At 39.0% G+C, this 144,179-nt stretch overlaps 1 protein-coding gene across 1 annotated transcript; it reads right to left on the bottom strand.

Annotated features, from left to right (window-relative positions):
- Positions 1 to 57,384: 57,384 nt before the first annotated feature.
- On the bottom strand, positions 57,385 to 105,043 carry PRKX (protein kinase cAMP-dependent X-linked catalytic subunit). The gene is made up of 9 exons (XM_053457381.1): positions 104,456 to 105,043; positions 71,756 to 71,924; positions 69,835 to 70,098; positions 64,215 to 64,334; positions 62,042 to 62,137; positions 60,807 to 60,864; positions 59,935 to 60,012; positions 58,852 to 58,982; positions 57,385 to 57,797 (listed from the first exon to the last, which is right to left on the bottom strand). The coding sequence occupies exons 1-8, from the start codon at positions 104,649 to 104,651 to the stop codon at positions 58,857 to 58,859; spliced, it is 1,107 nt and encodes a 368-aa protein (XP_053313356.1). The 5' UTR covers positions 104,652 to 105,043; the 3' UTR covers positions 57,385 to 57,797; positions 58,852 to 58,856.
- Positions 105,044 to 144,179: the final 39,136 nt, after the last annotated feature.

Below are 144,179 nucleotides of genomic sequence, written 5' to 3' on the forward strand. Positions count from 1 at the left end.
TAACAACCCCCTTACATTGCGGGCCGCTAAATGAAAGATGAAAGAAAACAACTACAATTGTTATGAAATGGTTGGTGTAGAATGGAACTGTCTGTCAATAAACCTTATTTCCTTACTTCTATGAGTGTCAATTGAGACAATCTCGTTAGAGAGAATGGCTGTTACAGTGTAATTGGTGATTCCAGATCCAAGTAACTGTTTTATTTTACATAAGTTTATTTTACAGACTGGATTTTATTATTTTATAGATATGTATACACAGCAGCATCACATACAATAAATAATCATGTTGTTTTTTATATTATTATTTATTGTTATTTATTAATAGCGCCATCATATTTCGTAGCGCTGTATAAGAGGTAGACAGGACAAAACAATTAGCATATAACATGACAATTTAACTTGAACAACAGGCAAGGATGGCTCAAACAAGCTTACAATCTACAGGGAGTTGGGTTGTATTACACAAGAGGTAAAAGTGCCACTGTTAAGGATACACCAGCCACAATAGTACTGCAGGAGAGGTACTAGGAAAGGTGAACAAAGGAATATGAGAAGAGCGTTAACGTGTAAGGTTGTAGACATCCTTAAAGAAGTGGGTCTTGAGGAATTTTTTGAAGGACTGAAGGCAGGTAGAAGGATTGATAGATCGGGGAAGGGCATTCCAGAGGATAGAGGCAGCCCTTCAGAAATCTTTGCATGAGAGCTGAAAATCAGAGGAGAGGACAGAAGGAGATTGTGACAGAATGACCTGTCATCAATGTAACGGGTTCACCAAGAGAGCTGTAGTAACTCCCAGAGATCACCCACATGTATCCTCCTGTTGTCCCCGGAATCACTTCCAGCACCAGCCAGCATGCGCACCTTGGAACCCTGCTATGTGTACCCAATAAGTAGACACACAACTACCTTGAATTGAGTACAGCAGGAATGAACAGTTTATTGTAGTAAAACCTAGACTCATATAGCCACAGAACTTCATTAACATAAATTAACAGATACATGTATTCAACCCAACCTTTAATCCCCAATCAGCAATCCTATTGATGGGATTAATTAAACAATGGAGTTCCCGCCTGTTTGGCAGCCAGGCTGGAGCCATCTCTGACTACCTTGGGCTCCTGTATGACAGCTCATTCTGTCACAGAGATCATTGGGTAAGAGGAAAGACAGTGTGGGAGTGTATTTAAAGATGACTGAGGAGGGGAACTGCTTTGAAAGTAAGGATTTTGAAATGAATCCTTAAGCGCACAGGGAGAGAGCTGTTAGTTAAGTGAAGATAAGTCTGGCAGCAGCGTTCATGGTGAACTGTGGAGGGGCGAAACAGGTAGCTAAGACAGGGTAAGAGTAGTCAAGTCAAGAGATAATGAGGGCATGGACAAAAGCCTTGGTGGCATCTTGTGTTAGGAAGGGAGGTATGTGGAAAATATTTTTATGAAGGAGACAGTTTTTGAGACAGACTTAATGTGACACCAAGGCAGCGAGTGTGAGGGGCGTGCTTAACATTACGGGTAACTTATGAGGGAATGTTAGCATTGGAGAGAGGGAAGATGAGAAGTTTGCTTTTTGAAAGGTTGAGTTTTAGGAAATGTGCAGACATCCATGTAGAGACAGAAGGTAAGGCAGTTACTTACATGATCTAAGACAGTGGGAGAGAGATCGGGAGAGGATAGGTAGATCTGGGTGTCATTAGCATACAGGTGGCATCTAAAGCCAAAGGATTAGAATAGTTTGCCAAGTGAGGTAATGTAAAGGGAGAACAGAAGGAGTCCTAGAACTGAGCCTTGGGGTACCCGAACTGAGAGGGGGAGCGGAAGTGTTACTGGAGACAGAGTCACTGAAGGTACAATTGGAAAGGTAGGATGTACACCAGGAGAGAACAGTGTCACAGAGATCAAGATTCTCAGTAGAATGTCTAGAGCAGAAGCCCAATTGAGGAGGGTAAGTTGGAGTAAAGAAACTTGTTTGGGTATAAACAATTCTTTCAAGAAGCTTGGACTTTCTATTTAAGCACTTATGAAATCAGTAGTACTTTCCCTTTAAAATAATGCTAGTTCTTCAGCATAGTGCTCTGCACTTCAACAGTATTAACATGTTACAAAATGTTGCAACATCAGCAATTCCTGATTATGTGTATCAGACAACCAAAAAACCTTTTCACAGTTGTCAGTGATATATTTTGTGTCTTCAAGTATCTACTAAATTCAGAATCCGTCATAAAGCTCTCCTCAGCATTTCCCCTAGAGATATTTAGCCTACTTCTGACCTCTAAATCTCTTGAATTGATGAATTGTATTCATGCATTTACCTGCGATTCTATGCAATTTACTTTTTTAACTAATGTAAAATAAGAAAGTAAAACACATTTTCTTGTATTTGTAAATGTACAAAAGATATGAATAATTTAGAACTAAAATACATACTGATTGACCCTATCCTAAATTTTTTTCAGAAGTAACTTGGGCAATGTTACAAAAGAACCTGTCAAATCAAATGATTTGTTTCCTTTGTGAACAATGACTTGGCTATTTTTTGTGATTTGCATTTACTTAAATTGTCCCACAAAAAATAATATTATGGTAGGGAAATGGGTCTTGATAACCATGTTGGACAGCCCAGTGGTAGCCTACTAAGGTACTGCAACCGGAGAATGAAGGCCAGGCTAGAACTCCACAAAGAAGGAAATACAGGCAATATCATTATGGAAGATCCAAATATTTTTCTGGATCTATTTAACCCAATACCATGTAGTTTCAGTCCAGACCGCCCAATAATACATTATATGATTAAAAGTATGTGGACATACCTCCTAATTAACAAGTTTAGGTGTTTTAGCCACACCTATTGCTAATAGGTGTATAATATGAAGCACTAAGGCATTCCATCTCCATAGACAAATATTGTCAGTAGAATTGTTCATACTGAAGAGCTCAGTAACTCAGTGGATGTCACTTTTGCTACAAGACAGTTTGTGAAATTTCTACCCTGGTAGATCTGCCCCTAGCCACTGGTCTCTAGGAATAACAACAGCCCTGATGCACTAGACCACCCACACACAACATAGTCTAAAAAATCACCTGTCCTCTGGAATCAACATTAGCACAAGCACTGTGCATTGGGAGCTTCATGAAATGGGCTTCCATGGCCGAGCAGCTGTATCCGACCTGAAGATTACTATGCACAGTGCCAAACGTATATCGCTACTAGACTCTGGAGCAGTGATGAATCATGCTTCGCTATCAGGAAGTCTGATGAACAGATCTGGGTTCGGCGGATGTCAAGAGAACGCTATCTACTGAAATATATAGTACCTAGTAAAGTTTGTAAAGTTTGGTGGTCTGGGGTTATTTTTCAGGGGTTGGGCTAGGCCCTTTAGTTTCAGTGAAGTTAATGCTAGAGCATACATTTCAGACAGTTCTGTGCTTCACACTTTGTGACACTGTTTTGGACGAGGTCCTTTCCTGTTCCAGCACGACTGTGCCCCTGTGCACAAAATAAGATCTATAAAGACATGTTTTTACAGGTTTGGTGTGGAGGAACTCAAATGACCTGCACAGAACCCTGACCACTGAACACCTTTGGGATGAATGATGGTACTGATTGCAAGCCGGGCCTCTCCTTTAACATCAGTGCCTGATCTCACAAACGGTCTTTTGGCTGAATAGTCAAAAATTATCCACAATCTTGTGGAAAGCTTTCTCATTTTAGTGGAAATGTTTATAGCCACAAAGGGGAAGCCAACACCATATTAATGTACATGGTTTTGGAATGGGGTGTCCAATAAATTTATATAGATGTGATGGTGAGGTGTCCATATACTCTTGGTCATATCATGTAACTCAGTTCACAGATATACTGTGTCAAATATCTTTGCCATTTCTAACCAAGTTCGATAAATCTAACTGTAAATAATCTGCCAAAAGGTGTAGCCAGTTGTATTTTTCATGTAGAATTCACAATCGGTATAATTATGTAGGAATATTTAAGTGTTATATTTAAGATGAAACTGTTGAGTATACAGCTGTCTTCAGCAGAAGGCCCATGTAAAACTAAAACCATTTGACTTGATATCATTTGTTCTAGAGGGAGGTTATGAAGCACATTGATGCATTGTACACATATATAGAATGATTGGACCAAACATTAATTGTTCACACAAAGGAAAATGTCATTGTAGACAAGTGTAGACAAATGTAAGTGAAATGAGAAATTATAAAGTATTTTTATTCTGTAGAAAGTAGGTGATGCGAAGATGTTCATACCATGGATAAAACTAAGCATTGTGAAAACAGATAACTATTGCTTTATAGCTTTCTTGACTATGAACTTCTAGAAGAGCAGTGAAGAAAGTTGATGTGTGTTTTTTTTAATGAGGATGAGTACATAACTTCTGCACAGGAAATAGGTTTGTAAAATGGTATAAACAGGCCCTTGGAATAGAATATCATGAGAAAGTACATTCTTGTTGGCAGCACAGACCCAATGATGAGGGGAGAGGGAGGCATCTTTTTCTTTGTCCTGCTTTCGGTCACTAATACCGTATTGGCCCTTATATAGGCCACACTCCCCCCCCACTTTAAGTCTTTAAAGTGGGGGTGCAACCTATATTCGGGTCCAGCGACATGCAGTTCCGGGCGCCGGGCAGGCAGCAGGGTTAGGATGCAGATCCCCGCAGCGGTGCAGGGGACCTGCATCCTACTCTCTGATAGCGCTGAGACAGCCTCCCCCGCCTCCCCCGCCAACACTTCCCACGGGGGGAGTGCCGTCACGGAAGATTGCCTAAGCGCATCGTGCGGACATTCACCGGCTGCGGCGATGAGCGCGTAAACAACCTCCTCTGCCGGCACGTCTGCACAATGTGCTTTAACAATCTCCCTTGCCGGGAATTCCCATGAGGGGAGTCCCGGCAAGGGAGATTGTTAAAGCACATCGTGCAGATGTGCCGACAGCGGAGGTTGTTTACGCGCTCATCGCCGCAGCCGGTGAATGTCCGCACGATGCGTTTTACCTCTGCCTCCAAGACTTACCAGAGCAGACTCCCGGGTGTCTTGCGGGGCTGACGGGGGACATCTACGCAATACGCGCATACAACTTCCGGTGCCGTCACTCCCCTTACGAAAAAATGACTGCAGTTTTTCTGAAGTAATACTGCAGTTTTTTGGACATGAAAAAACTGCAATACTGCACTTTTACTGCAGTATTACTGCACATTTACTGCAGTTTTACTGCATTTGTACTTCACTGTACTGCAGTTGTACTGCAGTTATTTTTGTACGGAAGTACAAATGCAATAAAGCTGCAGTTCATTGAAGTAAAACTGAAGGTTTGCAATATAAAAAAAAAGTGCAGTAAATGTGCAGTAATACCGCAGTAAAACTGCAGTACAGTGAAGTACAAATGCAGTAAAACTGCAGTAAATGTGCAGTAATACTGCAGTAAAAGTGTAGTATTGCAGTTTTTTCATGTCCAAAAAACTGCAGTATTACTTCATAAAAACTGCAGTAATTTTTTGTAAGGGTCAGTCGGCCCCGCAAGACAAAAGGGAGTCTGCTCTGGTAAGTCGGGGGGGGGGGGCAAGTGGCAGCATATCTTGGGGGGGAGGACAGAGTGGCAGCATATCTCGGGGGAGGGACAGTGGCAGCATATCTCGGGGGGGAGGCAGTGGCAGCATATCTCGGGGGGGACAGAGTGGAGGCAGAGTCAATTGAAAATTTCTAACTCTGCATTATATGTTTATAAAAAATCATAAGGTCTGTATGACTACTGTACCGTGTATATGACTGCACTTATTGTTCCTCCCTTTTATCACACTGTAAGCAGCTAAAACAGCTAAAAATAAATATGCATGCATTAATCATGAAAGCTTTGTCTCTAGGTGTCTCTAAGAAGTGCAGCTTAGAAACCCGATGTCAGATACCATTAAAAAATGCAAAACACATTGTTGACTTCATATGTCCACTTATCTCAGGTAGAGTCAAAAGTACATTCCAATCCTGATGCTATGCACAAAGTATGCGTGAGGTGTTAACCTTTATAGTCCTCTGAGGTTCCGCCATTCTTGGATGCAGTTTTGAGGTAAAGAAGTGCATTTGGATGATCATTTTGGCGAGACACACAATGGTGTAGGCAGTTGTAGTGATCTAACATCCTGCTTGGAACACGTACAAAATTTGACTTGTAATGTAAAATCCATTAATATTGAAATAGTTTTTCTGACATTACAGATGGCTTTAGTATTCTTCCTTAAGTAGCGTCTACTTTTTATGATTGATAATCCAAGTTATACTACAGCACGTCTCTACATTGATGAGTTAGCTTCCCATGCGTATCCTTTGCTCTTGCAGAGTTATGAAAAAATGCAACACCGGCCCAGTCGTTTTTGGTGTCTCTCATGATATAATTTTGGTTGGAAGCTTTCCAACTGTACTGGCCCACTGGTAATCCTTAGAACATTTAAAGCTCATACTTTTTTTTTTTACTGTTCTAGGAATTTCTAGAAGACAAATTAGTTATTTATATTAAATCTAAATATTAAGTAGATTAAGCAGTTGGTTATGCCCCTATTGGTCTATGGAGTCCCTTCAGAAGGAAATTGGTCTAGATGCAAATTCTTGTTCTTGGGTAGAACATTGGCTTAGAGGTAGAGAACAGAGAGTTGTTATAAATGGTACATTTTCAAGCTGGTCAAAAGTAGTAAGTGATGTCCCTCAGGGTTCTGGGACCAATTTTATTCAACATCTTTATAAATGACCTGGCAGTAGGCGTTGAATGTCATGTTTCTGTGTTTGCAGATGACACTAAACTAGGTAAAGTTATACAGGGCGAGCAGGATATTACTTTGCTGCAGAGGGATCTAGATAGACTGGGAGACTGGGCACACAAATGGCAGATGAAATTCAATGTAGATAAATGTAAAGTTAGCTTGTAGCGAATGCACAAGCAACCTACACCCTAAACGGTAGTGAATTAGGGGTAATGACAAATGAGAAGGATTCGGGAATTGTTATAGGCAACAATGTGCAGTGTCAGTCTGCGGTCGCTAAGGCCAGTAAGGTATTGTCGTGTATAAAAAGGGGCATCAAGTCGCGGAATAAAGATATAATTTTGCCTCTGTATAAATCAATGGTAAGGCCGCACCTTGAATATGCTGTGCAATTTTGGGCACCTATTCTAAAGAAGGATATCATTGCACTAGAAAGGGTACAGAGGCGGGCTACAAAATTAATAAAAGGAATGGAGCACTATAGTTATGAAGAAAGGTTAACTAATTTAAATCTGTTAAGTTTAAAAAAACGTCGCCTCAGAGGGGATATGATAACGTTATATAAATATATTCGAGGCCAATACAAACCATTGTGTGGAAATCTGTTCATAAACAGGACTATGCATAGGACACGTGGTCATGCGTTTAGACTGGAAGAAAGGAGATTTCGTCTAAGGCAAAGGAAAGGGTTCTTTACAGTAAGGACAATAAGGATGTGGAATTCTCTGCCTGCAGAGGTAGTTTTATTGGAGTCTGTACAGACGTTTAAACAGCAACTGGATGGATACTTGGAAAAACAAAATATTCTGGGATATAATCTTTAATTATGGGGAAACAGCTTATTGATCCAAGGAGAAATCTGACTGCCATTTTGGGGTCAAGAAGGAATTTTTTTCCCTGGTTAGAGCAAAATTGGAAAGAGCCTTCTTTTGGATCAACAGCAACAAATTAACAGATATAGGAAAGGCTGAACTTGATGGACGCATGTCTTTTTTCAGCCTATATAACTATGTAACTATGTAACTATATATAACTATGTAACTATGTATATGTCTGTATTTTTGAGAGGCACAAATTTCTCAAAAAGTCACTATAATCTATGGTATTTTTTAGAAAAAAAACAGACTAGTAACTATTTTTTTTAGTTTGTTCATCCTTTGTGTTAGAGAAGTGCTCCATTAATTATTTTGTTTGGGACACCCCAGCCTCTCAACTAAGATAGAATTATGCATTGATACCGTCAGTGGGGAGCTACAATTGGCTACAAGGACCCCTGGAACAAAGGATATCCAGGAGAAATGGTTAGTAAGAATTTTCGGTACCAAACTTTCTGCTGAGGACCCTGAGTGTGTATCAGATGCTAAAGGGGACGCTGAATTTTTGAAAACAATTATACCAGCAGCCTTGGAATTGCATGTACCTCTGAGCATGAACGTCAGCCCTGTACTCCCCTGTTTCTTGTCTGTCTCATAGTTTTCTATATAAGATCCATTATATACCTAAGAATTGTTATAAGAGTATAAAAGGAAATTATGCAGGATATACATATTTAAAAGTGTATTCATTACATTTTTTGTAATTTGATTTTTTTTACAAAATATTTTTAGAATTTGACATATATTTCAGTCTATTTGAAATGATTTGACAAGATTATGATAAAACAATAATAATTCGTCCCAACCCATAGGAAATACACTTTATTTTGTTAAAGCAGACATCCAAGCTTAAGTTTGCGGTTAATGTATTTCAGTAAAGCAACCAGACATCAGTTTCTTGGATCATTAAATTTTATTAATAGGGTAGAATAATGCTCCAAATGTAAAAATGTGTAAATGATTAAAAAGGCATAGTGTTTAATTTGTCTCTAAAGGCAATCTGAGATCTCATTATTTAACAGCATGACATAAAGCACAATTTTATTACTTTAATAGCAAAAATCCTTTTCCATAGGTTTTTTTTTTATCCTTGAATGCTATAATATATTTTGGTTGAATATGCCATAGGTAAGGTACATAATGCCTAAAAAAAACTTTAATATGATACTAAATACTAAAATTAATTTTAAGTTATAAAGCAGAACATTTCTGGAGACATGTTTTACCCAATATTTGATCCTGATCATGTGTGCGCCATGATGTTCACATCAAAACGCATGGCGCTTATTTTTCTTTTTACTTTTTTAAGTGAGATCTTGACCACATTACTCACAATGCAATAATCTCTTATGATCTGTATATATTACTGCAAGCTGATACATTCACAGACACCGTAAGTAATTATTACAAATCTAAAGTTTTACGGTGTGATAATTAGAAAAACATGTAGCGTACATTTCAACATTTACATTTTTGTTATCCAAAGTGGTTGGCTACCCTTCAAATTGATGAATGTTCTGGCCCCCTCTGAGAATTCTGCAGTCTATACTTTAAACTTGAAATAATTAGCCGAGATCATATTCACTGGTACAGTCTAAGATAAGAGGAAGCCCATCCCTTTAGAGGGATACTAACTGTTAAAATGTAGATTTTTTTCCCTACAATTACATATTGTCTTATTTCTGCTAAATTCTAAAAAGGTATGTTGATATATTTTTGGAATACATTTACTTACTTTGAGAGTTTTATTTCATCAGATGTCTCAGTACGTTAATAACTGCTAAGCAGACCACATTTTTGGAACAAAATCAGGGGACATTTTTGAGAGGTAAATGGGGATCTACAAACAGATGTTATGAGCATACTTCGAACATGCACATATGTTACTAAAATATGTCATACATATAAAATTCTTTATATTTTCAATATTAAAAGAAGATCTTTAATAAAATACATTGGCCATAGCATTTTTTATTGGCACAGACTATCGCCAATGGTATTCTATGTTAAGTTTAATGAATTCCTTCGAGAAGCAGCTGATTCATAACTTCCAGCTGAAGCAGTGGCTAAAAGTCATCTCGCACCTCTGGACTTGCATGCACTAGCCAACTTATACCATGGAGATTATTACAGGGACATCTGCAGTGTTTGAATGACTTCAGCGTTTCTTTCATTTTACTAAATAAGAGAAGTCCTTGTGTCATGAAATTCGCCGCAATGTTCAATTTCCCTTTGAGCTCCATAGAAACTTTTTTGTAGGTTAAGCTATTAAGAAATGAATTTTAAGGGCCTTTATTGAATGATAGTTCTTCGTTTATGAAGAAATATTATATTACCATTACAAAAATCTTCCTTTTGTGTACAATCCAGTGCAAAAGCACCATTGTTGGATTTTAGATATGGCTTAGATATTATATTATATATGTATGTATATATATTATATGTACGTATATGTATGGATGTGTACTTGTGTGTGTGTGTGTGAGTATGGATGTGTAATTGTATAGGTGGAGTGAGATGGAGTGTGTGTTAGTGAGTATGAATATGTGTGTGTAATTTGTATAAGTGTGTTTACATATGTTGTATTTTGGAAGGGGTGCAAGGGACAAATTAGGCACAGACCATTTGTGTGTGTGTGTGTTGGGGGGGATTCTTCGCACCAGGGCCCCATAGTTTCTAGTTACGCCCCTCATTTCAGATAACATTATGATGTATGTATATAATTTGGATTTCAAGTTAAATTTTGGCATTTACTTTATTTTAATAAAGGTAGGGCATGAGCTGAGAACACAGGTTTCATAGCTGAACAGTTAGTTTAAATATGAAATTGTCTTAGAGTTACAGAAATAGTTTGCTTCATTTGAAACTGCTCACTAAAAACTGTAGAAAATGACACGAATCAATGTTTTTTTCTTGGAGAATCAAGAAAAGTTGTATACAAGCATTACATTTTAGCAGAGGACCCCCCACCTACAAAGAAAATGAGGTTGTTAAGGCAGGGGTGAAGCTTCAAGTTTATTCAAGAAATTCTAAACTCTTGGAGTAATCATGGCTTAATCAGTACTTAATGGACAGCACTAAAGTGATACATTACACAGAGGATGGGGGATATGTATTTAGAAGATGTTTGCTGTGCATATGGGTTGCAAACATACATACATACATGCATGTGGGGGGTATACAGCATACGGTTTTATATGTGGTTAGTATAGAAAGACAGTAACCGTCATTAAAATTCTGTTGAAACTCACTGTGGGTACAATTATGAGCCTAGAAACTTCCCATGTCCTTTAACCTCCAAATTAAGTTTGCATTCTATAATCAAATGTAATTTTTATTTTGTGGGGTCTGGTGTTTTTTTTTTACGACAGGTTTTGCACTTGGATATTTGCCCATTGTAACCTCTTTGTGCCTGGCTAAGACATTAATAAAATGTGACAGAATATTTGTTCTTATGAATCATATGAGGATAACACACTCCTTAAGGGAACTATACGTTGATTACAGTCAAATAAAAAACATATGCTGTACTGAAAATGAGGTAATGAACCCAACTTTGAATGTACTTACACAGAGAAAGCATATGGTTAAGAATGGTGTTTATCTTAAGCTTCAAGAAAAAAGTTTTAGACAATTTCCTTGTACAGGGAAACCAATTCCATGAAGTTTAAAATCTGACAGTTAAATGGTGGGCTTGTTTAACGAGTTAAAAAATATACTTTTTTTTTTTTACTTTTGAACATATTTGTACACTACTGGTGTTGTTTAAGTGTTAAGCTTTAAGACGTATTTTTAAATGATTTAGGTCAATACCAAAATCAGTAATATTTGTAAGAAAAACAAAAATTGTATTAAAGATTATTGCATGCGAACTAGACAAATGGGCCAAAAGTGATTTTGACAAAGAAACTACTCGTTTTAGGACGACAAATTTAGTTTCCTGCGGTTTCGGTTTTGGATGAAAATCAGAGGGCATTTTAAACTGGGAAACTTGTTATCACTCACCCTCATTCAATATCTCATGCTTTCTCACAGTCTCATTCACTCCCTCTCATCAAATGTCTCCCTACCTTCTCCGCCAACCACTTCTGTGGCAAACTGGGCAAATAGTGGACCAATTACCTTTATTGCTCGTTAGGCATATATGGCCCTTTGCTGTGTGGCCACCGGCTGGATTCACGAAAAAGCCTGATGCAAGTGTCAACGTAGCATGTGGCCACTTCTGTCCAGTCAGTGTACATCAATTATTGACTGCTGCCCTTAAAATCCTAGGCAGAATTAAAATTCGCAGTCCAGCTCTGATTAAAATGCATCTGTTGGTTACTTGTTTATTAGAAAATTATAGCAATGTAAACTGGTGTTGCCTCAAGCTTATTGTCTACCTAAGCTTGAAATGTGTGTGAGCAAGCAAGAGGAGTTCCATGAATTTGCTTTGAAGGACATTTCGTATGTTGTAGGTTTTAACAGTTAATTTGTGTCAGAATTATTCAATAAATGCCATGTTATGAGGTATAAAAAGGGTTATTTTACAGTGATCAGAGCTAATAACTATAAACATATGAACAAAGCCCACACCTTAGTGCTAAGAGTCAAACACGTGATCCTGGAGGCACTGGGAGTGTCAGTGTCTTCAAAGTGCATCTCCTGAAGTTCTAGGATCACCAGTGCCATGGACATAAACCGACTTTTAGGCTGGTAGATTTGTGTGAGGAGACTATGCCAGGATACTCAATCTTTTGATTGAACTCCATTCATTTTTGTTATGTTTTCTTCCCAAATATGAAGGCAACCATTGAAGATAAATAAGTAGTTTTGGTGGCGATCAGAACAGGTCTTTAGACTGCATTCTCCTTTAAATTTGGGGGATTATTGCCACTATTGGGCAGAAGATGAAGTAGTCTGAGCCCCTACCTAGAGTGATGGGTCTTTGAACTGCTAGCTGGGTTTCTGGCTACAGAATTCAAGGAGGAATAATGGTGCAAGAAATACTGTGCCTCTTCACATTAGTGCATGAGTGATACAGTCAATGGCTTTCATTGCTGATATTATTTTTAATTAAAATATGTAGAATTAAGCTATTATTTCACTCCTACGGAAGTCTGGAACTGTGCTACCAAATTTCCAAAGGCCAACAAATACCATTCATCTGTGGATGAGACTAAACCGAGACAGTTTCCAGCAAGGTCCAAGTTAAACTAATAACATCTGCATTGTTTTAATTTTCCAGATTCTTACCAGGATTAAACCAAATATGATCATTTTTGCTATGTCAGTTTGCAAGAAGAAGTTTATTTAACTTTCTTTTAATATGTCTACTTTCACTTGAATGGAATTTTGCTCATCTATGTACCATTGTAGTATGTTATAAACAACACTCTATTTAATTCCAATTGTCATTGTTGTGAACTGTAGGGAATCTGTGTTCTGCATTTAACAAACGTTTCTCATAAAAATATACCCACAAACCTCCTAGATGTATTAATTACATATTTTAATAACACACAGTTAGTTATGACTTTCAATAATTGTCACCCTTTGAGCCACAAAAAATACTGAAATATTTACCATTTTCAGCTACAAATGAAAACTTTATTATCACGCATAATCACAAGAGTACAACCTAACTATACAAATGTACACAAGTAAGAAGAATTAGGAAAAGTAGGAGATGAAAATATAGTGTAAATGTTTGGTTAAAAATGTTATATTACCTTTTATTTAGATCAAGAATAACCAGAGAGGGTGTGTAGACCCTGGAGCTGCAAGTGGAAGAGAGAAGGGCCAGAAACTAGATGGGTTTAGTAGGACCTGGCAATGAGCCCCCTGGAACAATCCAACAATTTCCCAGATGCTTGCTAAAAAAAAAATGGGAGTTGTAGTTCAACACCAGCTACATACAGCTGATGTCATATATATAGCAGACACTGTTTATTTTTTGAAAATTAAATTTGAGCTCAAATTCTAAATGCTTGTCTTGTGATATAATGTGAATAAAACCAATTATAAATATAGCCAAACTTAAAGAGTTATTAAAACTGAGCATTTCTAAATAGCACATTCATTAGGGAACTACATCCACCGACTACCAACTACTTACGGGTATTTAATACTTCAAAGTCGAAGCTGATTTTCCTTGAGTTAAGGACATTTGAAGAAAATGTCTACAGGCTACTGAGATTTATCTGAATACAGAGTGCAAAGGAAATAACCGAGAAGTAATGTACTGATATAAATCTGCTGTACGCACTGCTTTAACATTTGTTGGCTTAAAATATAGATGACTTCAAAATGGTAAAGTCCATGGGGATTCTACCAGAAGCAAACGTCTGTCTCAGCATCATTTTTTCCAGACATGGTATTCAACAAAGTGATTTCTTCTGGCTGGAAAAAAAAAAAAAAACCTTAAAGGCATGTGTGCAAAAGATGAAAGCTCTCAAGTTTGTCAATTGCCTGAGCTGACTCCATACTTTACTTTACTATATAATTCCACCCACAGCATTTTCATAGAATGAAGTTGGGTAGTTGAGTGCAAAAACTATACACAGGTGTTCATTTCTCTACTAATGTGTGACAATCCAAAAGAATATGTAATGTCTAGCAAATTAATTGGAAATAAGGGGATGGGAATTTTCATTTAACAATGGTCTTTTGTTTAACTTTGCTCAAATATATTCTGGAAATTTAGTTTGAATATAATTTTTTTAATAATATTTAAATATATATATATATATATATATTTCTAAATAAAAAGGGAACATGTCATGCTGTGGTAAATAGGATAAAAACGCAAAGGGTCAATTCACTAAACCGTGTTTGCGTGTGATTTAGCTAAAAATGCAAGTTTGCTGGAGCAAACTTAAATGAGTTGGACAAAAACGCAACTCGCAAAAAATAATTTGCATCTTTAAAACAAATTGACACAAGTTTAAAAAAAGCAAGTAACTAGTAGATTTATTAAGCTGCAAGTGGCTTGGAGTTGTAAGTTGGAGCTAAGATGTGTGTGACTTACAAATCTTTACCCTTACAACATAAAGTAATAAAGAAATAAAAAATATGTTGTTTTTTTTAAAAAAGTGGCCCCTCACTGATAGAGCTGGTTAAAACATACAAAAACGGAATGGCACAGGCCCCAAGCTGTGTTTCATCCTCTCATAACTGTATTCCTGGTGGAATGACCCCACCCCATGTGGTGAAAGGGTTAAAATGTTTGAAAAAAACATTTGCACAGATCCCATCCTGTGCCTCTTTTTTTTTTTTCTCTTCACCCCTGTGGGATGAAGGGGGTATAGATTACATTAACAATTAATAATTAAAATAACAAATCTCTACTAGCCCCACTTCTTTAAGTCTTCCAGGTGGTTGGGTGAGGTCCTTCCAAAAAACCCTTTACCTAATGGGTAAAATGAGTAGAACAAAACAGACTAATACATTCTCATTGTATCGTGGCCCCAGTATCACCAAGAAAGCAGAGAACTATTGACACCAAGGTGGAGTGCTTCGCCTTGGAACCAGCATTTCCCTGCAGTTGTGCCCCAAGGTTCTAGCGGTTGTGGGAGCTACCAGATCCACACAGAACAAGAGCTACCAGATCCACAAAGTCTGATGTTAGAATAGTCAAAAAACAAGTCAGAGGCCAGAACCCAGAAGAGGTGCGGTGTAACAGGAACAGAGCCAGAGTCAGGAAGCCAAAAAACAGGAGCATAGGAGAACAAGCAGGGTCAAAACAGGACAAGCATAGACCAGTAAGTACAAGTCACTGTGTAAGACCATCCAAGGGCAATGATAGCTGAGAGTTCTGGGGTTTAGGCTGTGTCACAGGTGAGAAGGCTTGACAATCAGACATGGAAGGGTCAGGACAGCATAGGCTGTTTCACAAGTGACCTTGTTAGACAATCAAAGCTGGAAAAGCCAGAAAGGAGAGGCTGTTCACATGTGAGAACATTTGGAAATCAGAGCCTGGTGCTGCCCAGTAGTGGGAGGGCCTGGACAGACTATGACATTACTTTACATCCGCGCGTCTTTTTCTTCTTTTTTTCTATGGCCCTTTCCTTGGGCTAAAGATGAGGAAATGAGGACATGGTATGGCAACACTGGATAGGCCCTGAAAGGGTAAGAAAGACCCTTCACCTCCCCTGCTGGCATCCAAAGAATGCTGGGGATGAAATTTACCCCCCATACCTAGGACTAGCTTTTTATATTTTGTAAAGTAATCTATACCATCTTCAATCAACAGGGCAGGAATGGAGATGAGGAGAGGGAGGTGATAGAGTTTGTATCTCTCCAAAGGTTTTTAATTATTTTAAGCAAGAATTGGGGGCAGGGGGGTTCTGGGAGCGGAATAGGGTGAGGAGGAGGAGGTACGGGGGCCATGCTTCCCACAGGTTATATTTCTAAATTTCAATCCCTTTGCACAAAGTATTCCCTTTCACGTGTGTATGTTTTTAACTTCAATTTCACTTCTTTCTTTTTTATTATTGTTTAAATGTATGGCGACGGCTGATGTTTTATTATCAGTTTGCCAATTTCAGGTGAGCATGTGCCCTCTACTGATTCTCACAAAGCACTCACTTGTACTCGCAACTTGAATTTTAGAGATAAGAAAAGTAGGGCATGCACCCCAGTCCAAGACCACCTATTTTTCACCATTCAATGCCTATGTTGGAAAGGGTCTAGCCGACTTATTCATACACTGAAAAAAAACATGTTATTTTCTTATTGCATAGTTACATAGTCAGATAAGCTGAAAAAAAGACATGCGTCCATCAAGTTCAGCCTTTCCCATATATGTTTATTTCTTGCTGTTGATCCAAAAGATTAGAGGTATTTTCTTGAGGCATTTACAAACAACACAATCCATGCAAATTTTACACGCAAATTCAACAGGAAAAAACACATGGGGAAAATCTATTAGAGTTGGAAAAGTAATGTAAAATGAACAAGACATTTAAAAAATTTATAGCTAAGGTTTTAAATAACCAAGCAACATAATAGTGCCAAAGAAATGAAAACACATGTTTGATGTGTAACTAAAAGGATAGGAATGATCTACCATTTACTTTTAGACAGTGGGTATCTTCATATCTCTGCCACAGCCTTTAGTATAACTATAATTATTAAAATATAATTATTTCATTATTTACTGTTAATTATAATACTACTCCACTTTTTACCACTCCGAGCCCCCTTTAATTACTATTTCATTTGTCTAGATAAATATCCACCTAAAAGTTTTTTGTTGTTGTTCTTTCTCTCGCACAAACCAGAAAACATTGACAAATTGAATTGGGAAATGAATTCTGAAACATTTAGCTTGGATTGTTTATACTAATGCTAATTGATAATATTTCTATTAATTAGAAAAACTCTTGAAATCACGGATGTATAGCAGCCCTTGAGCTGTCCAATAATCCCGCTATAAATCTATGCTTAACAGTTATGTAATGTTCCTTTTAACATCTGGCCTTCTGTCGCTATTCTAATGATTTTTGCAGGTTCGTTTAATACAATGTTTCTCTGTCTAGCTTGTTATCACTCCTTAGATTTTTGAATAGACACCATCATCCATGATTTGAATTAACTTAAATTAACAAATAATAATAATAATAATAATAATATACAGAATTTCAGTAGAAAAAATAATCTATGTCATTGCCACTAAAGAGAAGACATCTTTTATTATGGCATTATTCATATTTTTCGTATCCTCCCGATTCAAAGCAGCAATTTTGAGCATGGGTTGCTTGCCTTCTGATGTTGCTGGAATAAATGCCTTTCCATACCCTTGTCATGCTTGCTTTAATGTGGGCATACCTGAGACCAATTAAGTAATCTGTGGTCTTTATATACCTTGGTTTCTCCCAGCTGATACTACTACTTGATACTGTCGTGATTTAACTAATGCCTGGTTGCAGTGTAGTGAGTATTGTCTGTTTCTCTTTGGTGCCTAGTCTTGGCCAAGATTTTGGATATTGACCAAGCTCGGACCCTGACTCTGATTCAGTCCGCTGTTTACTGTCTCACTCCACTACTCATAATAAAGGGCAAGCAAATTCTTCATAGTGCATAATTCAACGGAGACAAATGAGAAGACTTTTACTGATTAAACTGAATAATTTACAGAGCCAGCCAAGATGTTCCTGCAGCAGATCCTTTGTGACGTATAATGAAGTGAAGTAGCTGGAACACAGTTCTCCTGCAAACTTTTCTTTTCAGCTCTGCTGAATCCTAAATTTAGAACCCATTTAGTAATGTGGGATATTTGTGAGCAGAAGCCCTTGTAAATATAATCATTTTCCAGTATGTCTTGGCTTCTGCAAGTTTTTAATTTAACTTTCAATTGTCTGAAGAAACTCAACTATGCTTAACAATTGCTTTAAGAGTCTTGGCTCTCACTTAATTAGGAAGAACGCCGCTTATAGGTTTTAATACCTAACTGAGCATTCAATACATTTGTCACAACTGCTGTTGCGTCTTACATTTGGGTATCCGGAGGAATATTCGTGCCCTACCCCACCTTAACAGGCCTCCCCAATGGAACAAGTATGCGTGCCTATTCCTATAGGAAATAGATAACACGGCTCGCAAAACATCTTCCGTTTAGCACAAATGTATGACCCTATAAAAGTGCACCAAACTAACTTATCATTGCTTGGTTATACCAGCCCCCCAGTGGTAGGTCCTTGTCGCTCACTATTCCCCTTTGCCCATCTCAAGCTCATTGTTCATTTTGTCTCTGTCTGCCTAGGGTTTTTGACCTCTGGGCTATCTCCTGACCACATTATCTGCCACCAGCCTAGACCCATGCATGCTAAGCAAATCTCTTGCCACCTATCCTTGATCTCTCGACCACCTGACCATTCTTTTGCCTTTTGCCCTGGTACCTTGATCATATTTCCTGCCTTTCGTGGTTTTGCTGCTGCTTAGGTGGTCTTACCATCCATTAGTTTACCCAGGTTAAAAGTGTGCGCAAGAAGAGCCTAAGCGATTGTGCTGACAACATTACTGTAACCACCCCAAACCAACTGATGTGACATGTACCAAGGGCTAAATTTACATACCAAGTACTTATAGCAAAATGTATATTGGGCAATTTTGTCTTTTCCACACTAAAATCTTGTATATCTAGGCCTTGGACACTATGCAGTCACCTTAAGTGCCTAATGTTTAACTTGACTCTTGTCTTCATTTTGAGGTGAACTTTCACATGGCGAGTGACCATTTTCTTGTGCTGTTATACTATCCCAGGGGTAGGCAACCTTCGGCTCTCCTGATGTTGTGGACTACATCTCCCATAATGCTCTTACAGTCATAATGCTGCCAAAGCATCAAGGGGAATGTAGTTCACAACATCTGGAGAGCCGAAGGTTGCCTACCCCTGTACTATCCTAACCAAATTGAAACATCTGCCACTAAAGAGTATGTGCATGACAATCCAAACAGCTTCTCGCAAAAAAAGTTAATTGAAGTCATGTAAGCAATCTGACATCACTGCTATAAATGCTTAATATTAAATATTTTATGAACTGTTTGCTTTTCAACCTTGCAAATGCTTAAACGGTGCCACGCTTTAGTATTACAACCAAGTGAAGTACTATGAAAACAAGTCAATTTCAAACAGGCCGTGAAATTCTTTACACATGCGAGACTAGGAAATTATTGACATGCTCAATGTTGAAAAGGTGCACATTAAACACAGGGGACAGGTATTATTGGATGTAGTACACTGTTAAATGTACTCATTAGCTGCCAGACATTGCCTCACTACAGAGAGACTCACAATATTTTCCATTCTTGAACGTTCTCCTTGTAATCCGTTTGAGCCGATCCCTATGGAATTTGATAGTCAGAAGTCGTATCATCTTCCTGTATAGACAGTTTGAGATATAATGGGTAGTGTAGGTTCGAACATTCAGTCTGGTATGGTAAAATAAAACCGGAAAAGATAGAGTATGTCTCTTGTATATCGCAAGGACTTCCTGTATTTATCTAGTAAGCTTCTGTCTAAAATTCACACTTGGTGCTGAAAAGTTACGTGCGTCTTACATGTTTACTCGCAAGTCCTTAAATGTTCTGTTAATGAAGGTTGGGGAAGGTTAGTAATGGATGCTGTGGATTGGGGGATTGGGATTATTTATTTTGTTTTTGTTTCTTATTTCAATAAGAAATATGAAATATGTGGGTGTCAATACTATTGTAAAGGTTTGGCCTAAAAATTACATTATGACTGTTTTATTTATAAATTCTGTAGCTTCATTTAAACTAAAGATAGTGAAAATGGATAATAACATTAAAATTGACAATATACAAAACATACAATAACATTAATAAATGGTAGGACTGATATAGATAGATAGATAGATAGATAGATAGATAGATAGATAGATAGATAGATAGATAGATAGATAGATAGATAGAAAGAGAATACTTTTATTTGCTCCCCAAACAACGTTTACCACTTGATCTACCGGTAATGTCTCTTGTATGTTTTACAGGAAAGCTGTTTCAACTTCAAGATAAAAAATTCCCATAAAGGCTTGTAGGCTGAGTAATACTTATCCATCTATGTAGTTCCTTAGGGAAATATATTTCCTGGCATGCTATGGCAAGTGGTTCTCTCATCATCGACCAGGTATTTTATAAGAAAGAAAAAAAAGGAGGGGGCTGTCAGAAATACTGCTTCTATGTTTTTATATTCATTTCAATATGGAGATTAAATGGATCTGGTTTGCTACACAAATCTATGGTCTTGACAGATTTACTGTACATGGCAGAGGATTATAATCTAAATCTAGGCTACCTCATTTATTAGTTACACCAATTAGATTCCACACCCGCTAAAACACTTTAGGATTTTACACAAAGAATACCAATTATTTTGTCAATATAAACATACGTGGTCAATAAAAGAAGACACATGGTTTCATTCTAATATATAATCAAGGTTGGCATGAATCTAAAAGTATCTATCTACATGAATCTCACTGTATTATTGGTCAAAATAAAATGTTATGTTATTTTGGGCTATGCACATTTAGTTCCATTGAAACGTTATCAAACCCATAAAGTGGATCTGTAGCAAGTGGCAAGTGTTCTTTATATACATCCTAGTAGAAGAAAGACACATTGTAGCTGTTTTTTGGGAGGGAAATCTTGTCAAACTATTACTTTGGAAAATGAGGATGTAAAGCTCACTGTTTATTCTCATATAGGTGTACACTGTCCTTCTAGTTGTACTCATTTTTAGAAGATTCAATTTCTTAATTATGTTTGTTTTAAGATAATGGTTTTTCCTTCAACATTCTCTATGATGTCATCAAAGCACAAGAAAAAAACCCACAGAAATGCCTTGTCAACCTTAATATATTTTCTTTGCTTAATGTTGTGCTTTTCTATGAAATATCACAGAAATAAGTCTGGAAATTGATGAAGCATATATCAGACAATGTGTTATAAGTGCTAACCTAGTGTAAAATCGTGCACTGGACCCTACAAAATGCAATATTATACACATTAGCTTATATACACAGCATACAGGATGAAGAAAATAAAAAGTTGTTGTTTCTTGATTGATTTTATCAAATGCCTTACCATGGGTCATCCAGGGACCCAGGCGGCACTTAGTGTGGGTCTGTAGGGCCAAACTTAGCACCAGGTGACCAAGGCAGTTGCCTGGGGCCCTGAATAAGTCAGGCACGGCTGCGTCAGTTGAGGGCAGGGCCGGACTGGCCCACCGGGATACCGGGAAATTTCCCGGTGGGCCGGCAGGTCCGTGGGCTGGGACCAGGGGCGGGCTGGGACCAGGGGCGGGCTGGGCAGGGGGGCAATTGCCCCCCAGGCTGCCCGAAATCTAATCTGAGCGGCCGCTGGGTGCTGATGCTGATGTATTACAGTATCGCCGGCCGGCCGGCCGCATCGGCACCCAGCAGCCGTGTGCGATGGCCGCCTAGTGATGGGAGCAGCGTGAGGGGTGAAAGCTCCGCCCCCTCGCACTGACCTTTCACCCCTCACGCTGCTCCCATCACTATGCGGCCGTCAGATTGCTGGGAATGTAATCTAAACGGCCGGTGCGTGCTGATGCCGCCGGCCGGCTCTGCTTTAATACTTTTTTTTTTACTTTATATGGCGAGCCGATCCTTCTTACCATATAAATTAAAAAAAAAGTGTTAAAGTAGCTCCGGCCGGGGGCATCAGCACGCACCGGCCGTTTAGATTACATTCCCAGCAGTCTGATGGCTGCATAGCGATGGGAGCAGCGTGAAGGGGTGGAAGCTCCGCCCCCTCGCAATCAGACTGCTGCAGCACCGGATGTCAGGTCAGTGACATCCTGTCAGGAGAGAGAAGAGAACAGTGTGCGGCTACCAGAGGACGGAAGTCAAGAGAAGTAGAAGGTGAGTAAAGTAATGTATTTTTTTGTACAAAATGTATAATATTTTTTGAATGTGTTAAAAACAAAAAAAATCAGCATGTGTGTATGTAAGTGTGTCCCCCTATATGCCACTCTGCCTCCAGAAATGCCTTATACCCCCCTATATGCCACTCTGTCCCGTGACATGCCTTTTAACCAACTATATGCCAGAGTGGCATATATGGGTATAAGGCATTTCTGGATGCAGAGTGACATATAGGGGATTAAGAGGCATATGATGGGACAGAGTGGCATATAGGGGAACATAAGGCTTTTTTGGAGGCAGAGTGCCCCATGATATGCCTTTTAACCCCCTTTATGCCACTCTGCCTCCAGAAATGCCTTATACCCATATATGCCACTCTGTCCCATGATATGTGGCATATAGGGGTATAAGGCATTTCTGGATGCAGAGTGACATATAGGAGGTCAAAAGGCATATCTGGAGGTATAGTGGCAAAAAGGGGGTTAAAGGCATATCACGGGGCAGAGGGGCATATAGGAGGGTTGAGGCATATCAGGGAGGCAGAGTGGCATATGGGGGTTAAAAGGCATATCATGGGACAGAGTGGCATATAGGGGGGCATAAGGCTTTTCTGGAGGCAGAGTGCCCCATGATATGCCTTTTAACCCCCTTTATGCCACTCTGCCTCCAGAAATGCCTTATACCCCCCTATATGCCACTCTGTCCCATGATATGCCTTTTAACCCCCGATATGGCAGAGTGGCATATAGGAGGTTAGAAGGCATATCATGAGACAGAGTGGCATATAGGGGTATAAGGCATTTCTGGATGCAGAGTGACATAGAGGAGGTCAAAAGGCATATCTGGAGGTATAGTGGCAAAAGGGGGGTTAAAAGGCATATCACGGGGCAGAGGGCATATAGGAGGATTGAGGCATATCAGGGAGGCAGAGTGGCATATAGGGGATTAAAAGGCATATCATGGGGCAGAGTAGCATATAGGAGGGTATAAAGCATATCGGGGAGGCAGAGTGGCATATAGGAGGGCATAAGGCTTTTCTGGAGGCAGAGTGCCCCATGATATGCCTTTTAACCCCCTTTATGCCACTCTGCCTCCAGGAATGCCTTATACCCCCTATATGCCGCTCTGTCCCATGATATGCCTTTTGACCCCTATATGGCAGAGTGGCATACAGGGGGTTAAAAGGCATATCATGGGACAGAGTGACATATAGGGGGCATAAGGCAGAGGGAGGGCAGAGTGGCAAGCCTGGGGGCAGATGTGCATAACTCGGGGGTAGGTTGGCAAATAAAAGGGAAAAAAAAAAAACATGTCTCAATCATAGCTTATATTAAATATGAAAAAAATAGTCTACATGAATTAATAAAGAAACAAAAGTTTCTTACCAGAATATCGTGAAGAATAATGTGATCAGTGTTTTGTTCCACTGAACTTTTTCATCTAAAATGTTCGCAGTAGTAAATGTTTTGATCCCATTATGTGTAATGTATTTCATTTATTAGGGCCTTTTAACACTTTTGCTTTCTGGCATTTTAATACAAAAAATGTGATAAAAAGAATGGCAAATAGTGTGACTCGGGTGTGTATAAGGGGTGTGTGTGGGTATAAGAGCTTCACCGTGAGATAAACTATATGGGGCTGGTCTCCAAATTTTCCAGGGCTGCTTTTAAGTCCCAGTCCGGCCCTGGTTGAGGGCCCCATGCTCACACCAGTCCTGCTCTCAGATACCTGGTAACTGAGGTACCCAAGAGGGTCATGTTACCTGATCCTGCACAAGAAGCATGACAGCTCCCACAGAGATTGTGAGCTGCACTGAAGATAAAGGCTATGTAGGCGATATGGGGAAGCAGGAGGGGAGGAGGGAAAGCTCTGAAAGTGGGAGAAGCAGGAGAGCTGTGATGGAGAGATAGAGACGATGAGCTATGAGAGGGAGAGATGGAGAGCTGTAAGAGGGGCATTTTTTTATTTTTTGTGGGGGGGGGGCAGCATTTCATTCTTGGTCCCAGGCAGCAAAATGTCTTGGGCCAGCCCTTGGACCATGGCAAGAACCATTTAATGGTTTAGCCTCCGATAATAAAGTTTTTCAAATTAATTTCCATAACTTTCATAAAAATTCAATTCAAAATAACTTTCATAAAAAATTCTGATTGACCCATACCTTTCTGACCTGTCTTCTATAAATTCCAATATGCAAAAAGCTAATCTTTTTTTACATTTTTCAAAAAAACTAACATTCCTATAGATAAGAAAATGTGTTTTAGGATGGATGATCTTTTAAGTTTCACATCTAGGTAGCTGAATATTTGACTGAGCTCATAGACTGAGAAGCCTCATATAAAATCCAAGTGATCCAACCACCAATTAATTTTTATGATTTCAGGAGAATGAAAGACATTTTATATGTTTTTGTTCCAAATGCTGAAGGAAAAACTCATGTTATATGATTTTCTCTTACTTTTGCTGGCACCTAATTTGTCAGGATAACCAGGACCAGGATTTATGGTAAGTGCTTTACAAACTGTTTACAGAAAATTAGGAGAAAACATAAGTAGTCTACATCATTGTAGCCTATAAGACCAATAAGTCAGTGTATTTAAGAAAATAAACTAAAACTACAGATTCTAATTAACACATATGAGAACAATACTGAGAATAGAAAAGTAGACAATAAAGTTAAAAAACACTATAGGAAATATTATATGTAACTGGTTGAATATATTAATATGTCAATCATGGATCAAAGGCAAGTATGATTGTTAGATGAATCTATTTAGTACAAATACTTTTAGTTAAAAAGAAAAAAACATTACCAGGAACCACTTGCAACTTTCTGAAGGAAGATGGGCAGTGAAACCCATAATTTTATGGGGATTTAATAAAACTTTATTTTCCTTTGGGCAGAGACATGATTCAAATTGTATTTTATATCTTGATATCCAGTGGGACCTTCAGACACGGCTCAAGAAAACAATCTAAGTATTTTATATTGGGTTTGTAAATCCCCTCATTAGAGCAATAATACACATGAAATAAGGCATATTTGCCAGCCAAACAGTGGTCATGTCATGTTAACTCAGACAAATACAAGTTGGCTAGAAAGTAGCACCTTGTCTGTAGACTTTACTCAACTCAAGACAACTAAACTGAGGGACTTCTCAATGGGGCTTCTATCAGGGGCGGGCTGGGCCGGGGGGGCAATTGCCCCCCAGGCCGCCCGAAATCTAATCTAAACGGCCGCTGGGTGCTGGTGCCGCCGGCCGGCGCTACTATAATACTTTTTTTTAAAATTTAATATGGCAAGCCGGATCGGCTATTAAATGAAAAAAAAATAGTATTAAAGCAGCACCGGCCGGCGGCATCAGCACCCAGCGGCCGTATGCGATGGCCGCCAAGTGATGGGAGCAGCGTGAGGGGTGAAAGCTCCGCCCCCTCGCACTCACCTTTCACCCCTCACGCTGCTCCCATCACTATGCGGCCATCAGACTGCTGGAAATCGAATCTATACGGCCGCTGGGTGCTGATGCTGCGGGCCGGCGCTACTTTAATACTTTATAAATAAATAAAAAAAGGATTAAAGTAGCTCCGGCCGGTGGCATCAGCACCCAGCGGCCGTTTAGATAAGTTTTCCAGCAGTCTGATGGCCGCATAGTGATGGAAGCAGCGTGAGGGGTGAAAGGTGAGTGCGAGGGGGCGGAGCCACTTCACTTGACTTGCCCCCCAGGCCTTAGGCTGCCAGCCCTCCCCTGGCTTCTATTGCAAGCATTTGTCAGAAATATGACTTGAATCAAGTTGATAGTCAGGCTAAATATTTTCCAACTCAACCAAATCAAATTTTCTCCTCAAAAAAACTTCACTTGACCAACAACTCTGATGTTAACCTGACTGACAGGTTTACACAAGGGACTTGAGAAGCACTCAACTGGTCATCAACTCATCTTTTTTTTGAATGGACAAGTCATTGTTTAGGCCGGCTTTGTCATAGGCTGTTGATTTGCTGTTTTGCGATGTTAGGTATTTTACCTCTGTAATTCGACTGACAGTTTAAACCTTACCAGGTCAATATGGTACAGTACATGTACATAACTTTAAATAGGCATAATGAATTACAACACAGAAAACATTCCATTCCTGAGATAAAAGTTATCAAATGCCATACATTTTCACCAAATAACCCAAGGGGAGCTGGTTATTTTGTGAGTAACATATTGTACAAAGAATTGCAATAAAGCTATTTGTTTAGCTGTATGTTTAGCTGTAACCAAAATCATTTTTTTTTTCATTTTTTGCTTAAGGAAAACAAAAGATCAACATGCTATTAAATGTACTTCATTAAACAAACTTCTCTTTATATTATGTTTATACAAAAACTGAAACTAAAAAATTGTTTGAAGATGAATAAAATACAGTCCATAACATATTTTATTTTTATTCTGTTAAATATAATTACAGTGTTCTATTTCCATTTTGATTGTAGTGATTTACACGCTCAATTATTTGCCATTAATTATTATCTGTACATTGTATTCAATTTTTAAAATGATTACTTATCTTCATATTTCCTATGCAACTCAGAATGTACTCTATTTTTATAAAGTCTATAGGCTTAACTTAAGGTCAAATGATGTCTGTTTTTCCATGTTTTTATGATGAACAATACTGATTTACTGCTTAGCAATGACCACAAGGTCAAGGTCATGCCTGCTCACCACTTGAATATGTTCATAGATACATTTCACGTGGACAACCATTGGCCTATGTCCATAAATTACTTGTTTCTTCTGGGAAGTCTTTTAACTTTTTTTATTGACTTTACCATTAGTATTTCATTCACAGAGATGACTGCACTAGAAAAGTCCTACATGCCATGGAGAAGATCTACAGGTTTGTCATTCCCTGGGTACCCTTAATTATAACTTTGTAAGCCATCGGGAAAATATGTTCTAGATCGTTTTTCTAAGGCAAATTATGGATTCGCCCTTTCCCCACACAATTACTCTGAACAATGATTGCAAGTATGCAAACACACATGACTTCTCCATGGTGGCTTTAAACTGTGGCAGCCCAGGGCAAATGATCTTCTTGTCAGCCTGCCCTTGCTATTTGGGAGAGAAGATATTTCTACCCTGGTGTCTTCAATGTAAGTGTATTTCATAAGAGTTCAAACTGTAAGAGATATAGTAAAAAAAAAAAAAAAAAAAACTATTCCTGAATGCATACTCTTTGCTAGATGTTGCTTCAATAATTACATCCTCAATGGTAACAGATTATATTCTTCATAAAATGTAGCACCTGAGAACAGGAGTACAGATTTTCTGTTGTTTTTTTCACATACCTTGTCTGTGGTCAGGTGTTATTTTTATTGAATCATATGGAAAAACCATAAATGTTTTCCATATTACATTTACTTGTCATATGTCTATATGTGATGACTGATGAATTGCAATGAAAACTAAATCCAGTACTATAATGAATCAAATATATACAAACTTGTTTATGGTTTCAACGAATACATCATGTTATACGGTGGCTTAAAAGAAATTTTTTAAGTAAAGGTATGAGGAGTCAGTTATTCAAGAAACATAAACAGTAGTGAAGAAATTTCGAGTAAGAAAAAATAAATAAAACTGTGTCCATCCTGGTGTTTTTCTAAGTCGTCCATTCGTGAAAATATAGCTGTACAAATTTGCCAGTACCTTTCATTTTAACTTGAATTTAACCCATAAACAATGATACAGCTACAATTATATATATATATATATTTCGCACACTATAATTTGGTAAAAGTTAGTACTTTGCCCCTGAGTTTAGACATTGAGCAACACTTACAGTATGGGAGTCTGCCTTAACAGTAGGCTTCAGAATTGTACTTGATTGGAACCACCATTCCTTCTACGTAACCTGTTTGGTTGTGAATAATAGTTATTTTTTATCCACAAGAAGGTCTACATAGACCTCCTGTGTGAGATACATGATATGATTTTGTCATTTTAACAGAAACAAGAAACTGACCATCACCAGTTTTCTAGCCCACTTAATCCCTGCCTTTGAATTTAATAAAAAAAAACTATAAGTTAGGACTCGTGAATTGACGTGTTTATTCCACCACGTGGCAACATTTCAGTCTAACTACAGGATCTTTTTTAAGCTGAGTGTTGCATTGTTTTATTTTATCTGGTTGTTTTGGATCGTGTGGAGTGCTGCCTAACACAAGGATTGTACCATTGAATTCAAGCTTACTTGAAAGAAGGAGCAAGAAGAGGTCATGGTCTAAAAGTAGACGGTCAGATGCTTAGATGTAACGTAAGGAAGTTCAACTTTACTTTAGACCATAAACTTGAACGTAAGACATTCAACTTCACTTAGAGGATAGTAGATAAATGGAACAATGTCCTAGCAGAAGTCGTGGGGGCTAATATAGTAAGGGAATTTAAACAGGCATGGGACATACAGCTTTCCTCACTATAGGACCTGACCAAAGACTGATAGGGGTTTATACCCCTTACTTTGGGAAAATGGGCAGGGTTGATGGCCCAAATAGTTCTTATCTGCTTATCTACACCAGCAGAATGGCTAAGACTGATGGTGAACCAGTTGCCGCAAACATACACCAAAAGCCGGTTATTGTGCCATGAAGAATAGCCATATCCACCATTTTTTATAAAGGTATCTCAGCAATTCTCTTCTTATGTCACATGATCAAACATTACAGCTGATTGATAACGAACCACTAGCCACAACAATGCTCAGTGGCAAGCATGCTCACACACAAACACAACACATAAACACTCATGCTAACTCAAATTCCATCTCATACCACTTATACATACATGGTCACACACATCTATACTATCACACAAACACTTACACACTCATGCTCGTACATACAAACCCTTTCGTATAAAGATTCATGTTAACACACACGTTAACATACACTTTTATATAGAAAACACTAAACAACGTTCACAGTAAGCCTGTGACAATAAGAATAATTACTTCACTGTTCATCATGACTGTGAAGCAGAATTCTGTAAAGCAGGTCTTATAGATAATACTTTTAGTAGAACACAGATATTCTCTACCTATCTATTTTATGCCCGTGGTTTCAGAAAAGGTCTGGATTTCTCTGTAAAGGAAATAGATAACAGTAACTTTGGAAGGAACAACATCCTAATCATGTGATGGTCTTCCTCAGATGATAGAAATATAATTGAGGAGGAAAGCCCTAATTTAAGAACGGTACAATTTGAAACACTTAAAGTGTGGAAAAATACGTTCATGGAGATATTGATGCAGGCTAGAATGTTTGCCTATTTTATTCCCTCCTTTAGATGATGGTGGGTTAACAGTAGAACCTTTGTGAATAAAATTCCAGAGCACCAATTATAAAGTTTTGTTGCTCCTGTTTTACTGTACATGTAACATATCACCTTAACCATGACAAGCACATGTGTAACTTGTTTCATCACTTAACCAAAAAAAAAAAAGTTAAAGTATTAGTCATTCCTGCAAATGGTTTAAACAAGTTACTGAAAATAAATCACTTCCTTATGTTAAGCAGGTCTCCCTGCAGCAATTCACACCAAATTAGGTATATATGAGTTGACACACCATATTACAAGGAACTAGCATGGGCCTGTTTAGTAAGTCAGAAACCTCTTCCAGAACTAATAAAAACAACGATGTTTAAGCTGTAACCATAGAGAAAGGGGCAACTTTACTTAGATCAGTGGCATGTGTTGTTTAGATGACCCACATAACTGTTCACAACAGCGACCCAAGTACTGAGTTTCAGTAGGTTCTCATAGAGATAGTGTTTGATGTGTTGCAGTAGTAGGACATCTTGGTGTCTTCTCTTCACATTTACTTCTTCTCAAAATTCATCGGACCTTCGTTTGGTGGTAGATCAAAGAATAATTGAAGAATCTAAGCCAGTACAAACAACGAATGACAGACCAAAACGGGGTAGCTTGGAAAATTTTCTTTTTTAGCAAATCAGCCATAGTTGGCTTTAACTCGTTGTAGATTGTAGGCTCACAGGAGCATGGTCCTCTTCTTCTTCTGAACCATTATGTCTTAACGTGCATTAATCTTATTTTCAAAATTTACATTGCCAGTGATAAAGTTATTTTTCACATCCCCCAATTTAAATTCAGCTATGGAATCAGGTGTTCTTTAAAGTAATATGATTATTCTATGGACTCAATGCACTAGGATCTCTCCAATAAGCAAAATAACTATACTATACTGGACCATCGCATTGGTTACCATGACAAGGACTCTTTTGAAACTCTGTATAAGAGTGATTGTAATACATCATACACCCAAAGGCCTTTGCATCTAACTAATAATATTTCTACCACAGGATAAAGTAACATGACTTAAAAGTTTTCTCTCTGTGATTGTATTTCATCACTATGGAAAGAGTGTCATAAAAAAATCTATATGCTACATGATGTAACTGAACTATCAAATATCAGAGCTCTGTTTAGATTGCACGAGTTCCCTCTATTTATGATAATCCAAATCATTTCCCCAAATGCCTTCTGTATATCAGTTTACCAGCAGCTTACAAATGTAATGATTACTATTCCTTGCTGGCATGTGGGCCCTATTTTGTTCACATAGCTATAATTAGATAATCTGCTTGAAACTTGATGTTATGTAAAACATTAAAAATGAAAGCAATCTGAAAAAGTGAAGAACAATTCATTGTGTTTGAACGTAAGAAATGCATCTACTGTTTCCTTATAACCTCTACAATTAAGGTGCCTATGGGTGACTGACTGTGACACAGACAGGATTCAGCCCCCTGGAAAATTCTTAATTGCCCTGGGCCCTTGAAAGCAAACATAGCCATCTGTACCTTTCTCGTGGCACAAAGCTTATGTTCTCTCTTTTCTGACACATAAAACATGCAGAATAGCGGGTAGCTTTAGAACAACGTCAATTATTATAGACAGACAGAGTTGTTGGGGAAAATGCATTATTCTTTACTAAATCCAATCTATGTTGCTTCATAGGTTTTTCATGTGGAGAAAAATGTCTATCTGTGATACTTTTAAGTGGGCCAACGTTTTAATAGAATAAAAATAGTTTTATGAAGGTATAAATTCAAAATGAATAAAAATAGTTTTATGAAGGTATAAAATTCATTTACTTTAAATTTTGGAAAAGGATACACAGTAGTAATTTTCCTCACAGGCTTTGCTCCATGGGCATTAATGACTTCCACAAGCTTTTTAATAGACACTAGTCTCCTTGTAGAAACACTGACTATCAACTCCAGAAAAATGTTCTAACATAGCTGTTCATAATACAATTTTGCTGGTTGTGATTATTGTATTGTCTATCTTAAAAGCATGCTGTCATTTAGTGACATCATAACCTGGTACCCTCTACATGTGAACCAATATAGGAAGATGCGTGACAATCAATATTTTTTATTTACATTTGACTAGGACAGTATGAAAGGAAATATTATATTATAATATAATATTATATTATATTATTCCATTTTAGAAACTGTTATCAAACAACAATATATTTTGATTATCCCTGATAAAAATGAGATCTTTCTCTCTTTATTTATCAGCATGTACATCTTTATCGATCTATGCAATCTCTATAATAAGATAGACTTGGGTAACTAACTGAGCAACTAAAGCAGTAGGACATCATGTTGTTTTCAAACAGAAGAGCTCAGCTATGACTTTAATGGTTATTTAAAACTAAATTAATGGCAAAATGCTCACTTAAAACAAGTAATACAGTCTATACCCCATATTTTATTTACAAATATATTTTTTATATATAAGAATTATCATCCTGTTCACTGTGGCTGAGGCACTGTAGGGGTTTTCTTATCTAGTAAACACACAACATGTACTGTTAAAGTAACAAAATGCATTATACATTATGTGAAAAATTAATATGCAGCCAATTTATTTTGCTATGTCTTATCTCACAGCATTGCACTTGATGCTACTTAAAGTAATCCTTTTCTAACCTGCAATGTAGAACCGTCACGTACGGGAAGCAATCAAACCAATATTGCTGGCTGTAAACCAGGAAGGAATTGTAAAAATAGTATAACAAATGGCTACATAATAGAAACATCAATACAAAGTGTTTGTGCCAACAATGCAGAAGGAACAGCTGCAAGTGGCTACACATCCAGTGCTGCTAAGCAAAGGGCCTCTTAGAGTAATTTAATTCACCGGCCTAAAAATTAAGTATTTCCAGATTCACAGCTATATAAAGCAGGAAGCAGGAGCTAACAAAAATGTAAGTTGTGACTCGCATGTTACTATTATATCAGTGTTGTGTGTTTCTGTTCCACATAATTATATTCAGACTTGGTCCTTTACAATAACTTGATAATGCTGTGTATATTTTCAATTTAACCTAACATATACGATCTATAAAAAATGCCATTAAACTATTTTTTTCTACTTTTGGGAAAATGATTAAGCAAACCTTACTTATATTAAAAATACAGTTTACAGAATCACTCCCTTATGAGTTTGAATAACAAAAAAATTCTTTAGAGACCTGCTGAAAGTCTCTTCCCATCATCTTGTCTTCTCTGCACAGAACCTGTCTGTGCCCATAAAGCAGTATTGGATCCCGTATTGGACAGATTGTCTGTCTCACTCCTCACCATTTGGCAGCTTTGCAGAATATTTTAGCATTTTCTATAGAAATGAATCATTATGAATGTATTTTTATTATATATTATGTATAGGCGAGCAACAGATTACGAGGAAGTCTTTCTTTCATCATTTCCTGATTTCTGAATGTATTTCCGGATCTCTCTATTTCTTTTCTAAATGAAATATTATCAGACTAGTTGGTCCCCGTATAGTTATTTGGCAGAACTTGGCATGTCACAAAACAAATATTATAGATATAGGCCTTGAGGCATTTCACAAAAAAATATTATAGATATAGGCCTTGAGTCACTGATATATCCCGGCCTAAGGCGGCAGGTCCAATGGGGTGATGATCAAGTCCCCCAGTGTCCCACCACAATATTGGTGGGTTTTTAGTCCCTCTTGAGAACTCTGGCTCCACTTGCAGGTTGAATACAGGTACGCTACTTGTATTTATTGCCCAATAACGTGCATAAAAACATTGGGTATTTCCAAACTCAGGACAAATAGTAGAATCTATTTAGCAGGTTTATTCATTAGCATTTTTGGATGAGTAAAATATTTTTCAGGTAAAAGTCAGAAAAGGCGTTTTTTTTTTCATCATTTTTATTTTTTTAGATAATATGATCAAAAAATGGTATCTAATGAAAACCCTTCTTGTCCTGAAAAAAACAATATATAACTTGTGTGGGTACACTAAACAAGTGAGGAGACAATTACATCTAAACACAAGCACTGCAAAAGTGTTAAAACAGCCTCGGTCCCAAAGGGTACAAAAAGTAAAAAAAACAGCCTGGTCCTTAAGGGGTTAAAAGCCTGCAGAACCTTTTATTGTACTGAAGATGCCTGCCGACCATGGAGGGAGAGGTGACTGGGAGCACTGTCCTGGGTCGGACCTAAGACAACACCAATAGTAAATACAACACTGCATGGCGGGTCAACTCTCATGTTTCTTCATTGTTTCCTTCCTCCTACTCCTATCACAAAACAGGAGAATGGAAATTAACAATAATGTTAAAACAGACAATATACAAAATTGACGGATATTAAGATATACTTTTATACAAAAGAAGGAGGGTTGTGCTCTTGCAAGTGCATCATCTATTAACATTACCAATGATATCACCACTGTCATCATTACTTGTAAAATAAAATAAATTATAGATTGGAGAAGAAAAATATTAATTTCATAGCTAGAGGTATGAATTTGACAGGAAAAGCAAGTGTAAATTATATTGATGGGGTGAATTTAGTGACAGATAGGCAGCCATGACATTGATTACTTGCAGTGAATTAAGCGATTAGTTTAAGTATAAGGATGAAGAGGTGGAGCTCATGTGTTTTGTCGGGCCTAGGGCAGAATGTATCCTAAATACATCTGTATCTTGCCTAGGGACATATTTAAAGAAGAACTTCTGAACAGACGGAAAGTGAAATAAGGTCCGCTGATTTCTTTTCAAATTGCTAAAGCTAAACACGGAGTAATATTTTCCATGATAATTTCATGTGAGCTTGGAAATTGAAGTTGAGACATAAGTGTCTCAGAAATTGGCTACATCACCCCCATGAATGATTAATGCAGGAGGTATGTATCATAGTCTGAATAAAACTACATATTTATTATATTTTGCGAGGCAAAATTGCATGTCGTTAGAGGGAATTCTTCTTCTCCTAACAATTGACCTTTAAAATTCCCATGATTAAATAAGAATTATGAAAACTAGGATGTAAAAGGAGATCATTCTTTCTCTTGTGATTATATAGTGTATATAGTCTGTTTTACATTTACTGTTTATAGGTATAAAAAATCCAAATATATGAATTTGAGTATTTGAGTGAATAAAGATGTTTTAATGTCTGGAGCGTACTTAATGTATTTTGACTTCGATCCCTTACGTAAAGATATTAAGTTTAATAATACTGTATATACTTATTGTTCAAGTTTCTTCATAAAGACTTTGAAGAAAGATTGCGTGTCAGTAATATTGCCTAGTGCTAACAGAAGAGTTAGATCAACTCACATGACTCAACTATTCTCACATACTACACTTTGCAAAGCAACTTTTACATTCATTAAAATTGATTTGTTAATGTGTGTGTGCTTGGCAATTTTACAGCTTACCCTTGAGTTTTCCCCCAGATGATCCTCAAGAACCCCCATAACTAAGGCATACAGTGTGTTTACCCTATTTCCACAACCAACGAGTGCGTGGGATGCTTACAGTGATGGAAACAATTATTTGATCCCCTGCTGATTTTGTACGTTTGCCCACTGACAAAGACATGATCAGTCTATAATTTTAATGGTAGGTTTATTTGAACAGTGTGGGACATACAACAACAAAAAAATCCAGAATAACGCATATCAAATAAATTATAAATTGATTTGCATTTAACTCAGTGAAATAAGTATTTAATCCGCAATAAATCAGAAAGATGTCTGGCTCCCAGTTATCTTTTTATACAGCTAACGAGCTGAGATTATGAGCACTCTCTTAAAGGGAATGCTCCTAATCTCAGTTTGTTACCTGTATAAAAGACACCTGTCCACAGAAGCAATCAATCAATCAGATTCCAAACTCTCCACCATGGCAAAGAGGGAGCTGTCCAAGGATGTCAGGGACAAGATTGTAGACCTACACAAGGCTGGAATGGGCTACCATCGCCAAGCAGCTTGGTGATAAGGTGACAACAGTTGGTGCGATTATTCGCAAATGGAAGAAACACAAAATAACTGTCAATCTCCCTTGGTCTGTGGCTCCGTCCATGCAAGATCACCTCGCGGAGTTTCAACCACATTAAGGTCCTGGAGTGGCCTAGCCAGTCTCCAGACTTTAATCCCATAGAAAATCTGTGGAGGGATCTGAAGGTTCGAGTTGCCAAACGTCAGCCTCGAAACCTTAATGACATGGAGAGGATCTGCAAAGAGGAGTGGGACAAAATCCCTCCTGAGATGTGTGCAAACCTTGTGGCCAACTACAAGAAATTTCTGACCTCTGTGATTGCCAACAACGGTTTTGCCACTTATTTCACTGAATAAAATGCAAATCATGAAAAAAATGAAAAATGCAATGTATAACTTATTTGATTTGCGTTATTCTGTATTTTTTGGTTGTTATTCTGTCCCTCACTCTTCAAATAAACCTACCATTAAAATTATAGACTGATCATGTCTTTGTCAGCAGGCAAACGTACAAAATCAGCACGGGGATCAAATATTTTTTCACAAGCAACATGTCCCACAGTGCCCACCTTTGCCCCAACAGCTTACCTGCGCCTCTAAACAGCTTGCCAATGCAACCGTTGTCCCCCAGTTTGTCTGTACCATATTTCCACAAACAGCCTATCTTTGCCCCAAACAGCTTGTCTATGCCTCCAAACAACTTGATAGCGCAACATATGACATATCTGGTGACGGTCTGACCAGCATACACACAGTGGGAGTAATTATACGCATGGCCACATTGGCAGCCACGGCCACACATATACTTAAATTGCCTGCCCCAGCCCTATAATGACAAGACACAAAAATTGTAAGTAAGCGAATCAGCCACAGCTTTATTTACAAAATATGTGCAAGCATATAACTGTGACCCTGACAGGCTAATATACCAAACATTACCATCAGCCTCCACATAACTCATCTCTCCATGTAAAGAGTTAGCTATCACAGAATAATAGTCCCAAACCAGTTGAGAAATCTATTTTTATCAATCTAGAATAGCACAGGAAATTAGGCATCTGGCATCTACTCCACTGCCCTATAAGTGAGCATATGCAAGGTGGGTGAGGTTTTTTGTGTCCGCTAATTGGCTTTAGTGAATTTCCAAGTTGTACTTATGTTTAATTACTGCAGATTTAAACCTAACTGTGTCCCAACATTTATCCTAAGTGCAAATGCACTTTCCTGTTTCACTTGGTTGAATGCCTTTATGTGTGTAAATATTTCTATTGCATTGCCTCTCCATGCTAAATATATTGTGATCATTTTGTCTGCTAACCTATCTACCATTCTACCAATGTCTATACGCTTCTGGATACGGTGTCTCAGAACTGTACAACCTACTCTAGTTGCGGTCTGACCAGAGATCTTTAAAGTGGCATACAGCCTCCTTCTCCCTACTAGTAATACCTTGAGCTATACAACCCAACACCCTGGGTTCAGAAATAACTACTCCTAAATCATTACACATTTTCCACAAGAAAAAGAAAAGATTGGATAATTTAGTGTAATTAGCACTTCCTGCACAACCACTGGGAGAACCCTGAGGCCATGACATTACATGTCATGAATTTGTAACCCCTAAAAGAAGCTTTACAGTGTCTGCTTGGGGAATGCGTGTAAAAATGATGACATCGCCTTCAACCATCTCCTGATTGGAACTTTAAAAATACCTAAATATCACTTTGTTATCAACTGGACAATCCCCAAACCGGATATTTTACAAGAAGAGGAAAAATACCCAGTAGGTGTCCCAGGTGCTAAGCACTCTTGAAGGTCTAGAGGAGTAACACATATTCACATATTTTATTCTAAGTATTTATTCAATATATTGTCACTAGAAGACTGGAAAATGACATTCAAGATTGTTGTAAAGTTCTGGAAAGTTATAACACTGTAATGCTTACCATATAGAAACAGAGCTTCATTGAACAGGAGAAATTTGGGAACTGTTGACTTTAAACTGGCCACACACAAATCTACTACAATAGTCCCAATTATTTTATGCAATGTATTGTGTAAACACATCTTTATTTTTTTAATGTTTCCTTGACACTTGTCAATCCAATTCTCCCTTCTTCCTGTTTCAAATTCAGCGAAAACACTACATAACTCTATATTTTATACATTATAATTTTTTACAATTATAAATCACGTTTGTATAGTGAACTGGAAGGAGGAAAATCGAACTGACTGTATCACACCCCTTGAATGGTTCAGTGATTGTGTAACTGTCAGAACAAAGGGGGAACTGTACTCAGGAAGTCAAAGTAATAGAAAACAGTCCTGCGGTGATGCTGATATTCTTGACATACAGGAGCTAGGTACTTGCCACGTCTTTGTCAAAAAGAAGTGTATGAAAGCGTTTGCTCTCTTTCATATTTTTTGATGGATCCTCAAGACTCTCAGTGGTGCAACTATTCAAAATATCCTTCTTTATGTAATCAATCAGTGACAGGGATGTTTTGTTATTCACATATTTTAAAGAAAGAAGCTTTTTGTCCAAATATGAGTTTTTGAAAATCCATACCATTCTGAGGTCATGAATATTGACTTTTAGACAAGTCATTTTCAGAGAGTACAATGAAGCAATGAAGCAAGCAACATGCTTTTTTTTTCTAATTCCTACTGGTTCTATAAAATATTTTTAGTATATCCTGGTTAGTTTTATGTGATGGGAGGTTTTTTCTATAGTTTTCTTTGATGCTTTAGCAGCTTTTCTTTCTTCTCTTTGCTTCACTGGTTTCTTGGTACATAGCCATAGTGTCAACTTCTGCATGCGTATCCAGCCATTCTGTACTCTTGATCATGGGCTGATGCTGACTTCCAGAATGTTGTTCAACTAACCAAAGCTAACTACATTCTTTTGATATCCTCATTGCAATGGGGCACAGTCATGCTGGAATAGAAAAGGGCCTTCCCCAAACTGTTCCCACAAAGTTAGAAGCATAGTATTGTCCAAAATGTCTTGGTATGTCCCTTTCTTCATCCCAAGACATTTTGGATAATACTATGCTTCCAAATTTGTGGGAACAGTTTGGGAAGGCCTTTTTCAATTTCAGCGTGACTGTGCCCCAGTGTACAAGGTCCATAAAGACATGATTGGATGAGGTTGGTGTGAAAGAACTTGATTGGCCTACTGACCTTATCCTTAACCTCATCGAATGACCTGGAATGGAAATTGCGGTCCAGGCTTTCTTGTCCATCATCTGTGCCTGACCTCACAAGTGCTGTACTGGATGAATGGGCAAAAACTGAAATGTTGAAGAAAGCCTTTCTAGAAGAGCGGAAGCTGTTCTAGCTGCAAAGGGGGTACCAACTAGTTAATAATGTCTTTGTATTTAGAATGCAGTGTCATAAAAGTCCCTGTTGGTGTCCCAATACTTTTGTCCATATGGTGTCCATGTAGGCAGACCACCCATTTCTCTTTAAAAACGTTCTTCCACTTGGACAAAAGTCAACTGCACTGTTAAATTATTAATGTAATAATTTTTCAGTTTCTATGGCAACAATGTATCAATGCATGTTTTTGTGTGACATAACAAGGCTACCCAGAAAAAGAAATGAAGGAGGAAAAATTCTATGTGATTAAAGAATTGTTTTTGAGTTTGGCCAATTGTAGAAGTAATGACATATGTAAGGTTGTTACATTCAGTAGTGTACATTTAACTAAGCTACTAAGAAAATCTAGTCAAGGAGTCAGTCAGCATCCCAGATTGATATTTATGCGTCAACCATGCACCAGACAGAAGTGGCAAGAATGTGAAGATAATCCTATGTAGGGGAAATTTAATACTGAAACAAGACACGGGAGATTACATAGTGAGCTAAAGAAATTAAAAGCTGCTCCTCCATAAAATCAAACAGTGCATGCGGTAGTGGAGACTACAAACCACAACAAAACATCTAACAAATGAAACCACAGCAGCAGAATCTTGATAGCAGCATACATTTATTAATGTAACATGTTTTCAGAGAGACAGACCGGGAGGCTTTTAATTGCGTTTCAGCATTTAATTATAAGTGTTAGACCACACACAACAAACAGATAAAAACCAGGTGAAAAGAAATTAAAACAACCAAATAATGTGATTTCTAAAAGATCTTTAAACAAAAGTAAAATAAATCAGTACACCTATGATGTGAAAATATACAAAGCTGTAGTAGGATTTGTATAGTAGATTAATCTTTAAACATCAGACAAAAAATATACTCATACCAAAATTTATTTTACTACACAAATATAAATAGTTATATCATGATGGAAGTCCGCAACGGGTCATCAATATAACAACCATTCTATACTATATGTTCTTGATAAGGGTTAGGTTCCCTGAAGACAAAGGACTCTTCCTAGAAGCACTCGGAGGAGAAAAATCTTTAAGGAAATAATAGAAGAAGAAATGGACTGTAAAAAAATCCTCTTAGATTACAATACCTACTGCATTCTTTTAAAAATAAAAAGAATAGAACTCTATAGCCTGTAATTCAGTACCATAAGGAACGAAAAAATCTAAAGTGTGGAATATGTGGGCCGCCAAATAATAGAAGAAATATCCTTTGTATATATCTTTAAGATATAAACGCAGTTTACTGTAAATAAAAATCTACAAACTCTGGGAGCCAGTCACTTAAACTACCAATATCTGTCCCAAAAGGGTGTCCTGGAGGATTCAAACAGTTATGAATTTTTTAAAAAAAATCATATTATAGGATCAAATCTATGAATATATTTTGCCTCTCATTCAAAATGCAAAGATATAAACCACTATGCACCAAATCCCTAAATAGCAATTGAAAAAGATGTAGTGGGTTTCTGGTTTTAGGAATGATCTAATAAAACAATAGTCCCCCCTTGTATCTGTTTGATAAATAATAAATCAGGATTATAAATAAACTATTTCAAAGCTAATTTTTCAACAGGACAAAGTGCGTCTGGAAGCAACATCAGTAGAAGCACTCTACATCGGGAGCTTCATGAAATTTCCATGGCTGAGCAGCTACACACAAGCCAAAGATTACTATGAGCAATATGCAATGTGGTGCCACGGGACTCTGAAGCAGTGGAAACATTCTCATGCTGTAGTATCTAAAAGTCTGATGGGCGAAAATGGACATTTCCTACTGTACAGTTTGGTGGAGAAGGGATAATAGCCTGGGGCTGTTTTTCAGGGTTTAGGCTAGGTCCCTGAGTTCCAGTGAAGGGTACTGTTAATTGTACAGCATGCAAAGGCATTTTAGACAATTGTATGCTTCCAACTATGTGGTTACTTGGAGATGGCCGTTTCCTGTTTCAGCATGTGCAAAGCAAGGTTCATAAAGACATGGGTTAATGAGTTTGCTGGTGAAGAACTTGAGTGGCTTGCACAAAGCCAGAACACTTTTCAGATGTACTAAAATGCCAGTTGCAGACCAGCCCTTCTCATCCAACATCAGTGCCCGGCCACACAAATGTTCTTTCTGGCTGAATTGGGACAGATTTTTGTAGGAAGCCTTCCCATAACAAAGGGGAAGCCCATGGGAATCAGTTTTTTTAGGGGTAAACATAGGATTAGTGGAACGGAGAACCAAAGACCAAGAGAGGGTCCATTCGGTCTGAGGTGTGCCATGACCGACGTACCAGGTAGGCCTATAGAGGGCCACCCCGTAAATAGAAATGAAATAAAGGATAGAGGAGAAAAAGAGGAAATAAAAGGAAGGAAATGCATAGCGGGGGGGTACAAGGGAGGGCAATGTCAGGCGCTGAAACATATCTGTGAGAGGGAGAGGCGTTGGTTAAATAACCATAGCCCCTCCCACAACTACAGGCTAACATCCATTAGCCTTCACATATGTCCAACAAAGTCTGGATATGGACACTCATTTTAAAATTTTACGGCAAAAAGGCTGCTCTTGAATACCGGTGAATGGCTGCTTGAATACCGGTGAATTGGCCTACAATATCCCATCAAGTAATTATTTTCACAAGGATTTCACAAGTAGAATGGGTTCAACGAGTTCCCATGCTGCAATAGCTTTCTATCGAATAAGGAAAAAGAAGGGACCGCATGTGTGTCTATACCTAAGGGATTTCTAGAGTTCACTTTACCATTTTCTCACTGTATTTTCTATAACATTGACAATGTTTCTGGTTAATTGCTGTCAAAATACATATGTGAACATTCATGAATATTTAAGTATTCCAGGAACATTCAATACTGAATATGCATAAAACATAAATTGCAGCAACATTACAATAACAATGTTGATATAGCCACTAAAGGGACATTCACTCAAAAGTTTTTAAAGCACATGTTTTTATGGGTGGGAATTTTGGAGCTACTAAATGCTTTTAAACTATCAGCTAGCATCTAAATAGCATGAAGGTTAAAATATGGCACCTACTAAGTACATGGGGCAGACTCCAATGGTGTAATAGGGGGACTAGCTGACTGCTCCCCAAGTCTATGGGGTTCAGGTCCTGATATCTCTTTTTGCTTGCTTCTTCCTTCTCGTGCATAGCTAGGGCCTCATGTCCAGAGGCTTATATTGGCCTAGGCCAGCTAGGCAAAATTGGAGGCACCTCTGTATCTTGACCTCCCACTATGCGTCTTTCTGAGACAGAGCACCTGGGTATGATGTAGAGTTTATAATCAAGTAGTGAACATATATGCTGCGGCTTCTACGCCAGGCTACAAGTGAACAATGCCAAATTCGTGGGGTTATTATAGGTCCTGGAGGGGTAGATGGCAACATGGCTGGGGGGGCATGACAGTGGCTGGGGGAAATAGCAGGGCTGATAAGACATGGCAAAGTTTGGTGGGTACATGTCAGGGCTGGTGAGGACATGGCAAGGGCTGAAGGACATGGCAGGGATTGGTCGAGACATGCTAAGGGTTGGGGGATATGGCAGAGGCTGGCAGGGACATATCAGGGCTGGTGGGGACAATACGGGGGCTCATGCGGCAAGATGGGTGGGTGGGAACATAAGAGGGCTTGTGGGACAATACAGATGCTGGTGGGGACATGGCAAAGTATCTGAGACCATACCTCCATACAGAATCTCTCCAGATCCTTCAAATTTCAAGATTGATGCTAGATTAGACATGGATTTAGGATGGCTACAACTTTAGGTAAAGTTTCCTAGTTTATTAATAGGTATGGCCTCTCAGATATTTGGTTATGAATCTCATGGTGACTCAACCCAGGACAACTGAGATGCCCCCATTTACTCATCACCACAACTTAGTAGTAATTAGAATTTTTGCATACTGTGGTAAAGTGTATGGGAGAGTGGTTGATGGGATATATATCTCACCTGGTTACCTCAGCCAGGCATGGTAGCAAACCCAGGTGCTCTCAGGTGAGGCTTCCTAAGCTCGTTACTGGGGAGGAAGCCTTAAAAGAGAGGGCTGTTAGGTTTGCAGAGGGAGGGAGAAACTGAATGAAGGAGCAGCTACAGCCAGCGCTGCAGCCCACCAGGTATGAAGCTTTACCCCATACAAAACTGGTTACATTGCTTTGCGTCAGACCTTAGGCTGCTAGAGAGGTATCCTGCTGTTTAGTTAGAGCCGGACAGGCTTATAGTTTGTTTTGTTTACAAGGTGCTCTGTGACTACAACATCTAAATAAACACGCTTTACGTTGGAAACCTGTGTGAAACTGTCATTGCCGCCCCATGCGTGAGCTGTCCCCTACAATACATATAGTTTTATACATTTTGTCTAGAATAAGCTTGTCTGGTTAAATAAAGCATTCACTCTAAAAGATCATATTAGGGTTAATCCAGTGACAGGGAACAGATCAAAAATAAATTATTGTTATTGTTTATAGCACTGATGGGACTCACATAGTATGATTTCAAAGGTATCATGTATAGTCCCTCATGGTACAAAGGCTATAACATAATTATAAAGCAGATTTTTCCATACTTGGAATGCATTAACAACAACATTCTGATGAGTTGTATATAGAATTACAAAATTATTTGAAATTTATATTAAGTGCACATATATATATATATATATATATACAGTATATAACTTGTATGTACAATAATATATATTACTTGTGTTGCTATCCCACATACTTTCTAATGCGTTATATATATACATTTATATTGTGAAAAAAACCCATATATGTATGCGTATGGGCTTTATATATTCTACAAAGGCTTTTTAATATGAGCTTTAGTTCACTTGTAATTGTTTTTCTACATTCTCTTAATAGAATTTAAAAGAAATACATGTAAGTTATTTTAACATCTCTCTATGTATCACGTTTACTTTGTAATTATTCTTATTTTATTTTTTATTTATATAGCATCATCATATTCCACACCTCTATACTATGGGCAAACAGCACATACTAAGTAATATATAGCATAACAAAAAAAACTAAAAAGCTACAACATAACAATGACAGGTGACAAGAAGATCTATAACATAAATAATTGAAGAACTGCATAAACCAAGCAGAGGAACCATGGTATTGGATGATTATACCGGGGAAGGTTTGCAGACTTGGGAACCCAGTAATGATGTCACCAGCAGATCAATTGCTATGACAGCTGAGCTCAGCATAGGTGGTCACTTTCACAGACCCCTTCCTATTTCCAGTCAGTGAACAAATCAGTGGTTTGACAGCATGAATATTTCATTCCCCATGTGAGTTAGATAGGAATAATTGTTTGTGATTTACTAAACAAAGGAAGAACGTTTAGAGATTACTTAAACCCCTGCAGTGAGAGATTACCGGACTCGGAGGAAATGCATAACTATAAACACAAGCTTGTCTCTATAAGATCTGTTTTACTTTAGCAACATTAGAAAGCGTCGCATAAAACAGTACTGAGAATTACTTCAATGTAAAGCCATGCAACAACTGTGTGAGTTATAGTAATGATGTAGCCCTGCATATTCTTTGAGTTTTAACATTTCTAAGTATGAGATGATTGGTAAAGATGATACTGTTTTTGCTGAATAGCATTACATTGCAAGTTTTCAAGACTACTTAACTCTCATCTTAAGGCATGTTATACTAAATACTAGACTTGCCCATTTGGATTCCCAATTCAGCAATTCATAGAAATCCCCAAAAATGAGGCTGTAAGCACGGGTGGTCAGGACGTAGCCGTTTAACAGACCAGGGTCGGGATGCCGGAGATACGCAGGAGCCGTTGAGATAGCCGGGGTCAGGAAGCCAGAGGTACACAGAGTCGTTTAGGATAGCCGGGGTCAGGATGCCAGAAGTACACGGAGTCGTTGGGATAGCCGGGGTCAGGATGCCAGAGATACACAGTCGTAGAATAGCCAGAGTCAGGATGCCAGAAGTACACGAGAACCATTAAGCAGACCAGGGTCAGATACCGGATAAACAGGATACAGAACTTGAAACACGGAGGGGTGCGCGAGCGGCTGCTTCACGTGCCAGTGAGTGGTGCCGGCGTTTCTGCCGGGAGGGAGAAGAGGACATCCGGGACTCGTTTAAGGTAGGTGCCTTACACCGATACTGGACGGGAATGCAAATAGAAAACACGCAAGGCATGGAGCTGCGGCTGGATAGCCCACGCAGACAGGGACTCAGCTGGAGCTCTCTGGCAGGAACGTGGCTAAAACCCTATGGCAGGGCACAGGGTAGGAAGACGGTTAAAGTCTTCTGGCAGGGCAAGAGGCAGGAACACGGCTAAAGCCTTCTGGCAGGGCAGGAGAAGACGGTCAGTCGAGCTGGATCAGTGCCAGAAGATGGCAAGCAGCAGACTAAATCAGGAACCAAAGAGCAGAGGCCGAAACAAACCGGGTCACAACAGCTTGGATGAGAACAAGACACAGGAACCAAATGCAGAGCTGCATGCATCACAATGCAGAGGGCCAGACTGAAGGGCAGAGCAGGTATGTGAGGGCAGGACTACTCCCAGGTGATGTGGCTCATGGTAGCATGGGTGTTCCTGAGAGGGAAGGATGGCCACTAATGGCTGCAGGCACAGATGACAGTATGTATAAAATAGACAGGATCCCAGCAAGTGGGGAGGAACCCTGGCACTCACACACTCATTAAGTCTCTCGGAATGTCTCCCCTACCATCTCCACCGTTGCTTCCGAGTTCCTGTCTTCGTGCCACGTAGTTCTGCGTCTCGTCTTCTTGTTCTTCTGGGCACACGCTCTCCCCAATAAAGGAACAGGGGATTGGGTGAGAGTGTAAAAGAGCACAAGAGAGTGAATGCGGGTAAAACATAACTAATTCATCCAAAATTGTCTCATAATAATGGACCAAAAACAAAACTAAAAATGTGCGCAAATCATTTTTGGTCCATTTGCACAGGTCTACTAAATACTGCATAGAAAGAACTTATTTAAATCCACTATATCTATTGTGTAAACTGCTTTTTGGGCTTTATTTGTTAATTGTTCAAGGATTTATTTAACATAAAAATGAACACGGTGTAATCTAAGCAGAGAATATATTGTACCAAGAAAGCTTTGCTGACTTGATCACCTAGTAGTGATGTCACCAGCACTAAATATCTTTGAGCTGAGCTCAACAGAGATGATTATTTTCACAGACTCTTATGTTCCTAGTGAATGAACCAGTCTGTGATTCCAACTATCCAAATAGCATATTCTCCGCGCGGGTGTGAGAGGATTCATTGTTTGTAAGTCGCTAAACAAAAAGTGATCATTTGGCGGCAATGAAAAATGATGTTATGTAAAATTCTCTTGAACCCAAACATAAGACTGTGACAACGTTAGAACTACATAAAGTATTAAAAAAAGTGCTTACAAAAAAGAATTGGAAAAAGTGTGCTCTGTAATTTTTGCACAGCAGAAGCTCATCACAGTCATGTACCGCGAACCATATAACTAAAAATATGTGGAATTAGATTCCTATTTTAGTATGCACTTTCCTTCTTTCTTTCATTGCCAATGTACACATAACATAACGTAGCAACTGTGTGTGGCATTTAATGATGTAGCTCCACGTGTTCTTTTGGTTTAAAAAGTATACTTTTTCTAAGTACAACATAGAAAATGAATTGAACTCAATTAGGTTGTCATGCATGTAAAAATACAAACTCTACAAGCTTTTACAGTTAACAGAATATGACCTACAGATACGCGTATCCAACATAATACATATCGCATTATTTCTAAAGCAATACAGTGACAGAAGTGAGCACTGAGGCTAGGTTTCCACTTGTTTTTTTTTTGCTAAAAACGCCCATAAAAACGCCAATAGCGCCACCTGGCGTTTTTTTAGTGAAAAACGGCTGCAGCCAGATGTTAGCTGTTCTTCAATAGGAAATCGCAAAATGCTATTTCCACTTGGCGTTTTTCTGTTTGGCGTTTTTTCAGTCCTCTTTGGCGTTTTTCTGCTTTTTTGGGCTCTGTGGCAGTTTTTCAAAATCGCAGCATGTTGACACTGGCGTTTTTTGGAAGGAAATCTTGGCGTTTTTCTCCAATAGAAGTCTATGGGAGAGAAAAAACGCCATGAAAAAGCCATGTGGGTTTATTGCCTTGGCGTTTTTTATGGCATTTTTTCAACAGTTACAATGCAGAGGATGGACCCAGTATCTGTGTGTCCTACGAGAAATAGGCTGAAAACAAACAGTTTCACACAAAACAAAGTCCTGGACTGGTTCATATTGAATTTTACACCATTTGGAACAAACATACCATTACAAACAAACATACCCGACGCATCAACTGGATCCTGCGTGCCAAAAGCAACAGCAAACAATTTGCACCATCATTTGGGGCCAATCTTCCCAGAGGAGCAGACATTCGAAATAAAGCATGCCTTACAAACCACAGAAAAGAGACAAAAGGGTCTACCAAGTAAATGACATCAGGAGAGGGCAGATACTTGCCATTTATCCTAATCCCTTTTAGCTGGGTGAAACTTCTAACTTGTAAAGGCTGGAAAAACTGCCTAAGGTCAAAAAAAGCAATTTCCACAGAAAGGCTAAAACGCCAGAAAAAAATCCAGAAAAAACGCCAAAACGCAGGTAAATGCAGTGGCAGTTTTCTTGGCGTTTTTCCTGGCATTTTTCATCAAGAAAAAAACGCAGGACAAAAACCCAAGTGGAAACCTAGCCTGAAGGAGGACTGAAACTTTTGTTTTCTTCATTCCACATATATAGACCTGTAAAAGCTTTGCAAGTAACAGCTTTAAATTGGCTATTTCTTTTTTTTAATATAGAAAATATACTAAAGTAACTGGATAATACTCAATACATAAACATAAACAACAATAATAATGTTAATACTGGCCTACAATGCCCATTTCCACCTCTCATGTCCTCATCCTTTTCAACTTAGTGCTCCCAAGGGTGAAATTATTTTACATTAAAAAACATCATACACTGGATTTCACACATGATCTGGGCTATGAAGAGCTTCAGGTCAGCAGGAGGTACAGGAGCATAATCCTTACCCTGAAACCATTCTCAAAAATAGCAGTGGCATGTGATCGGCTATTTCTTCCTAGGTTTTAAACTCTCAGTATTCACAAACACATCTCGGAGACAGTATCGGGGAAAAATACGTAATGCCACGTGTCTCATGAAAATGAGCTCCTTTAAAATTAATATATTTGTCTGGAGAGGACAAAGTACGTTAGAAGTTTGTGTTGAAACTATAAAGTACAGTAGAGCAATGGATATTAAAAGTAAGAGTTAAAATACTAAACTCACAGATTTACCTTAAAAGAAACAAATTCAGAATGGGAACTACTGCTAAGTAAACAAGTGTGATGTACGTTACATACATCCTGCAGTTACTCTGCTACTCAATGCACTGCAGGGATAATTACCACTTAACTATGCTGTGATTTACTAATTAATATGACTCAATCACAGTTTGACGCAATTCTGTAAGTGCCAAACGTTTACCGAAATGTAACAGTTTTGTAAACGTATATAACGAGAAGTGCATTAGATGAAATTTCTTTGCTATTATTGTAAGGTATACATTATTTTCATTTAACAGGCCTTAAAATATAAGTATGAGATGTTTTAACAATGCTTTTATCACTCTCATTCCTTTTACCCCCCTCCAAAATTCTTTTCACACTGGCTAAACTAATCTATGACTGTCTAAAACTGCTGTGACCCATACCATATCAGCCCTTTTCATTCTACTTAACCCCTGTAACTGCTGCCTATGTCTTATTTAGCTGTTTTGTGGACAGTATTGCTTTTGTCTTGATTAAAGGAGGTTGGTGCTCTGAAAGGTCATCCTTAAAATGGAATGTTGGTGCAATAAAAAGGTATGAGTTTATATTGTCGTATAGTGTTGTATTTTGGTGCCATCTAGTGGTGGTTAAATGACATTACTGAAAGACTGTTTTAAAACTGTCGTACAGACTTCATGCATAAAGCCTGTAGATTCACATACAGAGCAAGTTGTTTTTACACACATTTTTAAGTAACTATGATTGCTCTTAATAAACACACTCAACCCATTAATGAACATTGACGCTTTAACGAACATTCACAGAAAAACAAGGACTGTTAATATGCCTGTCACGTCATGGGGTTAAATGAGCTTAGAAAATGATGAAAGATTGCTTTTTTTCACTATGCCGGTGTTTTCAGTAACATTTGAATTGAATTTTGAAGCGCACAGTGAAGAAACTGACAAAAGGGAGAGGTGTTAGAATAAAGATGAGTAAGAGTGAATCCGGCAGCAACATTCAGGGTGGATTGTAGAGGGGTGAGACGGGTATGAGGGAGACCAGCAAGACAAGGCAACAGTAGTCAAGGGGGAAGGAAATGAGCGCATCTTATGTTATCAAGTGCAAAATCTTTTACTTTTAGTTTGCACAGAGTCTTATCGACTAAAAGTCACAGTTTGTTTAACCTCCTTTGTCTTAGACAGATTTTTTTTATGTATTTTGCACAAAAATAAGCACATGAATTGGTGAAAAAAGTTGAATTGTTATTCTAAGCCATTAGTTTTCGCACATTAATTTGTAAATAGCTTTTTTCCGATTTTGTTTACCTCTAGGTTAAATTCAAATGTTCACCTGTTTTTTGTTACTAAAAAGTACTTAAAAGGGAAGTTTAGTATGCTCTGCGTGTGCTGTAGGAGTTCATCCAAACACATCTGCAAGTCAAGGAGCTGCGGACGGGGAAAATAGAGCAAATGCATAGGGGGACACTATTGAATCTGATGGACCTTTGCAAAGGAACAAAAAACTCAGGTGTCACTTAGCCATCATATGCATTAAAGTGCATAGGATGGCTGGGGTGTGCAGAAAATAAGCTAAAGTACATATAATTGATCATTGCCTAAATGTATTTATGTAAACAGAACGCAACATGTAAGGTTTTCCTTTGGGGTGTTAAGTTGCAGCCCATATTGGACTAATTTTGGTAACGTTTGAGCAGGCTTGTTTTGTTTCTAAGAAAACTAGCCACGTATCCATAGTTACCACATTGTAAATCTTAAAAAAAAAAGTTTCCTTTCTGTTAAGATTCCTCTGGAAATTTGGATAACGAATTTAAGAAAAACAGCTAAACATGGAAATATCCCCTTAATCACAACGTGCATGCATACAATGAACTATGGTTTCCTCTGGAACGTGGAGGTGGTCATAGACCAAACAGATATTAGCAGTTGTTCTTTGGAAGCATAACCATTTAATGGTGGCTTCTTTCTTGTCGATAACCCGATGTTACTTTTCATTGATGTCTGTAAGCTGTATTGGTAACAATATCCAGATATGTTGCATTTACATATTTGTTGCACACAACACCAAGTGCCGATTTCCAACTCTAATAGGAGCCGGAGCTATGTCTAAAGACCATGATGTCCAACAAGGTAATTTCTACAAACAGTTTCTTCTCTACCTCATGAGGATTGTAAACAGATGCCTACTGATAAAAGCTATTGGTTCAAACCTTGTAATGTGTAACATCATTAATATGTCCAAGCTATAGTTTCAACCAGACTACATTATTTAAGTGGTACTCAAAGTCATGTGAGTAACCAATTACCTCTCTATTGTGTGCTCAACTGCAAGCTTTGTAAAGCACAGTTAAGATCACTGTTCTCTGTGGAATATAGAAAAAACATTTTATTAATTAGCAATACTTAGTACATTGAACAAAAATGTAGTAATTTTGACTCCGAGGCTTACACAAAACACTTATGAGATATTATAAAATAATCTGGTAATCCAACTTGCTATATACATGGTACAAGTTTAATGGAGTTTTGTTCACTTTCCAGTCGGTCCTTTATGCAGCTAAATAGTCCTTAACCCATTGCACAGCACTGTGGTATATGATGGTACTTTATATTTTAATAAAACAATGCCAATGTTTTGTCCTGTCCTTGGAAATCAAGGTTGGACAGCAGAAACAAAAACTGTCCCAGACCAGAATGGGACAATTGGCAGCAATGGTAGCCATAATAATTATTTTTGCCATTACAACCTTCCCCAAAATCTCTGGCCATTTTATACATAATATGAAACACAATCATTAACTGAAACAGAAATAGCTGTGTAGGAAGAATAAAACCGGGTGACGGAACAGCCAAACTCAGTAACAAGAAAAGGTTGCGGAGGACGGTTTGATATCAAAAGTTGTATACCATGGCAAGACTGAGCACAGCAGAAAAGACACAAGGTAGATATACTGCATCAGCAAGGTCTCTTCCAGGCAGACAGGGGGTTGCAGATGTTTGGGTCCAAGCTCTTTTAAAGAAACACAACTTGAGAATCAAACTGGCAGAATTTGAAAACTTGAGCTTGGACAAGAATAGCAGTCCACCATGCCAGCCGGTAATAGGGGAGGTGAACGTGCAATATGCAGAATTAAAGTTAAAAGAAAATGGTCATTTGGACCACTACGTTCTGTCACGGATGCATAATATCCAATATTTGAGGCCCTTTCCATTATACATCAACATAGAATGTTTGTTCCAGTTATACCGCATTAGCATCCAAGCCATGGAGGTTATCTTCTGGTAACAGATGTCAGTCTGATAGACAGCAAATGTTTCCTTCTCTCTGAGCATTAGCATTTTTTTTTTTTTTATATGTTTTTTATATAATTTTTTTTCATCATTACATCATTGGAGAGACCCATGCATCATTTCCATGTAAGATGTATGTAACTAGGCATACTAACTTTTCACATGCAAGTCTACTAAAAGCAAAACTAGAATGCAAAAAAAAAAAAAAAAGGAAACTGAAAAACATAAAACTTGTTAAGTAGGGTAATATTTATTTACAAATCACAGTGATGCCTGTGCCATTACTTTTTACACAACTCAAGTTAAACTAATAGTAATTGCATGACAATTTCTTTATTCAATTTTAACAACATTGTTTCAGTATAAACTATTCATAATAAATGAATAAAAACTTTAGTAAGCAGGTGTAACTGTTCTGATTGACAGCACACATTATTCCACAATTGCATATTCTTGTGTCATAATTTAAGACCATATATTTATACCCTTGCAAAAGAAGAAAAAAAAAACATTACTAGTACTCACTAGTGGTACAATTTTACAAATTCCACGGGTTTATATTTGGGAGTCCTTACATTTCAATATTTTGCCAAATATGTTGCTTGTTAACAAAAATCAAGCTAAACAATTTAAGCAAAATAGTCTTAAAACACATTTTTAAATAAAATTAGATCTATGTGAACAAATGCAGTAATGCCTCACTGATCCCTTTTATATAAAAAAATAAATAAAATAAAAATACAACAGCAATACCCATGTACTGGGAGTGCCATTTTGTCTGCTCTCCCAATACGTTTCTCCACTAGCACCTGGATGGAGGACTGGTGCATCCCATGTGAGAGAGTACCGCTATAACCCTGAACAAGCTATGGTGCCATCAATAGGACATCCCAAACCGGCTGGGAGAGCGGTTCACACAGAAACCACTTGTTATTAGGAGTTTTATTAAATAGCATTCAGAAAATAAATGGTTTGAGACACTGGGCAAGCATTAACATGGGAGTCATCCCTTTAGAGAGACAGATCTGGTCACTTTCCGTAGCAGACGTTAGACTCTAGTTGCTTATTTCATTTGTGCAAAGTACAGTTTAACATTTCAGTGAAATATTCTTTTATTTTGCTATTTTTCAAATTATATTAAGATATGAATACAATTTATTGAGCCAAAGTGTAGCAATGTAAAAGAAAATAGCATTCACAAGATTTTGAGCAATGCTTGGTATGCGTGCTATACAGATCAAATCACATGTTCTCGCACGGCAGGTAGAAACACAAAAGTTGAGCGCATGTTGTAGTTTCCTTTGGCCAGCATAAGAGCGCAAACTGAAAAATCAAGACACAATAAAAAAAAAAAAAAACAAACAAAAAAAACATACAATGGGCAATGTTACAAAATTAACTTTCACCTATGTTCTGCTTTTAAGACTTTGGCAGGTACAGTGCATTTATGGAAGGTACACATGTAAAAAAAAAAAAAAAAAAAAAAAATGTCCTGTGAGGGATTTCTCTTCTTAATTCTTCTTTTGAACATTTACATGGGATTATTATTTTTACACTACAAAATAGATTTAAAAAAAATAAAAAAAATTGTATAAGCGAGTTTGTTGGAATTTAAATAAAAAGTGTAAAATTAGTTTTATAGTCTGTATTAGACATTTAAAAAACAAATAAGTTAGTGGGTACCAACTGTGACCACGTTATATTGATCTTTGTTCCATATTTTGTACTCTGTGTACACCCCCTCCAGAAAAAACAATAGCTTGAAGGCCCCTACTCACTTTTTGTCCAAATTGAGTCAACATTTTTACTACTCATGTCCTGTTAACCCTTTATGCAGCGCTGTGATTGTACTATATAAACCAATAACTAATAATACAGGTGGACTATGATTATTGCAGAGCTTGTTCTCCTCTTGTGTAGGCTCTGAGAAATGTATTTCCAATGCATTAGGACTGAGCCCAGAAATAGTGTTTTCTTGCAAATCCACGGCTTGTAACCATCTTCAGTAAAATACAGAATGCCCAGATTCATTGCAGCAGAATATTTTTTCCAGTAAATTAAAAGCAGTAGTGCTGAAAAAAACTGTGTAATTTATGAAGAAGAACTTTTAACACTGCAAGACAAATCTGTGCCAGATCAAGAACATACAAGTAGGATGTGAATAATTTTCATCCCTTAAATTATGGTCCATGTGATGACGTTAAAATGTAAAGCTTTAAATTCAGGAGAAATTATTGCTTTTCAGGGAAACAAAAAATTACAGTGTGAATAGGCAATACAAGCAAAGTATGTTGAAAGACCCGCATCTGAGAAATGTCTGCTCAATCTATCATTACACATCCATGAACGCTCATCCAATATCCAGACGTGCGTCCGCACCTATGTTTAAGAGATTCCAAGTTATGTGTTAACAATTCTTCAAAAGAAAGGTAACATTAGCCTCTGCGTGAGGAGATATGTATACATAAAATAAACATATGTCTGTTACCCATGATGTTTAACATTATGCAGTAATGTGTGGCATGTCTCAGATTACGCAATCAAGGTTTCCACACGATGCCTCTCCTCTCTCTTGAACGGACGCACTTAATGGGTACCATTTGTACACACTTAAAGCATGGTGCCACTGGAACAGCATGTAAGGAAACTGGCTTATTTCTGTTACTAAAATTTGTGATGGCTTTCTTCTAAATCAGCTATTGCCTATTTCTAAAATTATGCTCTAATAGGTTACATCTATTAAACAACATAAAATGCCAAAATATTACCATATGTTAAGAAGGTGATCTTAGTGTGATCTCTAAACTAAACTAGTCTCAAGAACAAGGTTGTATCAAAATCTGCTGTGGAAGGCTGATGGAAATTTTGTAGAGCCAATCAAGGCTGTGAAGAGCCTTGGGTGAAGGCACCATAAAAAAACAAAAGTAGACAAGTCAGATTCTATATTGAAACCATTACCCCCTTTAAGCATCAAGCCCCTGGAAGGCAATTTTACCCCAGGGGATTGCAGTACGTTTTTTTCTTTACAGTGAACACACTTATCACCATCTGAGTATGATAAGGATGTGGAATTTTGTGCAGATCTTTCAATCATAGGGTTAGAGTTCTTGAATCTTCAAGAACCTGATTACGTCATCATACTTTGGACTGAAAATGAAGAGTAACAGTAAAAAAATAAAAAAAATTTGGAGGGGTTCAACAAGGAAAATAAATTAAAATGGAGATCCATCTTCAAAAATATCCATGCTAATGAATGTCTGATGCCACAATGTGTTTTTATGCTTGAGACTAAAGACATGACCTATACAGGCACTGTGTTTTGGAGGTTTAAGAGACAGATTGCTTGGATAGAAAAAAAAAAAAAAAAAAAGAAAAAAAAGAAAAAAAAAGGGAAAATGTAGAAACAAACATGGATGAGAAATGCTGCCTGAAGATAACTCCTACTTCTGTATCTGGCCCCCGCGTGCTCCCTCCCCCAAGTATGATTAGTGGAGATGCCACCTCTGTGCATAACCATAAACATGAAATAAATGGAAACACATTTACCGAGGTCCTAGAAAGAAAAAATACTTTGATTAAACCTCTTCTTGGAAATCATGTTTCAAACGTATTATTTTCCGTTATAAGACACAAGTTAAAAAGGTATTTCATATTGTTTGCTGAACTTATTGATTTTAAAGCTTTTGTTTACAAAAGAAAGATTTGCTAAAAATACTAAAGCTTATGATTACAGTCAGAAGTCACGTAAAAAACAAAAAGACCGTAAAAAAAATAAAAATTTACAAATATAAAGTTGGTATTACCCAGATAAAGTCATTGAATAAAATAAGTAAAACCACTCTTGTAGCTCATTAAGATTTTAAATTAATCATTGTGCTTTTAATGCTTTTTTTTCTAAATTTACAAAAGCAATGTACACAGTGCTTTACGAGTTTAGATATTCCGATCTGTACCTTAAGTGGAATTACATATACATAAGGAAATTAGGCCCTCGTCCAATTGGAATTACAGTCTGAGAGGTTTTGTCGTTAGGATCCTTTGAAATATAGAATCCATGTGCTTAAGGTGGCCCCCAAAGCGGCCACTTAAAGATCAAGTAAAGATCACTGAGAGATCCTGAGAACAGTTCTGAATTATATGGATTTGTCACCCTTTACCACATTAGATAGCAAGAAAAACAACATATTGCACGCCCAAGTATTTGTTTTTTTTGGTTGCTCTTATTTATACATCATAATAAATAAATTCCAGCAACAGAAATAAAATAAAAACACATGAAATAGGCTGATTTGCATTTAGGGAAAACATTATAAATCATTTTAACACAATTTTTGAAAATATGACAAGCAAATATAGGGGAAAAAGATATTTTTCTTTTTTGCAAAATGAATAAGTCAATGTACAATAGTCAGATGTAAATGCAGTAAGACAGGCATGTCTATGGCTCAACTACATCGTAATCAAGCATTTAAGACAAATACGTTTTTCTGCTATACCTCTACATTTCCATCCCGCCAAGATAAATGTCTAGTTACTAAACCGGAGGTCTGCAGGTGAGTGGAACGTTGGAGGCGAAGCGGCCACTCACCTTACCCAAAGAGCCACCTCATGGTGCTCAGCTTCATACCTTCATGAGGTGGCCATATGGGAACTGCAAAGGTGTTCAACAGACCTCCATTGCTTTTACAGCTCCATGAGCCAGTCCAACCTCCTCATTATCACCAAAGGCAGGACAGTGAGGCAGATTCCAAGGGTGGCAGAGCAGTTCCCAAAAGCTGGGACTGTTGGGAGGTATGGATTCAACTATGCAACACTCTTTGCCAGCTCAGCCATTCTTTCCATAAAACTCTCCTGGGTTGGCTCATCATAATGCATAGTGAAGGTAATTAAATCTAAACATTTAACACAATGGCAAATTCACAGTTTAGTGGACATACCCTAGACTTACAGTGAGATAATCACACTGTTAAGATTTCATACACAATACAAAAAAACATTTGTACTGACTGGATTAACAAAACTAACCAATAAGATAACTTAAGTATTATCTGATGTAGCAGCTACTCTTTAGTTTCATTATCAAGACCCTGGATGTAAATCTGGTGTACTACGCAGGTACAAATATTTCCTTATGAATTTATTTCTGATTTTAACACATTAAGATCTAAATTATATATTAAAACAATTAAAAAAAAGGAAAAAACACTATTTATAACTCACTCCCATCCCTAGGAAAGTCTTTGAAAAAGAAATGTAAAAATAAAACTTTGTAAAGTACAAACATTTATAGCTTTGCTCGGGGTTTAGGATATTTTATATACATACGAAATATGTACTTATTTAAAACAAAAGTAAAAATATTTCAAACTAAATTTTACTTGCAGAGTCAAACAAGAAAATAACATATCCTCAACCTATGGACATTAGTTTACTTCTGCAATGGGAAACTTTTGTTTTTCTTCTTCTTCTAAATCAAGCAAAAAAGAGAAAACCTTAAAAAATGCAAGGAAAAATGTCCAGGCCTCTTAGGTTAACAAATGTGCAGTGGTAGAATTCAGAACATATGGATGAATGTAACTTGTACATAAAGGCTCTGTTTAAGGGAACCAAGACACGGAGATGTATATGAAGCTGCCAATGAAATGTGAACCATAAAGGCCAAACTAATATGGCAGACCTGACCACTTGACTCATAAATGACACTGCTGTTAGACAAAGACCCCATCCATCTTTACACAGCATGGATGGGCCAACGTTTCGGTCTACCTACAGCAGAAGTTCTTGGTTCATTAAGTTTCAACACATCTTTTTTTTCTTTTTACATGGTCCAATGCATTTGAGATTAAGCATGAAGACTTTTTAACGTACCTCTTCACCTACATACTACAACAAACATTAGAATAGGCCACACCGGGTGAAGATCTGAAGCTAAAGTTTTTTCAAGAATTCTATTCATTCACAAATAAAAACTGCATTCCCTCTCAGCACACAGAAAGTGCTGGGTCATCGATGTAAAAACCTTTCTTACTAAGCACAACAAATGGCAAGAATTTTTACCATTTTGTAAGTATTTGGAACAAGCTTATAGTCCAAGAGTATTACTTCCGACGTGGTGCTTTTCTCACATCCCTCTGGCCAAAAAAAACAACGATGTCCTGATGAAATGAATACTTGGCTATAATCCTTGTGCAAACTATAGTACTATGGACCCTGGGGTACTGGAATGCCCTGGCGTTGCCTTTCCAAAGATTAAAATTACAAGTGCCTATGTAGAATTGTCTCCAGTATGAGTTGAACGTCAACGGGTCTTCTTGTTTTGATCGCAAAACATTTTAACGGATGCATCTTTCCCTTTGCACTTTGGTAAACATCACCCTTTAGTCTTGTTCATTTGTCATTATTTCAACAGGTAATTTTACCTGGTTTCCGTTTTCTAGAAAAAAGGAAAATATTATGATTATTATTCTGAAAAAACAAAGATACCGCTAGTTTTGTGAGAACTAGAATACTTAACACAAGCTGATTTCAACCTACAATTTAAATCCTCAAGTAAAGGATTTAGTAAATAACGATACACACCACCGTTATATTTTTATCTAAACGTTCTTTTTTTGGGTCATAAATTAAGTGCCACACATTTTTTTCCCCCCTTCCCTTTTACTCTACGGCTCTCAATTGAATTTTGCGTAATCATTATTGGATATGCAGTGAGCAATCCTTCCCTTGTTTATTCAAAACTTTGGGGATCCGGATCGGATTCACTGTCTAGTACAGTGAGAGGTTCTAGATCAGGCTGGCAAATTGAAGGTAAACATAAATGGTTATAGGTTTAAAACTATTAGTTTAACTATATGCCAAGAACAGCCCATAGAGAATGCCCACCTTGGAACATTTCCCAAATGGCTAGATTGGACATTCTTGTGGCCCTCTCTCTCTCAAACCGTTTGCAACACCAAGTGCTATAATGGGAACACAAATCAGGACAACCTACAAAAGTCGGGAAACAATCAACGCATGATGACCAACACCTTGTGTCCCTGTTTTTGACTTCGTGAACACTGTATTTAATGTATTTGTCTGAAGTTTTAGATTTGAACAATGGTCATTTTTCTTTCTTTAGTTAAGTGTGTCTAAAAGTTCTAGGATCTAGTAAATTGGGACTGGTCAGAGAAAAAGGGAGGTTCTCAACCACAGGACGAGACGCCACATGTGTGAAGCAGGTTCTGGGGAAACTAAATTGTGTAATTTTGTCAGTTACCGACTGAAGGAACATTACACATATCAATTGAAAGATACCCCTGTCATCTACTTGGCTGTATTGAACAATTTTGTACAAATGCCCCAAACCCTTCTCAGAAATAATTCTTGAATCATTTAAAGTTTGGTCACTTTTTTTTTTGTTGACACCTAATTGTCATGTGACACACTTGCAAGCATTCATAGGTTGTTGACATAAAAACAGAGAAAGCCCCAGAGATATATCTTACCACATTTAGAAATTTTTGAACATTTCTAAATCTTTTGGAGGTACTGGTGGAGATTTATTCCAGTCATCTTCTGGATAGGCTTCAAAATTGGATGTATCCCCTTCGTGGGATACTTTTGGTAAGATTGGTGGCTAAACCAAATGAGAAAAATAAAACTATAATTTCAGAAATTCTATATTCTAATCAAATAAAATAGAAACTAAACTAACTGAGCTGGTTTAATGAGAACTTTGCAAGTACTTTTTATGTACGAGCACAACGAGTTTGAGATTCAAATTTAATTATATTTAATCACGAAACCATACAAATTCAATGCAATTTCACGACCTATGAGGTCCTCCGGCTTTATTTCACATCATCATCTATCTTAGATTGCCGATTTAACAAGTCTTTTGTACAAATAAAGTAATCTGTTAACATACAGCTGGCCTGGTTCCCAGAAAGTGGAACATGCAGTAAAGACATTTATTTAAGATATTCACAGTACAACATTTTATACATCATTAACTTTGCTATGGAGAGTAAACTAAAAGAGCAGATTAGAGTATTTTGCATATAATTATAATTTGTGAATATGTATATGCCACCTAGAGACTGGCAAACGCTGATTTTGTGGCCAACCTTGGTCTACTAGAAACAATGGGAGTCATTTATAAACGTCATATATGCAAAGGGAGGAAAACCAGGCTCCTGACCAGGCTTCTGTCCACATAAATTATTTTGGCCACTTCTATCAACCACTACTTGAAATTGACTCTTTAAATCATGGGTTTTAAAATGTGTACTTAGTGGCATAAGCGTTTCAGGATGTCAACTAAAATTGTATGACAATGTTCATGGATCTTAGCGAGTCTATTTCCATGTCAAGGATAGAGAGCTTTATATGCCTGCGGCTTACGGGTCTTGGAAAATGGTATTTTATATTAAAACAGAGTGCATACAAAGGATCTCACTCTTGGGACCAAAGTAGAATTTGAAATTACAAATGACATTTTCTCTTTTGGTATATTTTACAACGGACAAGTGTTTTTACTGCCAACTATAGAGAAATATCAAGTGTAGCATTAACCACGTTTAAATTACCTTCAATTTCCTCTGTGGCACAGCATCCCAGTCTACTGATCTAAACCATCGATGCCGTTTGACATCTTCAGCTCCATTCTAGATACATAATAAAACAGAAAATATTTAATATTGCAAACAAAAAAGGCTCCAAGTAAGGTGTTAAGGTCATCATGACAACAAAAACAAAGTGCAGACAGCAGGCCCAGAATGGGGAAGACTTTGTGGCCTTGGGACTTTAAGGCCAGTGGCCACCAAATGACGTATGTGCAGCGGCATGCTTACAGCAGTATTCTGCCGGCGGACGCATGCGGAAGAACCTGAGCTCTTCTGGACCCTAGCCCACCAGGCATCTGCTCGGTGTGCCAGAAGGATAGTCTGGGGGCCAATGTTTTTTTTTTTGTTTGGTTTTTTTTAACCAGTGGTTCTTAACCCCTTAATGGCAAAGCCATGTACGGGCTCAAAATGCATTGTTTTCAATGGGTTTAGGGATCGCCCATTGTCCTTAAGGGGTTAAAGATTTTTTTTCCCTTTAAGTCACAGTTAGGTCCCAGGCAACACTAGCAAATTACATGTGCGTATGGTAGAAAGTGATAAGGATTGCAAAACATGCAGAAACCCTCACAGTCTCCCACATGAATACAGACATGCACATTCCAACACGAATATTCCATTTTGTTTTTGCAATAGTGCTAGCAGATTCCATAGCGCTGTTACAGGAGACAGTGAACATTTTAAACAGTGACAATTTAAACCGACATTGTATGGAATTGACAAGAACATTTGCGTGCGTTAAAACACACAGAAAGACAGGAACTCTCCAGCACAACCAGCGTTTTATTATGGTTAGTGCCCGCATTTCGGAAAGACAATGTACGAATACGTTAACCAACCTTCATGTTTCCCAACCGTCTGGTTCGGTCAACAACAAGGAGTTTCTTTATGAGGTCTCTGAAATAGCAGAAACAAGGCACATGATAATAGTAAACATGTCTGCCTACGTGTTCGCCTTCTTTGAAACGATCGCAACAATGTGGCATAAGAGATACATACGGTTTTCATTTATAATACGGCTGATATTTAATATTGCAGGTTTTTGATAGGCTACAGGTGCAGAAAGAATTAATGTACAGTCTATTAAACAGTTGGCAAAATCCCTTCAAATCGCATCGGACCAAAGAATACCTAAATAAGCACGCAATTTAAAAAGCAAAGATTTATAAGCTAATAAAGCAGGGTTTATTAAAGCAAGTGCAAATGGTAAAGGGTTCCAGCTCAATAATACTTCAAAGTATCTCTGTCAATGTAATGCGTCTTTCACTCACGGCTATTTTAGTCACACGTCATAATTGCTTTGTAGAATTGTGTTTTTGAACGCACGCGGTACTTCATGTTCATATATCCACATTTTTTTTAGAATTTTGTTTATTAAAAATATTTTGTAAGGCATGCCAGTCAGAGAAACTAATTCAGATGACGCAACTACCATGGTTGCTTCCAATGAGTGAGCAAGATCTTCTCCTGACCTACAGTGACTAACAGCTAAACCACATACCAAGGTTGAGTTTGGAATCGGGAACATATGATTTCATTAATTCCTTACTGCTGTAGCACTGGCATGATTAATGTCTCTGAAGAAACTTTGGAAATAATCAGTTTCCAAGTCTTTATTTCTAGCCAGGATATTGTGCATCACCTATTTTCAGTATTCAAGAGCACCCTTGTGTCTAACATGAACCTAAAACCACTTTAAAAGGCGTTAGGTTCTTCTGTAGACAAGCCCTGATGCTAGACATAACTGAAAAGAACCTGTCAGAAAGGGGAGATATTTCGATTTAATAACACACCACCAATTTGTGGTTCGGCATTCTCACTGTGCTGTTACTACACTTCAACACTATTATTGTATACATAATCATGTGGATGATTTGCTAAACCTTAGCATCATTGTTTATTTCGGACAACAAGACATTTATAGTCTACTCAGCCTACACATTTGACTCCAACAATGAAATTCCAGCCCCCCCTCCCCCAATATTTTAAAACTGCCCATTGTCACTTGTGATAGGTTGACATTATATAGATGTTATCCAAAAGGTTATCCAGTTTGTAAGGCTGCCATACTTACTTTACATATAAATCCAAATGTCTTGGAAAGTCTATCTTGCCTGCAAGTATCTTCTGGTAAATTCCAAAAGGATTGTCATCAAAAAATGGGGGAAACCTAACAAAATGAAACAAAAAAGCTAAAAAGTTAATTTACAGAAACATACACAAGAACCATTTACAAGAGCAGAAGGACAAAGGGACTTGCTTAACACCAGATTTCCAGCCAAACACTCTTTCTGCTCTGAGAGTTAACAATTTCTGTTATTGTTGTATGTTTACCTATTGAATTATATCGCGGCTGTGACATAGCCTATGTTACGGCATAATATATATATTTCTCACCATTCATTTGCTGCTCTATCATCTTAAAGTTTTAAGGTACATTTCACAAACTCTGTCTCATCGGAGTAGAGAGTGTTCAATAACCATTGAATGCGTTATTCTGGATTTTTTTTGTTATTCTGTCTCTCACTGTTCAAATAAACCTACCATTAAAATTATAGACTGGTCATGTCAGTGGGTAAACGTACAAAATCAGCAGGGGGGGTCAAATAATTGTTTTCCTTCACTGTACAGTAAAATCACAGGTATAATATGCACAATTAATCCAGTTTTCAAGTGTCCCCAAAAAAGGAAGGTGCTTTATACCGGAGTACTCAATACTGGGGGGGGACCTTTAAAGGCTGCGTGTATCTGAGCGCTGGAAAATTAAATATTACCCCACTGCTCAGGGGCAACGCTAATGCCGAGAGAGGGCTCTGTCGGCGACTGTGCTCATAACCTGGGCCTCAGACTCAGGACACTAGACCTGTCGCTAGCTGCTAGACCAGAGAATAGTGTCCTCCTGAGCCTACAGAGGTAGGTAAGATGGGAGTGGATCCTACATGTAGGTAAGGTGTGTGTGTGTGTGTGTGTGTGTGACGCATGGAGTGGTTTTGTATAAGTGGACATGTATAAGTGTCAGTATATGTAAATGTGTGCATGTGAAGCTACCTGTAGAGTTATGGGTGCATATTATACACATGTATTTAATGTTTTCCTAAACATTTGGGGGAAATTTGTACATGAGATTTTATGCTAGATTTCAAACAATCATCATGGAAATTCAATTTAAGAGGTTTATTTGGTAACATTATAAAGTTTATTTTAAGTACTCGTAACCTCCCATGAAAATAGGTGTCTGGAAGTTCCCAGGGCCTAGTATCTCATAGTGTCTTTAATACTTAACCTTGTTGGACCAGAAAATTGCCCTTTTAAAACCATACAGTATTACGCAACTACAACGGATATCTTTTTTTTTTTTTTTGTGGGCAAATACAAGACATTATCCAACATTCCAGTTCTCATATACGTCACCTCTATCCTTATTCCCTTTGCAAAGACTTAATTTAAAATGTTATAATTAATTAGATGTAGGGTTTGGATGCTGAACTTATTAACTTTTTGGTTTGTGCAACATTAAATGAGTTTATCCTGTAATTTTTGATAACTGCACAGACGTTTACAAGGTTAATGCAATCACATGGTCCTGACATTTCATTGGGACTCCCAACTGTTTTCCAAGCTTCAAAGGGTATTTGACTAGCAGTGTGTGGGCTAATATTTGATTTGCGATGTGTTAGAAATGAGACAGCGCCCACTGAAAAGGAAGGAATGATGAATAAGATGTTTTTTTTTTTTTGTTTTTTTTTTTACAAAACTGGCAGGGCAGGCTTATAAAGTAATTTAAAATCTAGGATCCTGTACCAAAAACTTAGTTGCATTGACTTCTTGTCAAAATATGAATAGATCAGTAAATTTGAAGAAGAAAGCTGGAAATAGACATCTCTGCTGCCACCTAGTGACACTAAAAGAGAAACTCACCAATTTTACCTTGAATAATACACTGAAACCTCTCTCATTCTTAAGTACAGAAAGACAAACTTGTTGTTCTAATATTTGTATTCCTTGTTGCATTATGAAAAACATTTTTTTTTATAATATGGCTACCTCGGCAACTTAAATCTTCGAAGCACCTCAGGAAAAATAGGTGAGTATTAACATGCATTCTAAGAAACTTGTTGTTAAGAAACTTTACATAGAGGTCATGTCTTTTTTTTAGACCCCAAAGTAAAAGCTTGAGTGATATATGTGAGATTTAACAGTAGAGCATCATAGTCCGCATTTTGATTGTAAAAGGAAGAGATACTCACCCAGACAGCATTTCAAATATTAGAATGCCTAGGGCCCACCAATCTACTGCTCTTCCATGACCTTTACTTTGTATGACTTCTGGTGCCAGATACTCTGGTGTCCCACAAAGGGTCCATGTTCTGAAATAACAAAACTAGCGCATGAATACTTGCAATCACAATAATAATCAAGCTTATGGATGGAAGGTATAATACAGTAACATGATAATACAATCAACAGTGACCGGCCAATTGCATCAATCGATGTGATTGGCTAATCACAGAAAATGCATGGCACACTACGTGTCTCTCAGACTCCCATCTACCGTGATACACTGTGTCCAAGGAGAGCAGAGAGAACCCTGAGCTGTGATAGTTACTGTATTTATTTGCTTTCTTTTTTCATTTAATTTGTGGGGATTTGGGAAATTAGTTTGTGGTTGAGTATGGAGAAAATTTAAAAACAAATAGGGTAATTTGGGGAGTGGTTTAATTTGTTGTTAGGTTGCTAGGAACATGAAACATGTAAAAAGGTTCCTGTGGATATTTGGGAGGCCATTGGTTTAGTTTGGTGGGTAGGGGGGGGGGACAAACATTATCTATATCTATATCCATATCCATATATATATATATTAAATAAAAAAAAAGCTCCTTATAAAATAGCAAAATACACTGTATGAAAACGGCTGCAAATGCACAGCCGTCTTCATCATGGTAAGTCTACGTTGTGTGGGACCTCCAGGTGTGACAATGATAATGAGAGTTTTGCTGTACTACGGTCAATGTCTGGCTCAGTATATAGTGATGGGAGTTATGCTGTAGCACTGTGTGTGTAACAGAGGTGTGAGTTCATTAAGTTCTTTGGAGGCACAGTTCATGCCAGACTCTGGATCTGTCTATTGGATTTACCTGCCTGCCTGTTACCTCTTTAATGTTACAGTAATTTTGGTAGAGATTAGTGTCCAAATATGCCCCTTGTAAAATACTATGGGTTGCCTGCGTTACAGTTTCTTGTGCTGCTGGGCTGCTAAACAGTCCCAAATAAGACTTAGGCCTCACAAAACAAAATGTAAAAGTTTTCTGCGATTCCAGGTAATCTGTGCAAACAATCCTACAAAACATGGAAAGGCTGGCGAAAAAAAGCAATGAAAACTAATCTTACTACTCCCTCTGCAAGGGATTGGTGACCAAATTGTTGCTTTGCTAAGTGTCCAACTGCTCGTAGTGAAATATACTGGGTTGTCATCTCTCCAAAAACATATAATATTGTGGGGGTATTGTTAACTGGTGGGCTGCTAAACAGTCCCAAATGAGACATAGGCCTCTCTAAATCAAGTTTGAAACTGTAAAGTTTGGAAAAAAATAAAGGGTGTGTTCCATTTTGTAATGTTCCCAAAACCTATACCTGTTGGGTGTTTTGGCCAACTAGTTTGGGTAAAATAATAGTAAACTATTAGAACCCCCCCCCCCAATTATTTTTATTATTTGAATCTATTATTAAGACTAAATATTGGCCTATACATCTAAAATTGGTATCAAAAGAAAATCATTTGTCCTTGAAAAAAACCAATATATAATTTGTGTGGGTGCATAAAAAATAAAAAAGGAGATTTATGGTTAAAGAAAATGTAATAATGCTGAAAGTCCCAGGTTTTGGGTACAAATCAGAAGTGGAGAGTACAGGACATACTTTGAAACAACATGCCCCTTGGCATCTAAGATTTACGGTTTTAACTAGACAATAAGGTTTACTTATTTAAATTATTATTTATGATCCTGAATATAGGGACTGCTTGTTAAATATCACATTTTAGATGTTAAGTTATCCAATGACTATAATATTACATACAGCACTCTTAAATATGGAGTATTAACAGCACTGTAAATCCAGGAAAACTACATTAAACATACCACTAGATGGCGACAAATATTTGATCATTGCTGTTTGAACAACTAGCGTAAATTATACTTTTGAAAGTGGTGTGGTCTGTAACATTCTCAGGTTTGTGTGCATCTTCTCTGTTGTAAATATCTTTGCACATTCAGATGTCTAACCAAAGAAAACAGCATTTGCTAACGTAGGTCACTATCAAAAGGCCATGGGTATGCACTCGGGTTTCTGAGAAAACCATGATTTGCACAGATACATTATACCAGACATGTAAAATATATTACGTAAATAGCCTTGCCCAACCTACCTGTGCCCTTTAGTGTGTGTAAAGCACTCTGCAGTGCTAGGATGATACTCCTCTGGGATCAAAAGGGAATCCTCTAGATTTTAAGCTCATGAGCAGGGCTGTCAAAACCTGCCTAATATTGTGTAGCTCCCCCTTTCGCCGCCAAAACAGCCCTGACCCGTCGAGGCATAGACTCCACTAGACCTCTGAAGTTGTACTGTGGTATCCAGCATGTTAGCAGCAGGTCCTTTAAGTGCTGTAACTTGTGATGTGGGACCTACAGGGATGCATCCTGGTGCCACGTGGTGCCTTCTCCAGGTAAGCGACGTACACGCACCCAGCCATTCACGTTATGTGAAAGAAAACATGATTCATCAGGCAAGGCCACCTTCTTCAATTGTTTTCTGCAGTGGACAGGGGTCAGCCTGGGCACCCTGACTGGTCTTTGTGGGCATGCAAGTTAAGTGGCACAACTGGTAAGTAAGCCAATAGAAGAGAAACATGGTCTTATTGATCACTCTGGTTTAATAAAGACTGTATAAAATTATTTTTTTAATGTCAGAGTTTTAGAGTCAGACGGAGTTAAGAGGTATAAGATGACAATAAGGATAAGAAGGAGGACTCTATAGCGGAAAAAAATGAAACCATGGATTCTAGGTCACATAGAGATGTATGTAGTTTAGATGTATGGGGATGGACAGCCTATTAAAAACAAAAAATAGTGAGGTTGATAAATATGAAGAGGGGCTTGTAGTTATAGGTCATATGGGCATGATCACCCATGGAGCCTGCAACGGCCAGTTCTGTTTGTACAGAATCCGAGGTAGAAATCTCTGGATCCAGTAGAAAACTCTCAGAACAGAGCAGGAAGCAGATCTGTTCCAACAAAATAAGGAGTTAATCGCTCCAACACTACCAAAGTCTGGTTATAGACACAAGAAGTCACTTCCCAGTTCGAAAGGTGTTCACAAAATATTTCTTGCCGTGCACACTGGAGATCAAAACAAGATTCCTGCGTAATTTTAACTCTGGAATCAAAATTAGGTATAGCAGATTAACTGCAGAACGTGTGCAGAACGTATGCATGAGAGTAAACAGTGTACAAATTTTAAAATTCCTGCCCTGGTAAACAACAGATTACTAATACAGTTCGAGTTGCACAGCTTTCTAAAATGGAGAACATACAGTTCTTGTTGAATTATGTTCTCCTTGGAGGACGGCTTGTGAAAAAAATACTAGTTTTGAGGATCAGTCCTAAAATGCACACATTGTTTAATATTTCTCTTCCCAAGACAGTATTTCCAGGTTAAAAATAAATATTCAGCATTTTATTGAACCATTACATACCTGCATGTATAATACCAGATGCTATATGTTTATTCCTTAGGGTATATGTATCCCAGCAATACATGTTAAGATAACTGACTCTCTCCTCTACAGTCTATCCTAAATGCCGCTGCTAGGCTCCTCTTCTGCTTCCCCCCCTCTGTGAAACCCTCCACTGGCTCCCGATTACCTTTAGAATTAAATTTAAGATCCTGGTACTGACATATAAGGCCATCCACAATACTGCTCCTCCGTACATTTCTGACCTCATTAGCAAATACTCTCCTACTCGATCCCTACGTTCCTCCCATGGGCTAAGGCTCTCCACCTCACTCGTCACCTCTTCCTTTTCCCGTCTACAAGATTTCACTCGAGCTGCCCCATATCTCTGGAATCTACTCCCAAGGAACCTTCAGAATTCACCCTCCCTCCCGACATTCAAGAAACATCTAAAAACCCACTTCTTCAGAGAAGCATACCATCTTAGCTGCTAGAACATCCTTGTCATCGATACTCCCACCACAATACCTCTCACCCTTTCTCTATGCCTTATGTTTATCACCCCATTTTCCCTCTAGATTGTAAGCTTGCGAGCAGGGCTCTCTCCACCAAATGTATCGGTTTGTCTTAGTCTGTCAATTCTTGTCTTGTCATATATCTTGAATTTATGTATTGTATTAAGCGCTGCGTAAACTGTTGGTGCTATATAAATAAAAGATAATAATAATAATAATAATAACTGTGTAATAGAAAAAATACTGTAGTAACCGTGACATTTCAAGAAGTTGGGGGCCCTATCTCTCGATGGAACACACGGGTTACTAAACAGGACAGAAATGTCAGGGCCAATACCTGATGTTTAGCAAGAGATCAATGCCATCCAAGATACCTTGTCCCTCAGGTGGTTCAGCACCATTAGAAACTGAGAAGTGATGTCACACACAACAGACAAACTGCAGCCATTAACAAACATATTACTTTCACCTTCAGAAGCTAGTCTCTATGGTATCAGTAGACCAGTCCGCAAATGGCATACTCTGTATTTTAATAAAAAGTGTAAGAATTGTTCTAGATAAAAAAATAAAAAACACGCCATTGCTACGAACCAAGAAGAAAACTATTCAAATGATCAATGATTATATTGTGTAATAAAACGAATAAGTATATATAACCAGCAAAAACAAAACACTTTGCAACCTTTAGTAATCAGAAAATGCATTTGTATCTCCTGTATGCAACACTTAATAAGCAACAACTAATCTGTTCCGTAAGGAAGTGGAGGATCTATAAATAACAAGGATATGAAGCAAGAGTCAAGATAAGACTAGCACAACAAAAATTGAAATGCAAAGCTAACAGTATACTGTTGGCCATTTCTGTAACAATATTACACTTTGATCATGGCATCCTTCAAGAAGAAATAAAAAACCCAATCCAGTCACCAGGGTTCCTTATTATTACTCTAGTTTACGTAGCGTCCGCACCATGCATTAGAACACAGCTGGAAAGGGTTTCTGGCTAAAACTAGGGTGTCATCCATTGAAATACAACAAGTCAACCATACTGTGGGTCTCACAGGGATTATCAAAGCGAGTTAAGCTTCGCTTAAAGGAACAGTGAATATTAAAAGCAAGCCACTTTAACCCCTTAAAGGACAATGGGCGGTCCCTAAACCCATTGAAAACATGTATGGGCTTTGTCATTAAGGGGTTAAAAAAAATAGCCATTACTATTGTAAACAGTGATACCCTTTATAGGATACACATGTGTTTGTATTACATGCAAAGTATGCTAGTAGGTTATGAGAACATTAGTCCTCAGAGAGCATGCATGTAGTTAGCTCTTGCTGCCTCCTTAATTTCAATGGGGGCTCAGTTCCAATGTGGGCGCTACGAAGCATGGCAGGTCTCTGTTTACAGCAGAGGCAGGCAAGAGAGAAGTTAAAAGAGACAAATTATTTCCAATACCTAACACATGAACCATTTTGTATGCAGTAAAATGCACCCGAGTCCATACGAATTTGACTGCAGCAAACATGAAGGCTGCGAGGAGGGTTAATTTTTTAAAAATAAAAAATTCAAGCTTCAACCTCTTCTTGAACTTCACAGGAACCTATTTAAAAAAAATGTATGCCATACCTGTCAGAGAGCTTCTTAGCAAATCCGAAATCTGTTAACTTGATGTGTCCTTCCTTGTCTAACAAAATATTTTCAGGCTTCAAGTCTCTGTAAACTATTTCTTTGGAGTGCAGGTATTCTATTGCACAAATGATTTCGGCTGAATAAAAGAGTCCAGTGCTATTATTAAAACGTCCCATGTTGCGTAAATAGCTAAAGAGTTCTCCTCCTGGCACATACTCCATCAGCATATATAAGAAACGATCATCATGTGAGGTCCAGAACCTAGATTAGAACGGAAATATCATTAAGAGGTAAATACCAGAAAGCCCAATGAAAAAAAACCCCCAACAAACTGAGTTAATTTGGTTAGCTGGATACTAAAGGGGTAATTTAAAAATATACACGAACAATTTTAAGAATTTATGTAGGCTGTCCAACGTAAAAAGACATCCATTCCTTTCCCACACTAAAGCCAACACCATGGTCTGGTTGGGTTCAGGAATAACACAACTTGCTGCCATATGCAAGATACAAAGGGGGCCCAAGTAGCTCCACAGAGGATTCAACTAAGAAAAAAATTAGAAGGACACAGTAAAATCAGCAAGGTTGGGTTGCTTAACTGTAAATTGGAATTTTTAGATGAGACAGAAGGAGAGTTACATCTTCAACAGACATTTTGCATTTTGAAAGCTCAATATTGGCTTTTTCAGTTGTCCCAAGATTCAGATTTGATGTCCCTGAAGACACAACCTTCAGTTGCGGGGCTGCTCAAGCTGACCTTGCATAATGTATAGTTCAACTGGTGAGGTGAAGAAATCGTAATGACTTATTTGACACTAAAGTTGCTAAATGCACTTGGCCACCAGGATGACTAGCTGAGAGGACAGCTTTCTCCAGGCAACCTCATCTGTCAGGAAATAATACAACATGAGGCGCTAGGTTAACATATAGGAAGAGAGCTGTAAACTGTTTTCCCTGTAAATGTCCACTTTTAGCCAATATCCCCTGATTTGCTGAATGATCCTTTATATTTAAACTTTGCTTGGATTGTCAGGTTGGGAGGGTCACATAGAAGTCATTCTTTTTAAACTGTAAAAGCCATACGAGGCAAACCCAGGTTACACCGATCCTTCAATACACTATGTAAACAGAGCAATAGTCGATATCACTAAAGATAAACGTGTGTTTACATAACACTGTTTTATTTTAGGAAACATTCATGCTGAATAGACATCAAGTACTTATGTCACTAATGCAAGTGCACGCTTCTTCTCCTAGAATAATTTTAAGAATTTATGTAGGCTGTGCATGGCCACCGAGAGTAAGACAACGAGAGAGACATGGCAATTGCAGAAGGACATAAACTAGAGAAAACTATGAATTTGTAAAGCTAAACCAATAAAAGCATAAAATCTTTAACAGTATCCAGGGTTCTAAATAAGCCACATATATATTCCAAAATGTTATTATAAAAAAAGGGTAGAGATTTTTTTTATATTATACGCTAACAATCTTGTAAAGAAGAAAAAAAAACGTAAATTTGGTGTAAACACTTAAGCCATTAGCAGTGTTTCTGTTAATAGGAGAGACTTACCTAAATTTCAGCGTTCATCTATCTGTATATTTATGCAGAACATGTGGTTTCATATATACGATATGAGCGGGCAAAGCTAGAGTAAGCGTGAATGGAGATACGGTTTGTTTGCTAGAATAGGTTTCAAAAAGCAGTACAGGTTGCATTTGTACCGGGTGTTTATTTTTTTATTATTTTTCATTTAGAAAGCACATTAATATGCATTCTTGCTGGTGGGGCTGTGGGGGCTCATTATACTGTCCCTTTAATCACTGGTTATTTTCTAATGCAGTTTCTCTCACCTGTTTCAGTCTGTATTAGCTGGGAAAAGGAAGATATATGTTGGGAAATTGTGCTACTACTTACAGCCTGACGAGAAATGGATGGTTGACCTCTTTCAAGACAGCTTTTTCATTGTGCACGTGCTGTTCTTGTTTTAGACGGATGACATCGGGAATGCTCATTACTTTTAGTGCAAAATAGTGCTTTGTCGTCTTCTCTTTGACCAGGTGAACTCTTCCAAAAGTACCAGTTCCTGTACATTAAAAAAAAAACAACATGTCAGCTGATAAACAATAGTTTCATGATGGTGTAAACAAAAAACAAATAAAAACAATTTAGACCAAATAATAATTCCTCTTTAATAAGCTTATAACAGGTCAGGAGGGGTCTGCTTCTTGTGTATTTTATGTTGACTGGATATTTTTGTTTTCCATTTCAATGTCGCTCTGAAAAGGGACTTTGAGGTCAGACTAACCTGAAGCACTCCCCGCGGGGGAACACGTTTTGATGCAATGTTAGAGTATTAATAGAAAAATGCAGAGTTATATTTAAAAGTGCTGTCACTACTGCTTAAAGTCACAAGTAAATGTAAAATACAACCCTGCTTTTATATTTCCAGCTTTTGCACAGATTTTAAAAAGAACATAGCAGGAGGAACCTCTTAAAATATATCGATGAAACAAATGTTGACATTTTTATAAAAATAGTTGGTTGAGAAGGTGATTCAAGACTTTTCTTTTTACAAAATAACCGAAACCCTTTGTACCATGTGAGCTATCCTTGTACTGTGTTTATAAATGAACCCAAACATAGGCATTTCAAGTAAATGCATAGACCAAGAAAACTGGGGTTGTTAGCTCTTTCTTTACCAGTCTGCAAGATTGCATAACCTCATATATAAAGTATGCCCACCAATGCAGACCATCATAGTACAAATATTCTCTCCTGGTGAATTGAAAGCCTGTTGGAGCGCAGGCGACTGCAGAGATGACAAAATGTAGAGTGAAACATCAACACGTAATTACAGAGGCCTCAAATGGCATCCAACGTCCAATACGGAAGCCACATACTACCAAAAAATACCTCAAAATAAGTCCTTATTTTTGGCAATACATGGCTTCAAGCAGGAGGCTGTGGACATCAGTCAAGGATTTCACCAACCTTTTAAGCCTTATGTCCGACTGGGAGAGCGGACACTGGAGCACAGCGAAGACACAAGAAACAGTACCCTGCGCATTCTGAGGGAATTATTGAGCAAGGACAACAGTAGAAACCTCCAACACACTGCTTCAACTAACGCTATCTACAACGCACACAAAACTAGGTATCCTACTGATTACATAATTAATAATAATCACTGAAAAAATAAAAACCCTTTAAAAAGAGCACAGGCCTTCAGGGTCTGTAATTAGTGTAATGATTGTGATAGAGGTAAGCTCATCATGGAGAGATTGTATGTGTGACACGCTTTTTCAGTTCAACATCACCTCCCAATCTATAGCTCAACATTTCAAATGGACAGAGAGGGACATGTTTGTTTCAAAAAGGGTGGTTACGAGGCAGAACATTAGACAATTAAAATAAAACATTAAAATAATGCATTTTATTGACAAAAACTTTTTAACACTAAGATCATTTGAGCTCCCATGAAAAATAGGGACACTAAGGCAGGGGTTTGGGACACAGGAAACGTACGCCTCCCACCTAAAGTTCAGAGCTTTGTCTGTAGGTGGAAGAAACATAGAAACATAGAAACATAGAAAGTGACGGCAGATAAGAGCCAGAAGGCCCATCCAGTCTGCCCAACCTCTGAGTACTCTCCTTTAGTACTTGCCCTTATCCTATATCTAGCTTGGCATTATGCCTATCCCATGCTTGCTTAAATGACTTTACTGTATTAACATCTACCACTTCCACTGGGAGGCTATTCCATGCGTCCACTACCCTTTCCGTAAAGTAATATTTTCTGATGTTACCATTAAACCTTTGCCCCTCTAGTTTATGCTTGTGTCCTCTTGTTGTGGTTTTATTTCTCCTTTTAAATAAACTTTCTTCCTTTACTTTGTTGATTCCCTTTAAGTATTTAAATGTTTCTATCATATCCCCCCTGTCCCGTCTTTTTTCCAGGCTATATAGGTTAAGATCCTTTAACCTGTCCGGGTAAGGTTTATTTTGTAATTCATAAACCATTTTAGTAGCCCTTCTCTGCACTTTCTCCAACATATCTATATCCTTCTGGAGATATGGTCTCCAGTACTGTACACAATACTCCAAGTGAGGTCTCACCAGTGATCTGTACAGCGGCATGAGCACTTCCCTCTTTCTACTGCTAATACCTCTCGCTATACAACCAAGCATTCTGCTAGCATTACCTGCTGCTCTACTGCATTGTCTACCTACCTTTAAATCCTCAGAAATAATTACCCCTAAATCCCTTTCCTCACACGTTGAGGTTAGGACAGTACCAAATAGTCTATACTCTGCCCTTGGGTTTTTATGCCCCAGGTGCATTACTTTGCATTTATCCACGTTAAATGCCAATTGCCACAGCTCTGACCATTTTTCCAGCTTACCTAGATCGTTTGCCATTTGGAAGGCCTCATCAGTTGCGTTGTTCGGCTATGGATCCTAAGTGTTAATCCTAGACGTATTTGTTTTCAGTGGAAAACATTAGCTACCTGAAATATGTTTTGCAACTTTATATAGTATAGTTTCTATACAGGGGGAAGCCATCATGTAGAAAAACTAGGGCAACAAAAAGGTGGTAAGGTTGGAAGAGCCCAAATACCACAAACACGACAAAGGAAGTGAGTAGTAAAATACCAGGGCATAAAACTTATGAACCACAGGATAATAATAGCTACTGGATCTCATGTCATAAAAAGCAAAGTGAATAAAGCGAGTAAACATTTTACACAAAACAACAAATAATAATAATTAACAATGTTTTGTTAATGGTACAATATTTTTTTGGAATGTTTTTAAAACCTTTTTTCATTTCATTTTTTTTCAAAATGACATGCACATTTTAGCATTGTTACCAACAACAATAAAAAGTATCATGGAAAAAAATAAATAAAAATAAAATAAACACAAGGGTTTCAGTTATGGAAGAGGCATGGACTCTTCAAAAAGAAGAACCAATCCCCCCCATCAACCCCAAACCATAGTGATTCACCATGTGAACTCGAAGTGTTAGTTATATTTTTGCACCGGAATGGGAAAAGTGATCTAATTAAGTTGCCACCTAACATCAGGGAAGACTGATTATACCAAAGCCGAGTCATGCCTGCACCTATTCATGTGTGGGAGACCGTCATGCAAAAACATGCGAGTCATGCAAAATGTGTGACTTTACATGGCTGCTGTCATCACACACTGAAAGAAAACACAGGTTTGCCTATCAGTCATATGGAAAAAAGAAGGGCTTGCATGTTATAAAAACAAAACAAAAAACCCCATGGAAGCCTCAGAGATATGGGTTATAATGAATATACCAAGAACTACATTATACTATATACTGTAAAGTGATACTCCCATAGAGATCTGTATAGATCGGTAGCAGCAGAGAGTTTTTAGCATCACTAATTGATTTCTCTATACATGATACACTTATCCCATGGTTGGAACTAGTGCAAATTATTCATACATTGAGATCTGAGAAAACTGGCTTTTTTAAAATATATCTCAATATAAAAATATATTAGCATAAATGAAAGCTACGGTTTTTCTACTAGTTCATAACTGAATCATTTCTAACACAATGTCATAGTTCATAGAGTATTTTGAAACAAACAATGCAAATTCAGAAACCAGTGGCAGTTTTGTTATATAAACCGAATTCCATTATAATTTAAATCCAGAGGAATGGAATTTGCATTAGAATAACTCTACTTATCCTTGAAAACACCAAAAATGGAATGCATCCACCTGCTTATGCGAATGAATTCTGTGTTTGTCAATCCACAGAAAGAGGACACGTGAACTATAACAAAATTAATATCAATACAGAAAACGGCCTATGTGCGATATCCGCATTTAAAAAAGTTAAGGGTAGTTAAGAATTCAAAACAATATTTAAGTCAACAATATTTACCAACATGCATGTGGGCCAGAAAATTTCGGTAGCGGCACAGTGACCAACAAACCAGAGCTGGCATGAGGACTAAAAGGTGCTTAATAGTGATATAATGGCATAAGCTGTCAGCCTTTGCTATGACGGCAGATGAGTTTAGAAATAAATACAAAAAAAAAAAAAAAAAAAAAAAAGGAAAATATGCCTGTAGACAATGTTCAGAAAGTGAAGCAGTTATGACTAAAAAGGTGTGGTTGCAATTTAATGAGGTAAAGTTTCATAATTGCAATTTTGTTAAGAAGAATAACCCATACTAGAGTATAATTCATATATGTAAGGCTAAGAGGCTAAGTTTATTTAGCTTGGACAACATACTTAAGCACCTAAATTATTCCACAAAAAAATAATCAATTAATCACAGTAGAACAGGAACCTCACTTTACTTTAGCAGAACTGCAATTAATATATCCATCAATAGACTACAAGAAGGTGCAAAGTTTAGCCCTACCCAAAAGCCATTTCTATGCTTCAAACTAGAAACGGACTTGCCCCAAACATGTGCTTTAGTTAATATTCTGTTAAATAGTACATTGACATGCCTGTCAATTCAAACATGTTTCACCTTGTTTTTACGTTAAGAAAAATAAATCCTAAATTATTCCTTTATTGGAAATGTATTTTTGATTGATACATTATATATATATCTGAATCTAAAGTGTTTGTATGTCCAGGTATTACAAAGATCACAATGGGTGGTTTAAAAAAAAATAAAAAAAGGGAAAAAAAATAAAAAATCATCACCAGTTGGCCCCAGGACCTGCTTCAGGCCAGTTAGACTCAATGGACCTTGCCACGGAGTATACACACTAAAAAAACAACATAGAAACAGCTGCAAAAAGATGTATAATGAGTTGTGGTGATACACCCTACAATAAGTACAAAAATCCTGAAAATCCAGTTCAAAGACATTAGCAACCCCAACCTTTTAAACTTTTCTGACGATAGGACAAATAGCCAAACATGAAAGTAAAGACATTTTGGTCATGCAAAGTTACCGTAGATATGACATACTGTATTGTCAATATATTAATATTTTACAATTGTATTGCTTGGATCAGTAGTTAAAGAATTTCTATTTTTTTTTGGATGAAGGTATATAAACATTGTTAATAGTCCTGGACTCGACAAAATCCCTGCAAACGCATAGGTGAGCCACAAAAAAAGGAAGCAGGAGTTGTCGAGGTATAAAGAAGCTTAGGAAGAAGGGGTGGTACAAGAGAACCAACTGGGCCATATACATTCTGCCATTTTTTCTTTTTTTTACTTCATTTTTTGGATAGCTTAATTTAGTTAGTAGAAATAATGCCAGGTTTCTACTGGTTTTCTGGGCTGATCAACTGCTATTTTCTACTTAACCAAGCAAAATAACCAAATATACATTGGAATCACAACCCTGTGATAAGGATGTAGGTGATCTATATAGGTCAAAGTATAATGCTGGTGTTAAAGTAGACAAAAAAAACCTTCTCAAAAAGGAGAAACTGTCCGAAACTAGCATATTATGAAAACCAACTATGATGCACTTCAAAGAACATAGAATTCCACTGCACTTTAGTCACTCTGTATTGTGTCTTTTAAGTTACCACAGGAAAAAAATTATGCAATCTCCTGCCCCAGCTTGTCCTAAAGTAGTTTCATTTCTATCCTATACCATGAGATCCATTCTAGAAACTCTCTAAGCAAAATAAATGACGTGAATCACATTTTCCATGTAATACGGTCAGATCTATTTTGTTACTATAGGATTGTTGCAGTCCAGATCACTGCCATATGTTGTGGTCACTGTCCATATGGCCTCTGGGACCAAACTATTATGTAGAACATGTCTCAAGGGAGGAAAGACTATATTTTGATGATAAAATTGTGGGAGATCTATGTATGTTTGTATATATACACTCACTGGCGACTTTATTAGGTACACCTGTTCAATTGCTTGTTAACGCAAATAGCTAATCAGCCAATCACATGGCAACAACTCAATGCATTTAGGCATGTAGATGTGGTCAAGACAACTTGCTTAAGTTCAAGCCAAGCTACAGAATGGGGAATCAGGAGAATCTGCAGAATCATTTCATGTATTTGCAAGGGTGACTACTCAAAAACAGAGTGCAGACACAGCTATCATATGCACTACACCACATATGATGGGTCTAGTAGTCTTTACTAGACAGAAAATAGAGCATTATCACACTACATCTAAAAGAAAGACCTCTGAAGTCATGAAAGTTGATGTGACTTTAGACTTTTACTTTTTCTATGTTGACCAAATTAACGTTATTGCCTTTGAATAAAGACAGCCCCCTTCATGGCACACTGCAGTTCAGGCACGCCGATTGTGTGACCATAGGAAGATTTTTCATAATTTCACAGCGCTCAGACACAAGCAGATTGCAAGGAGCACATTGCAGAAGAATTGTCCTGAGTCAAAGGTAGAGGCACCAAGAAGTGTCTATGTGTGTATCAGCATCTGTGCAAGTATGTTACTATGTGCACGTTAAATTATGTTAGTATGTCTATTAGTTGGGAGATTTTCCAACCACTACAGAAAAAAAGAGAAAAAACCTCAGAAAATACTATTTTGTGAGGTCTTGTTGGCCATTTCATAAGGACACGCTAAGAAGGTAAACATGTATCAAACAGAAGCGGATACATTTATAGATATATTAATTTTTTGTACAGTTCATGATAATTCACAATAATCGACAACACAATGACAGTTTGAGTATTTAAGGTTAGCACAGACACATAAATTACAGACACACACATACACACAAATTCAAAGCTAAGCGAGGCACAGAACTGAAAGCTTTTTACGACAACCAAAATACTTCTTAGAGAATTAAGCCCGGAAGTGACAGACAGTATTAATGGAAGCTGACAGTGAGCTTCATGATACCCTGTAATAGTTATCCCCTGGCTCAGATTATCCTTGAAGAAAGGAACCTCACACCTACTTATAACATGGGTTTGTTGGGATCGTGCTGTGTAAGTCATTTAACTAAGATCAGGCAGCAGTCCAGCTACAAGGGTTACACCAGAGTAACCGTTTTCAAACAATCAGTGGCAATGGTTCCATTTTAAAATGAAAAATAAAGCCCATTACTGCATGTTATATTTGTCTCAGTCTATTGGCCCCTTTACATGAGTTATGCCAAGCTGAATGAGTTGGGCTTTATAAACGAAGTACATATATGTCATACGACTCTAGTTAATATAAATTGGCACTGTGCTGAAAACTAAAACAATGGAGTCACATAAAATAATATTTAAAACAGTATATTATTATAGTATCCAGTGCAATGGTTCTATCTGCAAAAACCATTCCGTTAGTTAAAAAATCACTTTTTAAACTTTGCATTCTTTTTTTTTTTTATATTACTCAACAGTCAAGGGGGATTCACAAAGATGCCACAGACATAAAACCTGGCAAAACTAGAATGTTAGTCACGAAAACTGTAAATGAAAAGGCATTCAATCATGCCATAAAAGAGAAGCAATTCTACTATAAGTCAGGCACCAAAAAAGTACTTGCGAAGGCTGTTAATATATTTCAGACAACTATCTCTAGTGCCATCTTGGGCTTTGCTTTTTAAAAAAGTGTTTTATATAAAACATAAAGAGAGTGTTGCTTCAACTTTTTGATTCACAATATATTATGAAGGCCATGTGTAATGTATAGTTAAATTATTTATATTTCTCAGTGTCTCCTTTAGGCTAGGTTTCCACTTGGGTTTTTGTCCGGCGTTTTTTTCTTGATGAAAAACGCCAGGAAAACTGCCAAGAAAACTGCCAAGAAAACTGCCACTGCATTTACCTGCGTTTTGGCGTTTTAGCCTTTCTGTGGAAATTGCTTTTTTTGACCTTAGGCAGTTTTTCCAGCCTTTACAAGTTAGAAGTTTCACCCAGCTAAAAGGGATTAGGATAAATGGCAAGTATCTGCCCTCTCCTGATGTCATTTACTTGGTAGACCCTTTTGTCTCTTTTCTGTGGTTTGTAAGGCATGCTTTATTTCGAATGTCTGCTCCTCTGGGAAGATTGGCCCCAAATGATGGTGCAAATTGTTTGCTGTTGCTTTTGGCACGCAGGATCCAGTCGCGTATGTTTGTTTGTAATGGCATGTTTGTTCCAAATGGTGTAAAATTCAATATGAACCAGTCCAGGACTTTGTTTTGTGTGAAACTGTTTGTTTCCAGCCTATTTCTTGTAGGACACACAGATACTGGGTCCATCCTCTGCATTGTAACTGTGGAAAAAACGCCATAAAAAACGCCAAGGCAATAAACCCACATGGCTTTTTCATGGCGTTTTTTCTCTCCCATAGACTTCTATTGGAGAAAAACGCCAAGATTTCCTTGCAAAAAACGCCAGAGTGTCAACATGCTGCGATTTTGAAAAACTGCCACAGAGCCCAAAAAAGCAGAAAAACGCCAAAGAGGACTGAAAAAACGCCAAACAGAAAAACGCCAAGTGGAAATGGCATTTTGCGATTTCCTATTGAAGAACAGCTAACATCTGGCTGCTGCGTTTTTCCACTAAAAAACGCCAGGTGGCGCTATTGGCGTTTTTAGCAAAAAAAAACCAAGTGGAAATCTACCCTTACCCAAAAAGTAAAATAAATTATTTACAGGGCCAGCTTGACTCTTGTAGTTGGTGGAACCTGCCAGTGTTGGCCCCATTGTAACGAATAATAAACTGAGGGAGTTAAAACAATTCTTCTACCAACTCTGTGGAAATAGACCCAAAAAGGGAAGCCCAAATGTGTACTTTTTCTTTCATAGTTGTGGGAATGGCGGTATAAGTGAACGGTGCTGAAGCAAATAAAGGCTTGCATTAATATTCCTATTTTTTATTTTAATGACTGCCAAATAGAGTAACTCAGAAGAACAAACTGTAAAGTTGCATTTAGAAAGTGTTCAAATTGCATGGGGGATGGGTTTCTTTCCATGTTTCCCCACAGTTGTATTTGTTAAATATCCAGATAAGGAATAAAAGTGGTCTCTTCGGTGGCGTCTGCAGACAAAACAGGACTAATGCTATTGTGTTTTATATACTTAAGATGTTTGAACATTATACAACCTAAGATACCTGAGAGTCTTGTTTTCTATGCTTAAGGATCCATAACACATCTCAAGTGTCAGCAGAAAGCAGCTTGCTGTACCAAGGCTATGACATGGCTGCTTATCTCCTTGAAGTTAGGTAACTTCACTGACCTAGAAGCAGAAGCTCTTATATTTATGACAGCACCAAATAGAGGGTTACGTATGTTTTATTAAACTAATTTTATTAATTTTTCCATGCCTACGCTCTGGGCCAACTGTTTACTCATTAACTTTGGTAAGCATGTTGTATTACAGATACATTTTCCTCCTTCTTTTGACCTAGCAGGATTTAGGCTGCCACAACTAATCCCAGAAAAATAACGCCAAGGTTCACCAGCCAGAAGAGCAGGAAAAACAGGGTCAGTCTTACCACATACATGTGTGACCTTGGTCGCTGACCTGGTTGACGCCACCAATTAGTTTCTCCTATGATACAAACAAAGCACACGGCGGAAGTCATGCCGGAGACACAGTTTGATTATGGTGCCATTTCCTCTGAAGAAGAGACCTCAGATTCTGTAAGCTCATATGACATCTTTTCATTTGTTGGTCCAGTAACTGGTATTTTCTTTGACTAAAGGCTCTATGTTCTTGAATTTCTAGCTATTTGCATGCAAGCATACAAAAGTGCATCCTCTAGTAGCTACAGCTGCCTTTCTCTGCTGTAGTTGAGGTTTGGGAGACCCAAATGTCCTCTGGTCAGGATTCTTGCCAAAGAAGGGCTGCTTCAAGCTGGAGTATAACACCTCGCCTAAAATATCTCCCGCATGGCAAATAGATGGGGGTTAGGAAAGGGCAAACACATATCAAGAGATTCTGCAGGATCCTCCCAGGTATTTTTAAGGGTTACAACTCAAAAACGTAAAGGCAAGACACAGTTATATGCACTACATTACATTTATTTATAGATTCTGCAGCACTGTAACAGTCAGTAGAACAATTTCACATACAATAACAAACTGGTGCAAAGGAGAAGAGGGCCCTGCTCTTGCGAGCTTACAATCTAGTCGGTGGTTGAGGGGGAAGCGAGACAATAGGAGATGACTGCTTGGATGGGGATGCGTAGATCTGTTTCCGATGATGTGTTGTAGCTGCTTTCTGCACTACACCGCATATGATGGGTCTAGTAGTCTTTACTAAATGAAATTAAAGCAGACAACAAACTGATGGTAGGCATGTATGAGGGCATACAATACAAAAGCATGTGACACAAGCACAAAGAAATGTGAATTCTAAAAAAACAACATTATTTAAGATCCCCTACAATACATACTTTTAGGCAACTTCCCCTTTATGACAAAATCTAGTCGGAGGCAAACCAATAAAGATTGAAAGACGTCCATATTAGAAGACATCTTCTGCTTAGCGTCCTTGATAATGTATTTAAAAAGGAGTTTGATCCCTGGAGAAATTAAACATGTGATAAATTCCCCAAGCACACAAGCCTAACATGACTAAACCTGTAAACAACATTGTTTTTACAGTACTTCAAAACTGAAAGCTGCTATGCAACCTATTAAAGTTTTATAAGCTCCGCGCAATCTAATTAAAGACACATTACTAGACCTCTCAAGATGTGAGAGTCACAAAACCATGAATGCCATGAATTTTGTGCATATCCCGTAAGAATGTTTAGTTGATAAATAAAATACAATCGGCAACTATACAAATAGAAAACAAACAAATATACGTTTGCTTCCACCATACAAATTGTACAGCTATACATAACGAGCAATTCAACTCTGGTGCAACTTTTCTAAAGTGGTCTTATTGTCATGGCAACCTATGATGTATCCCTACCTGTTTGGCTGTTCCTTTGACTGGTATGGGGATAAACAGACCATGACAAGAAGCCACTGGGGTCTCCTAAGTCTCAATTTGTTTTAAATATTCTAACAATAGATTTTCTTGTTCATTGCGTCCATGAACCAAAATAATAATAAAAATAATAATAATAATAAAAAAATTATATATATATATATATAAAAATGTTTAAATCTTCTACCACTCTAAATATATCTATGGGGAAGCACTGAATTGTATTTGTATTTATATATATATATATATATATATATATATATATATATATATATATATATATATATATATATATAAAAAATTTTCTCCACGCGTTAAAACAACATAGAAGCTACTTGTACATTCCATTCTATTAATATGAGCTTCATATCTCCCTCAGGGAATGCTTTAGGAATAATATATTGCGTGCCTTTAACACATCAGGTCCTTTTGTCAATTTTGTAAACCCTAACCATGTGGGGAGGATCAAAAGAAGTCATTTTAGACAAATGTATTAAGACCTTGGCTAAGCCAATGCCCCATTTTAAGCTGTGTAAAGGCCAGAAGGTGTATATGCCGTTAGGAACCCACATCCCTCAACGTCATAATGAAAATGAAAATGTGCTTGGATCACATCTTTGTGAAGCAGCATCACATTTTATTTTTCTATGGATCATGTCATGATATGGGAATGTGTAGTATTGTTACAGGGGGTAACACATTAAATAATTTGGATGTGAACTATATGTATGTATAATCATTCAACAATTGTCATCAAATAACAAATACATGTTACCAGGTATATAAACTTACTTTAAATTACTTTTTTGTTAAAGAGTAAAGAGGGAACTCCCTTTATTAGAAGATTGCTTATTCATAGAGAGATGCGTGGGAAATGGCTTCCCAGGTTTTACATCCTGTTAACAGAATGTCTTCAAAGTCAAAGCTCCACCTCAAGAAGGTTACGCCCGTAATGCAATCTTGAAGTGTACATCATCATCTAAAGATGACAGTCATCTTATGGTGGAAAAAAATGTTTTAAACTGTTCTATTCAAAACATATAGTTGGTTACAATAAGCTTTACAGTGGGTCTGTTGCCATGAGTGTGCATCAACATCTGCAACGTGCCAAAGAATCTCAAGCCATGGGGGTTCTCAGTGAGCATTACCACATTGACTGTCCAGACCACTAGGTATCAATTCACCAAGACTCTAAAATGACTATTGTTAAGTCATATGTTTTTGTACATATTCTGGCACATGTCCTGAGGAAAAGGTTCAGAATAACTTAAGTTGATGAGCTGAAACAAGTGTCAAGGTCTCCTTTATTTCCATGTAAGGCATATGTTGACATTCTACACAAGACTCCATACTAAATACTGAAAAATATATGTATTTTACACACCCTCCCACAAGTCAATAGTTCACTAAATGAATCTGGTCCGTCAAGAAAAACTGCTGTATCCCACTGCTTTACTGAGGGCAGCTAACACAGAGGACATCCAGTGTGTCAACTGCACACAAACGTGTGATGTAGTCTCTACTAATTGTGACATAAATTGGTCATTAAGCAAGTTCAGAAACTTGCTGCCATTAGTGGAACTAGTTCTACTATTCCAATCTATATCTGGGTAATTAAAATCTCCCATGATTAAAACTTCATTCCTATTCGCAGCCTTTTCAGTTTGAAATAGCAGCTGATCTTCCCCTTCATTACTAATGTTTGGTGGCTTGTAGCATACACCTACAAGTAATGTGCAACTCTTTTTTGCTATCAGCCATTGAAATTGAGAAAAGAAACACCATATTTGCAGATATCATTAGTACAATAATACTCTGTGGTTAAAGGAGTTGGGAGGTTTATCCAACACAGCTCCTACTTAGCTCTCTAAAGACAATATACACAGATACATGTAAAGTGTTAACGTTTGTTGTTTATTTTTTTTATTTTTTTTTATAAAGAAGGTTCTTTTGTTTCAAAAGCTGCTCTCTATGATTAGCTGGTAGCAGCTGTATAGATTGATAAGAAGGGCACACAAACAATGATATCCATTTATGTAGAAAAGATGCCAGTGCGCACAGTAATGCATTTTTACAAAGGGAAAAAGATTGTAACAGACAGAATACAAAAATGTAACCCTTAATAAGACTAGTCTCCTGAACCAAGAATGCACATTAAAGCGCATTGTAAATGCTTTATATGCAACCTCCAGAGCTGGTCCCATTTTTGCAGCAATTGGCACTTTCTGCACATGGTAGCACTGAAGCCGACTAGCAGTAAGCAAATGAAATGGCAGGAGTATCTAGGGGTAGGTAAAGGGTCCAATGCATAGAAGGGATACTGCTGAAGAATCTCTCCTTGCATTTGCAAGGGGAACTACCGGGGAAACCCAAAAGGGCTACTACACTACTGTATGCGTTAAAGGGCGCATGATAGATGGAGTGTCAGTTTATGACATGACTCAAACTGCATTCAAAAAAATGTAAAAACAAGGGGTACTGAGATACCCCTACCATAGTCAAAGCATGGCCACGTTTCTGCCCTCTAAAATGACGTTATGTGGACTTTTAAGGGGATTGTTATTGGAACCCAAGTGCCAGGTAAATGGAACCACACCAAATCCATGTAAAAAAAAAAAAAATCATACCTTTTTCAGAATCAATTCTCCTCTTATCACAAAAGCTGAATAATAATTTAACTATATGCCAAAAATATGACAATTTTCAATACAATAAATCACACTGTGATGTATATTGGCAAGGTTATGACGTCAAAGCGAACTGCGTGTGACACGTGTGTGCCATAAAAGTATGCACGACTCTTATCATGAGAAAACAGAATCCATAAACTAGACAGGTAGCTTACTAATGTGTCACCATAAAAATCAGCTAAAGTTTATACGCAGAGGTAAATATCAATCTTTTTCCTATATATACATACCTAATTCACAGTACACATACTATATTCAAACAGATTCTATAGAAAAGGTATTAGCCAACACATTCCTGCCTTTGTCTATGAGTGCTTCAAAAATAAAACAGGATCATTTTAGTATTAATTCATAAAGCAAAGTCGTATTTCCTTTTCGATAGGCATGTGGCCATCATTTCCATTTTGGGTCCATGTTTGATTTTGCATTGATCCTTTTCACTGAGAATAGGTTGGATCCTTTTTAGGCAGGGGTAGATGTCCAACAAATCTATACCACAATTCCCAAGATACTCTGCAATCCAAAGGTTTGGCAAGTATCATGGGTACCATTGTTCCAAGCTACCTGTGTCTTTAGGCACACGTTGCATAGCTTTTTAGGGGTACTTTACGTCTATCTAAAGATCTAAGGAAATCTTTTGGTGGAGTTAAACAAAAAATGCATCAGTTTCCAAAATAACTGTTGCAATTCAAGTAACTTCTTATAGGCGGGAGAAGGGGGATAGTTACTGTAAGTGAAAGGGATGATAAAAGGACACATAGAATCCTTTCATATGCATTTGCCTCTTCCCCTACCCAGTTTATCACATCCAGTCAGCACCAGTGCTGGGTCAGCAAGTGCTCCAGGGGTGAGGGTCTAATGAGAAAAGAGTGCTTTCTTGCCGCTGATTGGCTGCTTCAAGTAGCCAACCAGCTGTGTGAATCGGCAGACTATAGAGGAAGTGTTCTGCTACAGCTCGGAGGTGCACTTTAATATATTAGGGGCTGCAACAAGAAATAGATAATGAAAATAGTCAACAATTTTCATTATCGATTAGTTGAATCTGAAAAATACCCCTCGTCTAATAATCCAACATCAAATAGAGGTCGGACTTTAACACTAAGATCCAGAACCCCCGCAGGGGACCTGGATTCGCCTCTCCGGCAGCCAGTGAACGTCTGTGCTATGCACTCAGTCAACCTCCGCTACTGCCCTCCACTTACACTGGGGCTTCTATGATGGAACACTGGCGTCACATGACCTTCTGGTGCTCAGTCATAGAAGCTCCAGCAGCAGTTCGTCTACGCACATTGCGCAGACGTTCATCAGCTGCCCCCACTAGACACCAGGGAGTCTGGAGCACGGGGGACAAGTCTGGGGGGTATAAGGCATATCAGGGTATGAAGCATATCAGGGGGCAGAGTGGCAAATAAAAGAATATAAAAACAAAAAATGCATTTTTCTCAATCAGTTTTTATTCAATATGAAAAAAAATGTTTTACTAGTAAATATTTACATGTAAACTTTTTTAGTTAAAACCTAGTTTGAGAAATATTATGTTTGGGTTCTCATTCCTTTAAAATATAGCTTTTATTATGTCATAGTAAAATAAGAAGGCAATTAGAGAAATGCCAATGCGATAAGGGATAAAAGTGTTGCGTGTACAGAGTACATAACATACGTTAATGTAAATTTTAAGTTTTTATTATGCTGTTCGTGTTTAACACCCAGTCTGTTCATTAAATTATTTTAAATAAAGAAAAATGTGCATATGTTTTTTTTTTGTATGTCAGAAACAGAGGTGTTTTGTGGCCTATGGTGGCAGGTCAGTCCAGTCCAAGATGTTTTTGTACATTTATAAAGTATAAAGTAGCGGTCAATGAATCAGGAGTAGAGGATGCACATGAGTATACCACTGCTCATGAAAAAGGATTTAAATCGTTTTGCAAACTCATATGTTGGCTATGTTACACAAGTGATATCCCATAGAAATGAAATGCTAAATGGAATAATGTGAGGGAACACACTCCATAACATTAAAATGTCATTGCAATTATCAAATTATCTGTAACATGTAACAGCTGATATAAACACTAAGTGACATCCCATCAAGGGGTTTTCCAATGACCCAAGACGACAATCATTTTTCTGCTTTCTCTTGGCAACCACACACCCACAGCGGTGCCACATCTGGTCGTGCACCACATAAGCAACCCAAGAGGAGCAGGACACATCAAGACACTGGAAAGCATCCTACAACATTGTGAGGTAGTGAGGACCTGAAAGCATATCTTTTTTTTTTTTTTTTTTTTTTTTTACTTTAAAACTGGTGAACTATTAATTTAACAAAAAAAAGCATCCATCAAAAAAAGTTAATAAAAAAATTAAAAAGCCTATACTAACAATTGAATAAGACACAACATAGGAGATTCCCTTTAATATGCAGAAGGTTCCTCTAGAACTAAAGAGGTTAACAACATAGAGTCCTCTTGTAAATTATGTCACTGAAATAATTGCAATCTTCGTGTAATTCCACTGGGGACAGAATCTAAAAATGGAATACCCAGTCTACCGTTCCGCATCTTGGGTCTATTAGTTTCATCATTTGCTAATTTGCCGTTAGGAAATTTGTGCAAGTGTACCGACAACTCAGCGACAAGTTATGGGAGGCATGCGACAGAGTTACTTTTATGTGAGAGGACGCTAATCCGGCTGTCAAGTTAACATAATGTTTAACAAATATTATCGAACGAGCCTGTGAAGTATAGTACCCGTTATCACTACTGCCTCTTGTTTGTAATCTATAATTACGTTTCCCAGAAAGGTCCACTATTAATAAATCTCTTCTTTGTCAAAGAATTGGTAAATATCTTTATGCAGCAAATTGTTTTTTCCCCTCAAAGTTTCAAACGTTATCACGTTATAACATATCTGCCAAGAGAGGAAAAACCACCTATACCAGTGCAATTTAAAATCAGATGAAATAATTGGTCTTTGTACAATAAACAAACAATTAGTGCAAATGGAAAGGTCACTAACTTTTCACACTCCCGCTTGGTTAAGAAAGACGAAGAGCAGGCAGTGCCAGGCTTGGGAGCCAGGTGGCAAACACAGAGTCATTTTAAGTGCTATTCCCCAGAGCATTTCAAGTGTTGAAGTGCTGAATGTCAGCAACGTTCACATGGCAGTAAGGAAGGTTTGGTGTTACTGACTACCGTGTCAGCGCATATACTAATATTATATATATGTAGAATAATACAAAATTAGACACATATTATATACACACACACAGTGAAGGAAAAAAATATTTGATCCCCTGCTGATTTTTTAGGTTTGCCCACTGACAAAGACATGATCAGTGTATAATTTTCATGGTAGGTTTATTTCAACAGTGAGAGACAGAACAACAAAAATCCAGTACATATTTCAAATTAATTTAGAACTTATTTGTGAAATAAGTATTTGACCCCTTTGCAAAACATGACTTAGTACTTGGTGGCAAAACCCTTGTTGGCAATCACAGAGCTCAGACATTTCTTGTAGTTGGCCACCAGGTTTGCATACATCTCAGGAGGGATTGTGTTTGCAGGTCTCTTTGCAGGTCCTCCCCATGTCATTAAAGGTTTCTAGGCCGACGTTTGGCAACTTGAACCTTCAGCTCCCTCCACAGATTTTCTATGGGAATAAGTTCTGGAGACTGGCTAGGCCACTCCAGGACCCCAATGTGCTTCTTCTTGAGCCATTCTTTTGTTGCCTTGGCCGTGTGTTTTGGGTCATTGTTATGCTGGAATACCCATCCACGTCCCATTTTCAACGCCTTGGCTGAAGGAAGGATGTTCTCCAGAGTTGACGCTACATGGCCCCATCCCCTTTGATGCAGTGAAGTTGTCCTGTCCCCTTAGCAGAAAAACGCCCCTATGTTTGACGGTGGGGATGGTGTTCTTGGTGTCATGGGCAGCATTCCTCCTTTTCCAAAAACAGCGAGTTGAGTTGATGCCAAAGAGCTTGATTTTGGTCTCATCTGACCCCAACACTTTCACCCAACCCCAACACCTCTGAATCATTCAGATGTTCATTGGCAAACTTCATACGGGCCTGTGCATGTGCTTTCTTGAGCAGGCGCTGCAGGCTTTCAGTCCTTCATGGCCTAGTATGTTACCAATTGTTTTCTTGGTGACTATGGTCCCAGCTGTCTTGAGATCATTGATCCTCCCGTGTAGTTCTGGGCCGATTCCTCACTGTTCTCATGACCATTGAAACTCCACAAGGTGAGATCTTGCATGGAGCCCCAGACCGAGGGAGATTGACCGTTATTTTGTGTTTCTTCCATTTGCGAATAATCCCACCAATTGTTGTCACCTTCTCACAAAGCTGCTTGGCGATGGTCTTGTAGCCCATTCCAAGGTTTAAAACAAGATCAGAGGCTTCGCTGTAATGTAGATAAGTTTTACTTATTGAGAACGAGGCAAATAAGTGCATGAGACTGGCATAAGGTTATCCTGAATACAAGACAAGGCCAATGACCAAATAATGTAGGCAAGGGAAACCTGCATTAGAAGGCACCTTGGTTTTGCCGAAACCCTGGGCTTGTGCATTAACTTATTCTATTTGTCCTTACGTTGATTTAGCCACCTGGTAGCTGTCAGGTGTGACATTTTTATAGCACACTCATAAGAGCTTTGTTTTGTTTATTTTAAACCTTGTAAATACACCATCTGAACTCCAAACAAAACTACAGAAAAGACCTGAGGACTGTGCATGTGTGACCCTTGAAGACATACCGGTACTTCATCTATACAATCAAAGTAATCAAAGGACCAAAAATATGTTTCTGTTACCCAGCAGAATATGAACATTTGTCATTCTGTAATTCATAACATTAAGCCCCAGAGTTCCAGGCAGGGTACATAGCAAGTAAAGTGGGCTTAGAAGGCCAGTTACATATCCCCTACATACTGGTACTCTCAGGGAGTCCATCACGACTGCAACTAGAAACATATTTCTGTACTGCGGCTCCGTTACTACAAAAACCAGGTGTATGGTGAAAACAACCAGTGCCAAACCATGACAAAAGCAACACAAACCACCTAGTGTCTCACTACTAACCAATAGAAATCCACCAAACCTACATGCTGTGTACCGTCACCTACACGTGCTGCGTGTGGATCCATGATTTTCCTTAACGCTAGGTATTAATAAAAAAAAAAAAAAAAAAAAAAAAAAAAAGAGATCTCCCCAGATTTTCCCCAATCTGATTTTACCATTTATTACACTAATGAATCCCATGAGTTTGTTGATTAAAATAAGCAACATATGTATTAGAAAGGCAGCTTATGCGCATAGTACAGGAGCAGCCATCTAACCACATCTTCATAGGATATGCAGGATTATACATCCTCATTAAGAGTCAATACTTTACTGCATGGGTCTTGTAGCATATTATTTTCATTTTATATTTGTGTCATTTGAAAGGACAGCTGTTGACCTTTTCTGATATGACAAAATATCTTCCTCCCACCAAGACTTTACACGTCCCCCTTTATTGTGGAAGCCAAGCCTATTAGACCTCCGATTTTTCACAGATCGTAATATGCGGAGGAGGGCGCGTTTTCGGAAATACTTAGTCAGACAACTAAGCAAAGTACTTTAGAAAAGTTCCATATGTTCTATCTAGTTATCCATGTGTCATAATTTTCAAACCTAGAATATGCGCCAGGATAAATTTTTCTTTGGCAAGAGACATTTTTAAAAACCATGTTTTAAAGAGGATACACCTGCATTTTTATTAAAACATTGCATGTTTCTATTCTAGCAGTACTGATGGTGACGATATGGATGATGGACTGCTCTACGGAAGATTTGCAGACTCTAGATTGTAAGCTCTCCATTCTTGCCTCTAAGTCAAATTGTTATGTTTTATACTACTTGTTATGTCCTGTCCACCCATTGTACAGCGCTACGGAATTTGATGGCACTATATAAAACAATAAAAAACGATTCAACAACAAACTCATAACATGACCAGCAATACTCAAGGTTTTCAGACATGATGATAATGATGATAAAAAGAGAAAATCAAACTTTTCAATCATCGTGTGTGTTTTGGTAAATTGAAAGGGTAATTTTTATTATTATTATGATGTAACGATTAACTTTAAGAAACAAAAGTAATGTTACGATAGGACCCAACATTTAGTTGGACTAAAGAAACCGATAAATCTGGGTCCTGTGAATATAATATAAAATAATTTTTTTGGGGGGGGGTTGGAGTATAACTATAAATGGCGATGAGAAAGTAAATTGGTCTAGAGAGCTTGACCCTACTACGCAGTTTGCGTTACCTCTTGGGTCTAAAAAGACATTGACTAAGAATTATATACTCCCCCGGAATATAATACTTTTAGGTTAAGTAGGGGAGCGGAATGGTCTGAGAAGGTATTCACATACCATGTAGACAATACATATCAATGGTAGTGGAAATTATTAGTGTATGTTTGGAAAAATCACGAAAGATGTGTATACGAGTCATTTTCAAGTAAACAATCGCCACTTCATAACTCGCCTTCTAGGAGGTACATTTACAATGATAACATTTTCTATTGGGAAATATCAAAGATTTCCTTTTTTTTCTCACTTAATATAGAAGGTATGGAACCATTTTTTTGGGTAAAATAACACTTCATTGAACAAGAAAATTATGCAATATAAGAATTTCTAGCAGGCACAAATACGATAGTATTCGTACGTTAATGTACTTTAAGGCGTTGGACTAAAATCTGATATCAAAACTGCAAGTTTTTTAGTAAAGAAAAGAATATATCCAACAAGGTTTAAACAAAATCTTGAGGGACATGGCAATAAGAGACAATTTCTGTAATAAGACCCTCAGTTCAAAATTTCCAAGCAACTACAACTTTAATTACAATAATATTCCAGATATGCCAGAAGTAGGCATAGTTTGCTCAAATAAGCATTTCTCAAATTCCATCTCAGAAATGATTATTATTTATTGTTTTATATAGCACCATCAAATTCCGTAGCACTGTACAATGGGTGGACAGGACATAACAAGTAGCATGTAATATAACAAATTGACTAACAGACAACAGGTGTGGAGGGCCCTGCTCAAACGAGCTTACAAAATGTATTGCTCTGCCACTACAGTTTAATTTTGTTTACAAATAAGTGATTTTTTACAGAAAACGTGGGCAGATTAAATTAGGAAAGATGAAGGACTGTTAAAAGCCTTAAAAAGTGGAAGATACATGTATAAAGTATGTTATAAGCCAGGGGCGTCCAACATGCGGCCCTCGAGGTGCAGCCAGGGCAACCGATCTTACGCGAGCCGCACCTCAAGCCCTGCTACTTACTTGTGGGAGGATCTTCTGGACTGCACAGAGGAAGCGGAGTTCACGTGACATCCTACTTCCTCTGTGCTTTAGCAGAGAATGCAGAGGGAGGCCGCGCCCCCTGCTGAAGTCTGTGAGCGGCATCGAGGAGCTGCAGTGCAGGTAAGGGGGTGGGGAGGGTGTTTGAATGAGTGTGTGTGAGGGAATGAATCTGTGAATGAATGATTATATGAATAAATGAGTGTGTGTGTGATAGCATGGATGTGTAAGTGCTGGAACCTAGGCATGATGGGACTGTGATTGCTGTTAGCAATCACACTCCTATCATGCCAAGTCAGCCAGTACATGCTGAAACCTGGCCAGCTGCCCCCCTTGTGTAGTGATGCTGCCAGCAGTATGGGGTCTGCACTTACAGCCACCCTGTACCAGCATGTACTGGCTGACTTGGCATGATAGGAGTGTGATTGCTAACAGCAATCACAGTCCCATAATGCCTAGGTTCCAGCATTTACTGGATGGATGTGTAAGTGCTGGAACCTAGGCATGATGGGGCTGTGATTGCTGTTAGCAATCACACTCCTATCATGCCAAGTCAGCCAGTACATGCTGAAACCTGGCTAGCTGCCCCCCTTGTGTATTGAGGCTGCCAGCAGTATGGGGTCTGCACATCACTTACAGCCACCCTGTACCAGCGTGTATTGGCTGACTTGGCATGATAGGAGTGTGATTGCTAACAGCAATCACAGTCCCATCATGCCTAGGTTCCAGCATTTACTGGATGGTTGTGTAAGTGCTGGAACCTAGGCATGATGGGACTGTGACTACTGTTAGCAATCACACTCCTATCATGCCAAGTCAGCCAGTACATGCTGAGACCAAGCTAGCTGCCCCCCTTGTGTAGTGATGCTGCCAGCAGTATGGGGTCTGCACATCACTTACAGCCACCCTGTACCAGCATGTACTGGCTGACTTGGCATGATAGGAGTGTGATTGCTAACAGCAATCACAGCGAGCACAGTCCCATCATGCCTAGGTACCAGCATTTACTGGTTGCCTGGGTATGATAGGAGTGTGATTGCTGTTAGCAATCACACTCCTATCATGCCAAGTCATTTTGCTAATTTTGTCCAATTGTGTGTTACCTACTTTTATTAAAAATGTGAGTTTTTATTATTATTTTTAAAAGGTGGGGGTCATTTTCGGTTTTGGCTAAGTGAACCCTGAATGTTTTGGTCCAGAATTTTCATTTTAGTTCATCCCTAGAATAAATCTAGGGAATCCTGAATTTGTAGTCGCAAAACTTTCTAGGGCCAGAAATCAGTGAGAGGAAGAGTAAAGGTTTTGTGTCATGTTACTGTATTTTAATCTGCATATTTTATTAAAGACAATATTTTTTGTCACAGTGAAAAATGAGTGCGGCCCGAGCACGTATACAATTCTGATGAAGTGGCCCACTGCAGAAAAAACTTGGACACCCCTGTTATAAGCAGAGAAAAACTGAAGAAACAGAACACAAATGGTCAATAGATTCAGATTCTTGTTGTAAAATGTTTACTTTTCTATAGTACTTATGTCAAAATGACTACTTTTGTTTTTACCTCCTTTTTTTGTTTTATGTTTATCTTCCCCAAAAAGCTGTATGCAAAGTAAGACGAACACATGCAGATATTGAAGAAGGGATTTGACAGATGAATAAGGTGTAAGACAGCCATAGATCCTATTTTATGATATTCTTTTGTACATATCTTCCTTCACTCATTGAATGAGATATGAATGGTAAGGGAATGGACATGGCACATATTTATGGTAAATAACAATAAACAGGGGGAATGTAAGAAATCCATGTACAGCGACCACCCTTCGCACGGATATCAAGGAGGATGTTTAATACTGAATAGTGGTATAAAAATAAAAATTATTAAAAAGCAGCTTTCCACTACATTTTAATAGTGTAAGGAAGAAAAGGTTAAGATGAAATGAAAACAAAATCAACATACCAGACTACGCATGAATATTGACCAAATGTCTTTTTTACAGAGTGATCTACCATACTAGAAAATGACATTTTAAGACACATCGCACCTACTCTATAAATACACACGATCAAAGTAGTAGCAACATCAAAGTGCTTTAGTGACTGTTTAGACCCTATTTACTATGTTAAATAACTAGATGGGAAACACACCAACAGCATGCCGCACATTCCATGGCTGCTACTTATAGTCGGTGGAATGCCACTCTATTAGATGACACAAGTGGACACTCAGCGATTGCCCAGCAGCATTAACTACCGTAGGTAACAGAATGCAGTAATAATTAACCAAAGGACAGCCCTGAGATAATGTAGCAATCTGAGATGAGCAGCATTTTTACGAAGGTAGAGGATTATACGCTTGACAAACCATGCCTCCTGTAAACATGTTGTCATATCCTGTTTGCATGATTTTAATCTCGTAAGAGTGACTGTAATAGAAAGGTAGCGGTTGAATTCCAAACCATCTAAAGCAGCCCCTCATTTCCTATCTGTGTGCTGCAAGATCCTGTTTGACATGTGTGCTCTCGAGAAGCACCTGAATTTCACACAAACAGTTTAAAATACACATCCCTAATAACCAAGGCATTGTAGGCTACTGCCTAAGGCCCGAGCAAAGTAAGGAGCATTATAGGGCCATGTTTGACTGCTGTGGTTTTATATTGTAAAGCTAGTTACATGGAGGCCTGTTCTAGGTCCTAAACATGTACATAGCAAAGCAGCCTACGTATAATGACAATGCAAGGTATGTCACCCTTCCACAATTTAAAAAAAACAAGACCCAAAAATAATTGACAATATAGACTCAACATGGGCATATTATTGTTCATTAATGGAACTTCTAGGTAGCACTTGTCAACTTGTGTTAATAAACTGCTTATTCTTCACTCATTGTTTTTATAAACTGATTAATTTGGCAGGAAAAAAAAGTTTTACTATCAGTAGTGAGCATCGCTCCTCTACTCAGAGATTGAGGACACTAACCTGGAGCCCCTGAGAGACAGAGTTTCATACAGAACTGCCAAGTTCTCACGACATCAGAGATATTACATTAGGAAAGAAAACCACTGAACTTAATGTTGACTATAATACAGGAACATTAATGTAATGGGAAGGCTTCCTTCTACATTTTGTCTGTTTACTTTGCAAGTGTATAAGATCTTAAGTTGCCCACCGTGTGATATCACACTTTACGTGTGTTTAAAAAGACATATGATTATATATTGCACCACGCAAAACATAAAACACCTTGAAATTACTAATGGAAATTGACATTACATAAAAATAAAAAACTATACACTGTTTATAACAGTTACATAAAGAGAAATATGTAACCAAATACCTCATAATAGGGAGGACTAATCTTTGCATCAAAGGAAAAGGTTAGACTAAGACTGTTACAGAATAAAGTCAACGAGGACAATTACACAAGTCCATTTGTAAATGGAAATGTAAAACCCCTCAACCTGCAGAGTATGTAAATATAATTTAAAGGAACACTTCAACCATCGCATGTACCGTAACAAATAGGTATGTCTTCTATAAATTATTATTTTGTTCCTGTGCAAATGCATGGAGAGGTTGACCAGAATCCAGATCCTTGGCTTGCTGGAGATGGGTCTGGCCAAACACATATCGTGCTTGCCACTGCCATGCCTATTGTCACTGCCAGCCAGCAACAGTTCACACAAGGGTTCCAGGAGGACCCCCCGCACGCATGTGCCAAAGCAGCCAAAAGTGGACACTTCTTTTATATTTTATCAATCTCAAAGAATATATCTGTACCCCATCACCCATGTAAAGCAAGGCTGCTCAACCCAACACCTCCAGGGAATTCTGTATATTTCTTGCCTGAAAACAGGCCCAATGATTTTTTTGTAATTGAGAGGTCTGTGTTCAAGCTTTAACATCCAGAAACCATGGCCCTTTTGCAGCCCTCGAAGCATGGAATTGATGATTGAATTTAAGCAAAATGAGGGTTCTTTTTTTATGCAGTGATATGAGTAACCCTAGTTATGTGGATGTGGGGTAGATATGCTTTTGAAACACAATTAAACTTAAATTTATGTTTAGATACGCAACTTTTTCACATTTCTATATTACTAATTGGGTGATCTCCAATAAAATGTCTGGATTGTTTGAAAGGCTTTGTAGTGGCAGACATGTTTATGGCATTAGAAGAAGATTAGAAAAGTAAAATACCTGGAAATTTGTGACTTAGGGGACATTCTGGAAACATTGATAAGGTACAGAGTTATAAACCAAGACATTGTCCATGGAAAATGGAGGAATCTGATCACTGTATGTTTAGTTCTGGCATTTCTGTGGAAATATTTAATTGTGTGATCAACTTTAATGCTGTAAAAAGTTGTGAAACACGAAAGGTTGTTTACATTTGTTGTGACCAGAAACTAAGGAAGTGAAAAACAGTTTTAGTAAATTGTGAAAAAAACTAAGTTGAAGGCAGTTTCCCCAGTTCATGGCCTTAAATACTTCAGGTTAGGGTTTCATTTTGTATATTTGCCTGCATCAAATCACCTATTACGTAATCATGGTGAAATGGCTCACTTATTTCTTATCATATAGGAAATGATTAATATAATTTTATTTGCGTGTTCTATTTTTGCAACACAAATGAAGACACCGCCGTACAAGGTGATCTGGAAATTGCCCTTTTCGATAGCTGAGGAATGTGTACGCTTTGTCGTGAAAGCTGGCGAAAGTAAGGCATAAGATTTACACTTTTCTGTAGGGTTGCTAAAGGGACAGTCTAACATCACAGGCAGCCTTCTCATGAAGTACTTCATACATTTACAATCTGGTAGGAAGGTGAGTGGAAATGAAACAGAAGGTGACATGTTGGAGTGAGCTCCAGATCTGCCACATTGGGAGCCTATGTGAATGGAGATACATCATGATGCTCCTTCAGAAACGAGTTAAATCACTAAAGCAGTAGAGTTCCTTCTTCAGTTCACTAAAGTCCCTGCACAGAAGATCAAGCTGAAACACAGGAGAGAGACTGGAGATACAACAAACCTAAAACACTCATATGTCCTTTAACTTACCATCGGTCAGCTCTGACTTGGCAAACAATGCGGGAGAGACTAATGACTAAGAGGCCCCCTGTGCGCACGCATTAAAAATGTTCCCACCGATTTCCACAGAAGCACTTAACTGCCACTGATCATATGTTTTAATCAGTGGCTCAAATCACCAAACCACATCCAAGGTGGGAGCTGCCGCTTCCAATTTGTTCCATTTTAAAGAATGCATGTTGAAGTACTTCTTCTATTGGTGAGCCTGTCCCTTTAAAACAATTCTCGATGTTACACTCCTAAACTGCATTTTTACCCTAAATGTCTCCAATGTCATCTACAGACATACAGATTATGTCCATTACTGTCAAAAATACACTAACACAGCTGGATGGTGCTGGAGAAAAAAAAATACAAATGCAGACCTTCACAATTATAAACTGTATGTTCCAGATTCAAAATACTCTTGATCCCACAGTGACCTACATCTCACCTCTGTTCTCACTGCCTCATTCTACTCCCAGCTTGTTTATTTTTTTTTATGTCCCCATACTGCCTGCCGTAGGAATTCTTTATCAGTCCATCATACGAAATGCCTACATAAAATTAAGAAGTCACAGGATTTAGAAACTTAAACATAATAATTAAGTACTTCTTTAAATCTGATCTCCATTTACCCTTTATCTCCAGATGATTTACTTTGAGCGTGAACCTCTTTGAAGTAACCTACAGCTATTATTACGTGACTAAACCACTCGATAGGGTGTTTGACTAGCGAGGGTTAATAGAGTTCTGCTGCAAATTAAAAGCTTTGGGCAAATTATTTTTATCCAACGACAATTTTTCTCAAAATCAAATGTTATGGAATATGTTAAGATAAAAAGTGACCAAATAATTCTACCTTCCGGGATTTTACTCTTCGCTCATTTGCATTTCGACATAAAAAAAAGTTTTCCTTATGAATCTTTCAGCAGATTTAGCCAACATAATCAAATGCAGATCCCAGAGCACTAGGATGCAAAGAATTTAATTCCCTAGATGTGTGGATAGATCGAAATAACTGCAGTATTAAAAAGGAAAATCGGTATAGCTCTATATGTCCCCAGATTGTACACTCACAGGAAAACAGCTAAACTACTGATATGCCTTTAAATCCTTACATTTATACGCCTAAACACCTTATGTGTATGTCTCTATCAATGAAGAAGAAGAAAAAACTGACAATGCATCAGACAAGGAACCGAGCTGTGTTTCGATAAATCGACAGGCATCCTTTACACATCCCTTACAGACATATCCCATACAACTGAGGCAAAAATAGGAGGTTTAGCCTCATGAATAGTATTTCAAACAGAAACACTATGCAGTGGCATAGTAAAGGGGACTACAATATTAAAACAACTGTGCATTCAGATTGTATTCCCTTTCATATGCTTCAACAAGAATGGTGATTTCTGGGGTCAAGAATGGCAGACTTCAGAGGTGGAACCCAATCCATGTCCCCTGGTGTCCACATCAGGACATCTGTCATGGGGGTTTGTGACTACACCTGCAACTAGTCACATCGGGAGGGTATGCTCAGGGCAGGATCAGCAGCCCACCATACCTAAAAAAAAGTCTACTAGCAGAGCTTAGCCTCAGGGTGTCAAGATGGTCACACCAGAACTGCACAGGCCTCCATTGATTTTACAGCGCTCTGGACCAGTCATGGAAGATAAGAGGATCCCTTCAACTGGCCCACGAGCCACATTGTTCCCAAAGGGTATGGAATTCATAGACCTTCCATGCAGCCAGTATATGGCCAGGAAAGCCACAAACACATGGTCACCACACCAGTAGTTCGGGAACAACATGGGCACAGCACACTATGGAGTTAGACTAGCTGGGTAAGGGTGCCAAGTATAGGAACAAAGACAGGCCCATAAACAGCCAGTTAAAGAAGGAATACAGGGACTAGAAGACACCACAACAACTGGAACTCAGCAAAAAAAATAAAAAGGTGCATAAATGTGTACGCAAAGACAACTCAGAAATGCAAGGTAGCTATATAAACACCAAAGAAGAACAAATTGATCTGTCTATGGAGTGTGGCAAAGGGCAAACCTATACAGGGAGATAATGAGGATGCTGGTGCCATAATGACTTTCATGTGGGTAAGCCCAACAAAGACCCATAAGCTTTTTATTCCAAGGGCTGCAGGAAGGCACAACCAGACAGACAGCCCACAGGTAATGCAGCCAGCAGCGGAACTTCAGATCCCAGATGACCCCCTGGCACTAGGTCATTTGTTATGTTGGTTTGATCACTTTTCCAAAAAAAATAAAAAAAATAAAACAGAATAGTGGGTATTGTCAAAGTCCTTAAAAAATGATCCACTTTGTTAAGCACAAACAAAAATCTGATGGCATGAATTTGGAAGAACCGAGTGATTAGGATACACATATAATTACTAATGTTAAAAGCATAGGGATTTACCAGCATAAAGAAATTAACTCATCCAGATGATCCTTTTATTCCTCTTTACACAAAATGAAAACGTTGTTTTCCAAAATAAAGTAAAAGACGCTCATTAGTAAGAAAATGACTAAGCCTCATATTCTATGTTTACCATGAAATGACAATCACAATATAAAAATATGTCAATGATTCTAAATATTTGACAACAGCAGACAAGAAACATGCCTCTGAAGCAAGACACTCGCAAGAGGGTTATAAAAACAATACTAAATATCTGCCTATGTATTGTATGGTATTCTTCCAATTGATTACACATTCACAATTTCACAATTAAACACCCATATCCCTTCCTGCCATCAGAACTCATGCCGATTACAATAGTTTAGTGGCTAGCCTAGATAATATTTACGATCCTACAATATGAAGTCTAGAAGGATAAGAATGTTTAAACTTTCAGTTTAAAATTACATTTTAAGGGATCTGGAATATCAAACAATTACACAAGAGCTCAATACTAACAGACGGCATAGAGCCAAACATTAACAGCCACTTTAGCAAGTGCAAAATTCACCATCAGGCCAGTTTTCAGAACAAGGGAAACTAGAATGAACGGTTAAAGCAATATTCCGGAATATAAGTGTACAGCGAAGCTATGAAACTATGGCCCCTTCATATTGGTCTCATTTAAATGATCATTATATACGGTTACCGTCAAAAAAACTTAAAAGCCGAAATACCTAGTGTAAGAAACCGTTTAACATTATTGTCCCCGACTTATTGAACTGCTTTACAAAAACAAAAAGGAGTGTCAAACTATTATTATTATTAGAACATTGTATCCATCTACAACACGTTAGGAAGACAGTGTGTGTTGCTTTAATTCTCCAGCCCAGAACTTTTATTGTACGCCGGAACGACTTGCCAAGACAAGCATTAGTAAACAAAACAAGCCAACGCCATCACGAAATCCTTTCTATGTGCTGATTTGGAACACTGTTCAATGGGAAAAGGACTCAGATCTGTACACTTCTCAAGTGTGCCAGGCTTATCAGGAAAATACAACAAAAGCCACTACATGCACTATACAACAGCAGTCCCCCCCCCCAATATATTTCACAAAATAAAAAAAACACTTTTTTTAATAATAACTAAGAATAATTTCATGTGGGGATCATTGTCTCCTTGGTCGAGGGTAAAATGTGGTGTAGTATTCTGTAATTGTGTTAGATATTAATGTTCATCAAAATATGGAATCGATGCATGCCCCTGGCTTTGCACCAACTGTGACTGGTGAAGAAAGTTAGGTGACAGCAGTAATATTTTAGAAGACGTGTCTACCTGGAACCTTGGATGTGTCTCAATCTCACGAGCCCTACCATCATGATCAATTATTTGAGAAGATCCACCCATCCAGTGCTACTTCCCAGTTATCTGTACGGAAGTACTCTAAGCATTTTGTGTCTTTAGAGATGTCAAAACAATGACACTTCCCCCTCTACTACATGCTTATTTGAAAGACACTGTTGTCTTTCACTGTTGTAGTTGGCCAAAGGCTTATAAGTCACTCCTACAGCAATACATCTCTATTTTTCTTAATTCAATTACTAGGTGATGAGAATTCACATTGTTTCTCCAAATTGCCATAATTTTTTAAAATCTATATGACTTTCTTCTTCCAAAATATGTTTTTCCGTAACGGATGTTACTCCATAATATGTATTTGTAAAAATAATATTAAAATGTTACAATTGGTTAGTAGCCTTTATAGGCCAGTCTAGAATTCTTTCCTTACAACCGGGTTCTCCGACACTTACAATGACATACCGTGCACTAACCGGTAATAAGATACCTTATTAAAATTGTATCCTAATAAGATATGCAATCCACCCTTAAGCAACAAAATACTCTAATTATTCCTGGTCTATTTCCATATCATGGGAGTGAAAACAAATACAACTGCCTAATTACAATTTTCTAAAATAAGAAACACGGAAGTCGTGGTTGTGGTATTGCAAACTCTTCCTGACTGATATTAGGCAAGTAAACGTTCAGAACAGGTCGTGTGACTTTTCGTAACTTAGCCAAGTGCTGATTTGAAAGAAAAAAAGGAGAACCTTGCTCACTTATTTTTGATGAGAAAAATTTACAACTTCCCCATAAATATAACTTCCCCATGTTTCTTTTTCCTCTCTTTCCTCTTGCAGCTGTTCCATGACATTCAAGTATTCTGTTACCTAAACTGGGCCCTAGTGGTAAAGAAATCCATCCACTCATAAGATACTTTGGATGACAACTGTTGAGTTTCTTCCATAACTCAATTTTTCAACATCTGCTTAAAATAAATGAAAATCGGTCAATACTGTAAAAGCAAGGTACAGAGGTGGGTCCCATTTACTTTCCAAAAAGGTACAAGCTGGTGTCATTGGATTCTAGAAGCTCTTAATCCCAGCTCAGTGACATACATTATCTAACTAGGTTCTCCTGAGTAGATAAATGGGGAATGAAAATGCAGTTAATCTGGTTTTCGAACAAAGAAAATTGTGATTCTAGTGCAAGATCCACCTGCTAATCGATGGAGAGCTGGAATCCTCATGATTACCAATAATGATACACAACGTCATGTGCCAATTCAGTAGTGCAGCAAAAATATGTCTAATAGAAACGCTTGACCTCATTGTCCCCAAAGGGGACTCAAGGACCACCAAGAACAGCATCTGCACTATTTAGGTTGACCTACACATCTACTATTCTGGGTATGTTTATCATCTGCAATGTGGCAGCTCTCTCCGTGAGGGAAGTATCATTTGCAACCTTGTGCACTTGTCAAGAACACATATTCAGCATTTTGTAAGTCTCAGTAGACCACATCTAATGTCCCTGCAGACCATCTGCACAGGGTGCCTCATGAGCCGATATATACCTGTATTGTATGGAGATTTTGTACGGAGGTTAAAAAAAAACTGCACTTCAATCTGGACATCAATAATCTTGTAATTCTACACATTTCGAATTTGTGTCATTTGTGTTTTAACAACATACAGCATTTTTTTTTCTTTAAAAAGAGGGGTAAATTACATTTTGAAAGAAGTATATTTTACGACAGTAGAAAACTTTCACTACAGTCGACTGAAAAAAGAAACAGTCACTTTTTTTACCCTACAAAAGTAGGTATTTGGGCTGACCCTCTGTCCTCAAAATCCTTAACCTGTACTAGGAATGTCAAGTATTTTAGAATAAAATTGCATTTCAGTGACCCACATTCATTAAAATGCATAGGCATGATTTGAAGGATAAGGGATACACAATACCTGCTAAAGGTTTTTGGCCACTAAAACAGAACGTTACTCATTTGTAGGTTAGATATGTGTATTAACAGGATTACAGATAAGGCTGACATAAGCCTTTCAGTTTTGTTGATATAATGAGCAGTTTCTGGGCTAGCTATGAAAGCTAATTATATGTATCAGGTCATCTACAAAAAAAATAAATAATAATAATAAAAAATGTACTTTGTTCCTTAGGTGAAATACTCAAAAGGTGTGTTAGGGAGAAGAGAAAGGCTTTATTGTATCACCATGTGCAGTTTAAACAAGACAATAGGGATATGCTAGCAGGGGTAAGCCAGGCATTGTCACTTGTGCCACTGTAAGGCTTGATGTGGAAGGTGCATGTCATGATGTAGAACCCATTCCTTTATTCCAAGTGCAGGCTTTTGCACTAGCCACCAGCGATCAAAGTTAGCCAAATTCATTTATTTGGAACAATCAGATGTGGATGTATCAATACCCAGAAGCATTAACCCTTTAATGGCACGTGGGGGTACAAACGGCTTGATGGAATACCCAGTCTTTGTTTTCTTTCCATATGATCACTCATACAGACGTTGTGTGTTTTATATATACACACACACACACACGTTATATTGTGTAATTCAGGAAACAGATCTACAAAATGCTTTGTACCTTGCCTCCCTCTCCGCCCTGTTTTAATGTGAATGATGTTCTTCTCATGGATGGGATGTGCCTATAAAAGTCTAAAGTTACTGAGCTCAGCTACAGCAGGTCCGTGTCTATGGGCAGGTGTTGTCACGTTGGGCTTTCTTACATCTGTGATCGGTGAACCACCCATAATGGAATAAATGCATGAGCAGAGCGATCACTTCCAAAGGCAATATAAAGAGCTCAACTCACCCACAGTAGCCACGGTATCAAAGTCGTCCAACTTGTACTGAGATTGCAGTTCTAAACAAGGGGATGAGCTCTGGCCACATACTGATAGCCCAAGGCAACCTGAGCTGGGGCTAGCCACCCCTCCATCACAGCTGCCTTTGCCAGCACTCCTGGAGCCAGATCTGGCTTTGACTGAGCCGGTAGCAGCTGCCTCCATGTGAAACCAACTTGTGCTCAAGCTAGCGGGCGAAATCAGCACGGGAAGGAGTGCCCACAACACATAGGAGATGGCACAGTGACTTAACGGAGCTTGAGTTCCTTCAGGGCACGCTGCTGATCATCAGCAGCCTCCGGTGGGAAGATGCCCGACTTCGTTACCCGAGCAGCCGAGCGATTCATTTACTCCCCGTACGGACGCTCCTTTGTAAAACTTTACGCTCGCCGTGCCTTTCTTCTCCGCTGCTCCATAGCGCTCCTGAGACAAACGCTATGAAATGGAATCGCCCCGCCTCTTCCGTGACGTCACGGGCCCTGCCTGCTCTCAGAGGCTCTCACGCCTCGGGCATGACGGGTGTTGGATTGATCAGTCAGTGCAGCCTCATCCTGCCGGTGTCTGTGTGCACGGCCGAGGAAGCTCGTGACGTCATCTCTGCGCGGTCGGCTTTTTGTTGCGCGAGATTTGAAATGGCTGCCCTGGGATTGTCGTTACCCGCCTGCTGTAAACCTGAGTGACTTGGTACGCTAGTGGTCGTTAACGCGCGCTTCTGGGGTCTAGTCGCTATACAGTATGTACATCCTTGAGCTTCTGCTGCCTTGTGTAGTGTGTAGGTAAATCAGAGAGCTTTCTTCACAGTCTCCTGTGAATTGTACGTGGCTTTCTCAGCTCTTCTTGCTGGAGAAACATGTCGGTGTTGGCCCATCGTAGTGTGGGAGCAGAAACCGCAACTTTAGTGAATAGATGTCTGGTGGACATTGCATACATCAACTGCAGAAAATGCAAATTAAGCCTTTGCCACAGCTAGTGATAGATGGCAAGCCTCCTGGAGACTACAGCAAATCAAAGATTTGTTCAACAGCTTGTGGCTGCATACACGTATCATGTCACACTGCGTGCATCCACAAGACTTTCCTTCAGTTCGGAAATGGAGGACACCTATTCTGAGGCTGCCTCTGGTTTTCAAAACAGGGTCTCATGTTAAAGTCAGAGAGGATGATTGTCCTCCTCCCCTATGGAGGAGGAATTTTCAGTTGCTTCCAGGAAGAAGAGTTTTTTTCTTGTAAGAGATACCTCATTTTTTTGCCCTGTCCCTAGGCTGCAATAAATAAAAATAGGTACCCCAGGTTCCATGTTGCCAAGTCTAAATCACAGAGAACAACAGGAGTTCGGCCTCTGACTGGGTCGTTTGGTAGAGATGGCTCCGATAACCCATGCTGTTACCACACAGTCAGTGCAATCAATCTTTGGCTAAGGTTGGTTAACTGGGAGTGCTTGGGTGTCGTGCGCTTCTGTGCTGCCAGAGACAATGGAAAGAGGAGCCAAAAGCAGATGGCTATGGTCCCCAGAAAGGCTCAGCTCTGTCACTGGATCCTTGTTCAGACAATTTAGGTCACCAATAGTCAAGGAGAACAACATAATGTTGGCATCCCAGGCATGGAGGCTCTTCTTAGTTTCAAGATATATCCCCCCTCTGCTCTTTATTTTGGGAGTTCATCTGTGTACACTGATGTTTTGGACCACTCTCTGCAATATTCAGTATAAATAAGTGGGCTCTGGGTGCCTTTGCCTTATTAGATAAGGCTGAGAAAGAGGGCAGTCTGATTGCTTACATACAGTCTCTTTGGCAGCTGCTAAACCGTCCTTAACTAAACCCATAAATAGATTGACCCCTTTATTATGGCAGAACTCCCATTATGTGTCCACTTTAATGTGGCCTAGACTGGTAACGTGGTGGAACTTTCAGACTTAAATCATAAATCATCACTCGAACCTTTCCTTGTTACGCACACGCGGCTATGATTTTTATAGTAGAGATCAAGGCTAGGACATACTTCTGTGAGTTTAACCTTTTAACAAAGACCTACGTCCAAGTAGCCCTTACGGACCGAGGGACAATCCTCCATGTCGTACACACTGTCTCTTCCCAAGTGCCCACAACCCAGCCAGACCACTTGTATTCAGAACCGCACAGTGACAGTCTTCCACTCACGTCCATCTTGTCTCCTCTCCGTTGTTTGAGACAGTATAAGCGTCAGCATCCTCCCAATTACAAACCGGTCAGCATGCTGTTAAATCTAATCTAAATTTATCCAAGTAAATGTTAGAACCAAGAGTAAGTTTCTGTCCCCTATTACCAACTGTTGGTTGAAACATACATTAACCTTATTAAAAGAGACTTGCATCCACTTAAACATCAAGAACACAAAAACTCTTAAAAGGAATTATCATATGAAACCTAACTTTTACAAAAAAAAAAAAAAAAACGACTGGGAGGCGATAGTCTTAAGATCTGACAGGTCAATCTGCATTCAACCTGTTAAGGGTGATGCCCTTGTTAATTTGCATATATATATATTGTGAGCTGGGATCATGTAACCACACAGTCTTAAGGTTTAAAATACCACACCAGGTTGAATTCCTTTTAGAAATTATAGTCCTTTTTATTTAAACGGTCTGGTAAACAAACAAAAAGAAAAGCCTTGCCTTCTGAGCACTTACTAACCATTTCAACTAACTATCGTTGGACGGCTTACCTACTGCCAACAAAAACATTATTTAGGACAGACCGTTAACTTCTTTAGGAATCGGTTGGCAGACTCTTTTGGAGAGAAATGCCTTCTCACTCACTGCTTGTATGTTTCTCACCTGAATCCCTCACAGGGCAATTTTTTGTAGCAACCCCCTGCTGCTCATTGCTAACAGGTGATTACCTATCTGGGAGATCCAGAACTCCTGGACTGGCTTCATCACCTGCTGCAAGTTAACTGTGGAGTGGAGCACTGGCCCTCCCTTCTCTCCAAATTTTTGTAAATATTTTATTATATCTTTTCATGTGACAACACACTCTTTTGTGGTGTACACCTTGAAGTGGTGTGATTACTTTCTGTAGGAGAGAAAGGCCAATTAAAAAAAAAAAAAAAACATTTCAGGGCATAAAACTTCTATCAAATTAGCTCTTGCTAGTGGGACTAATACATAGTTTTTCAGTGGCTTAACACTTTAAAGAGTAAACATAACGTAAACCAACTTAGGTTTCAGGTCATTGATAGCGTCAACTGTCTTCAGATGGGGGGACAACCATGGGACATTTTTAAACAAAAAGAGACTAAATGGATAAGCTTCTGTATACTTTCTCACCGATTGGATTTAATGAGGATTATGAATTCATACATAAGCAGTATCGGAAATCTGTAAACAGCCCTTATGTCTATAGTTTGAGGCTTATTCCCCCTTACTCCAATAACTCCAATAAAATATTTCAACTTTTATTTAAAGGTTCCAATTATCTATTATCTTAAATATATACAATATTAACACACAGTCTTAACATATAGTCATATCATATTTCTTATTGTATTTGGTTATATAAGTTTTACTTTATCTCTGATATATTTTATTGGATTTATTTACATTCTTTGACAGTGGTGACCAGTGATTGTTCTTTTTAGCAATTCTTCTGTCTCCTCTCAACAAGTCTTAAGACAATCGTAATTGAGTCCATATTGTGCCTCTCCTCACCAGCTTAGCACACCATTCTGCACTTCTCTGATGATGTCGGCCCCTTCTTAGCAAAAGTACAAAATATCCTGCAGCGCGTTAGGGACATTAAAGCAGCAGACAATATAACATATGCAGCTATGAAATTGGTCCAGATGGCTGCCAGAGCTTCAGCTCTTTCAGTTGTGTCTAGAAGGGCTTTGTAGAATCGGCTGCACATAACATGTATAAAAGTTGTCTGTGTGGCATCCAAGTTGCAGGCAAAGACTTGTTTGGAAAAGCTGAAGTCACTGCTTGAACAGGTTCTAACTTGTTAAAGACACTAAGGATTCAGGATCTTCCTTGTTGACCTGCTCTCAGATTCAGTGATAAACCCTATTTTTCCAGATTTCATTCTGCTAGAAGCAGAGGCAAAAAAGTCTGGACCCCTTTCCCCTGGATCATACAGGTTTAGGTTTATGCCAAGCATAGATTGTTTATCTGCAAACAGTCAAGGAAGGTCATCCATCTGGCTTTAGATGTCTTTGGATATATTTGGACAGAACAGAAGATTTGGGGAAATCTTCTAACTTGCTTGTGGCATTTGCAGGGTCCAGAAAAACACAGAAAATTTCCAGAGCTTCTATACAGGCATACCCCACTGTCTCAGGAGAAACAAGGACAAGACATCTTAGTAAAAAAACTTGAGTCAGTGGTTTCATCCATGTGGATCCCAGCCCCAATGGAATTATGGAACCTATTGGTCTTTCACCTTGGCTAGGAACTTGATTGACTCACCCCACACACACAGATAATATCAGGCACTTCATCAGGCACTTCAATATTCCTCAGGTCTAGCTCCCAGTATACAGTACTTTTTAGCATAGAACTTTGACCTGAGTCTGGCTCCATCCACATGGAGCATGATTCAGCCTCTCCCCCAATTTTACTCTTACATGCTTTACCTCAAATTGCTTAGGGGTGCATCTTTACCCAGACTAGTGGGCCTCATTACTCTTGTTCCTACTTTTCTATATAAGTTGGACTATTCTTCCATTCCCCTTTGTTTCCTCTCAATAAAGGTTTCTTGCCTGTTAGCCCTAGCTCTAAAGGCTAGACGTTCTGAGCTCACCCTGATTCATTTAAGTGATCTGCATCCACAGGATATCCATCTGATGTTTAAAGAATGAATTAAAAATCCTACTTTCTTTCTTCCAGTGGAATTAGAGTAAATCAATTATCCATGATCTGCAAACCTTATTTGTTCTTAGGAAAAGGATTAACACAGCACCTATCACCCAACCAGGTGATGTGTATTACTGTTGCTCTGCTCGTATCTCTTTCCTGTTCCTCTTGGTTTGGGTGAAACATCTAGGAAAGAAACTCAGCCTTTTCAGAAATCCAAGACTTCTTAAGGATTGTTTTTGAGTTCTGGGTTGTTGTGACCCTGTCTTTTGCTCTGAAAAAAAACCTTGTCTTATAATTGAGCAAACATGGTATTTTTCATTTTTGACCGTTCTCATCAATCAACGACAGTGGTCTAAACTTGTTACTTGCAAGTGATCTGATAGCAATTACAGATTTTTCAACACAAAAGTGGTCCAAGGAAGGAAAAGCAGTGAACCGACGTCAGGGTCATGAGTGGTCAAGGCTCAATAAAGCACATGGGGGGCGAAGGTTGGCCTATGTGGTCAAATCTAACAGACGAGCTACTGTAGCTCAAATTGCTGAAAAAGTTAATGCTGGTTCTGATAGAAAGGTGTCAGAACACAGTGCATTGCAGTTTGCTGCCTATGAAGCTGCGTAGCTGCAAACCAATCAGGGTGCCCACGCCGACCCCTGGCCCGCTGCCAAAAGTGCCTACGATGGACAGGTTAGCAAAAGAACTGGAGCAACGGAAGAAGGTGGTCTGGTCTGATGAATCACGTTTTCTTACATCACGTGGATGACCAGGTGCGTGTGCGTCACTCAACTGGAGGACGCACACACTGAAGGATCTGCTGCTAACTTCTTGGTGCCAGGTACCACAGCACACTTTCAGATGTCTAGTGGACTCCATGCCTCGACCAGTCAGGGAGTTTTGGCTGCAATAGGGGGACCTACATAATATTAGGCAGGTGGTCATAATGTTGTGGCTGATACATATACATACATTGAGTAAGGACAAAAGGAAAGGTGATAAAATTAAACCTATGACTACAATGGATATTTTTCATACTATTAGGAAACTATAACCCCCCAAAAACAAACAACTATTTATAAATAAAGCAACAAAATCAGTCGCTGTGTTGTCTGTGTGAACATATTTCTAATAAAGAATATACCAGGAAAAACATCCTACACATTCAAAACAAACAAGGTGAAGAACTTTGTTTTGAATTGTAGGATGTTTTTCCTGGTATACACTCGTATATAAGCAAACCTGTTAATACCAGTTTTATAGGAGGGTGTACTGTATTTTTCAGTGATTAACGTGGTGACTCATTCGTGAAAACACATATATTTAGGTAATGCTTGCTAATCTACCAACTAATCTCTTTTTACGGTAGGATTAATTTACCCCAAATTCTCTGGTTCTATTTCACTGTGGTTGGTTTCATCGCATACAAGTGAAGAGTAACAATTAAGAGGATACTATGTAAAAAGGTACACCTTCCCTCTTCAAGCTAATTAGTTACCTTTCCCTAATGTTTTTTTTTTTTTGGAGTTCCACACACTAAACAAATTTATGGAATGGTATTTACAGATTTAACTAAGGAATGTACAGTATATGTATTAAAAACCGCCTGATATATATACAGTAGCAAAATGAACTTCATAATTGTTCCTTACCTCTGCCATATGTTACAGTTACATAGCCCTTCCACAAGCTACTGCCTATTCCCCAAAATAATCACATAATTAATAAAAATCATAACCTATTGGTAATTTTAATAAATTAATGTAGGTATGCTAAAAGCTGTGGCAATAACATTTTTTTTTCTAGCAGGTCCTGACTTGCCTACCACCATAGTTACTATATAACAAAGATCTAAACTACTCTAAAACAAATAAGCCTCTTTGTCTTTATCATTAAGAAAAGTTTATACGAATACCCTGCAAATATTTCAACAAATATTAGTTTGCCTCTTACCTGCATGTAATGTACCATATTTGCTAGATGATAAGACAACCCCCAAATATAAATATTAATTTAGGAAAAAAGCCTAAATATAAGATTACCCTATAGGAAAAAGGTATTACTAGTAAATATTCACATGTAAACATTTTTTTTTCATATTTAACCCCTTAACGACAAAGCCCGTACATGTACGGGCTGCCGTTAAGCAGCTGCATTGCCGCGTTTTCGCCGTGATCGACGGCTTTGCAGCATCCACAGAAGCCTCACAAGTGAGGCTGACCGTGGATTCAGGGAGGAAAGCCCTCCCTGGAAGAAAAATGGCCGCCGCCGCGATCTTTGATGATTGGTGCAGCGGCGGCCTGGCTAAAACAGCTTAGAAAGAGATCGGAATCACTTCCTGAGCATAAACTGTGTTGCTGACATGCCTCAATATCGAGGCATGTCAGCAACACAACCCCCCTACCCCGATAGCCTTGTGATTGCTCCGAAGAGCAACCACAAGTGCCATCATGTAAATGACGTTGCTGTCCAGACCCTCTGTCCAGACCCTCTTGAGAACTCTCGAGCTCCTCCTGCAGGATGAATGCAGATACTGCATCCAACCATGCAAGGTCAATGGAGTCGAGCTCACCAATCACATTAAACAATTAAAAAAAAATATGGTAACATGTAAAAATCCCCACTGTCACCAAAAGAAAAAAATAAGTTTTAATGAGCAAGTCCTACAATTCTTTATCTTCACAAAAATTCCCGCATGGAAAGAGTTAAAATATTGGCATTATAAATAGGGTGTCTAGTTTTTAAAAAATGTATGATTTGATGGGGTAAATTGAATTGGCCGGGTTTAAAGATGTCCCAAATATGGGACATGAGGGCAGTAGGATCAGATGTCTAAATGGCAAAAAACTACACACCTCACAAATGTGGCCTTTTACCTACCAAATAACCCAACAAACCCATGTGGGGTATCACTGCGCTCAGGAGATGTTACTGAATACATATTGGGTTGTTGTTTGACACAGTCATATACCAGGAGCGGTAAATTTATACCTGAGGTACATGTGTGAAAAAAAAAAAAAAAATACTACCATAAAGTTTGACAAAGGTTGGTGATAAACCTAGTAAACCTTGGAAAGGGTTAGAATACCAGCATTTGAAATACCTTGGGTTGTCTAGTTTTTAAAAATATATGGTTTGATGGGGTAAATTTTATTGGCCGGCTTCAAAGATACCCGAAATAGCACATGGGGCAGAATGACCAGCTTTAGGGAAAAAATGGTTTTGAAATAGCAAAACGCTACTGGTACTTATTGCCCCAGAACGTGCAGAAAAAAGCAAAACAAAACATAAAAACATTGGGTGTTTCTAAACTCAGGACAAATAGTAGAATCTATTTAGCAGTTTTTTTGCAGGTGACAAAAAATCACCATATTTTATATACCGTATTTGCTCGATTATAAGACGACCCTGATTATAAGACGACCCCCCAAAATCTGAATATTAACTTAGGAAAAAAAGAAAAAGCCTGAATATAAGACGACCCTAAAGGAAAAAAGTTTTACCAGTAAATGTTAATTCATGTAAACTATTTTTTTTAATAAAAGCTATGATTGAGAAAAATATTTTTTTTTTGTTTTTATTTCTTGTATTTTCCAACCTGTCCCCCAGTTACGCACATCTGCCCCCAGGCTTGCCACACCAATATGGCACTGTGGCCCATGATATGCCTTTTAACCCTCTATATGCCACTGTGCCCCATGCTATGCCTTTTGACCCCCTATGTGCCACTCTGCCTCCAGAAATGCCTTATACCCCTATATCCCATTCTGGCATTTAGGGGGTTAAAATGCATATTATGGGGCAGAGTGGCATATAGGGAGGTATAAGGCATTCCAGGAGGCAGAGTGGCATTAAGGGAGTTAAAAGGCATTATATAGAGCACTCTGCCTCCAGAAATGCCTTATACCCCTATATGCCACTCTGGCATTTAGGGGGTTAAAAGGCATATTATGGGGCAGAGTGGCATATAGGGAGGTATAAGGCATTTCAGGAGGCAGAGTGCACTATTAAATACCCCCTTAACGCCACTCTGCCTCCTGAAATGCCTTATACCTCCCTATATGCCACTCTGCCCCATAATATGCCTTTTAACCCCCTAAGTGCCAGAGTGGCATATAGGGGTGTAAGGCATTCCAGAAATGACACACACACACACACACACACACACACACACACACACACTTTTACTTACTTACCGGTGCTTCCAATTTCCTGCTGTATTGCCGGGGCAGCGGGTTGACGTCTCATTCCGCGGCAGCCGGAAGGAGGTGGAGTTGGCAGCGGGGGTTTGTATGCGTCCGTCGCAAATACCTTCCCCGACTGTCAGAGATCAGGAACTCTGGAACTCTGATCTCTGACAGTCGGGGAAGGTATTTGCGACGGACGCATACAAACCCCCGCTGCCAACTTCACCTCCGGAAGCACCGGTAAGTGTGTGGGGAGGGGAGGGGACGACGACAGGAGGATCCAGGTCCCCTGCAGCGGTGCGGGGGATCTGGATCTTAGTCTCCTAATCAGACCTCTATTTGAGGTCTGATTAGAAGACGACCCCGATTATAAGACGAGGGGTATTTTTCAGAGCATTTGCTCTGAAAAAAACCTCGTCTTATAATCGAGCAAATACGGTATATAATATGTGTGGGAGCATGAAATGAGAAAGAAGAAAATCACAGCTAAACAGCAACACTGAAAAATGTTAAAAGAGCCATTGTCCCACAATATACTACGAGTAAGAAACAGTATTTAAGGCGTTAATAAAAACTATGATTGAGACATTTTTTGCTTTTATTTCCTTTTATTTGCCAAGCTGCGCAGTTATGCACATCTGCCCACATATGCCACTTTGCCCCCCAGATATGCCTTATACCCCTAATATGCTACTCTGCTCCCCCCAGACTTACCAGTGCATCCCCAGACTTGTCCCCCTGTGCTCCAGACTCCCTGGTGTCTACTGGGCCCCAGTGGACTACTGCACGATGCACGTAAACAACCGCTGCTGCTGCCCGCCACTTGCGCTGGGGCGTCTATGACTAAGCACTGGAAGGTCATGTCACGCCGGTGCTCTGTCATAGAAGCCCCAGTGGAAGTGCTGAGTAGAAGCAGAGGTTGTCTGGGCGCATTGCGCAGATGTTCACCGGCTGCCAGAGAGGAGGATCCAGGTCCCCTTCAGCGCTGCGGGGGATCTGGTTCTTAGTCTTATAGTCAGACCTCTATTTGAGGTGTGATTGTAAGATTACCTCAAATATAAGCAGCAGGGGATCAAATAATTTTTCCTTCACTGTATGTATCTTATATATATATACAAAATGTTTTTAGAAAAGTCCTAAAATTAGCTCTGTATCGTCACAAAAAATGTTGCCTGGATAGATTTAAAATACCAGTATTTGAAATACCCTGTGGTGTCTGGATTTCAAAAATATATGATTTGATGGGGTAAATTCAATTGACCAGCTTGAAAGATGTCCCAAATAACACATGGGGGCAGGATGACTGCATGTCACAAATTCCAATTTGAAAAATGCACACTTCCCAAATGTGGCCTTTTAGCTCCCAAACAACCAGACAAACCCATGCATGGGTGGTATCACTGTACTCAAGAGATGTTGCTGAACACATCTTGGGCTGTTGTTTTACAGTAACATTTACCAGGAGCTGTAAATTCCATACCTTAATTAGAATGTCTGTAAAAAAAAAAAGACACATAAAAAAACAACTTTGAGACTATGCATTGAAAGAGTTATATGATTTGAAAGGGTAAATTTATTGGCCAACTTCAAAGATGTCCCAAATAGGACATTAGCCCAGGATAATCCGATTTGGAATTTTTTTAAATAGCAATATGCTAATTATACTAATTATATAACTTGTAAAAGTAAAAAAAAATTGGGTATTTCTAAACTAAGGGCAAATATTAGAATTTAACATGGGTAAAACATTTTTCAAGTAAAAGTCAGAGAAAGCCCTTAAAAAAAAAACAAACTATTTTATAATGTTTATAGTAAATTAGATGAAATGATAAGAATAATTGTATCTAAAGAAAGCCCCGCTTGCCTTGAAAAAACAATATATAATGTGTGTGGGTGCACTAAATGAGAAAGAATAAAATTACAGCAACACAGCAAAAATGTCAAAACAGCCTTTGTCCTAAAGGTAAGAAACAGTCTTGTCATTAAGGGGTAATTCTTCAGCAACCTTACCTTGCTAGTGAATCTAGATGTTCCTCACCCAGTTTTTTCCTCCTGTTTTAGGTAATGATTATGTTTCAACTTACATATCAAGTTGATGATTATAAACCCCTTAAGGACCAGGCTGTTTTTTGTTTTTTGTACCCTTTGTGACCAAGGCTGTTTTAACTTTTGCGGTGCTTGTGTTTAGCGGTAATTTTCTCCTCACTCACTTAGTTATATATTGCCTTTTTTCAGGACAAGAAGGGCTTTCTTCAGATACCATTTTTTTTATCATATAATCTATTTTCCTATATAACAAAAAAATATGTTGAAGAATTGAAATTCTCATTTAAAAAAAAACCTTTTACTCATGCAAAAAAGCTAATAAACAAACAAATACCCAATGTTTTTATATTTTTTTTGCTTTTTATTTTGCAAGTTATTGGGCAATAAGTACAAGTAGCATTTTGCTATTTCAAAATAATTTATTTTCCAAATCTGGTCATTCTGCCCCATGTGCTATTTCGGGTATCTTTAAAGCAAGCCAATGCAATTTACTAAAGCTCTCACTTTTGCAAATATTGCAGTTTAAAATTAACTACCCTGTGTTACTTACCCGTCCTCGGTTCCCACGTCGCCGCAGCAGCCGCCACGCAGGAGAGGGAGACCCTCCTCCACCGCACGGCCACCTCCGCAGCAGCCGACAAGAGGGAGAGGGAGACCCCCCTCCACCGCACGGCCACCTCCGCAGCAGCCGCCACGAAGGGGAGGGAGACCCCCCTCCACCGCACGGCCACCTCCGCAGCAGCCGCCACGAAGGGGAGGGAGACCCCCCTCCACCGCACGGCCACCTCCGCAGCAGCCGCCACGAGGGAGAGGGAGACCCCCCTCCACCGCAAGGCCGCTTCCGCTGCCTTTCTCTGAAGTGCCGCGCAGGAGAGGCAGACCTCCTGGTACACGGCGTCCTGCTGCTGCGCATGCGCGACCTCTAGTGGCGAACTCGCATACTAGAGGAATTTATGAAGGGAGATTACGCCATCCACAAGATGGCCGCGAGTCACAGACACCGGAAGTGATGTCATGAGGGGCTGATGGGAGATTCAGACTTCCTCTGCGGTTCTCCATTTAAACCCCTCAGACCAGTTTCACCTTGCCTTCTGATGGTCGTCTATGCCTTGTGCTAGCACCCAGATAGCGTTTTGGTTCCTGTATTCTCGTGTATGATCCCGGCTTGTCTGACTTCGTTGTGTTCCTGATTCCTGACCTCGGCTACGTTTACGTTTATCCTGTTTTCCTGAATCCTGACCTCGGCTACGTTATATGACTATCCTGCTCTCCGGAAACCTGACCTCGGCTTGTTTGACCTGTTCTGTCCTGGAGTCCTACCTGACCACGGTGTCTCCTAACTACTTGTACGTGACAGAATCAGAAGGCCATCATGAGACCCGCTTCGGTGGGACTTCAAGGTTCCTGTGAGGATCGTCTAGATGAGATGGATCATCGTCTGGATCAGTTTGCCCAGGCGCTCCAGACGCTTCTTCAGCGCACTGATCCCGGACTACAGATGCACGCTCCAGCAGTAGCGCCCCCACCGGTTCCTTCTCCAACTCCAGTTCCTGTGGTTCATGTTCCTATGAATCTTCCACCGCCACAACTTTACGGAGGAGATCCTGCTGCTTGTCGGGGGTTCCTGAATCAGTGCGAAATACATTTCGAACTTTCACCTTACGCCTTTGCTTCTGACCGGGCCAAGGTTGGGTACATTATTTCGCTCCTCACCGACAAGGCTCTGGCATGGGCATCTCCTTTATGGGAGAGGAGTACTCCAGTAGTTTGCTCCTACTCGGAATTTGTCTCTGCACTACGCTCCGTATTCGACGTGCCAGGCAGGAGGTCTACCGCTTCTTCCTCTCTGTTTAACATTCGTCAAGGGGAGCGTCCTCTGATGGACTATGCTATTGAATGTCGCACCCTTATGGCGGAGGTGAACTGGACTGGTGAGGCACTTATTGCAGCTTTTCTGAATGGATTATCAGAGACTTTGAAGGATGAGATCGCTGCTCGAGATCTTCCCTCTGATCTGGATTCTGTAATTTCTTACGTAACTCAGATCGACCTTCGTCTCCGCGAGCGTCAGGTGCAACAGGACAGTTTGAGAGCACGTGAGAGAGGACCTGCTTTGGGTATGCTGCGTCTGTCCTCTGTTTCTAGCGGCACTCGGATGACGGTGCCGATTCGAGTATCCTGGCCTGAGGGATCCGTTTGCACAGAGGCTTTTTTGGACTCGGGAGCTGCAGAGAACTTTATCGATGCCCGTTTTTGTGTACAGCAGCTCATTCCCACCATGCCTAAAGACACGCCTGTCAGACTTGAGGCCATTGACGGCAGACCGCTTCACCCGGCTCAGGTTACTCAGACTACTATACCTGTGACACTCTCCGTAGGCATGCTTCACAATGAGAGACTTCAGTTCCTGGTTATCTGCTCTCCCTCTACTCCAGTCGTTTTGGGGTTTCCGTGGTTGCAGACACACAATCCTACCATCAATTGGACGACAGGAGAGATCACTTCTTGGAGTCATACCTGTGGGGAGCACTGCACCGAACCCATCAGGCTGGCCATGGTGTCTACTACGTCGGAGATCGTCGCGACAGCCCTTCCCAGTCAATACCGAGACTTTGCTGATGTGTTTGACAAGAAGGAGGCTGAAAAGTTGCCCCCGCACAGACCTTACGATTGTCCTATTGATCTCCTTCCGGGTACCATGCCACCCAGAGGCCGAGTCTACCCCTTGTCTGTTCCTGAGACTAAGGCCATGGAGACATACATAGAGGAGAATCTGAAGCGGGGTTTCATCCGTCGGTCTACCTCCCCGGCTGGCGCTGGGTTTTTTTTGTCAAGAAGAAGAACGGGGAGTTGAGGCCATGTATCGACTATAGGGGCCTGAATAGAATTACGAGACGCAATTCGTATCCTATTCCCCTCATCTCCGAACTCTTTGATAGGTTACGTGGGGCCCAGATCTTTACCAAGTTGGATCTTCGTGGGGCCTACAACTTGGTCCGTATCCGTGCCGGCCATGAATGGAGGACAGCATTCAACACACGGTCCGGACACTATGAGTACCTGGTTATGCCGTTCGGCCTGTGCAATGCCCTGGCGGTGTTTCAGGAGTTTATTAACGACTGTCTCCGGGACTTTCTCCAGCAGTTTGTCGTTGTCTATCTGGACGACATTCTGATCTACTCTGCAGACTTGTCCACCCATCGCGAACAAGTTCGTCTAGTACTGAGTTGTCTTCGACGACACGGACTGTTTGCTAAATTAGACAAGTGCGTCTTTGAGACTCGTAAAGTGACTTTCTTGGGGTACATCATCACTCCTGAGGGGTTCGACATGGATCCATCTAAAGTACTGGCGATCAAAGACTGGCCACGCCCAATGGGTCTCAAGGCTCTTCAACGTTTCCTGGGGTTTGCCAATTACTACAGGCGCTTCATCCGTAACTACTCAAGGATTGTTGCACCGCTTACGGACTTGACCAAGAAAGGGGCCAATGTCTCCGAGTGGTCTTCCGAGGCCGTTTCTGCGTTCACCCTTCTCAAAGAGAAATTCACGACGGCTCCGGTGTTACGGCATCCCAATCCTCTTCTGCCGTTTGTCCTCGAGGTGGATGCTTCCGAATCCGGGGTTGGAGCGGTGCTCTCGCAACGTGCTTCGTACAGTGGTCCACTACATCCTTGCGGCTTTTTCTCCAGACACTTCTCCACAGCCGAAAGGAATTATGATATCGGCAATAAGGAGCTGTTGGCAGTTATTCTGGCCCTGGAGGAGTGGCGTCACCTTTTGGAGGGGGCTTCGGTACCTACCTTGATCCTGACCGATCATAAGAACCTCCAATACATGGAATCTGCCAAGTGTCTCAATCCACGTCAAGCTAGATGGGCGCTCTTCCTCTCCCGCTTTCCCTTTGTGCTGACGTACCGTCCCGGATCAAAGAACACTAAGGCTGACGCTTTGTCCCGCATGCATGTACGACCAGAGGAGGAGAGCAGGGAGCCTGAACCGATTGTCCCTTCTACCAAGGTCGTGGCAGCCATTCAATTACGAGGTTATGCACCTCTCCTGGATCGCATCACTCGCTCTCAGGGTCAAGCTCCGGATTCCAGGCCTCCGGGGAAACTGTACGTCCCTCCCAGTTTGCGGGTGCCTATCCTTCGCACACTCCATGGCGCCAGAACCTCAGGACATGCGGGAGTGGCGCGCACCAAGGACTTACTTTCTCGGACTTTTTGGTGGCCTCACTGGGGCAGGGATGTTACGGCTTTCATCCAATCGTGTACCAGGTGTGCAGCTAACAAGTCCTCTCGCACTCGGCCTGCTGGACTCCTTCGGCCTCTGCCTTGTCCCTCTGTCCCCTGGACTCATGTGGCCATGGATTTTATTGTCGAGTTGCCTTCGTCCAGGGGACATACCGTGATTCTTGTAGTGGTCGACCGGTTCTCAAAGATGGCTCACTTTGTTCCGCTACGGAAATTGCCCAGCGCCTCCACCTTGGCAGACATTTTTCTCCGGGAGATTGTGCGGCTCCACGGAGTGCCTTCGGTGATTGTGTCAGACAGGGGGACGCAATTCATAGCAAGATTCTGGCGCGAATTCACGAGATCCTTGGGCATCACCTTAGCCTTCTCCTCGGCTTATCACCCTCAAACGAACGGTCTGGTTGAGAGGGCTAATCAACATCTAGAGCAATACCTGCGTCTCTTCATTAATGACCACCAGGATGACTGGGTCGATCTAATGCCGTTCGCGGAGTTTGCCAGGAACAACACACTCCAGGAGTCCACCGGAATCTCTCCATTTTTCTGTCTGTATGGTCTTCACCCACAGTCTCTTCCGGATACAGTACCAGTATCGCCTGTTCCGGACCTGGAGGGAAGACTTGCTTCTATCCGTGCCACCTGGGCTTCTGTCCGTTCTGCACTGGAACGCGCTGCCCAGCTTCAACAACGTCAGGCCAACAAGAGGCGTTCACCCAACCCATCGTATCGGCCTGGCGATAGGGTGTGGCTATCTACGCGGTTCCTGAGACTCCGGGTTCCCTCCATGAAATTGGCTCCGAGGTTTATTGGACCCTTTCCGGTTCTGCGTCGGATCAACCCAGTGGCCTATGAACTCTCGCTGCCCAGGACTCTTCGCATTCCTAGAGTATTTCACACCTCCTTGCTGAAACCTTTGGTCTGTAACCAGTTTACCCGAGGCGAACGTTCTACGACTGAGACTGCCCAGAGGGCTTCCGAGAGACGCACTCCGCGGGTCATTCTCGATTCCCGGCGGCAGCAAGGCAGCCTACAATATCTGGTGCAGTGGAGAGGTCTCGGTCCCGAGGAGCGTTCCTGGATACCAGCGGCACGCCTCGCTGTGCCAAGATTGATACGTGCATTCCACGCTAGACACCCGTCGCGTCCTGGTGGTCGCCCTGAGGGCGCCCTTTTGAGGGGGGATACTGTTACTTACCCGTCCTCGGTTCCCACGTCGCCGCAGCAGCCGCCACGCAGGAGAGGGAGACCCTCCTCCACCGCACGGCCACCTCCGCAGCAGCCGACAAGAGGGAGACCCCCCTCCACCGCACGGCCACCTCCGCAGCAGCCGACAAGAGGGAGAGGGAGACCCCCCTCCACCGCACGGCCACCTCCGCAGCAGCCGCCACGAAGGAGAGGGAGACCCCCCTCCACCGCACGGCCACCTCCGCAGCAGCCGCCACGAGGGAGAGGGAGACCCCCCTCCACCGCAAGGCCGCTTCCGCTGCCTTTCTCTGAAGTGCCGCGCAGGAGAGGCAGACCTCCTGGTACACGGCGTCCTGCTGCTGCGCATGCGCGACCTCTAGTGGCGAACTCGCATACTAGAGGAATTTATGAAGGGAGATTACGCCATCCACAAGATGGCCGCGAGTCACAGACACCGGAAGTGATGTCATGAGGGGCTGATGGGAGATTCAGACTTCCTCTGCGGTTCTCCATTTAAACCCCTCAGACCAGTTTCACCTTGCCTTCTAATGGTCGTCTATGCCTTGTGCTAGCACCCAGATAGCGTTTTGGTTCCTGTATTCTCGTGTATGATCCCGGCTTGTCTGACTTCGTTGTGTTCCTGATTCCTGACCTCGGCTACGTTTACGTTTATCCTGTTTTCCTGAATCCTGACCTCGGCTACGTTATATGACTATCCTGCTCTCCGGAAACCTGACCTCGGCTTGTTTGACCTGTTCTGTCCTGGAGTCCTACCTGACCACGGTGTCTCCTAACTACTTGTACGTGACACCCTGAATATATTATGTGTATTAAATTACAATCATGTGTATATTAGTTAACTATTTTATGTGTATACCACAACACAACTTATTTTAGGGCAGCAAATTACCTGTGAATGCTGTTTCGGCCACATTTGTACCAACTCTCCAATTAGGGGTTAAAATTCCTTTTAAAACCAAACATTTACTCAGATTGTCAAACAAACATCACAAGCCATATTTTCAATAAAAAAATTTAGTTATGCCAAAGGCTGTAACTAAATTGTAAATGTAAAATTAATTGTGTCGGTCCTTAAACTTGCTATTTCGAGATTCTGTAGTTGCACTACTTAGTTAGTACAACAACTGGACACCTGTCTGGTGAGTCATTACTTCCTTCTCTTGATCTGCAAATCAACACATCCAATACCCCTTCAGTTCTTGTGTTTAAACTGCAAGACAGTGGGTGTTTGTGCTGCTTTTACTGATATTTATGAAGGAAAGTCTTAATTGCTCTAGTGGGCGAAAAATCTGCATGTTAAAAAGCTGGTTAGAACTGAATTTTAACATTACGTCAACAGCACTTGTTGACACTAAGGGTGTTGAAATTAAAGGGATGTGCTAAATTGTGTGAAAAATGTAGTAATTATTTAAAACCTCTAAAATTAGTTACATGTATCTTTAAAGTGCACATTCTGGCCTAGACTGACTACGGACAGCAGCTCCCGAGGGGCAACAGCAGCCAAACCAGGGCAGATTGCCGTATTGGCAAAGTTTCCATAGTGAACATACGCCTCGTGTCCTTAAAATACAGCATGCAGGGATATGACATCATATCCCAGAATTTAACATAAAGAACAGCAGCTGTGGGGGTAAGTGGTGAGGGCAGCAGGGGCTCTGCCTTGGGCTCTGCCAGGCCTCGAACAGAGTTGGATGGATGTACACCTGTATAAATTACTACTATGGTTAAACAAAAGCACTAGATGCCCAGTATGACTTTCTTCCTTCACACATTCACATCACTCTCTGTGTCAAAAGAAACCATATCAAAATAAATGAACGAGAAGCAACAGAGGATGCTTTTCCCAGTTTGCTTAAACAGACCTTTTAGCCAATACAGGTAAATCGGTGTATTACAACTGCAGTGACAACTGCATACCTTTTAAATATATAATAACATAGTTTTCCAAAAGCATATGGATAAAATCAAAATCATATGCTTATAAAGGACACAAGTAATTCATCGTTTTTCAATAGAGTAAATCTATATTTGAATGTATGCTGATATCATAGCCACATCAAATTAAAATTTTATGTTTAAATATTTCATTTTACTAATACGGAACTCTATGAACGACTAAAAACATTACCTTGACTTTCTGAGTAACACTTTTCACATTACTTTGTGATTGACAGTTTCGTAGATATTAAATTTTGCACGGATTTTGGAGAAAATTTTAAACACATTTGTATAAATAAATACATCTATGTCTACTTTACAGCAATTGTTAGAACATGAAATAATTTTCTAGAGACCAGAAATAAATCTTATTCAATATACATGTCAGAAAGCTGCCAATATTATATAAGTAGTAACATAGCCACAGTAAGCTTAATACATAATGCATGTAGATCAATTGTTTTGAGTGCATCTGCTCTTGTGCCCGGTGCTTGAATTTCTTCTCACAATATCATTGGATAGCTGCTCTTATGAAGAATTCATTTGATCTAGATACCTACTTTGCTGATAATTTAATTAGAAAATTAAATAAAACCTTCAAGTTTTAAGTATACAGTAAACCAAATTTGATTTAGTTTTTTCCTGTTATAAGTTGTACTTTTAACCCCTTATTTAATGAGGGTGTTTTGTACCCAAAAACCTGGGACTTTTAAAGCATTTTTGCTTTTTGCAAAAACTATGATTCTCCTTTTTAATTTTCCATGCACCCCCACAAATTATATATATATATATATATTTTTTTTTAAGGACAGATAGAGCTTTCTTTTTATACCATTTTTAGATCAATAGTCCAACATTTAGTTTGAATAATTAAAAAAAAAAATTCTATCATAATGTATTTAATCTGCTTGATTATAAGACAAGGTTTTTTTCTGACCAAATGCTCTGAAAAATACCCCTCGTCTTATATTCAATTTCGTAGGTCTGACTACAAGACTCCTATCTGGCAACTGGTGAACGTCTGTACGATGCTCAGAGACAACCTCCACTGCTGCTGGTTCGCTGGCGTGACATGACCCTCCGATGCTCTGCCATAGAAGCATTGCGCAGACGTTCACCAGCTGCCAGAGCTGCTGCTACCCGACACTTCCGCCGAGGCATCTATGATGGAGTACTGGTATGACGTGACCTTCCAGTGCTCAGTCATAGAAGCCCCAGCGGAAGTGTTGGGTAGCAGCAGAGTGACATATAGGGGGTATAAGGCACACCTGGGGGGCAGAGTTGCATATCGGGGGGAGAATGGCATATAGGGGGTATAAGACATATCTGGGGGCAGAGTAGCAAGCCGTGGGGCAGATGTGCATAACGGGGGGGGGCAGGTTGGTAAATAAAAGGAAATAAAAACAAAAATTCATTTTTCTTAATCATTTGCTCTGAAAAAACCTCGTCTTATAATCGAGCAAATACGGTAATTATGGAAATTTGGTCGACTAATTACATTTGGAGTATGGGCAGACTGGGAAAGTAGTTTCGGAAAATTTGCACAATTTTGGGACTATTACAGATTCATTTGTGTAAATTAATATTTAATTGCTTCTCATTTCTATTAGGCAAATCCAGCATAACAGAACATAAACAGGCAATGTTTTCATCCATTCAGATTTGGCACAAGTTGAGATGTTTTCTTGATGTAGTGCTTTGCGGTGAACATGATACGAGCAGATGGCTTTCGGCAATACCCGCTTGTTGTTGAACACTACAATATGTATTTGAGCAAGGAGTAACAGTCGTCTCAACAGCTAACATAATATATATGGTATGCTAGTTAACATGCATTAATACATGTATCCTTAATAATGTGCATGACTGATATTTTATGTATGCTTTTTGTTGAATCAAATCCATAGAAGATCAATAACCCAAAAATGGAAGTTAAAAAAAATAAAAGCTATGTAGCATGTTGACTGTTGGGCAGATGGCACAAAAGGATTAAGTGATTTACTAGACAATTTGATTCTGTTCCCACACGCCTCAGATGCTTATATTTCTAGTCTTTGCCCTTAGTAGTGGCTGCCTGTTGATTTTGTGCTTTTCAGTACAATTGTATTATGCATTTTTATAATAGCCAATGTATTGTGACCACTTTGGGGAAAAAAATGACAATGCTTCATTTGTTAGCTTTTAAGACAGGATTCAGACAAATAGAAAAAAATCCTGGTTAGGACATCTGCCTACTGTTATTGTGTAGGAAAATAATGTCCATTGTTGTAATGATTTTCACCACTAGACAGACCTTGGGACTGGGATGCTCAGCACTGGCTGTAGGGTTTTCATGTTGATAGCTTTCTTTGCCCGAGCCTCTGGGTATTCTGGGTTGCCATCAGAACTTCGTAGAAGACTTCTAGCAGTACATAGGTTCTTGAGCAGAGGGTGTATGTTGATGCAGACTTAGGTAACTTGCAGACATACATGTGGCCAAGGTAAAGCTGAGGTCAATATACAGTGAGGAAACATCATACTAGTCGGATAAGCAGAGACTGCAATTAGAGACAAGCCTAAAGTTAAACATGTGAATACAAACAGCTTGCTCTGATTGATCCATCAGTTACCACGGTTAACACCGAAGACAGACCGTGCTGCATTAACACACACATGAGTACCAGTAAGAGAGGGATGCTTCAGGAACGCGAGATGTCATAATGGTGAAGTTAAGGAGTTGAAACCACAATCCTCCTGCAAAATCTCCTGTCAATTCACCCTAGTGAATAAACCCTGATGTTTCTATCTCTAGTAGCCCTTTCCATTCTTTGAACAAAAAAGAAATATTGCTTTGGGGAAAAAAATAAAACACAGATATAGCTGAGGCACATAAAAAGGTAAATATGGTCTTTATTGTTTGGTTTTAATCTCCAAATGTACATTATTTCTGTCCGCTGCTATCTCTCATTATAGAGTCAATGGGGCTGAAGAAAGGTAGAAAAAAACAAGATTTACATTTTTTTTTAAAGCTTAAGCTTTCCAGACCAACATGTCATTCAAAAAATTGTTAGATTATATACATTATATTCAATACAGAGTGTGTTGGTCTAGAGAAAATGTGATCACTTCTATAGTCAAAAAGACGTTTTTCTGAAAGAAAAATCATTTATAGCATAAATGTTTCCTTCTTTTGTTCTACATAATAGGCACACATCTTGCTGAAAATATCTGACAATTTCTGTGTTTCTGAGATCAAACAGACATGAGACAAGCTGAATCAACAGTTATCAAGTTGTCAAAAGAGAAAGAAATAATAACAACAACCCAAACTCCGCAGCTGTGAGCAAGTGCTTTAGCAGGATCATACTTGAAATTAAAGACTAAAAAATAATTGTGGTACATAAACTTACAGAGAACAACATTAATGTGTGTTCATTAATATGCAAAATAAAATAGCTTTCAAGTTTAACTATAGTCCAATGCATAAGAGAGACTTTCTTGATCAAGAATAGGCAAAACTTAATAAGTAGACCAATAATAATGTTTTACTGTTTTGTACCTTTGTATAAAAAACACCCACTCTTTAAGCACTATGGGTCAGGAGCCTCATGAAATAGGCTTCCATGGCAGAGTAGCTACACACAAGCCGAAGTTCACTATGAGCAATGCCAAGCATCAGCTGGAGTGGTGAAAGTACGCTGCCACCAGACTTTGGAGCAGTGGAAACATGTTCTCTGGAGTGATGAGTGGACTTCTGATTGAGGTTTGCCAGGAGAATTAGACTTTCCAGAATGCATAGTCCCTACTGGTAAAGATTGGTGGAGTAGGGGTAATCGTCTAGGGCTGTTTCTTAGGGTTTCGGCAGTTAAAGGTAATGCTAATGCTACAGCATACAAAGACATTTTAGACAATTGTATGCTTCCAACCTTGGTACACCAGTTTGGCAAAGGCCCTTTCCTGTTCCAGCATGACCTTGCCCCTGTGCATGCATCAAGGTCCATAAAGACATGGTTTGATGAGTTTGCTGTGGAGGAACTGGAGTAGCCTGCACAGAGCCCTGGGCTTAACCCAACTGAACACCTTTGGGATAAATTGCAACGTCAATTGCAGGGCAAGCCTTCTTATCCAAATCAGTGTCTGACTTTACAAATGCCCATTTGGGTGATTCCTATATATGCACCATAAAATCTTGTGGGAAGCTTTCCACAGTTTTGAAAGAAATGTTTATTTGCAGCCCAATGCTGTTCATTAGTTTATATTATGCACTTAATATTGTACTTTTAACACACTGGCAAATTGTATCTATTTAGGAAATTGTATTTTCACCCACATGCATTTATCTATATTTTAGTTTTCATTAAATGCTATTGTGTTAAATCATTATTATTGATGGTTGGTTGAACCAATGAACGCCATTATACAGGTATATATTATTATTTTGTAGTTAAAGTACCTTGACATATTGACTTGCAGTCTGTTGAACCCATTGGTTATTGTATGTGGTGCTAGAACCGTTTAAGTAGATTTTATTAGATTATTTGTAAAGCTGGTAATTATTATAAATAAAGCCAATGTCGCTTATAGTGCATTATCAACATAACGCAAATGAAGTTTCAAAGTCCATGAATATACTGAGCTTTAGTTCAACACTGGATTAAAGAATGAGTTTGTAAAAATAAAACGGGTGTTAGTAAGGTAGCATGACATCATGATAAAAGAATGATGCTAAATTTGTATTGTTGGATATCATTTGTTAAGCTTGCAAGTGGTGTGATTTTTTTCATCCATGTATTTTTTCTAATCCCTTGAGCTGTGCTAGACAGTGGCATCCTGATGGACAGAAACCGAGAAGTGACACAGGACAATTTTCCTTTGTTTTGTGCTTCAGGCAAAGTGCTACTGACAGCAAATGGAGATCAATGCAGTGTAATGAACCATCAGCAACATGCGTCAACACGGCGTCCTCTCTCCACCCTTTAACTGGCTTTCATAAAAGATGAGTGCATTTAAAATCCAGTGTCCTTTATTTTGATTTCCAAGTAGAATTTTTCTTCCAAACGGCATTTTTGAGTTTTTGTTTATCAAACTTTTCTACAATTAATATTTAAGCTTAATATTACAATCTAATAGTGCACTGAAGTATATGTTTGTATTGCAGCTGGTGTTTTACAGTCAAAACACTTCTAACAAAGCATATTTTAAAACATTAATAAAGGAATACTAAAAATATAATATACTAAAGTAATATTCTAAGGCCAATGGATCTCCATAGTTCAAATAGGGGAGAGCCTTAACAAAAAACATGTTGTGATGGGTTCACACCTTTCCTCCCATGTAATGTCTTAAAAAGAGGTTATTCTCCACCCTAAGTGATAAGTTACCAAATTTCAATTTTATACATGTGGATAGGTCTCACATTCAACAAATGAAATTGTGAGCACAATTATAAGAAAGGACTGAGAATTCAAAATAGTAATAACTTATTTATTAAAAATAATAAAAATTACAGAAATCCAAAATTAAACAGAGTATAACATAGAATGCCTATTAAAGCTTATATGCATAAAAAATAAAAATAAACATACCAGTCAGTCTGGATATGAAGTCTAGCTTCAGTCTCGGTCTGCCCCAGATTATAAACAAAGATCTGCATACTATACATGCGTATCGCTACCTCAAAAATAGTACTAACGGTCAGAAAATACTGGGGATATGAATTTGGAGATTTTTTTTCTGTTTTCTCTCAGTATTATGTTCTTTTTCACCTTTATCTGCAATTATTTATCTTGTGCTCCGGGTTTTCTGATTGTAAACAACCCAAAAGTATTTGTGATGTGAACAAATAAAATATAAATATATTTTAAAATTATCTTGTCTTTTATGGACATCATGGAAAATTTTTGCAGTTTACAATAAAGGTTGTACATAAGAATTGCACTGACCAATTGACACTTTATGCCCATTATCCACTGGGGACTTACGTGTAGGCTAAACCTACTTTATGGTGACATTTAAATAGAAATGATTTATGATCAGATGGAGTTTAAAAAGTTTGAAAAATAATGTAATGACATGGTTATATTCATTAAGTGTTAACAAAAGTAGTACCAACGTTGTTGGTTCATATGCACAAATTTGCTATTGCAAGATTTAAGTTAGCTGAGCATGAGACACACCTAGCCCTAGACATCCATTAGTGGGTGGAAAGGAAAGTGGAAGGAGAGTTGGCATGGCCAACTACTGCCAGGCACGCAGGTCTTCACCCTGAGGCTCCAGGTTAAACCTAGGGAGTTCTCAGGTACGTTCATGGCAAAATCAACCATAATAAAATAAATGGAAGCAATTCATCTATGGAGATAATATTGTTTTCTTCTAAACTACCACCACAACAAAGAACAGTTTGCCACAGTAAAAAAAATATTTGTTTAGGCTTATCCTCTAAGGAAAGCTATTCTATCTTCTGTTGCATTGTCATAGAAGCCTGGTGGAGCAAATTAATCCTGCACCGGTGCTGTACAGCATGAACAAGATGGGCAGTAAAAATCTGAGACTAACCTTGGTTTTATTAATAGGAGCAGTATATTAACAGTAACACAATGCAGATATGTTGTAAGGCTTTCCCAGTTTCCCTTCCTGGAAGCTAGGGACCTGCAGACTATATCGTAGGCTCTTAAGTCAAATAAGTAATTATATACAGTGCACATTTATACTTTTACATTCTGTAAAAAGACATTTGTGTTTCAATTATTATGGTCATATAGAGGATGCATTGCCAAGAACAATTTATATTTTAATAATTCTTTAAAAAATACCCTTAAAAGCTTATCAATAAAAACTAAGCCTTCGGAGGGAGTTAATGGATTCTTACTGATATTGCCAGCCTGAGTTCTTGGAAAACGAAAAGGAAATATTACAAAAAGTATTTGCTAAAGTAAGCATCTGAAAATGTTTCCATCATAAGATGATTAATCTTGAAACTGAATTTTTATTGAGATCAGACATAAAAATAACACAAGTATCCACCATGTAATGCATAGGAGTAAATACATAAAGAAAAAGAACAGAAAAAACAATGCGCATTACAATTGGACATTACTACAAGTATACCGCCATACAATGCGGAAAAACAGTGTAGAAATATCATATGGGTATAATATGTATACAATATGTCACACAGATCTCGGATTTTACATTTTTAGGAACAGGGAAGGGGAAGGGACGGGGGAGGGAAGGGGAAGGGACGGGGGAGGGATGGGGAGGGAAGGGGAAGGGACGGGGGAGGGATGGGGAGGGGATGGGGGAGGAAGGAGAGAGAAAGAGAAACAAAAAAAAAAAAAAAAAAAAGAGAAACGAAAAAAAAAAAAAAAAAAAAAAAAAAAAAAAAAAAAAAAAAAAAAAAAAAAGGGGAATGAGGAAAGAGCGAGAAGAAGAAAGCAGTAGAAGAAAGAGAAGAAGCCCAAAGGTAATCAAGATGCCAGAGTCGCCTTCCGATACCAAACAGTCCGCAAATCCTTCAGGATATAACCACTAGGCATAGGGCAGAATGTAGCAGTATAATACTCATCCCAGGCCGCCCAAGTGTCATGGAAAATACGTGGAGTGTTAGAGGCGGAATGCGCCATCTGTTCATAAGTACGGGTTGTAGTAAGCGCATACAAGACGTCCTGAATCGTGGGAGGGAGTGGGTCCTTCCACTTACGCGCAATGCAAACCTTGGCTGCGATCAAGACATGACCCAGTAGTTTTCGCAATGGGGAGGCTAATGACGGGGGAAACATATCTAACAACGCAATCTCCACCTCGGCCGCTATTGGAATATGCAACAATTCCACTATGAGATGAAAAACAGCCGTCCAGTAGGGTTTAAGCACAGGACAGCCCCACCATACATGGAGCATGGAGCCCACTTCCCCGCACTGTCTCCAGCACAATGGGGAGGAGGAGGGGAACATTTTAGCTAGCCTGGAAGGAACATAATACCACCGAAATAGAACCTTCCTATTGGTTTCGAAGTGAGTAGCATTCTTTGAGACCCCCTGAAACGAGGAGAGGGCATGGTACCAAGTTTGAACATCATATTCCCTGCCAAGTTCCCTCTCCCACTGTAGCATAAATGGAAGTTTGTCATCAGACCCGTGACCCAATAGAGCGGTATAACAAACCGAGATGGCCCCCGGAACACAAGGGGCTTTCAGGCAAAGCCGAACGATCGGGGAGTCAGGACAGGAGGCAGGGAGGTCCCTCAGATGCTGCGAAAGGACGTGCCGAACCTGTAGATACTTAAAGAAATCACGACTGGGCAGGGAAAAAGTACTCTGCAGGTCCTGGAAAGAACGTAGACGACCCCCGGAGAGCAAGTGGGATACCGAAGTGACACCACAACGTATCCAATTATCTAAGTGGACATGAGGGATAACGGGTTTCAACGAAGACAATGGGGCGTGCCCGAGAAGGTGATCAGGAAACCGCAACATGGATTTATGTTTGTCCCACACTGCCAACGAGAGCGAGGTCGTGGGTAAGGCATCCGGCAGTGGAGGTCTAGAATTCTTAGGAAGCCACAGAAGATCTCGTAACAAAAATGGGGAAGTAAACAAGGATTCATGGTCCACCCAGGCCACCCTAGATGGATCTGAAAAGAGAAGAAGGGTTTGAGCCAGGTTGGAGGCAAGATAATAGAGCCTGAGATTAGGAATACCCAAACCACCAAGTAATTTAGAGCGCTGTAAAATATGATACGGAAGCCGGGGCCGTTTGTGGAGCCAAAAAAATTTAGACAGTCTGGTTTGCATCGTGCGAAAAAATCCAGAAGGCAAAGCTATGGGCAAAGTCCGATAGAGATAAAGCAATTTGGGGAGGGAATTCATTTTGAAAGAGACAATACGGCCAAGCCAGGAAATCTCCAGTTTTGACCATCTGTGTAAATCGTCACAGATTTTATTCCAAAGCGGTAGAAAGTTGGATTTAAATAAGGAACCAGCCGACTTAGTAATGCGGACCCCCAAATATGTAATAAAGTCCGTACGCCAAGAATAATGAAAAGTCCCGGACACGGCGCCAATCACCGAAGTCTCGTATCCTATATTAAGAGCCTGCGTTTTATGCCAATTAATTTTGTAGTACGAGAGATTACCAAAAGTAGACAATAACGCATGCAAATTTGGAAGAGAAATCGTTGGATTAGTGAGTGTCAGGAGGACATCATCAGCGTACAGACAAATTTTAGAGTCAACGGAACGAATGGGAAATCCCGCAATATCGGGGTGATCTCTGATGGCAATCGCCAGCGGTTCCATGGCTAGAGCAAACAAAAGCGGCGAGAGCGGGCATCCCTGGCGGGTACCATTGCTAATAGCGAAGGGCTCCGAAAGAAAGCCAGAGGTATAGACTCGCGCACGGGGCTGGTCGTAGAGAACAGAAACTGCGGTAACGAATTTCTCTGGTAAGCCAAAAGCCCTCAACGTAGAGAGCAGATACCCCCAATGAATGCGGTCGAAAGCTTTCTCCGCATCCAAAGAAAGCATCACACAAGGTGTATTAGTAGATTTCGCGAGATGGGTAATATTAATAATGCGCCTCGTATTATCAGACGGTTGACGACCTAAGATAAAACCGACCTGATCATTGCGGATCAAGGTAGGAAGCAAGGTATTCAAACGGTTAGCAAGCAATTTGGAATAAAGCTTAAGATCCGTGTTTAACAGGGATATAGGTCTATAATTTTCACAAGCCGAAGGGGACTTCCCGGGTTTAGGGATGGTGACTACATAGGCTTCAGACATTTCACCAGGGAGGGGTGTAGACTCCAAGAAACAGGAAAAGAGATCACTTAAGCGAGGAGCCAAAATAGATTTAAATTTTTGATAATAAAGATTGGAGAAGCCGTCTGGACCTGGGGCTTTATGAGACTTCAAGCCGGCAATGGTACGCTCTACTTCATCAGGTAAGGGCGGCGCCACCAAAGCCTCCCACTGATCTGCAGGAAGCCGAGGGATTGAAAGAGAGGAGAGGAAATCAGCAATCGCCACCGAACGCGGTTGCGGTAAGTCCGCCTGTAGACGGAGGTTATATAAGGAGTCATAATATTTCGCAAACAGATCAGCGATGTCTTTTGGATTATACACCCTCCCACCCTGAGAAGTCTGCAAATAATGGGTAGTACAGGCAGACGTCTGGAGTCGGAGCCTGCGAGCCAACAAGGAATCAGCTCTATTCCCCTTTGCATAATACTGCAGGTGAAGCCGACGTAACGCGAATTCCGTGTAATGTAGTTGAAGTTTATGTAATTCAGCTTTAATCTCTCGTATCTGATCCTGAGTGTCTTTGGACCAAGATGCTTTGTTGGTAAGCTCCAAGGACACCAGACGGTCAGTAAGTTCTGAGATCAAGCGTAATCTCTGCTTCTTTTGAGCAGACGCAATTTTAATAAGATGACCCCGTATGACTGCCTTATGGGCAAGCCAGAGGGTAGAGGGCGAAATCTCCGGAGTGGCATTGGTCCGAAAATACTCGGCAAGCGCGTCCGCAACATCCACGCATACCTCCGTCTGTTGCAAGAGACTTTCATTAAGGCGCCATCGGGCTGATGGTGACAAGGAGGGACCGTTGACCAGGGAAATCCACACAGGAGCGTGGTCAGACCACGATATATGACCTATCTCTGCGCTTTGAATCAACTGCAAGACCTCACCATCTACCAAGAGCATATCAATTCTGGAATAACTTGAATGAACATTCGAGTAAAAAGAAAAGTCCCTACCTAAAGGGTGTACCACCCGCCAAGCGTCAAAAAGGGAGTGTTGATGAAGCAAATCTTGGAATCTTTTACCTTGGTCCGTCAGTGTCTTCAAATATCTAGTAGACAATTTGGCGGAAGAGTCCAAGGAGGGAGTAGAAACGAGATTAAAATCTCCTCCAGCAATCACTCTACCCTGCCTCAGCCTGTGTAGTTTAGTAAATACATGATCACAGAAAGCGGTCTGACCGGAATTAGGGGCATAAAGATTAAGGATAGTATAAGTAGTACCGTCAATGCAACCCCGGACAATAAGGTAGCGACCCTTCGGGTCACGGGTCTGAGACAACAACTGAAAGTGAACTTGTCTACTAATAAGTATAGCTACACCCATAGTCTTGTTGGCAGCGCGCGCATGATATTCTAGGGGATAATATTTGGACGCCAGTAATCGTGCTTGGGATTTAGCGAGGTGGGTCTCCTGAATCAACACCACCGTAGCCTTACGCGTTTTGAGCTCCTGAAACAGCATCCGACGCTTATGTGGGGTATTTAATCCCCGAGCATTAATAGAAAGGAAGGTAATTTGCATCTTGGTACAGTAGCAGTGGCAACTGGATAACGACCGACTGACCTAAGTGGCAAAGAGAAGAAAAAATAGAAAGAGAGAAGAGAAGGAGAGAAAAGAAGAGAAAAAAAAAAAAAAAAAAAAAAAAAAAAAAAAAAAGGGAAAACCAACAACAAATAAATGAATAAATAAAAAAAAAAAAGGGGGTGGGGGAGGAAGAGGGGGAGGCAAGAAGGGAAGGAAACAAAGGAATTGATAAGAAAAGCAAAAGCACTTCAAGAAACACACAATTTGCGCACAACCTCAATGGTTATACAGAACGATGTGCTCAAGAAATACAGTGAACCGTATGTGGGGGCAAAAAACCAGCAGTGGCTAGGACTAGCTGGCACACAGGCGAGACAATGTTAAGAAAACGAAACATTTCTCCGGGCATCCGGAAGACAGTATAAGGGAAATAATCAGAAGAAAGAAACCCCGAACAATAAAAGGCATGAGAACCAAAACAATGCATTTATACAGAATCGTAAGATTCCCACGGAAATGAACAGGCAGCACGTACAACCAGGTGTAAAAGCATGCATAGAAACACAAAACCTTAAAGTATAACGTGTGAGACCCCCCCTGCCAGAGGGAAAAAAAAAAAAAAAAAAAAAAAAAAAAAAAAAAAAAAAAAAAAAAAAATACATAACCCAGCAGGGAATAAACATGTGTGTGTGCATGTGTGGTACATAAGCGCCGCTAAGAGGAATCACGTGCTACAGAACTCAGAAAGCCTGTTCGAGGCATGTAGCACATTAAATATGGATACGAAGACATTCGAAATGAGCGGAACAAACAAAAAAAAAAAAAAAAAAAAAAAAAAAAAAAAAAAAACCCCCGCAGGGAATAAACATGTGTATGTGTATGTGTGGTGCAGAAGTGCCGCTAAGAGAAATCACTTGCGACAGAACTCTGAAAGCCTGCTCGAGGCATGCAGCACAGTAAATAGGGATACAATGGTATTCAAAATGAGCGGAACGAAAAAAAAAAAAAAAAAAAAAAAAAAAAAAAAAAAAAAAAAAAAAAAAAAAAAAAAATTAAAAATAAATAAATAAATAAATAAGGAATGAACCTATGTGTGTGTGTGTGTGGTGCATAAGCGCCGCCAAAATAAATCCCGTGCGGCATAACTCAAAAAGCCTACTCGAGGCACGTAGAAATAGATACGAATAGGAAATAAACGTGTGTGTGGGTGTGATGCATATGCGACGCAAACAAAAATCTCGCGCGGCATAACGTAGAAAGCCTACTCGAGACATGGAGAACATTAAATAGGGATAAACGACAATCGGAATGAGCGCAAAAAAAAAAAAAAAAAAAAAAAAAAAAAAAAAAAAAAAAAAAAACAGGTGTGTGTGTGTGTGTGTGTGATGTAAATGTGCCGTTAAAAGAAAGCACATGCGAGATGAGAGTAGCACGTGTGAATGTAGTGCACAAGCGCCCCAGATGCATAACAATGCGTGCGTGAGGAAAAAAATAAATGCAGTGGAGCAACATCCTAGGGTCCCCTAGAGAGTAGTGCAGACACAAATATGTATATAAAATAAAAAAAAAAAAAAAATAAAAAAAAAAAAAAAAAAAAAAAAAAAAAAAAAAAAACAGGAGAGTCAACATCGTGTATGTGGTGCACCAATGCCACAGAAATCTGAGTAGCATGGGAAAATTACGTTGTAAGACCCCGCGGCACACGTGGCGTGTGTACATGTATGTAAAAAACAAAACAAAAGTGCCGAACATCGAAAAAACAACAGAAAAAAAAAAAAAAAAAAAAAAAAAAAAAAAAAACATCAGAAATGCACTAAGCACAGGTAAGAACCGCAACTATCCTTAGGAAACAGTCCAAAGAGACCCAATTTCAGCAAGAATAGGAGGCTTATCTGAAAGTCACGTAGACGCAGGTGAAAGCCTCGACGGCGAAACAGATGGCACCAGAGCAGCCTTCGCATGAGAGCGGGAATGATGTTGCTTCGTTGTCCGCTTTCTGCTGGGCCTCGCCACGTCCTCGTCAGTGGGTGAACGTCGAGGAACAGGTGTAGAATCCATTTGGTCTATCGCCGTGACGTCTTCGTGGACTAAGTGCCACTGTTGCAGCAAATAAAGCCCCTCCATAGGTGTGCAGGCAATATGAAGAGACCCATTCCTGGTAATGAGGAGCTTCGTGGGAAAGCCCCATCTATAAGAGATGTGGTTTTTTCGCAAGGCCAAGGTAATTGGAATGAAGGTGCGGCGTTTAGCGAGAGTGGCAGCAGAAAGGTCCGCAAAAATGTGTAGGTGCGTGTACGGTGCTGGAAAAGAGGAACGCTGACGGGCCTGTTGCATAACAGCCTCCTTAGTTGAAAAATAATGGAGTCGTAAAACCACATCCCTGGGAACCGTGGACGGCAGGTTCTTCGGTTTCGGCACCCGATGAGCTCTATCAAGCCGAAGGTCCGAGTCCGAGGCGTCAGGTAAGAGCGTGACAAAAAAAGAGTGTAGGTATGTATGCAGGGATTCGGCTGTTACCTCCTCAGAGACGCCTCTGATCCTTAAATTGTTGCGCCGAGAGCGGTCCTCGATATCGGCCATCTTAGCAAGCAGCGCAGCATAATTATCTTCCAACGCATTGTGCCTGTCGACCAGCTCGTTAAAGGTAGAGGAAAAGTCCGAAAATTTCTGCTCCATGTGGTCAGTACGCGCTCCCAAATGTGCCAAATCCTGCTTCAAGTCCGAAAGCATATCCTTAATGGCCCCTGTCATAGAGGATTGCATGGAATCCAACATGTGTCTCAGGATCCCTGGGGTCACGGGAGCATCAGGATCGAGGTCAGTATCCACATCAGCGTGTTCAGGCTGTGACGGCGGGAATTCGTCGCCATCTTGGTCTTCAACCCCCGGCCTGGTGCGCTTGGGAAAATAGTGTTGCAGCTTGCTCGGGGTCTTCTTCACATGTTTGTGAGACATCTTCCCCGCTTCAGGAATCCAGAAGCTACTTGGAGAAGACTTTGCCCGGTAAAAATCTTGTGTTTAGCCGCGGTATCGCTCGTGTGCTGGCGGAGCTCGTCTCTCACACGTCCATGCAGCTCCGTTGCCAGGCCACGCCCCCATAAGATGATTAATCTGAGGGGTCATCTTCATTGGACATGGAGGTCAATTAACGAGGTGAGATGTCTCCCAGCTAGCATTACCAGAAACATCAGGTTACATTGGCATAGGAACCAAGAAAAATGGATTGATGGTATACTATAATACATTTCTAATATGCAGAAACATACCAATGTTACAAAGAAGAAAAGTATGAGCATAAAAAGTAAATGCATATGGCTATGATTCACTTAAACCATCTAGACAACAATGTTGAGGTCCCAAGTTTGGAAAATGGGCTTCATGGAGGTTGGTAGGGTGTCTGAGGGCTCTGACCCCAGAAAATGTCATGTAAGTAGGTGGGGTTTGTAACATACACTAGGGGGTTGTATTGTACATGATCATGAATACCCCCGAATACTTTAAATTGTATGGGGTTGGGAAAGGAATTTGGTGGGAGTAAGCATGCAACCCAGTGATTTAGGGCCCTGATCTAGAGAACCCGAGAAGCAACATTTCATCCAGAGTATCCAGGTTAAACAAGAGTTTCCATGTATGCCTTGTTGGTCACTGCAGTGTCAAATGTGGCAGAAAAACCAGTGTTTACTTTAGTTCTAAAAATGTTTTGCATTCAAATGGCTGAGTGTATAAGAATAAAGTTCCTACAGTTCCTACATAATGATGTATGATAGGTAAACTAAAGAGGAAAGACTGATTTTATCTATGCTAAAACATTGATTATGTTTCTAGATCCCTATAAAATGCCAATGGGCACGTTGCTTGGTGTGGTGCCCCTATATAATAGTGCACATAATGCTTCAATTGTCATTAAGGGGGCAGTTAAAGTGTTTTGCCTGTTATTTACTGTTATGCCGAGTTTTGTTCTTTTTCTGACGATAGATATAATTCTAATATGATTAACAGGTTAAAGCTTATAACAAATATTTAATTACAGCAAATAAATATAGGTATTGTTCTAAAAGATATGTGATGAGGCTGTGATTAAAACTTTACGAGATAATACATGATTTTATGATACCGTCTCTTTAAATTCAACATATTGAAAGTATATGTAATAATGGATCACAAGTAGCCAATGAACGTGCATAACAATAGTGAAGATTAAAAAAAAAACTAAAACTGTGATTTATTTACTTTATGATTTACATCCCACTTGCAAAACTATCATAGAATACCAACACATTTAGTACACATTTATACGTCAATACGCTGAAAAGACTATAAAAAATCTTCTATATATGAATCTTGCTTCAGTAAATAGTGGTGATTATTGAACTAAATTATTTCTCAAAGTCTCTTGTTTTACTTGTTCATCCCAATTGGTGTTATTTGTTTTATAATATCCATGTGCGGGATGTGAGTCTTAAAACTAAAGCAGCTGTGTGATTTCTATGAACCCTTTTCTGTGACTAAATATAAAAGCATATCAGCTGCAGCAATGTAGTGAGATATTGATGACTTACACTAGTGTGAAACAAGAGAAGCAGAACAGCTGGAGGATGGGGGATAGGCAGGGTGAAACCAGGATAGCACAAACTATATTAAAGGGGAAGCAAGAAATTAGGACATTTTTTTTCTTAAGCTCTAAAAAAAAATGTAATTTTTCGTAATGTTGGCCAAAGTGCTATGGTTGAGAGGCAGCATTATAACGATAGAAAGTATTGTTCGTGATTAAGCCAGGGGACGACTGAAGAGAAGATAGAAAAAAGGTATTTGTTGGCTGATGGACAGATATGAAAACGCGTTAGGATCGTCTTTTAAATCTTGAGGAGACCAAATTTCTTAGTGATGTGTTTATTATACATTAAATGATTCAACTTTAAACATTGTTTCATTGTGATTTTCTAGGTATAGCAGAAACATATCTTGAAGTATACGAGAGTAATCGGATTCCGTTAAGAAAGTGGTTCCCTAAAGCACTATAGCAAATAGAATACCTGCTAGAATAGCCCTATCATGTTTTTCAGGAGTAGGTGATCTGTGGTTGTCTGAGACAGATCCATTCTCTGCAACCTTGTGACCTATCATGTCTGTTATCGATGATTCCCTGTGCAACTTTAGTGGCAGAGTGGACTGCATGGGTGTCGTCATCTAAATAAACTAACAAGACTATTGTCATTCCAGAAATACAGAATGAACACGTAAACATCTTCCCACATGGCTGGTCATACGCAATGCTCTTAACGTACAGAACAATTATTCTGATTTCTTTCTCCTTGGTACCCTTTACCAGATTTCTTTTCCATGGTTTATTGTCACAGTCACCAATGTAATTCCCGACAATCTCTCTAAGCCTCCCTTTATATAGCTTCTCTTTTACGATTATTCTTCCATCTATGCTTACTTTTCAACTTCTGTCTTCCAGTCTTTTTACTCTCATTCCTTAACCTCTTTCTCCACTTTCCACTTGTCGCAAGACTACACCAGAGTCCCTGTACCACTTGCCTAGCTTTTATTTTCAGAAGTCAGTCTAATCCTTGGCAGTCTATCACTGCTTCCTAATACTCATGTGAGTTGCCTTATAGAAAGCTTGGGAATAAGATGCCCTATCTGGGCTCAATAGAAATGTGTTCGGTCATACTGGAGGATGGATGCGCTCATTAATTGTGATGGAGGAGGTAAAATGTTTTTTATTCACTGAGCCAGCTGCTGATTTGCTCATTACATATAGAACCTATAATTTGCAATGTGAAAACGACAGTTTACTTGATACCCTTAAAGAACATGTAATATTCCCAAAAGGACTAAGGGTTTTTAGCACTTTTGTTATCTTGTTTAAATGCATACATTTTCCCTCCCTCTGATTTAGTTTAACCACACAAATTATATATTGTTTCTTTCAGGACAAGTAGAGCTTTTTCTGGAAACCTTAAACAAATAGGCAGCTAAAAAGAAACATTTATCCTAACTCCTTTTGTCTTCTTTGCCTCTCTTAACCCTCACAATCATAGTGAGGGAGAGAGAGGCAGCAATCACTGACAAAGGCAATATTTTAAAATCACAAACTGTAACAAATTGGTACAAAAGGAGCAGAGGGTCTTCCTCTTGCAAGCTTACAGTCTAGTCGGTGACTGAGGGGAAGTGAAACAGTAAGAGAGGACTGCTTGGATGAGGATGAATTCATTGGGTAGGATGATTTGTAGAGGTTTTTGTTCAGATGGCTGAAGTTGGCTTGGCTGAGAGAGTTAGGAAGAATGGTTGTACACCTCTCAGAAAAAGTGTTTTTTTTTTTAGAGCTTTTAGAACACCTTTCAGAATTGGCACTGACGAAGGACCAATGAGACCACGGACCCCACTGGCATATCTGATTACTGTCCTTCCTCCGCTGATTGATCTAACAACCTGATCAGAAAGGTAAAGCCCTCTTCCTGTTTAAGGGCTGAACAGCTTAAATGGAGATCAGCGTGAGTAAAAAAAAAAAAAATATATATATATATATATATATATATAATGCTGTCATTATATCAACATCAATAGGGGTAGGATATGGTACTGTGTGAAAAGTTAAAAACCTATGTTGAGGTAGTACAGTACCTGAGGCAGGCCCAGACTGGCCATCTCTAACTCTAGTGGGAGATTGAGTGTAGCAGTGTGCAGCCGCTAGCTTTATAAATCCAGTTGTTGGCCAAACTTATGTCATCAGTATGCAGTATACACCATACCTCCCAAAATTAAAATTTACCAAATTTGTGACTTATGGATTCTCTTGTTTACCACCGTCAGTATGATAGCGCGTCTGAATTAGGCAAGGAGGGCAAAATTGTAGTATGTAAAAACTAGAATTGTATTAACCAACTTCTGAAAACTCATTTTTATGTGATACTAGTATTATTTTCTGCTTTTCCTTCTGACGTTTACAGCTATAGAACGCTATGATACACTCATACCTACTACACATGTTTAACTTCTACAAAAGAAGGGTTGGGAAGAGGGACTTTAGTTTGGGTTAGATTACTATACAGCTTTGTACTAATAAAATAATGTTTTAGTGTATTTCTGAAATATGGAAACTTACAAGACACATGTAATTGACAATGTAGGTTAGTAAAGCTTTGTTCAAAAGCATTACTTAGATTCCAGTAGTTCTCTAGGTTTTTTAGCTTCTAAAACCAGCATTGTTACATCATGAATTGACTTACAAACAAAAAAGCAAATGTTTCAATGCTATATACTGCCTAACAGCAATTCTATAAGAGCAGAGCACTCTAACATAAGCAGTGAAACTGGAGCAGTTATCACACTAATCAAGGAAAGTAGTAAACGATTGCTTGTCCGAATGCCTGCGGTAGATTCAGCCTTGGCTTCTACAAATTAGAAGGCACTTAAAACAAGAAATGCCCTAGAGAAATAAAACCAAAACTCCAAAAGGTTCATATCTTCATCTAACTCCATCTCTATCCTAAGAAGATTTTTCCTGCCTTTGAAATAAAAACAAAATATTTTATAATTATTATGAGACAGTAACTTTGTAGTAACTTTCTAACATTTTGCTGTATTTTTCATACAATATAAGGACAAAAGTATTTGCACACCTGAACATTACACCAACAGGGACTTTTATGACATTGCTTTCTAAATACATAGACATTAATATGAAGTTGGCTATACTAGCTTCCAATCTTCTGGGAAGGCTTTCCACAAGATTTTGGAGTGCTTTAGAGGGAATTTTACCCATTCTTCCAGTGGAGCATTTGTGAGGTCAGGTACTAATGTTGCATGAGAAGGCTTACTTTGCAATCTTGCAACTATTCCAGTTCATCCAAAAGGTGTTCGATAGGGTTCAGATCAGGGCTCTTTGCGAGCCTGTCAGGTTCTTCCACACCAAACTCATCCAACCATGTTTTTATGGACCTTGCTTTGTGTACTGGGGCATAGTCATGCTGGAATAGATAAGGGCTTTCGCAAACTGTATGCTTAAGCATTACTAAATCCCTTCAGTGGAAGTAACGGTCCTAGCCCAACCCCTGAAAAACATCCCCATAGAATTATCCCTTTTCCTCCAAACTTTATAGTGAGCAGAATGCAGTCAGGCAAGTAGCGTTCTCCAGGCATCTGCCAAACCCAGACTCGCCCATCAGACAGCAAAAACGGAGAAGCTGGTTCGTCACTCCATGGAACATGTTTACACTGCTCTAGAGTCTAGAGGTGAGGTGCTTTACACCACTCGATCCAACTCTTGGCATTGTACTTGGTGATGTGAGGCTTGTATGCAGCTGCTCAGCCATGGATACTCATTCCATGAAGCTCCCGCCACACTTGGTGACCCCGCTTGGAAACATTACGTGGTCTTCCGCTTTGTGGTTGAGTTGCTGTTCTTCCTAAATGTTTCCACTTTCCAATAATACCACTTGCAATTGACCATCGAATTTCTAGTGCCTGATTGAAACACCTGAATTCAATAATTAAGAGGTGTGTCCCAATACTTGTATAGTGTATGTTGGAATGACTAGGAATATATACCAATATGTATTTAATGTCCATCAATACAGTAATATAAATTATTCTTACGGTATAGACATTTGCCACCTTCACATTTGTGAAAATTCACAATGTAGAGGAAAATAAAATATAAATAACTATAATAAATATTTAAAAAAATCATGATCAGACATAAGGAACTGAAACTTTGCAACAACTTTCAAAGGACTAACATTCTCATGTATGTCAGGGGTTTTTCAACCAAGTAACCCTTGTAGCTGAATACCACAGACTCTCCATGTACAATGTTTTTTTTGAATAAGCACAACCTCTTACCACCGTTTCCTATCAAATACCAATTAAACCGGTTAAACAAATCTTATCTGAGATCCATCAGAGGTAACCTATGCAGTACACGTACCACAAGCCTAGAAACACAACTCTAAAAGAGGTATTCCCATAGTCTCTTTAGCAACAAAGTTAGCCCTCACAATTTGTACCGCAAACTTCCTGATGGTCTAAAGCATAGTTTATTCCAGTAATTTCAAGCAAGAAATAAAACATAATTTTAGTTTTGTAAGCAGTTATATGGGTGACTAAGTTAATCAAAGAACAATAATGACAGGGAAGAGCTGGCAAGGGGAAAATTGTCTGGTCTGATATGAAAATTTCAAGCCGTTGCCTAAAGGCTTTTTGTTTTGTTTGCAATTTCCCATACAGTCACTGGATTGTCTATTGTAATAAGGAGCAAGGCAGCATTTATTCTCCAGTAATGCAAACACAGAACTACAAACATCAGTACAAGCAGTTGAAACTCACTCCTGGTGCTCAAATTTGGAATAGGCCACTACTGGATCCAAACAGCAGAAACAAAGTAAAGTAAAACAACACCCACTGTTGGCGCTCAAAGTTGGATGAAGTAAGATACTCTGAGGCCAGACGAGAATTTGTTCTGTGACTGGATGCTTTCTGATTGCCATTGTACAGTCTTAGGTAGCACACGGTGATTGTAATGTCTGCTAAATCTGCTTTGGGCTATTTAATTACTGTGACACTTGGCTGGATTGACCTCTAAATATTTACAGGCCTTCCTTGAATACCTTGAGTTACAATTCACAGCTGTAGTAAAGTAAAGTTTTGTTATTCTTGATTTCTGACGGGTATCAAAGAATAGTAAAGTTTTTACAGAATGCAATTACTCAGTTTGAGTTTATTATAAGACCAGGTCATTCATATCATATGCAAAAAATACTAAATGCAGCACAGAACAGAAACATGAACAGCATACCCCCAACCATGCATTTTTTTCACAGGACAGTGCCAATTTTGAAACACCATCCCACTGGGCTGCCCAACTGTCTTGCTTTTGTGGACAGTGGGGGTCATAGACTAATTTTCTGATATCCACTGACCAT

Source organism: Spea bombifrons, chromosome 2 (genome assembly GCF_027358695.1).
Source record: "Spea bombifrons isolate aSpeBom1 chromosome 2, aSpeBom1.2.pri, whole genome shotgun sequence".
Classification (NCBI taxonomy): Eukaryota; Metazoa; Chordata; class Amphibia; order Anura; family Pelobatidae; genus Spea; species Spea bombifrons.

Coding starts and splice junctions, on each gene's coding strand:
- PRKX (XM_053457381.1), bottom strand. CDS start 104,651: ATGGAGGCAGCTGCTACCGGCTCAGTCAAAGCCAGATCTGGCTCCAGG. Junction 70,099..71,755: donor CATCCATTTCTCGTCAGGCT/GTAAGTAGTAGC, acceptor GTTCTAATCTAG/GTTCTGGACCTCACATGATG. Junction 60,013..60,806: donor GACGGTTGGGAAACATGAAG/GTTGGTTAACGT, acceptor TTATGTATCTAG/AATGGAGCTGAAGATGTCAA.